This window comes from Muscardinus avellanarius (assembly GCF_963383645.1).
Source record: "Muscardinus avellanarius genome assembly, chromosome: 3".
Taxonomy (NCBI): domain Eukaryota; kingdom Metazoa; phylum Chordata; class Mammalia; order Rodentia; family Gliridae; genus Muscardinus; species Muscardinus avellanarius.
Genome location: NC_137788.1, coordinates 48,355,658 through 48,491,622, shown reverse-complemented (window position 1 = coordinate 48,491,622; position 135,965 = coordinate 48,355,658). Strand labels below are relative to the sequence as shown.

At 42.8% G+C, this 135,965-nt stretch overlaps 1 protein-coding gene across 1 annotated transcript; it reads left to right on the top strand.

Annotated features, from left to right (window-relative positions):
- Positions 1-41,977: 41,977 nt before the first annotated feature.
- On the top strand, positions 41,978-124,115 carry PLPP3 (phospholipid phosphatase 3; the record flags this gene model as incomplete). Its single annotated transcript, XM_080693138.1, has 6 exons — positions 41,978-42,116; positions 84,260-84,417; positions 99,104-99,384; positions 99,799-99,856; positions 110,849-111,025; positions 123,990-124,115. The coding sequence occupies 6 exons, from the start codon at positions 41,978-41,980 to the stop codon at positions 124,113-124,115; spliced, it is 939 nt and encodes a 312-aa protein (XP_080549264.1).
- Positions 124,116-135,965: the final 11,850 nt, after the last annotated feature.

Sequence of the window (135,965 nt, the reverse complement as noted above, 5' to 3'; positions counted from 1 at the left end):
ATTTATTTATTTATTTATTTATTGGTGGTACTGGGGATGAAAGCCAGGGGTTTCCTACCTCTGGGCTATACTCCCAGACCTATTTTATATTGTATTTGGAAAAGGGGTCTCACTAAGTTGCTGAGAGCCTCACTAAGAAGCTGAGGCTGGCTTCGAACCTGTGCGATCCTCCTGTCTCAGCCTCCCAAGCGTGGGGATTACAGGTGTGTGCCACCACGCCCGGCTTATTTTTTATTTTGAAACAGAGTCTCATCAAGTTGATGAGAGCTTCAGTAAATTGCTGAGGCCGACTTTGAACCTGCAGTCCTCTTGTCTCAGCCTCCCAAATACTACAGGGTAAAAATGTGCGCCACCATGCCCAGCTTAACTGTAATTTTATAGAAACTGAAGTGCTGATTATATATGTGGAATGGTGATAGAAACCAGTCACCTTGCACCACTTCCCTTTTCATTTATTTTGAATCATCAGCAGCTTTCTCATTCCTTATATTGTTCTCTGCTATTTGCTAAGAAAGTGCTGCATTAAACATACCACTTGACATCTTTAACAGTGCTAGTAGGGTAGCTATTCTCCTGATAGGTACATAAATAAATCATGTCAGTCTCTGAAGGGTTTTCCAGTAATCAAGTCACACACACAGAAAAGGTAAGTGTAAGAAGAACCTGATTCAAGTGCTGATTTTCATCAGTAGAATAGTAAAGGAATAGAAATGCTTCAAGGACATTTCCTAAAGGTGCAAAAACTGTTTGTCTAGGACTTTTCCTCTCTCTCTCTCTCTCTCTCTCTCTCTCTCTCTCTCTCTCTCTCTCTCTCTCTCTCTCTCCCCTCTGCAGGAAAATATTTTAGTGTATAACAAACTAAGAGTGTTCAACTTAAAATACAAATCTCAACTGGGTGTGGTGGTGCACAACTTTTATCCCAGCCCCCTCCAGAGGCTGAGACTCGAGGATCATGGGTTCAAGTTCCTCAGTGGAACTTGTGCAACCTGGCAAGACCCTGTTTTCAAACAGAAAGAAAGAAAGAAGGAAAGCAAGCAAGCAAGCAAGCAAGCAAGCAGGCCGAGGGTAGAATGCCCTTGGATTCAATCCCCAGTACCACAAAAGTAAACAAATAACTTCACCAAAAGAAGAAAAACTGAAAGTCCCAGATACGAGAGAGAGAGAGAGAGAGAGAGAAAGAGAGAGAGAGAGAGAGAGATTTTAAGGTTTTATTTTATTATTATTATTTTTACTTTCTTTTGTGAGTCTGGGGATGGAACCCAGAGGCATTTGACCTCGGAGCTACACCCCCTGCCCAATTTTTATCCTTTATTTTGAAACAGGGTCTCACTGAGTTGCGGAGAGCCTCACTAAGTAGCTGAGGCTGTTTGTGAACCGCGATCCTCTGTTCTCAGCCTCCCAAATGCTGGGATTACAAGCGTGCGCCACCACGCCCAGCTGCTTTAAGGTTTTAGAATATAAGTAATTACAACACCGAGAAAGAAATAAGAACAACACATTCTGGATGACTTATGCATGTATTCATTTTGCCACTCAACAAACATCCATTAAGTGCCTACTCTGTGCCAGGGATTTTATCAGGCCCAAGGTACTCAAGGATAAAAGACAATGCTTTATCTTCAGACATAATCAGAAAGGATAACAGGTAAAATGGTAATGGTTAGCTGAAGGTGTAAAGGGAGTCTTCAAGAAGAACGCCTATGCTTTTGTTTCCTACTCTCTTAATTGTGATTAATGTACTAGACCTCTTTCTCTAAACTTCACTCTGGCTCCAGTCAGGTCCTTTGTAGGTAGTTGTATAAAGAAACATTAAAATTTTACTTAAATATATACTGATATTTTTGTAACTGAAAGGTATGACTTAGCTGTTTAATCTGTAGTCATGGTCGACTGTACATTTTTCTACTAATTTACTCTCATATCCTCTTTCCCACTCATGGGAGAAATAGTCTTTATCTCATTGACAGAAGGCTTGGCCATGTGACTTTCTTTAGTAAATGAAATATAAACAATATAAAAGAATGGGCTATACACCAGAGTATGACTGCCTCAGTTTCCCAAATAACTTGTATTATTACAGGCATATACCATCCTACCTAGTTTTTTTTTTTTTAATTTGGAAACAGGGTCTCACTAAGTTGCTGAGAGCCTCACTAAGTAGCTGAGGCTGGCTTCGAACCTGTGCGATCCTCCTGTCTCAGCCTCCCAAGCGCGGGGATTACAAGCATGCGCCACCACGCCTGGTCTACCTAGTTTATTTTTTAATTTTTTGAGGAAACTCCATACTGACTTCTGTAGTAGCTGTACTAATTTATACTCACTATTTGTTGAGACTGTCTTGGAACTTGTGATCATCCTATCTCAGCCCCCCCAGATACTGGGATTACAAATGCTTACCACCATGCTCAGCTCAGGCTGGTCTTAAACCTGCCTCAGCCTCCTGAATGGCTGGGTTTATAGGACTGGGCCACCATGCCTGACCTCACAGATCAAATGTGCTTGTGTGATTTGGCTTTTTTTTTTTTTTTTGGTGTGTGTTTGTGGTATTGAACCCAGTAGCATTCTACCTCCAAACTATACCCTAGCCCTACTTTTTATTTTTATTTTGAAATGGGGCCTCTCTAGGTTGGTGAGAATCTCATTACTTGTTGAGGCTGTCCTCCAGCTTGCAATCCTCCTCTTGTCTCAGCTTCCCAAATACTGGGGCCACCAGACCCAGCTCTTCTTGAGCTTGTGACATCTGCCAAAGAACAATTTTCTCCAGATAGTCTCTGACTGAAAAAGCAAAGAGAACCCGGGAAAGCTGTAGCCAATTCAGAGAGCTCTGTGCATGCAATAAATCTTTTTAAAAAATGTGATATTATTTCATTTAAAACGCTCGAATTGACACATAATAATTGTACACATTTATGGGGTACAGGTGATATTTTTAAAAATGTATAAATGTGTAAAGATAATATCCAGATAATTGGCATATCTATCACCTCCATGAAATAACTTTTTATCGATTCATACAAATTACATAGAATCATGGGTTTCCTAGTATTGTATTTGCACATGCATGCATCATAATTTGATGAATGTTATTCTCCAGTATTTTCCCTTTGCTGCCTCTGCTCTATTATTACCCCTTTCTCTACACTAATGGTTCCCATCTACATTCACGATGACTTTTATTTTTCCCCCTTAAGTTTCCACATATGAGAGAATACATGCTGTTAAAGTTTGAATTTAAGATGGCCCCAGACCTCGTGTGGTAGGCGAGGCAGCCATGTTGAAGGGTGGGGTCTCGTTGCTGGGGAAGGGCCGCTGGGGGCACGGCAGTGGGCAGTGGGCAGTGGGCAGTGGGCAGTGCTCTCCTGGGCCAGCTGCTGCAACTTTCTCCTGCTTCTCTTCCCTCCACCAGGAGCTGACACAACCTCTCATCTTGCCTCTGTCTCTGCTCCCCACCATATGCTCTGAGGACCCACAGCCCTGCTCCTACTTGGAAGCTGGTAAAGCAAGGACTGACATCTTCAGAACTTTCCTCTTCATTCCGCCTGTCAGACATCAGGATGCTGACACACCTGTGATGTTTGTCTTTCTGAGTCTGGCTTATTTCACTTAATATGATGATCTCTGGTTCCATCCATTTTCTTGCAGACAACATAATTCTATTCTTATTTATGGTGGAATAATACTCCATCATGTAAACAGTCCACATGAGTCTTTCTATTCATCTGTTGAGGAGCAACTAGGCTGATTCTACAACTTGGTTATTGTGAATTGTGCCACCACAAAAATATGTGTGTGTATCTCTAAAATATGCTGACTTTAATTCTTTCATATAAATACCAAAGAGTGATAGAGCTGAATCACAGGTATTTTAGTTTTAAAATTATTTATTTTTAAGTTTAGCAGTACTAGGATTGAAACTAGGAGCTATGCCACTGAGTATATATCCCTAGCTCTTTTTAATTTTTTTTTTTTGTTTTTAAACAGGTTTTATTAAGTTGTTAAGGCTGGCCTAGAATGTGATTCCTGTCTCAGTCACCCAAATAGCTGGGATTACGGGCATATACCACTATACCTGGCTTATTTTTAATTGTTTGAGGAAACTTCATGCTGCCTTTTAGAGTGGCTGTACTAATTTACATTCTCACCAACAGTGTGTAAGAGTTCCTTCCTTCTCCCCACCACATCCTCACCAGTGTTTTTTGTTATTTGTATTCTTGATAATTGGTATCAGGCTGGGGTGAGATAGAATGTCAGTGCTGTTTTAATTTATATTTTTAATTTATGTATTTATGTGGTATGTGTTTGTGTGTGTTTGTGTATTTGTATATGTATGTATGTGTGTGTGTGGTATTGGGGATAGATCCCAGGGGCCTTCTACCTTCGAGCTAAACCCTCAGCCCTATTTTATTTTTATTTTGAAACAAGGTCTTGCTAGGTTGATGAGAGTCTCACTACTTGCGAAGGCTGTCGAACCTGTCATCATCCTGTCTCAGCCTCCCAAGTACTGAGATCACAGGCATATGCCACCATGCCCAGCTGATTTGTATTTTTATTATGGGTAAAATGATGAACAGTTTTTTTAGAACTGGCCATTTGTAGTTCATTTTTTGGGAAGTTTCTGTTGAGTTCATTTGCTCATTTAATGAATGGATTATTTGTGGAGTTTGGGGTTTTTTTTAGTTCTTTATATATTTTGAATATTAATCCTGTGTTGGAAGAGTAGCTGGCAAAGATTATTGCCCATTCTCTAGGCTGTCTATTCACTCTGCTAATTATTTTCTTTGCTGTACAGAAGCTTTTCAAAGCAGTGCTATCCCGCTTATCAGTTCTTGCTAGTATTGCCTGAGCTACAGGGATCTCTTCAGGAAATTATTGCCTATTCCTATCTGTTGCAGTGTTTCCCCTGTGTTTTCTTTTAGCAATTGCATGGTTTCTGGCTTTATACTTAGGTCTTTGATCCATTTTGAGCTGACTCTTGTACAGGATGAGAGATTGGGATTTAGTTTCATTCCTTTCCATGCGGGCAACCAGTTTCCTCAGCACCATTTGTTAAAAAGGCTCTTTCCTCCAATGTATGTTTCTGGCTTTGTCAAGAATCAAATGACTGTATTTCATATATTCTATTCATATATACATATAAATAGAAAACACAGAGACAAACCCACACAAATACAGTCATTTGTAGCAAGATCCTGGTTCAAGCACCATATATATGGAAACATATATATGGCAAATATATATACTTATATATATGCATATATATATATATATATATATATATATATATATATTGCCACTTCAATGATGCATGAAATAAATCTTTATGAGCCACTGAAAATTTGAGGTTGTTTGTAACTATGGCAAAAATTGACAGACACAATAGTCATCTTCAAAGTATACTCTATAAAAAGCCACCTAATGCTGTACATGATTGTAGGATGCTCTCCACCGAATTACATCTCCAACCCTTTTCATTTTTTGTTTTGAGATGGGGTCTCACTAAGTTGCCCAGGCGAGACTGGAACTTGCTATCCTCTTGCCTCAGCCTCCTGAGTCTCCTTTATGCCATCCTTAATGTGACTATCATTTAGTTTCAAAGTGCACCTAGAACAGGCACTTAGGAGCCATAACATACAGATATGTTTATGTGTCTATATGTTTGTATAATTATGTGCCAGGCACTGTGGCACATGCCTGTAATCCCAGTACTTGGGAGGCCAAGATAAAAGGATCATAGGTTCAAGGCCAGCTTCAGAGACTTAAATAAAATCTCTAACCATTTTTCTAATCCAGTGCAGAAAATTACATGAGAAAAGGGTTGTACCCTAATAAAAAATAAAATGTAAGGCTTCCTAAATTTTAGCTTTAGACAGATTTCTCTATGTACCAATGATCACAATAAACCAAATAAAGAAAAAAAAACAATTACAACAACCACATCACAGGCATTCATGGTAATAAAAATTAATACTATAAAACATTAGTAATTTTCTCATTTGTAGCAAGATCCTGGTTCAAGCACTGAGAAACATTTCTTGTTCAATGCTACACGTTAGTAGAACACCAAATTTTGTGTGTGCCTGTGGTACTAGAGATTGGACCCAGGAGCATTCTACCTCCAAGCTACATGCTAGTCCTATTTCTTTTTTATTTTGAAGAAGTAGGGTTTTATTAGGATGATGAGAGGCTCACTACTTGATGAGGGTGGCCTTGAACCCGCGATCCTCCTTTCTCAGCCTCCCAAGTAGTGGGATTACAGGTGTGTGTCACCATCCTCGGATACAACATTTTAAAAGCATCTTTAACTCCCACCCTTCTGCTGTTCTCACTACATAATATTTACAGTATTTTATATATTTGGCTATCTCCCAGAAACCTCCCTATTTCAGAATTAATTATAATGTTGAAGATTTTTATGTGCAAGTAGAGAGAATATAACCATATAAAATCAAATGATGTTATACCTTTTCCAGTGTATTATGTATTCTCTAAAATCACATAAGAAAGCATGTTTTTATAAATTGAGAAATGTTTTATAGCACCAGTGGGATATAAACTTCCTTTCACAAAGACACATACTGCCTCATTCCTCAAGTGTCTGCTATTTGTCATCCAAATGAAAATTATTTTTACAGCTGATTTTTGCAACAGTTCTTCACTATGCCCTACAGATGCATTAATATGTTTTTGTCATGTTGACATCTGATCATAAACAAATTTATTTTATGTGAAAATTATGGAGTTTCTCCCATGCTTATATTAAAAAGGAGTTAGGGACTGATTTCAGTCAAAGGAAGAATCTGTAATAGTCCCTCCAGGAGTCCCTGTAGCCCCTGTAGCTCTTCGCCAACTGACTCTCCATACTGGGAGTGGGAGTGGAAGATATAGTCATCTAAAATATAAACAAAAAATTTTTCTAAAGTTCCCTGAATCAAAAAGAAAAACCATGTTTAGGGCACACTACACAGTTTTATTTGAATTCCTTGCCTATTCCAAATGAACCCATACCCAAACAAATGAAGCTTATGGCTGCACAGCTGAAGGCTTATTGCCTCTTCGTTTTATAAAAATAAAGCCACAGGTGATTGTGAACCAGTTGGTCTGAATTTTCACTTAGAGAAACAAGTAATGAATTACTTCCTCCACTCTCTAGGTATTGAGCAGAAACATTTATCATGAATCTATCAGATGCTGAAGGTACGAGACAGGGTATTAAGGTGGGAAATGCCTTTGGAGGGGTTGTTTTCCCCATTTATTTCTTGATTTGTTCTTTTGGCCTTCTATTTCTGTATTTATTCATTCATTTAACAATAAATATTTATTGAGCTCTTCCTGTGAAGTAGGCACTGTGCTAAGTTCTGGGAATACAGTGGTAAATAAATAAACACAGGAGGAGCTCCAGAGATAAATCCAGATCCTTCTCAGATTTGCTTATTCATTTATTCATGTTTATTTCCAAGACAAAGTACAATGGGAAGAGTCAAACAGACATGGATTTAATTTGTACTTAACAGCTGGGTGATCCTGAACCAGCTGTTTGAATTCTCAGAGCCTCAACTTTCGTGACTTATATTTATCTCAAAGAATATTAGAGCCACAAATCAACTCAATGCTATAAAATTACTTAGAATAATATATAGTAAAATGCTTGCTAAGCTTTTATGTACTGTCCATACATTTTTATGATGCAATCAAATCAGACCAGTACAATAGGTCCCTGATACATAGAATTCTGTGTGAAAATGTCTCATATACTAGAAGACCATAATCAAATTCTCATTCTAATAGATCTAATTTTCTTTTTTTTTTTAAGTTTTATTTTTTGTTGTGCTTTATGGTACTGGGCAAGTGAACCCAGGGGCTCTGAGCTATACCCCAAGCCCTACTGTATATTTTATTTTGAAACAGAGTCTTACTAAGTAGCTGAGGTTGGCCTTGAACCTATTATCCTCCAGTCTCAGCCTCCCAAGTACTAGAATTACAGGCATGTGCCATCACACTCAGTCGCCTAGTAATCCCCAAGCATGGGAGGCTGAGACAGGAGTATCACTCAGGTTCAAAGCCAGCCTTAGCTGGCTTGAGAGACCCTGTTTCCAAATAAAATATAAAAATAGGTATGGGAGTGTAGCCCAGAGGTAGAAGGTCCTTAGGTTCCATCCCCAGTACCACCAAAAAAAAAAAAAAAAAAAAAAGTTCCTCCTATGCTCTCTTTCTCAATCTCTTAGTGCTCTGTATATTGTATGACTTTTCTCTGATCTATCATCTAGCTACCGTGATCATCTTTGAAGTGAACTTCACTTTATAAAGCAAAATATTTTTATGTGAAAATAGAATCTGTGCAAACTCACATTACAAATGTACTGAGTGCTAAAGTTATGTGAAAACTCTCTAAAGAGTGTTTGAGAGAGAAAAGGGCTTTAGAAAATAACTTATATGTATGGAGTACCCTCTCCAGTGCTTATCTGTAAAGTGACCTTGTTACTTTTCCTTCTCAAAGCCCTTGCTTCCTCATCTGTGGATCAGAGGTTAATCTCACTAACCTTCCTGCAGGAGGCCCTCTGAGGTTGGGGTGGAAGCACACTTGAATATGCTTTCAGTCCTCATAATGGCTGAGTATAATTATGGCTTTTCTTTGAGGGAGTTACTGGGGATTGAATCCTGGAGCATGAACCCTGGTTGCCTTTGAGCCCTATTTAATTTAATTAATCAATCAGTGTGTGTGTGTGTGTGTGTGTGTGTGTGTGTGTGTGTGTGTGTACACACTGGGAAATGAACCAGGTGCTACATATACTCCCCACAACCCCCTTTAAAAAAAAACAAAAAAAAAAACAGTTTCACTAAGTTGCTGAGGTTGGCTTAAACCTGTGATCCTCTTTGTCTCAGCCTCCCAAGTACTGGGATTATAGGCGTGTGCCACCATGGCTGGCTTTTCTTTTATTTTAGTGAATAAATAATAAATGGGGTGTCACTAAATTGCGGAGGGCCTCATTACATTGCTGAGGTTGTTCTTGAACTTTCAACCCTCTGTCCCAGCCTCCCAAGAACTGGAATTACAGGTGTGCGCCACTGTGCCCTGCCTAGTTATTGCTATTTAGTGAGGACTGGGTAGGGTGGGGAAGTTGGGACAGGGATGTAAATAGTCTACAATTCCTGGGGCAGTCAGTCCTTCATAACTAGAAATTGTCTTTCTACTATACGTTGATAGGCTGCCATCAAGAAACAAGTAAAACATCTCTCTAAAGATCCTTCTTGGATAAACTATGGAGCACTAGCTGGCAGGACAGAGATACTCTGCAACTTTGTTTTTAAGTCAGCTTTCAGAGTCCATGAGACTCTTCTGCCCTGTTATGATAAAGATAATCTTAAAATCGGTTCCTGCGTAAGTCCACTCAAATAAAATTTGAAATTTTCCTACTATATAGAAGACATGTTAACATCTCTGATAAACTCACCATCCAGATTAGACTTCTGCTAGTGACTTTAAAACAGACTGGCTGATTTCATTTTTTGTTTGCATTTTTAAAGCACTACTTGATTTTAGTCAAGTCAAGCCATATTCCTAGCTATAAATGGTATCAAACACTTCATTTTATGTATCTGTGTTAGTCATCTTTCTGTGTCTATAACAAATACCTGAGCTAAGTCAACTGATGGAAAGGAAAGTCTTACAGTGGCTCGTGGTGTTACCAGGCAGTCAGCCCTTGTTACAAGGCGGTAATCCCTCCCTGTGTTCTTTCTTCTTCTGCTAAAAGCATTCGAAAGGGAAGCATGAATAGGGAACTATAGGACGTTTATTTAGGGAAGTGGGGGCAGAGTATAACAGAAGGGCCATGAAAAGGGGTTATGTCCCAGAGAAAAAGGGTCTGGAACAGGCTTCTTTCCAGAGTGGAAAACGACATGGGCTGTTCACGTGGGAAGCCTTGACTCCCCCCGAGAGGCCTCCTCCCTCATGCACATTCACTGTCAGTGGTCAGTTGTTCATTTCACGCCATACCCTAAGGCATCTTCAAAGTTTCCATACTGAAAATGAAAGCCTGCTGCACTTTCCCTCAGGTCCCTCAGGTCTGTCCCAATCTTGCTCACCTGCCCATTTCAATCTAGCTACATAATAGTAGTTTTGGAGGTTTCAGCCCCTGGCCCACAGGCACTGTCGATTTAGGCCTGGGGTGGTATAGTACATCACGGCAGGAACACGTGGTGGAGGATGCAGGTTAACCTCATGAAGCAGGAAAGTGAGGAGGGAGAGATCAAGAGACTGGCATCCCACAGGTCCCCCGGGGGCACTCATCCAGTGACCTAAAACCTCCTAGCAGGTCCAATCTCTTAAAGGCATCCACCGCCTTTCAATGGTGCCAAGCTGACGACCAAGCCTTTAACACAATGGACCTTTGGGGACATTTCAGATCCAGACTGTAGCCGTATCTATTTCTTATTCCAGCTGCTGCTGGGGCAGCCATCTCTGCGTGAGCTCTCACACAGTTCACACGGAGCTAGGTTGAAATCACTTCACCTCTGGCTCTGCCTTTTACCTGTGACTTGCCATCCCAGAGCTTCCTTCACACTGCAGCCCTTGCTGGACACTGCTAGGGGCCGGCACCAAAACATGGATGACCTGGAAGCACACACGGTGGACCTACGATCTTGCAGAGCACAGCCAAATGGAGAGAATCCCTTCTTTTCTACCCTCTTTCCTCCCTTATGAGAGCAGTCCTGAGATGTGTATGTATACATTTATTTGGTACTGAGTATTGGACCCAGGGGCATTTTATCACTAAGCCTCTATGTCTCCAGTCCTATTTTATTTTGTTTGTTTATTTATTTATTTCAGTACTGGGGATGGAAACCATGGACATTCTACCTCTGAGAGACACCTCCAGCCCTATTTTTTTATTCTTTATTTTAAAACAGGGTCTCACTGAATTACAAAGAACCTCACTAAGTAGTAGCTGCGGCTGTCCTCAAACCAAGATTCTCCTGTCTTAGCCTCCCAAATTATGGGATTACAAGCATGTGACACCATGCCCAGCCTTATTTGTTTATTTAAAAAAATTTTTTTGTGTGATGCTTAGAATAGAACCCAGGGGCATTCTATCTCTGAGCTACACCTCCAGCCCAATATTAGTTTTTCTTTTGAAATAGGGTTTTGCTAAGTTGCTGAGGACCTCACTAACTCCTGAGGCTGACCTCAAACCTGTGATCCTCCTCTCTCAGCCTCCCAAGTACTGTGATTACAGATGTGTGTCTCCACACCTGACAAATGCAGCATATTCTGATTCTGAGAGAGCATTGTCTTTTGACTCCAGCAATCAATCACAATTTGCAGCAACTAATATAGAGCACGCTCACTTTGGCTCTCCCTCCACCCTTTTCCACCATTTTTGTCTTTAACTCTTCTTTTTCCCTGGGACTGTAATCCCTAATTAAAAAATAATAATAATAATAATGCACACAAGCTTTGTCTTTAGGAGATCCAGGATAAGATATGAGTGAAGTGGAGAACTGAAACCATCATCTGGTTAATTGGGTCTGGATTACTTTACAGTGCCGGATGTTAGGTATGCAAAAGCAATCAGATGGCCAATTGACAGGTAAGAAGAACGGTCACCACCCTCTACACGTCCTACTACATTTCTCTTGTAAGCTCACTTACCAGTTCTCTGAGATATCCCTTTCACAGAATCTCTATCCTCACACCTCCTGTCTCCATCCCTCTCACGTTCAAATGACAACCTCTTTTCAAATTTAATTGAGAAAGTAGAAACCATCAAATAGGTGCTCCCTCATGATCTTATCACTAGATCAACAAGCTGATCCGTGGCTGCCCTCACCTCCTCCGCTCCTGTTTCATCTGGCAAAGTGTCCTTTCTCTTGTTGCAGCCAACTCTTCTGCACAGATCTAATTCCTGCTGGCCTTCTCAGGGGCTTAACTCCTCCTTATTTCTCCCACTGTTCAGCTACAATCTCTCACTCTACAGGGTCTTCCTGTATGCATTTAAATATGCTCTCATCTTTGAAAATTTTTCCCTTAACCTCACACGGTCCTCCAGCCATACCGCCACCTCTGTGCTGCCTTTCCCAGTGAAACTTCTTGAAAGAGAATGCCAGGAGTCTCAACTTTCTCACCTGCTAGTCACTCCCTAGCTCACTTTAATTAGACTTCTGCCTCCACCATCTCACTGAAACTGCCCTCATTGAATTACTAATCATTTCTCAGTTGCTCAATTTAATTATCATTGCTTATTCATTTTAACGCAACCTCCAGCAGCCATCCACACATCAGAGCATTCTTTCCTTCCTACACTCCCTTCCCTCAGTTTTCCTTTAACCCCACCGCTTGCTGCCATTCCCTGTCTCTGTGTGCTCCTCTTCCTCCTCTTCCTCCTGGCTGCTCACTCTACCAGTGCTCAAGGCTTGATCTAGGCCTTTTCTTTGCTTATCACATACTTAAATACTTAGGCATTCTCATATGCATCTGTGAATTCCAATTACAGCACTTACAGGTGACTCACAAATGTATGCCACCAAGCAAGACCTCTCCTCTGACCTTTATTCTCATCTGGTGCTTACTCAGTTATCTTAAAATCTCAAACGAGCCGGTAGTGGTGGCACACCCTTGTAATCCCAGGATTTGGGAGGCTGAGACTGGAGGATCATGGTTCGCAGACAGCCTACTTAGTGAGGCCCTCCGCTACTTAGTGAGACCCTGTTTCAAAATAAAGAATAAAAATAGGGCAGGGGGTGTAGCTCGGAGGTCAAATGCTCCTGGGTTCCATCCCCAGACCCACAAAACAACAACAACAAGAAAACTCAAATGCACCTGGGTCTCAGCATGCCCCCCAAACCAACTCAGTTTCCACCCACCCCCTACTCTGCCCTAACCTGTCTCTACCAGTGTTTTCTGTACCTATGATTAGAATCATTGTCCATCAATCATGTAAGAGCCCGGCATGGTGGCGCACACTTGTAATCCCAACATTCGGGAGGCTGAGACCTGGAGGATCGTGGTTCGCGGACAGCCTCAGCTACTTAGTGAGGCCCTCTGCAACTCAGTGAGACCTGGTTTCAAAATAAAGTATAAAAAATAGGCCAGGGCATGTAGCTCGGAGGTCAAATGCCCCTGGGTTCCATCCCCAGACCCGCAAAAAAAAAAAATCATGTAAACAGGAAATACTTCTTCAACAATCCTTCCCTAAGTGCTCTCTACTTTCTATATATCTTAAAGATATTTTAATTAATTTAGTTTAATATTAAACCTATTTAAATATATTTCTTCCATTTTTCTACTTGCTACACCACTCTCCTGGAATGCTTCAGTACTGCAACCTTTGTTCACCCAACAGCCAAAATGATATTTTCCATCCCCCAAACTACTTGTGTTACCCATTGCTTAAAATCTTTAAAGGCATTCTTTATATTTTAGAATAAAATAAGTCATCCTATGCCGGGCGTGGTGGCGCATGCTTGTAATCCCCGTGCTTGGGAGGCGGAGACAGGAGGATCGTGCTGGTTCGGAGCCAGCCTTGCTGGCTTAAGAGACCCTGTTTCCAAATAAAAATATAAAAATAGGTCTGGGAGTATTGCCTGGATGTAGAAGGGCTTCTAGGAACCTCAGTACTACCAAAAACAAAAACAACAACAACAACAACAAAAAATAAGGCATCCTTAACCATGTCTTAAAACTCTGTGTTTAAGCCTCTTCTTACCTCTCCAGTGTATTTTCTTTTTTTGTTCTGTTCACTCATTGGCGTTTTGTTTGCTTCGGTTCCTTCTATCCCTCATGCACCTTCATCCATGGTACCCTAGAATGTGCTTTCTCTCTGCCTATCATGCTTTTGTCTAGTTAGTCCCTCTTCAGTCTTCAGGTATAAGTTTAGAAATCTTTTTTTCCCCAGTACTAAGGAGTGAACCCAGGTGGCATTCTACCACCAACCTACATCCATCCCCTGCTTTTTTATTTTAAGACAGAATCGTGCCAAGTTACCAAAGCTGGTCTCAAACTTGTGCTCCTCCTGACTCAGCTTCCCAAACCACTACTATGCCCAGCTAGGAATCATTTTTGAATGAAAGAATATTATTTGGCCTTCCAAGAGAGTCAAATTCTTATTATGTACTTTCTATGATGTACCAAGATACCACTATATATGTGTAGAAAAGTATGCCCAAAAATGGATTTAGAAATAAAAAATCAGAACCCAATGTGAAACACAACTAGGAGATAAAACGATTTATGTCTACATCAGTGGTGGTCGGGAGCCCAAGAGGAGTCGAAGGAAGTTTGTCAAGGTCTAACTCGTTTGACTGCATGGGAATTCTAAGAAGGAAGATGGCAAGTTAAAGAGAAGAAATGTGTTTGCAAGAATGAATACCAGTTAAAATCTAGCACAATTACATATTTTCTCTTTGGCTCAGAAGTTATACTTTCTCTACCCTAAAATAAATGAGATGATAGCAAAACACTTCTTTACCCCATTGTCTTCGGTAGTGATTTAGATGGCACGTTCATATAATAGAACACCACACAGACATGTGAGCTATAAAAAAAAAAAGGAAGAAAGATAAAGAAAAATAAGATTATCAGGGCGTGGTGGTGCACGCTTGTAATCCCTGCCCTTGGGAGACGAGACAGGAGGATCGCCCAGGTTCAAAGCCAGCTGCGCTGGCTTGAGACCCTGTTTCCAAATAAAAATATAAAATAGGTCTGGGAGTGTAGCCCGGAGATAGAAGGGCTTCCAGGAACCTCAATACCACCAGAAAATAAACAAATAAATAAATAAAAATAAAATAAATAAATAAATAAGATTTAAAAATTCTATATATTGCCATGAAGGTATCTTCAGGATATATTGTTGAGCCTGAAGAGCCAAGTGGAGACTATGTATACAGTATGCTACCTTTTATCAAAGAAAATGAGGCAAAGATTTGAATACTTATTAGCACTTGCTTATATTTAGAAAAAAATGGGTTTCCTTTTCAGTTGAAGAACTAAAGCAAAAACAACAACAAGCCCCCACAACAATAAGAAAAAAAAGCCCCCACAAAATTAAAAAACACAGAAGCTGGGTATGGTGGCAAAGGCCTATAATTCCAGTACTGAGGAGGCTGAGATAGCAGGATTACAGGCTGAAGGACAGCCTCAGCAATGTAGGGAGACTTTCAGCAACCTAGAGAGATTCTGTTTCAAAAAATAAAAATAAATAAATAAAAGAGTGCTGAGGGTACAGCTCAGAGGTAGAATGCTCCTGGGTTCAATCCCCAATAACACACACACACACACACACTTTGAATGGTTATCAATAAGGAGAGGATATGACTCTATAAAGGTCCGACAAAATTTTAACTAACCTAGTAAGAAGTTCTGGAGCAAAGATGAAGAATCTTAATTGGGCATAAATGGCTGGCTGTTATTAGTCTGCCATAAGAAAATACCATAGATCATGTGGTTACACAATAGAAATTTGCTTTCTCATAGTTGTAGAGGTGGAAAAGTTCAAGATCAAAGTTTAACAGGGTTCAATTCCTGGTGAGTACTCTTTGGCTTATTTCATCCTCCCATGGTCATTAATTTGTGCTTGCTGAGATAGAGACAGAGACAGAGGTAGAGATAGAGATAGAAATGGAGAGATATCCGAATACAACAAGTACATTGAAGGTTAAGGCTCTAACATAAATGGGGTGGTGGGGGTGAGGGACAAACATTCAGTCCATGACATGCACTTTGCTTAGTTACTGGCTTGAGGTAGGGACAAGCAAAATCTTAGTTATAAAACTCAAGTGAATCCAGAATGAGGGAAGAGGAGAAACTAGAGCTTGCCAACTGGCTTTTCTCGTGTAGCTGCAGCTGAACAGCAAGTTATTTCTTGAAAAGACAGCTGAGGTGCACCTCTGTGGTCACTATAGTCTACTTCTCTCCTCCAGGGCTTTTTCTTTTGTGGTAGGGAGGGGGTTGTGGGGACAACTAATTATGCACCTTACTTTTGCCCTCTGGTTCTGCTTGCAGTTGCCCACAGGTGTCATACTTCCATCTTATGATGGATTGCTACTGAATTGCCCAACTTTATGACTTGGTGGGTCTATCAGAGCCTGGGTCATGATGGATGGATCTGAACATCTGACCTCTTAGTGTCTTGTAGATACTCATTCCATATCTACCAGGACTCCGTAGCATACTAGGACCTGTTTTCCAAAGGCATGCAATTATTTGCTGCAGACTTGTTGTCGTTGGTTTAGAAGCCCAAGGGCTTGCATTGTCATTCCCACACTTGAGCGCTCCTCTGGCTCCATCTGGAACATACTAATTCTTGCAGCTTTTGTGGAACACAGACCTGACTGTCCCCTCTCAGACTCAGCATGAATTCAACTAGGTTATTCCATGTGTTAGCTTTCCATTACCATAACAAATACTTCAGACAATCAATGTATAAAGAGAAAGGTTTATCTTGGCTCACAATTTTGGAGTCTATGTATGGTTGGCCCCATTGCTTTTGGGCTTGTGGTAATGCCCACATCATGGTGAGAGAGCACAGAGGAGCAAAACCATTCACCTCAGGTCAGGATGCTAAAGAGAAAGAGACTGGGGTCTTACAGTGCCTTTTAAGAGCGTGTCCCAGTGGCTCACTATCTTCCACAGGGCCTGTCTTCTTAAAGTTTCCACTGCCTTGCATTACAGCCATGGGCTGGGGAGTGAGCCATTAGCAAGTGGGCCTTTAGGGGATCCAAGCTATAATGTTTCATCATTCTTTTCTTCTCTTTTCTCTTTAGTTTTCTTTTCTTTTCCTTTTTGTGTACTGGGGATGGAACCCAGGGACATTTTACCTCCGAGCCACGCCCCCAGCCCTATGTTTTATTCTTTATTTTGAAGCAGGGTCTCACTAAGTTGCAAAGGGCCTCATTAAATAGCTGAGGCTGGGGGACGGCCACAGCAAGCCGAGGGGAGCCGCTGCGGAACAGCCAGGCGGGATTTCTCGGCGCAGAGGACATCTAAAGCTCCCAGTGTCTGAGCTCAGCACACGCTGCAGGGATTCAGAGTGGAAATCAAAACCAAGAAAAAAAAAAAAAAAAAAAAAAAAAACGCCAGCCCAACAGCCGAGGGCGTAGCAGCGGCGCCATATTGCCACCGGCGGCAGCAGCACGGAACTCACTACAGCTACATCTGCGTACTCAAGAACAGTGAGTCAAATTGCGGGCCACAGCGGAGAAATCCCAGTACTGTACTCACTGGGACTTGACCCAGTGGGAGAGGGGCAGTGGCAGTGATATCACACCATAGGAGAACGTGCAACCTGGCACCCCCCACGGTCTAAAGCAGCCTCTATCGACTCTCTGGGTCGGAGACTCTGTGATAAAACCCAGTAAAGGAGTAGTGGGGTCTGAGATACTACTGACTCGAGATCCAGAGCACCTTAAGTGAAGTCATAGTGACCCAAGGGAAGAACCCAGAGAAGGCACAAACTTCCGAAATCATGGGAAAGAGGAATAATACTGGAGCAATTAATGCTCACAACCCCACAACATCAGAACCCGATAAAACTGAAAATCAGAGATTTCTAGAAGATCAAATCAGGAAAATAACTGTAGAAATAATAGAGGTGCTTCGAAAAGAACTCAGAGAGAGCCAAAAAGAGATAAAGGATGCAATTAATGAAGTAAAGGCCTCAATTCAAAGCACAAACAACCGATTAGAACACATGGAGAACAGAATCTCACTCTTAGAAGATGATCATTCCAAAAATGAACGCATAGTTTCTAATCTAGGAAAAAATATCCGACAGCAGGAATCTGATATTGAAGAAATATGGGCCCATTTTAAGAGAGCTAACCTAAGAATAATTGGAATAGAGGAGGGAAAAGAAAGTGAAACTAAAGGGATCAACAATCTCTTCAAGGAAGTAATAGCAGAAAATTTTCCAGACATAGAGCAAGAGGTTGATACGCAGGTCCAGGAAACGTATAGAACTCCCTTTAGACAGGATCGGAGAAGAGGATCCCCACGCCACATAATTGTCAAAATGACCAATGTGGAAGCCAAGCAGAGAATCTTAAAGGCAACAAAAGCAAAGGGCCAAGTGACATTCAGAGGCAAACCAATTAGAATCACTCCAGACTTCCCAAACCAAGTTATGAGAGCCAGAAGGGCTTGGAGTAACATATTCCCAATTTTGAAAGAAAACAACTTCCAGCCAAAAATTTCCTACCCAGCAAAACTCTCTATAAAATTAGATGGAGAAATAAGAAGCTTCCATGACAAACAGAAACTGAAGGAATTTATGTCTTCAAAACCAGCACTAGAGAAAATACTCAAAGAGATTAACTACAAAGAAGAAATAGGTAACACACATCAGAACTAGAGAAACAAGATTTTCCATCCAACAGACAACTAAGATTGGTTATCTGTGGAGATTCATTATTTATGTTAGTCTGTTACCTATCTCTAAAGGGTATTGTTTGCCTTTATTGTTGTTAATTTTTAGGATTTCTAGTTGGAATATTAATATACCTTCAGATATAGCATTTGGAAATATTTTATCCAATTCTATTAGTAACTCTTAACTCTGGTTACATTGTCTTTGGATATACAATATGTTTTTTATTTTTTAGGGAGTTTGTATACTCTTCTGTTGCCTGTGCCATTGAAATCATAACCAAGAAATCACTGCCAATTTCAATGTTGTGAGGTTTTATGACCCAGATTTTCTCCTAAAAGTTTATAGTCTTTAGATTTATATTTAGGTCTTTTATCTATTTTGAGTTAATACTTGTATATGGGATTAGGTAAGGGTCCAATTTTATTCTTTTCCATGTAATTATTATGTTTCAACAATATTTAGTTAAAAGATTATTATTTCCACCACCAAATGTTCGTGGAAACCTTGTCAAAAATAACTTGACAATATAGGGAAGAATTTAGCTCTAGGCTTTTATTTAACTCCAATGGTTTATATATCTGCCTTTAGAATAGTACTACACTGTTTCAATTATTGTAGCTTTATATGGTTTGAAATCAGAAAATATATATCTTCTAGCTTTGTTCTTTTTCAAGATCGATGTGGGTACCTAGAGTCCATATTCCATATTAGGATAGATTTTTTTTCTGAAAAATAAATATATAAATATATGATAGTTTCACCTAAAAAATAGAAAAAAATAGATTCTCTGGTAAGAAAGAAAGCAAAAAGAAATATTGAAATGTTATCTTTAAGTCATCAAAAGCTTGGTATCAGACAAATGAAACTGTTATGAGAGATTATCATTTTTAATTTTGGATAAATTGCTATAATACTAGATGTCAACTACTAAGCCAAGCATAGGAGGGGGGGATAGGGAGAGAACGGGGTGGGGATCGGGTGGGGGCTGACTGGGCAATGTGTGCATGTATGTCTACAAAAGTATGTATCCCACTATGATGTATGAATACAGTGCAACAATTAAAAATAAATATGAAAAAAAAAAATAGCTGAGGCTGTCCGGAACAGTGATCCTCCTGCTTCAGTCTCCCAAATGCTGGGATCACAAGTGTGAGCCTATGCCCAGCTTAGTGCTTTACCATTCTAAATAAGAATTGGCTTGGCAGCTTGAGCTAGTTGCACTGTTAAGGGCCCTGACATTGGCATAATAGACGTTTTTGTTGTTGTTGTTGTTTTGGTGGTACTGTGGTTCCTGGAAGCCCTTCTACCTCCGGGCTACACTCCCAGACCTATTTTTACATTTTTATTTGGAAACAGGGTCTCCTAAGCCAGCACGTGCGGCTGGCTTCGAACCTGCGCCATCCTCCTGTCTCTGCCTCCCAAGCGCGGGGATTACAAGCGTGCGCCACCACGCCCGGCCCATAATAGACTTTTTTAGTTAGGTATCCTATTGTCTCTGAGCCACACAACTCTATTCGATTCTGACTTGGATTTTTAGGGTTTTTCTGTTTTTGTGTGTGTGTGGGTGTGTGGTTTTTTTTTGTTGTTGTTGTTTGTTTTTGTTTTTGCTATTCACTACGAGAGGAGCTAAGTGCCTCTTTCTAAAATTCTAGAGACTCTCGGGCCATAATTTTTATTGTTATTGTTAGCCAATTCAGCTTTTTCTTACTGCTTGGTAGAATGCAAAGACAAGCTGATATTTCAGGTATGGGAAGAGAACAAAGAGGAGTAAAGACACATCTTCGATCTATCAAAAATACGGCTGAAGCTCAGAGTGAGATTGACACTGAGTGGGAGATAGGAACAGACAGTGGTTATTTAAAAGAAACTAGATCATAAATATTCTTCTTATGCACTTACTTAGCAAAAACAACTAAAAAATGCTTAATGGAACTGGGTATAGCCATTGACTAAAAATGGTGGCTATGAAGACTATATAGCAAAGAGGGGGTATTTATAATATGTTAAATAAAAATCATAACATTTATATAGCACCTATATAAATATAAGCACTATTATAATTACTTTTAAAAATCAGATAGAAAAAGTATCAAAAGGAAATACACTAAAATATGAAAAATAATTTTAGTAATGTTATAGAAAATGCCCCTCTCCAGTTTTTATTTTTTTTAAACTTTAACATTGCCTTTGTTTTTTAAATGTGTTTTTATTTGTGGAGTATAGTCTCACATTATAATGTAAATCTTTGACAATGACATACAGCACTAGGTGCCCCCTCCAACTTTTTAAACAGTTTATTTGGAGGAGTGCTAGGGATTGAACCCAGGACCTTGTGCATCCTAAGCACATACTGTTCCACTGAATTATAACTCTGCCCTCTTCCCATTTTTTATTTTCCAGATATTCTGTGCTTTAATACTTTTTATTTATTTATTTATTTATTTGGTGGTACTGGGGTTCCTGGAAGCCCTTCTACCTCCGGGCTAAACTTTTTAATTTGGAAACAGGGTCTTTTTTTTTTTTTTTTTTTGGTGGTACTGGAGTTCCTAGAAGCCCTTCTACCTCTGGGCTACACTCCCAGACCTATTTTTACATTTTTATTTGGGAACAGGGTCTCTTAAGCCAGCGCAGCTGGCTCAGAACCTGGGCGATCCTCCTGTCTCAGCCTCCCAAGCACGGGGATTACAAGCGTGTGCCACCATGCCCGGCATCTGTGCTTTAATACTAATTTCTTTTTTCAGTACTGGGGATGGAACCCAGGGGCATTCTACCTTTGAGCTATATCCCCAGCCCTATTTTTTTATTCTTTATTTTGAAACAGGGTCTCACTAAGTCACAGAGGGCTGGGCCTCGAACCTGTGATCCTTTCTGTCTCAGCTTCCTAAATACTAGGATTACTAGTGTGAGCCACGACACCTAGCTTTAAAAAAATGGTTTTAATGAAAATGCCAACACATACACCCACCCCAATGGCTTGGTTTCCTACTCTGTAAAATGGAAATTTTGATATTATAAGAATTAAATGGGATACAATATATTTAAATTCTAACATTACAATGTCTGGACCAGTCAGTTGTCATTTTTTCTCAACAGGATCATTGTTGATATGTGCATGATGATTTATTATCATATATTATGCAACATTCCTGGGTCCTAATCACTGTGTATGTGTAGAAATCTCCAGTCATAGTGATTATGAAAAATTAGCATCACACATTTTCAAATATTTTTGGTTGAAAATCACGTGTTGAAAAAGTTATAGATCTATGAAGGCAAAGGTTCTTTTTTGCTTTTAATTATTTGGTGAAACAAAATCCTTCACATGCAAAACAAAACAAAAACAATGTGGTTGTGGAAAGTGTACTGGGAATCAGAGCTGGGATCTTGGCTTTCCTTGTTTTAAACTAATCCCTTAAGTCTCTCTAGGTTGATTTTCTGTTTATAAAACGAGGCAGTGTTACGTCAAGATTCTTTCCAAGCCCGGCACAACGCTGTAATCCCAGTACTTGGGAGGCTGAGACTTCAGGATCATAGGCTCAAGGACAGCATGGGGTAACTTAGTAATACCCTATTGTAAAATAAAAAGTGCTTGGGGTATAGCTCAGTGGTAGAATGAGAATGCCCCTGGGTTGAATCCCCATTAACTAAAACACACACACACACACACACACACACACACACACACACACACACACACACCTTTCCAACTCTAAGAGTGGATGGTTTTTACATAGTCAAGGAATATTTTGCTGAGTGTTCTCTTTCTGTGGCAGAGGTAGATGCAGACTAGTTTTGCAGCTTGTGAATTACAGAGGGAGGATTTCAGATCCTATCATTCAGCCTCTTCAGTTGATGCAATCCAGTGACCCAGAGGTCAGGATGACAAAGGGAGGGAGAATTTAAACACCCCTCAGCTCTTTCAAATGGAGATTTTTTATTGACCTACACAAACTTTCTCAGACTTGAGGTTTTTCGCTTCAGTCCCCTTTCCCTGAATTAGTTTGCCTGATCTAGTATACTACTGCGCTTTCTCCCACCTTTTGTGTGTGTGTGTTTTAGAAATCTGAGCTTTCCCATTAGTTACCAGACATGAAGAGCTAATCCTCCATTACAGAATGTAACTTCTACCCAGTAGTCCCTTTATGTTGCTGAAATGTAAAGTGCTTGAAGGGGGCATCTTAACATTGTTCCTTCTTTATTTAACATGCACAGGAATACTGCAAAGCAGCTACAGCCTGCTCTCTCTCTTTTTGCCGAACTGGGGATGGAACCCAAGGGCATGCTATCTCCAATCTACAACCCCAGCCCTATATTTTTATTTTTTATTTTGAAACAGGGTCTCACTAAGTTGTGTAGGGCCTCACTAAGAAGATGAGGATCCTCCTGTCTCAGCCTCCTAAGTATTGGGATTACAAGCATGAGCCACCATACCAGGTTTATGGCTCTCATTTAAGAGCTCTGGAAACTCTAGAGCAGGGAGAGGAAGTAGCCCAGGGTCATACCTGATAGTAAGTAATAGAGGCTGACTCCCAACTCTTAACTCTAACAACATCAAACTTAATCAAATGAATCACCTAGGTAATTGAAGGAGGAAATCCACTCTCTTCCAAAAGAGAATTCAGAAACATCCATTAAGAGTTAAGAAGTGTCTTCAAATTAGCCCTAATATTTTTCTTCCTGGATTTCCTGCCCAGAGTGAGAATATCTATAACAAATTCTGAAACTTGAATAATTATTATCCCAGGGAGAAGGACCTAAAAAAAAAAAAAAAAAAAAAAAACTCAAAGGTCAGAAGTAAAATTTTGTGTGTGATCACATTGGAAAATTCGCTGTGAATATTGCCTTTATCTCCTTTCCAATCCAAAGGTTGGGGCATTAGACAAACTATTTCTCCCAGACTCAACTGTAAAATAATAATGTCACTTTACAATAATATAACTTGGTAGATAAAGGGAGACATTGAGTTCAAATAATAAAGGGGCATAGCTCAGAGGATAGGAGGCCCCTTGGTTCAATTTTCAGTACCAAATAAACATAAAAACAAAATTTCTACTACCATTACTATTACTACTAATACTACTACTACACTATTACTACTACTACTGCTGCTGCTGCTACTACTATTGTGAAAAAGATGACCTTTTACTTTTAGAGATAAATAGGCTTATCATTCATATAAGAGGTTGAGAGACCACAAACTGCCTTAAGTAACCACTGTTATAGGTTGGGGGGGGGGTGCGTGGTGTGTGTGTGAAGTAATCCCCCTCACCCCACCAGACACACAGACAAACAGAAAAACCGTGGATTCTTGTCCTAAGCTAAGAATAAGTATTCATCGCTTGGACAGCTGCTGAAGATTTAAAGAAGTTTATTAGAAAGATAGAAATACAGAAAATAGAAATACAGCCCCATGCCAAGATGGCATGAGGGGATGACTCGAATGAGTACACCAAAGGGCTTACACGTGGACTTGGCCTTTTATACCCATGCCCTCCATCTTGTTTGCGTGACTCTGCCGTGACCGTCCCTGTAAGGTACCTCCCCTAGCAAGGTGTGGTGAGGTGTCTCCTTTCATGAAGGGCAAGGTCAAACCCTGCCCCATCCCCCCTAGATCATGTAGATCTGTCTTTAGAAAGAGGAAGCCCTAGCTCTCCTCTATTGACTTGTTAAGTACTTTGAGCTAGGTTGATTTACACTGGAATAGCTGCCTCTTGTTAGGCCAAAACCAAGTCCTTTCTTTATCCATGTCTGCCTCCATTTTGACACAACTATTTTGAAATATGCCAATTATTTTCTTTTTGAAATATATTAATAATCAGAGCTTTCCCAAATCTTCCTAGGTCATTCCCCATACTGGCACAGTTACCATGGGACTAACTTTAATACTCTGACCCTTCCCCAGGAGAGTCATGAGAATCCCAAACTGTCCTATGTTTGTGTTTTTCCAGGGGTCCCTGGATGGAGGGTTTTTTTTTCCCATTGTGCTGCTGCTCCACATAACCCTTGCAGAGCTCTTCCCAGAGCTGCACTCTTTTCCTCCATTGGATTGCTGATCACACCTGGGCATAGACAGGATCTTCCCTTCCCTGCGCTCACAAAGAGCTTGAAACCTTTTTCCCCAACACGGAATGAAATATACTTGATAGTGATTCAATGTCTTTCTAGAAACAATTCTTTGTTTTTTTGTTTTTTGTTTTGGTGGTACTGGGGATGGAACCCAGGGGCCTTCATGCGACACCTCCAGACCTGTTTTATATTTTATTTGGAAACAGGGTCTCACTAAGTTGCTGAGAGCCTCACTAAGTAGCTGAGGCTGGCTTTGAGCCCGTGCGATCCTCCTGTCTCAGCCTCCCAAGCGCGGGGATTACAAGCGTGGGCCACCACGCCTGGCTGAAACAATTCTTTATTTTGAAAGATCATCTTGAAGCTGGGCGTGGTGGCACATGCCTGTAATCCCAGATCTGGGGAGGCTGAGACCGAAGGATCACTTTGAGACCAGTCTCAGCAACTTTGCAAGACCCTATTTCCAAATTTTAAAAAGGGTGAGGGTGAGGGTGTGGTTCAGAGATAGAATGCTCCTGAGTACAATTCCAGGTATGAAAAGAAGGAAGGAAAAAGGAAGAAAGGAAGGAAGGAAGGATCCACTTGAATTTAAGTTGATTTATGTGTCCTAAATGTTCCCCACCTCAGTATGACTGTAACCCATAGAAATTAGGGATGAAAATGATCTTTCCTCTTCTGTCTTCTTTAGGCTCATGCCCCCCTGTACTGTATTCCACATAATGAGATTCAAAGTTTGTTTCTTGCTTTCTCAGAAGTGCTGGGATCAACAATGACTATCCAGGAACATTCTTCAGGGCAATTTTTTCCGCTCTAGGGTTTAACACCAAATAAATGTCCAATTGATGTTTATTTGAATGAATGGATAAATCAATAGACTATAGCTGTTAAGTATAATAGATAATAATAAAAGGTATATGGTACAGCATTTATGTATTTAAATATACCTTCATAATAGATTTGCATGTAGTTTTTAGGCATTATTTATTGAGATATGCAATTTATTTATTTATTTATTTATTTATTTACTTATTTATTTATTTTGAGGGTCTGGGGATGGAACCAGGGGCATTTGACCTCCGAGCTACACCCCCTGCCCTGATTTTTATTCTTTATTTTGAAACCGGGTCTCACTAAGTTGCAGAGAGCCTCACTAAGTAGCTGAAGCTGTCTACAAACCTCAATCCTCCGGTCTCAGCCTTCCAAATGCTGGGATTACATGCGTGTGCCACCACGCCCGGCAGGGATATGCAATTTATAACATGTTATAACTTGTGACAGAAGTGAGATCTCTGAAAAAGGGTCCCAAGGAGTTACTAGAGGGACAGGGAGGACTTCACTCAGGACTAGCAGAGCCCTCGATAAAAGATGGAAAAGATGATAAAAAAAAATATCAGTGAGTGTCAGTAGAGGCAGAGTTTTATTTTAAGACAGCAAAAAATTCAAGGAGAATGTGACCCATCCAGATAGAAAGAGGAGAGAGACACAGAGAGAGATGAGCTTTGGGGATTCCCAGCTCTTCTTTTAGAGAAAACATGGTAAAGGATGGATATGGGAAGGTATGGGAGGATGACATCTTTCTGGTCACATGACAGTTTATGGTGATTTGATCATATTCTGGATCCAGGATGTGGTCACCATTGTCTGATCAGTAGATAATATCAGGAAGTCTTCTAGATTATAGTTTTCTCAAGATATCATATCTTTCTTGCTTATGTTTTCAATAAGTATTGGGAGAATTAATTAATGGCGTACAGAGTAATTATCATAGGTGAGTGAGTTTTTGCTTAACATTCAGATTTACAGATTTCCCAACTTGGGAGTAAGAGACTGGGGAGAAAGATTGGTGTAGGAAGTGACAAGCCTGAAAAAGTATTTAGAAATTCTTAATTAAATTTTCATTTCCTCCCCCTTTAGTCTCCTTCCTACCTATTTCTATTATTTTTTCCTAACCTACTTCATAACCCACCTTGGTTTTAGAACATTTCTTATTGAAAAAGGAGATCCAGACCTGTGTTAATAAGATTATATAAAGCACTTAGGCATAATTTTTTATGATTTTAGTATTATTAACAATAAAGAGGGACACATAGAGCTTAAGAATTCATTATAAATATAGATCCCAAAGTACTTGCAGAATCATTAGGTGTTCCATGCTTGGTCTCTCATGGCTGACCACGCTGCACAGCTCAGAGGCTCCACCACAGTGTGTATGAATGGGATCTAGGGAGTTGTGTAGTCATATATTGGAGCCCTAAGATTACATAAATCATCAAAATTTTATGAACATATTTTCTGCCCCCTCATTTCTTGAAGAGCATAGCTTTCAGGTCAAAACATGATCACTGGGCATGGTGGCACACACCTGTAATCCCAGTTACTTAGGAGGCTGAGGCAGGAGGATCTCAAGATCAGGTCAGCCTGAGCAACTTAGTGCCACCTTGTTTCAAAATTTAAGAAAAGGGCTAGGGATGTAGCTCAGTGCCCCTGGGTTCAATCCCTTTTACCAAAAGCAAAACAACAAAACCTCTATCAAATCTTAGTATTAAAGTAGGAGTCTGCTAAATGATTCCATTACATAATTTTGGACTTTTTAACAATAAAATTAAGGTGAAAATAGTACACTTGTCAGAAAGTTTTAAATCATTTTAAATAGTCTATAACATCAATTTAATGTATATTATCATTCTCACTATGAAATTGGGAGCTGAGGCTCAGGGAGAGTTTGCAAATTATGTAAAGTCACACAGCTACTCACTGCCAGGCTTGGGATTCAAATTTCTGATCCTAATTGCAATAATCTTTCCACTATGCCTCCTTTTTTAAAAGTTAGAATTACTTTTTGTGTGTCAGGGAGGATTCCAACAACTTTAGAGGTGTGTATAAAATCCAAGAGAGTTTAATATAAAAAAACTCAAGAAAGCAGAAAAAAACACCCATAGATATCAGAAGCGTCCTTCTAGAAATATTTATTTTATTGTATTTTAGATTTTAGGAAGTGCATTTTATTATAGCTTGTTTATGGGCTCATATATATTTGAGGGGGAGTGTCTGTTACTGACAAGTCACTGAACTGAGCACTTATAAAAATACAAAATGAGCATGAGTCACTGACCTTATGAAATAGACAAACTCAGAGCCAACAGATGAAGTTCAGAGCAGACAGAATGTTATAAATACAACCCCAGGTTAGGCCGATGCCGTGAGGCAAGGTTGGTGCTGGGGCCTCCGAGGCCGGGATCGGAGCCTGCCGAGGGGTTAGGCCAGTGCTAGGGCCAATTGCTGGCATCAGAGCCTGCCATGAGGCAAGGCCAGTGCTGGGGCCTCTGAGGCCGGGATCGGAGCCTGCCAAGGGGTTAGGCCGGTGCTGGTGCCGGGGCCAGCGGCCAGCATCGGAGCCTTCCGTGAGGCAAGGCCGCTACTGAGACCTCCGAGGCTGGGATCAAAGCCTGCCTTGAGGCTAGGCCGGTGCTGGGGCCACCGAGGCCGGGATCGGAGCCAGCTGAGGGCTGGCTGAAAAAAAAAGAACAACCCCAGAGCTGTGAGCTCAGTGTCAGGAGAAATCAACAAAGGGAAAGGAGAGACAACATAAGGTAAACTTTTGTCTACCTGATTATTACTTGTGTAATAAAAAATATAAGATGCATTTGTTTGTCATTTAAAGAAGACCTTGGAGCCAGGCGTAGTGGCACACACTTGTAATCCCAGCATTCAGGAGGCTGAGACCGGAGGATCACAGTTCACTGACAGCCTTAGCTACTTAGTGAGGTCCTCTGCAGTGAAGACCCTGTTTCAAAATAAAGAATAAAAAATAGGGCAGGGGGTGTAGCTCAGAGGTCAAATATCTCTGCGTTCCGTCCTCAGACCAACCAACCAACCAACCAACAAACAAACATAAAAAATAAAAAAGACCTTGTTAAATTCATGGCAGAGAAACAATCATATGGAAATGGACAGGGAGAGCCAAAAATTTATGACCCAAATTCCTTCTTCCTTGCCCAGTGAATTAACAGGAGAGGAAAGGGAGCTGCCTAAACCCCACTAAGTTAGGAGGGGATGATGTCACCTGGGAAAACCAGTTTTCAATTAAGATAAGCAAATGGGAAGGCTTGGGGGGAGATCTTGGCTACCATCTTGCAGAATCCCCCATCTTCAAGTTGAAGAAACTGAGGCCTACACAAGTGAAGAGACCTGAGATCACATGAGTTGAACAGAAACAGAATGGATATTCAGGTGTCCAGCCCCACACACTGCTCTCAGTGATTACTGGCATTTATGGCTTCTGTCTGAAGCAAAAAAAAAGAATTCTATTGCCTTTATCAAATATCTTCTGTGATACATCACAGGCACTCACTAATTGTTTACTGGATGAATAAATTAAATTAGTAACACTAGCTGTGTGATGTTATCAGGACAAATAAAATGAAAACTATAATATGTATCTGGCTGTCTACATGACATCTTGTCACTGAGCTAATAGATATTTTAAATTTATCATGCCACAAACTGAAGGCCTGGTGTCCCTCCTCCAGACCTGCTTCACTCTCTGCCTTTCTCCTCTCTGTGGATGGCAGCATAATGGGTATGTTCCATGGTATGTGAATCCTATTTCTAGAAACCTGATTTTAAAAAAGAAGACTCGTTGAATGGAAGACAAAGAGAGGAGGAATATAATAAAGAAGTATATGTAAAGACCTCAGGTTGGAAAGAAACTGAATATTAATGAGGGACAGAGAGACGGCCAAAGCCCCTGAACACAGGAGCAGGGTAGAAAAAGAGCTGGTGAGTTAGATAAGGACCGCAGTATGAAGAAATTTATTTTGTTTTATTTTTGAGTTGCTAGGGATTGAACCCAGGGGCATTCTACTTCTGAGCTACACCCCAAGCTTTTTTCCTTTTTATTTTGAAATAGAGTCCCATGTGCTGGCGTCGAGCCCGAGGTCCTCCTGGTTCGAATCTGAGCCTTTCAAGTGCTAGCATTACAGGCGTGCGCCACCACAAAGAGCTATAAAGGATTTTAAATTTTATCAGATGCCCTAAAGGAAGATTTGAAGAGAGTTAATCAGCCAGCATTTTCACCACTGTGACCCAAACTCCGATATACACAATTTCGATGGAAAAAGCTTTATTCGCTCCCAGTTCTGGAGGTTTCAAAGTTTTAGTCCGTGGTCGGCTGGATCACAGTGGATAAGCTCAGGGTCTGATGGCTAGAAACAGACAGAGAAGGGAAAGGGAGAGATGCAGTAGGGATCTGTCCCTGGCCACATACCATGTCCCATCTTCAAACATGGCTGTGCTGGGGACATGCCTTTGACATCCGAGTCTTTGGGGGGCATAACACAGAAGCGGGCCTCCCCGAGTCAGGACACCGATTTCACAGTATCTACAAGTATTGCAAGCTCTTCCAGAGACCTTTGTGTGCCACGCCTGCTACCCTTTCATTTGCTCGCCCATTCATTCCTTTATGTTTAATTTCATCAACAGATACCGACTAAGTGGCAGGCACTGGAGACAGAAGGAGGAAAAAGACAAATTTCTTATCCTAATAGAGATTAATGTCCAGTGGGGAAGACAGGAAAAAAACAAACAGGTAAAATATGTAGGGTCAGATAACTGCTGTGCAGCGAGAGAAAGCAGGGTGTCCTGAGAGGGGCAAGCAGGATGAATAAAGAGAAGGCCTGGTGGGGAGAGTATTCTGCACAGAGGCCCTGCACCATGTGGTCCCGGTCACTCTGCATCTTATTTTTCTGTTCTCTAGAATTTAAGGAAATAAAAGAGAAAAGTTTTGACTGGACTGAGAAAGATAACATGTTAATTATTTTCAATGTATATTCATTTCTAGAGTTGCTGACAGAAGAACTGCAGGTTTAGGCCGGGCGTGGTGGTGCATGCTTGTAATCCCCGCGCTTGGGAGGCTGAGACAGGAGGATCGCACAGGTTCAAAGCCAGCCTCAGCTACTTAGTGAGACCCTGTTTCCAAATAAAATATAAAAAATGGGTCTGGGAGTATAGCCCGGAGGCAGAAAGCCTCTGGGTTCCACCCCCAGTACCACCAAAAAAAAAAAAAAAAAAAAAAAGACTGCAGGTTTGAGGACAGCCTCAGCAAATAGTGAGATTCTCATTAACCTAGAGAGACCCTGTTTCAAAATAAAAATAAAATAGGGCTGGGGGTGTAGGTAGGATATAGAAGGTCCCGAGTTCCTTCCCAGTACCACAAAATAATAAATAAGTAAATAAGCAAACAAACTAATAGGGCTAGGGGTGTAGTTCAAAGGCAGAATGCCTCTGGTTCCATCCCTAGTACCACACACACAAAAAAAGGAAAGATTTCTTTTGCTTCATGATTTCAGCCCACTGTTATTGCTGTTGTTATTTCTGGTGCTGTCGTGAGACAGAAGGCTGTGGTAGAGGAAAGCTGCCCACCTCATGGTGGCCAGGAAGCAGAGGAGAAGGTGGCTGGGGACAAGATATAACTCTCAAAATCAGCAATCCAATGACCTAATTTCTCCAAGTAGGCCCCGCTCCTTAACATTCCCAACACCTCCTAATAGCCTATTAAATTCCGAATTCTTTCTTTCTTTCTTTCTTTCTTTCTTTCTTTCTTTCTTTCTTTCATTAATTTATTTTTTGGTGGGGCTTTCCTACCTCTGGGCTATACTCCCAGACCTATTTTATACTTTATTTGGAAACAGGGTCTCACTAAGTTGCTGAGAGCCTCACTAAGTAGCTGAGGCTGGCTTCGAACCTGTGAGATCCTCCTGTCTCAGCCTCCCAAGTACTGGGATTACAAGTGTGTGCCACCACGCCCGGCTCATATGTCCTTATTTTTGTTGGATGTATCCCTGGGAATGGTATTGTTGGGCCATAGGATAGTCCTTTGTTTAGTTTTTGTATATCTTGCCCAAGAGTTTTTCAGAGTAGCTATACCAGTTTTCTTTGTGTGTATGTGGTACTGGGGATTGAAGCCAGGGGCATTCTATCTCTGAGATACACCCCCAAGCCCTATTTTATTTTTGTTTGGAAACAGGATCTTGCTAGGTTGATGGGAGTTTCACTTTTTGCTGAGGCTGACTCCAACCTGTGATCCTCCTGTCTCAACCTCCCAAATACTGGGTTTACAAGCGTGTACCACCATGCCTGGCTCCTCTACCAGTCTTCACTCCAGTTGGCCCATATCCTCACCACTTGATGTTGACAGGCTTTTAAATTTTAACCATTTTAGGGTATATAGTGATATTTTCTTGTGGCTTTATTTGGCATTCCCTTAGTGCCTGAGGATGAGTACTTCATCAGATGCTTATTGGCCATTTGGGTATCCTGTTTGGTGAAGTGCCTTTTCAAATCTCTTGCCCCCCCCCCTTTTTCTTACTGATTTGCAATATTTCTTTATATATTCTGGATATAAAATTTCTCTGTAGATTATATATTGCCTCAAGCCATAGCATATCTTTTTACTTTCTTAATTATATATTTTGAAGTAAAAAAATTTTTTACGCACAATGGAATTCTACTCAGCAATAAAGAAAAACAAAATCATGTCATTCACAAGAAGATGGAAGGACCTGGAGAACATTATGTTAAGTGAGATCAGCCAAGTACAGAAAGAAAAGGAACATACGTTTTCTCTAATATGCTCAAGCTAGGGAGTATTAGGGATAACAGAGGGACTCCAGATAATGGAGAGGAAACCTCAGCAAAACCAGAAAGGAAGGGTAGGGGAGGAAGAAGTCTCAGGATAATTCATGGAAAAGCTACGTTCGAATATGTGTATGCATGTGAATATAACATTGTTAACCGGGACACTCAGTATTGGGAGGGAGGGAAAAGGGGAAGCGGGGGTAGAGGGGACCAAGTACTGTGTGAATACACGCCACTGTCAACATGATTCACATGTGGAAATGAGACTATGATGCACCAGTAAAAAGAAATAAAAAATAAATAAAAGTTTCTAATTTTGCTATGGCCAAAAATATTTTTTATATAAAGAACCAAATAGTAAATATGTGAGGCTCTGTGGCAACTACTCAGCTCTGCCACTGTACTCCAAAGGCAGCTCGAGAAAAACATAGTAAACGAATAAGCTTGGCTCTGTTCCAGTAACATTTATTTACAGACATTGAAACTTGCATTTCATATGTATGCTTTTCACCTATTATAAAATAGTCTTTTGATTCTTTTCAACCATACGAAAATGTAAAAGCTATTTTTGGTTCACAAACTGTGCAAAGACACATGGCAGATGGATTTAGCTCACAGCTCATAATTTGGCAAGTTCTGATGTCTTTTACAAATACGAATTCCTAATTTTAGTGAATTCCAATTTATCAATTGCTTCTTTTGTCACTAATGCTCTTTTTGTCTTATGTAATAAGTAGTTGGCTGGGCATGGTGGTGCATGCTTGTGATCCCAGTACTTGGGAGGCTGAGACAAGAGGATCGAAGGTTCGCAACCAGCCTCAGCTACTTAGTGAGGCCCTCTGCAACTTAGTGAGTCCTTGTTTCAAAAATAAAGGAAAAAAAAATAGGGCTGAGGTGTATCTTGGAGGTAGAATGCCCCTGAGTTCAATCCCCAGTACTGGCTATATATATATATATATATATATATATATATATATACACACATATATACATATATATATATTCTATATCTATTTATTGCTTATTGTGAAGTCATGCGTATATTACCCTTCACTTTTATTTTTTATTCCTGTAGCTTTATTTTATCGTTCATGTTTATGTCTGTGGATCCACATGGAGTTTTGTGTAGTAGAGGTTTTACACTTTGGGTTGGATGTCATTTGTTTATCACACACTCTTTGCAACTTCATTATGCAACAATGACATATGCTCTGAGGTACTTTTCCTGATACCTAGTATTGAATTTATTAATGTCTTCTAGTAATTGATTCAACAACTGCTTTTGATGGATTATTCTGTACCATGCTAGGTACATGGTGTGGTTTGTGTCTGAAGGAGATTATAGTCTTTTCAATGAAAACAAGCGTTTATAACAAAATATAGTTAGTACCATAACAATATTGCAGACATTTGTTTATATTTTCCTTCAACGAAAAATGAGTTTGTGAAGAATAAAGAGACAATAGGCCTTAATTTGATGATCTCTAGTACCTACCATGAATTCTAGCATCGAAAAGGTACCATGAAAATTCGATGATTAAATGAGTAAATACACAACTACATATAACGAATACACACAAGAAAAGAGTGAATGTGTATAAACAATATGTACATATAGGAGTTCATTGGATAAGCACAAATTAATGCATGTATGTATACATATAAGCGTGCGCACGCGCGCGCGCATACCCACACACACACACACTTTTACTCCTTTCTCCCAGGCACATATAAGCTAAAGAACTACCTCAGAAACCCCCTAATCTTTCTCCTGTTTACTTTAGAGAGAGGGCAAGGTTTCTTCATTATAGATTAATGATTAAAGTCTGGTGCTCCTGAATCACACTGCCAGGGTTCAAATCCAGGCCTCATCCCTTAGCAGCTTGGTAATCTTCAACCAGTTGCTCAACCTCCCTGTGCTCCAGTGACCTCAGCTGCAAAGCAGGAATGCCTTCCCCACAGAGTAGCTTAGAATATTAAATAAGTTAATACACAAAATAATGAGAAGCCTCAGGGCTCCATGAAGATAGGACATTTATCTGCTTCCTTGCTGATGCACCCCTAGCTCCTAGAAGAGTGTGTGACACATTGTATATGATTAATAAATACATGTTGAGTGAATGATAAATAATTGGATTGCCAGGATCTATTAACTATTATTGTATGCACCATAAAAAAGTTCGGCTTCTCCATTCCAAACACTCCCCATCCCCCAATTACAACCTGCATTCAGGGAACGGTAGCAATTCTCCACAGAGACACAAGGTGGCAGCATCAGTCTCTTTTTCAACCAAGTTCTAAATTGCATCAGTTCCAGAAATATATTCTCTGCAGCATCTTTATTAACATATTTCTTCAGCCATTCTGGATTCTGATTTTTGTTGTTTTGATTTTTAATGAGAAATATTAATTGAATAATCATACAGTTAGCCCTTAACTGCCCTAATTTCTAACTAAAGTTTACTGCTTGTAGAAACTTGTTTTGTGTTCTGAAACTTTTTGTAACAACCACAAGCCCCCCCCCAAAAAAAAAAAACTTGCTTGACAAATTATGAACCCCAATCTATTTCAGACACAAGGTGTAACAATGTTGTTCCCTTCCAAATGTGTAAGAAAAAAACCAAAGTCCTTCTCTTTGTCTAACAAAGATGAGCCTAATTCTACAGACACCCCCTCCCCACACTTTTTTCTTCTTCTATTGAACCCAGAGGCATTCTACCTCTGAGCCAAGTGCCCAGTACTTTTTATTTTTAATTTTGAAACAAGGTGTCCCTAAATTTCTGAGGGTCTAAGTTATTGAGGCTGGCCTCAAACCTAGATCCTCCTGTCTCAGGTTGGAATTACAGGCATGCACCACCACACCTGGCTATAGTCCCTTTAAATTACCTGGTAAAAGCACTGTGAAGAAATAAAATTTTCTGAGATTTTTTTTTCCTTTTGTCATACTGGGGTTCCTGGAAACCCTTCTACCTCCAGGCTACACTTTCAGACCTATTTTATACTTTTATTTTATACTTTTATTTGGGTCTTTTAAGCCAGAGAGGCTGGCTTCGAACCTGCACGACCCTCCTGTCTCCACCTCCCAAGGGTGGGGATTACAAGCGTGCGCCACCACGCTTGGCAGAATTTTCTGAGAATTTTTGAGGGTGAGAGTATCTGTGGTGTAGATTTAGAAACCTGGATTCTAGTGGTACTTCAGGGATCTCCTCACTTGCAGCCCAAGCAAATCTCTTCTCTTTCTCAGGTTCAGTTTCTGTCTTTCTAAAAATGAGAATATACTCTCTGCCTTACCTACTTAAAAATGAGATCAGTGAGTATACAAGGCATGACAAACTGCAAAGTGCATGAGCTGTATTATAAATGATAAAGCATCACCCACTTCACACCACATGAGCTAATGTGAGAATCCTTTCCATTTCATCCATGGGGGGAAAACCAGCTCCATCCAGTTATATGGGCTTGCCTCAGTGCCCTCATCTGTAAAATGGGACTAATGTCAGCAACTCCGCCTACCAAGGCGTGAGGAAAACGCAAGATAATAGGTGTGGAAGTACTTCTAAAATGAAACTGCTCTCATTTGTACAAGATAATTAGTTTAAGCAAATAGCTTTTCTTGGATTTCACAAACAATCCTAAAGAAAATGTGTAACTCAAAAAGTCAGAGCCCAAGCTGGGTGTGGTAGCACATCTTGTAATCCCAGTACGTAGGAGGTGGAGACAGGAGGATCAGGTTCAAGACCTGCCTTGGCAACTTAGTGAGACCCTGTTTCAAAATTAAAAAACAAACAAACAAACAAACAAAACGAGTCAGAGCACATAGCCATTGAATTTAACTTAAGAAGATACTTAAGTTTTGGCTAAGAAGTGTCCCTTTATCTGAGTTCTTCAAAACTGTTACATTCCACTTTCTGAATTTACTAAGGAAAACTTGCTGGATACCTGCTAAAATATTTTTTTTTTCAATTAGCTTATTTGATTTAGTAGCTACAAAAACTTCAAAAAACTGAATTTTGAAACAGATGAGGATGCAGGTATAAACACACACACACCACACACATTTGTGGTACTAGGATGGAGTCCAGCAGCATTCTATCTCTGAGCCAGCCCATTTTATTTTTATATTTATTTATTTAGGTGGTACTAGGGTTTCTGGAAGCCTTTCTACCTCTGGGCTACACTCCCAGACTCATTTTACACTTTTTTTTTCTTTTTGGAAACAGGGTCTCTGAAGCCCGTGCGGCTGGCTTCAAACCTGCGCGATCCTCCTGTCTCAGCCTCCCAAGTTCGGGGATTACAAGCGTGCGCCACCATGCCCGGCCTATTTTTATTTTGAAACTGGGTCTCACTAGGTTGATGAGAGTCTCACTGCTTGCTGAGGCTGTCATTGAACCTGCAATCCTCCTGTCTCAGCCTCCCAAGTATTAGGATTACAAGTGTGCACCACCAAACCTGGCTGGTGCTTTTATATTTAAGGATGAATAAAATAATCAATCAGAGTTGGCACTTGGTAAATGCTTTCTGAATACCTGCACTTAAGTTAGATGTGTTACAGAAACAGCGTTCGCTTGATGCACCTTTTTCTGATGGGTGCTGGAAATCAGACCTAGGGCATCATGCATGATAGGCAAGTGCTCTATCACTGACCTACACCCTGGCCCTATAGAGCTCACTTAAAATATTAGCATTCGATCGGCCGGGCGTGGTGGCGCACGCTTGTAATCCCCGCGCTTGGGAGGCGGAGACAGGAGGATCGCGCAGGTTCGAAGCCAGCTGCGCGCTGGCTTAGGAGACCCTGTTTCCAAAAATGAAAATGTAAAAATAAGTCTGGGAGTGTAGCCCGGAGGTAGAAGGGCTTCCAGGAACCCCAGTACCACCAAAAAAAAAAAAAAAAAAAAAAAAAAATATTAGCATTCGATCAACATTTATTGACTGCCGCTTGTGTACCAAATATTTTTCAATGTATTAATTCAGTTTGTGATTTTTTTAGTCCTCCTCAGAACTGAAGGAAATGTCAGTCCCAGTTAAAATTTGAGGAAACTGAGAATCAGAGATGCTGTTCAGCTTGCCTTAGGTCTAACAGGAGATGCATGATCTTCTGACCTCACATCCCGTGTTCCTTCCTCCCTTTTCTCAGGAATGTTGCTGTGGGCCTCTATATTCGGTCCTGTGGAAAAATTCATGATACTGAATCCAACATCCATAGCTGCAAGTCAGCCAGCTTTGCTTAGTGAATTCAAAAGGTGCAATGTAACCATTCTGAAGAACCCAGATAGATGGTCATTTCTTAACCAACACGTATGGGTCTTCTTAAGTTAATTTTCATAGCTTTGGGCTTCGACTCTTTGCATATATAATTTTGCATAAAGGGACTTAGCTACTTTCTCTTAAACATTTCCAGAGAAAATTCATACCTTTTAGGAACATAAAATGATGAGTTATTACATGTTAAGGGTTAAAAGGGAAAGAAAACTATGAGGTAACAAGAGATCTTAGAAATGAAGGCCATTTAAACCCCTTGGGAGGTATCAGTTATTTAAGAGTGATGTGCTGTGGTTGCCACACGTAATAAGTTAATCTTAAGAAGGCATTTATCCCTGCTGATATGATAGTTTTTATTCAGACGACGTTAGTGAATGGGATGCCATTTTAATGTGTGAGTTTTGGTAAGCTCTGTTTACCAGGAATTTTAATTACTTAAATTACTTTGAAATGACACCATTCTAAACTATCCAAGCTGTGCCACTTCATTCTATTTGCTGGTAATATTGTTTAGCTTTAAACTTTAGAGCCAAAAAGGATAAGATAATAGGAAAAAAATGGAAAAAAGGAAATGAAAGATGAAGCCAAGAAGCCTTCAAATTTTTGTACCTGGTTAGGCTGTTTTATATCTGATCCTCTAAAGAATGATGTTGACACTATTGTCTCTAACCCGTTCAGGTCAATACAAATGAACATTTGTCATATTCTGTTCCCTTGCAGAGTTATCCAAATGTAATACTTGTTTGCATAGGACTACATGTATCAATTAACACTATGATCTTTTAGTTATGAAAACAGTAGCCCACAGACCATTATTGTAAATGGAAATCTCTTATTTAAACACACACTTATTTTCCCTTTTATCTGCATTTGGAATAATAAATTTTTATCTTTCTTAATAAGTAGTTGAGTTTAATTCAGAGAACCTTAAAGTGAAATCAGTTCCTAATAGTTAATCTAGGGCCAACAAGAGTTCACAACCTTAGCCAGCAACTTTTATTTTATTTTATTTATTGTTTGTGGTACTGAGGGTGGAACCCAGAGGCTTTCTATCTCTGGGCTATACTCCCAGACCTATTTTATACTTTATTTGGAAACAGGGTCTCACTAAGTTGCTGAGAACCTCACTAAGTAGCTGAGACTGGCTTTGAACCCGTGCGATCCTCCTGTCTTAGCCTCCCAAGCGCAGGGATTACAAGCATGCGTCACCACGCCTGGCTTAGCCAGCAACTTTTAAAGAGACCAACAGTGATGGCTGAGTTTTAATATGGTTAAATAATGATGATTTCTTCTTTTTTGGGGGAGTACAGGTCTCACGAGGCTGGTGAAAGTCTCACTGCTTGCTGAGGCTGTCCTCAAATCTGTGTTCCTCCTGTCTCAGCCTCCCAAGTACTGGAATTACAGATGTGCTCCACCACTTCCAGCAATAATACATTTATTTATTTATTTTTATTTATTTATTTTTGTGGTACTGGGATGGAACCCAGGGGCTTTCTACCTCTGGGCTATACTCCCAGACCTATTCTTTTTTAAAATTTTTTAAAATTTGGAAACAGGGTCTCACTACATTGCTGAAAGCCTCACTAAGTAGCTGAGGCTGGCTTCAAACCTGTGTGATCCTCCTGTCCTAGGCTTCCAAGCTCGGGAATTAAAAGTGTGCGCCACCACGCCCAGCTTTACATTTATTCTTAAATTAATAAAAACTATCTCCAGGATAAGAAAAAAAACAGATACGAAGTGCAGATAAAGAAAGATAACTGAAATTCAGTTGCTACTGTTGCCTTCTTTGGCTTTGGATTTCACCATTATTTCTTGAGGTATCAAAGTCAAGTCCTTCCCTGCACACAGAGAGCTCACGGTCCTTGAGAGGTAAATGATGGCCACTTGTGAAAGGTGAGATAGGAAAGGGTGACTTACAGAGGCCTCTCTCAGAGAGGCACGGGCACTCACAGACTGCTGGAGCCCAAGGAAAGTAAATGAGAGAGGGCTGCAGTCTCTAGAAAGCTTGTAGTTAATCTTAAATTACAATTCCAAAGACCTGGTTGTCAATTTTGAGGATGATTCTCTTTATGAAGAGGATTGGGCCGGGTGTGGTGGCGACGCTTGTAATCCCAGCATTCGGGAGGCTGAGATCAGAGGATCATGGTTTGCGTAGGGCCTCAGCTACTTAGTGAGGCCCTCTGCAACTCAGTGAGACCCGCTTTCAAAATAAAGAATAAAAAAAAATAGGGGGTTGAATGCCCCTGGGTTTCATCCCCAGACCCGCAGAAAAAAAAAAAAAAAGAAAAAAAAAAGAAAAGTAAAATGAAGAGGATTGGGTAGGTGAGGAAAAGACACTGGAACCTTGAATTCCTTTTAGAATGGGATTAATGATGAGATTAGCGTTGCATTGTTTCTGCGGTTTTAACACTTTGGGAGACTGTTTCTCCCTTTAAGGCTGCGGCCAGGGTGGAGTGCAGAGTCTGACCTCCAGTTAAGTGCTTCAGTTCTCAGCCTTGGAGATCCGTCCTTTGCTTCTACGGGTCCATTTTGCCTTCCCTTGTTGTTAAGCAGTCTCAAGTAGAGCTTCATTCAGCAGACATCAAACCTGGAGCATTGGGGAGATGCTACAGGCTGGGGGTTTATATGGCTGACCACATTTGCTAACCATAACACCAAGTCAAACTGAGATACATGTTACGAGAGTGTTATCAACAAAGTGTTGAGGGTGAAGTCAATTCTGTGCAGGGGTCAAGAAAAGAATGCAAGAAAGGAGGTCACATTTCAGGGCAAGCTAATGAAGGAGGGGCATTTTGTTATCTGGAAGGAAGAAAGAATAGGGAAGAGAAGGGAGGGTAAGGTGTGTGCTCTAGGTAGAGGGTGTAGGAGCCCAGGGTATAAAGTGTGGACACCGGAAAGGGCTAGAGGTTGATTGACGGCTGGTTATAGGGTTACTGAACCCACTGACAAATCAGTGTCAGAAAGAACACAATCCTTTTAGTGTGTTAAAAAGCTACAACTCTTTCCATTTCTGGATCACAAAAAGAAATGCTTGTAGGAAATGTCCAGTTATTGTCTACTGTGTGCCCAGCTCTATTAGGCACTGTGAAAGATATTGCAACAGAAGACCCTTGCCTTAGAAGTGTTCATTCTTTATCTGAAAAATAAAAACTCATATAAAATAAATAGAAATACTATTATGAGTCGGGCGTGGTGGCGCACGCTTGTAATCCCAGCATTCGGGAGGCTGAGACCTGGAGGATCGCGGTTCGTGGACAGCCTCAGCTACTTAGTGAGGCCTTCTGCAACTCAGTGAGACCTGGTTTCAAAATAAAGAATAAAAAATAGGGCAGAGGGTGTAGCTCGGAGGTCAAATGCCCCTGAGTTCCATCTCCAGACCTGCAAAAAAAAAAAAAAAAAAAGAAAAAAAGAAAAAAAGAAAAAAGAAATACTATTATGGCCCCTAAGGGAAAACATTAGATTGCTTGAAACTTAAGCCCAATAACACTGCAGCCATCAGGGAACTCCCCACGGTGGTACAGATGGCTGTGGGCTCCAGAGTGTGGAAGGCTTGGAAGTCCTCAGTCCCAGAACCAGGAATAAAGAAAGGTAATGGCTGTCCCTTCTGGAGCACTTCCTATGTTCCAGGCACTGTCCTAGGAACTTATGTGGATAAACTAATTAGATCTCCTCTGTTACTGTATTTGGAGGAGAGTTGTGGCCTGAAGTTTATATGTGGGGAAGCAGAGGCTCAGAGATAGCTAGGATTCAAGTGAGGGGAATCTTGGTCCTTTTCAACTTAGTATTTTGTGACTAGTACTGTACCCAGTTACTGAATGTTAAGAGCTACAAACAAACAGTTTTTCTGGAAAAGTTTTATTTTTAAGCTAATGCAGTTCAAGTCAAAATAAAGACTCAAAAGTCCCAAACGTGTAAATGAGGAGCAATAGAGTTATGTCCTACAGCTCGAACTTTTGCCTGATTCAAGACCAGCGAGGGAAAAAAAAAAAAAAAAAAACTTCTTTTCAATTTCTGTAATTTTTTTTTTCCTCCTCTTTGTGACAATTTGGTGTTTCTGAACGCTAGGGGCTCCCGGATTCACTGGTTTGAGAGTTAACTTTTCCTTTTAGGATTTTTTTTTTTTTTTCTCGAAAGGGGGTGGGGTAAAATGTGGCCTTAATTATCCTACGTTAGGCCGCTTAAGGAAGGGGCCGTGCTTTCGGAATCCCATCAGAGCCAAGTAAGGAGGGCCCTTTCTTTCTCTCTCTCTCTCCCTCTTTTTAAAGGAGCTCGTGAAATAAAAGTACAGAAAACAAACCGAGCGATCACAGCGGCAGCAGCTACAGGAGGAGGAGGAGGAGGAGGCTAAGTTGGAGTCGGGCAGCGCCGCGGAGTTGCTGGGCTCCCATTCATTAGGTGGCCAGCTGCGGAGGAGGCGGGGAGCGCTCTCGCCCGCACCGCTCCGCACAAGTTCCTGCCCGGCTTTGGGCGCGCTCCCCCCTTGGACTTTCGAACGACTGGGGAGTTAGGAGAGGAAAGCCAGAGGCGCCCGGGAGGAGCCGAGGACGCCACGGTCTGCGGCTGGACGCGCAGCAGGCTGCTGGGCTCCGCTCTGCCCGCGCCCCGAGCCCGGCCACCAGCCCCTCTCCCGAGCAGCCCGGAGCGGAGGCGACCCCAGCGCCATGCAAAACTACAAGTACGACAAGGCGATCGTCCCGGAGAGCAAGCACGGGGGCAGCCCGGCGCTCAACAACAGCCCGAGGAAGAGCGGCAGCAAGCGGGCGCTGCTCATCTGCCTCGACCTCTTCTGCCTCTTTATGGGTGAGTCCGGCCCCGCGCTGTCAGCCCGGGCCCCCAGCCCCGCCGTGCGCCCCCGGGACCCCCGCTTCGCCCCGGCCCGCGCGGCAGTGTGCTGGGGGCGCTGCTGCGCTCGCGGGCCGCTGCCACCCAGTCTTCAAGAGCCGTCCCCAGCCGGACCGAGCGCGGGAGCAGCCCACGGGAGAGGGAGCGCGCTCCGAGGCACAGGGAAGGTCTAGGATCCGGGGTCCAGAGCTGGCCTCGACTCGTCGCTCCGCGTGGAAGTCGGATGGGTCTCCCCCAGAGCCCGGCTCTCGCCTGGAGCCGCGCTGCCCGGCCCCGGCTGCATGTAAACATCCAGCCCTTCCGCCGCCGCCGCCGCGCCAGGCCACACTTGGAGCTGGACTTTCCACTCGTGGCTTCCCGGGACGCCCCGGTGCTGGGATGTGGTCCCCGCCGCGGCCCCGGCTGGGTGCTGGGTACCGTTCGGCCACCGCCGCTTGAGTACCTACTGTGTGTCGGGTGGGAGGTGGTCGAGGACACCAAGGGAAAGCAAGCCCCGCTTTGGTTTGGGGACCACAATTTAATTGCACTCCCGGGAAGTCGAGGCACAGTCCGCTTGTGTTTTCTAAAGTAGTTGCAAGCTATATAGTTCGGAGGGCGGTGGAAAGGGCTTGGAGTGGGAGGGGGAAGAGGAGCTATTGACTCGAATCTGCAGGAGTTCCAAGGTTGGAGTCAGTTTAGGAGAGGAGAGAGGTAGTAGAGTTTAAGCGGCATATATTTAGGCATTATCTTAGGAGATATATAGGTATATATATTTAAGTGAATCATGGTGTAATGGACAGCACACAGAATCTGACATCAGAACACTGCCCCGCTGCCACTTGCTGGGCGTGCCACCCAGCTGGCTCTCTGGCCTCAGTTTCCTCCTTAGTTGGATGAGTGGGTTGAAGTAGATGCTCTCCAAGGCCCCTTCCTGCATTAAGAGCTCGGATTTGGTCCAGGAGCTGTTCTGCCAACTCTACTAACTGAAGAAACATCTGTGTTCCCAGTTCAGTTCCCTTAAAATAGAACTCCTGCATGGAGATTTAAGTCCCCTTTGAAAAGGATTTGTCCACTTGGATTGTGCAGACTGGAGACTTCTCAGGTTGCGGTCATCCTTCCCCAGCGTTCAGGACCTTTTCTGTAGTACTGTCCCTTAGTGGACAGTGTCCTCTTGTCCTTGGCTTGACTGTCCACGCAAAACTTGAGAACTGAAGAAAGATGGGACTTTTAGAGTTTAAAAATAAGAATGCTCCCCTCTTCAGATAAGGAGGGACTGTTGCAGGTAGAATTGTGCTCCGTGCAAGAGAAAAAAGGTCATGAGCAGTCTGGGAGCTTACCCCACTTCCAGCTTTCTTAGATTCAACATTTTAATCCCACATTAAAATGCAATGTAAAGGAATTGTCACTGGGGGGGCCTGCCTTCCTGGTGGCAGCTGGCTTATTATCATGCACAGTGAGATGCGTTAGTACTTAAGGTCTTGTAACCAAGCTATTGAATTTTTAAAAGACCCTCCCAGGTCCTGGGGGAGTCCTAGGAAACACTAAACAAGTTGAAGCTGCTTTCTGTAAGCTTGCCTGGACTTCTCAGTGCCCTGGTGAGTGTTTTCTCGGTGGTAGGGTAAGCTCTTTCCAGGCTGCCTGTGCAGGGTACCCTCCTGCCTCCCACCTAGCGATTAGGAGAGCAGAGCTAGAGCACGCCTGACAGCCTTTGGACAATTTGATTGTTCGCCACCCTTCCACTCTTCTGACTTCAAAAGGCCATCCCGAGACACGGTGTATTCTTACTGAAGGGATAAAAGAAAAGAAGTGTGAAGGAATTTGTAAAAAGACATACCCTTCAGCTGTGATTTAGCCAGGAACACAGAAACCCAGAGATGTTCTGATGGGCATTCAAGTGTCAGTGTGTGCGTGCCTGTTTCGGATCTTCATTTGCTATAACTGGCCCTATGCCTATGGCAGATTGAGTTTCTTCTACATCACACTATCTACTAGCATACTGTAAGCCTTTTTGTTATGCTTATTCACTGGTGGTCTTATGTTTGAACAAGTGATTTTTTTTTTTTTTAGTTCAAAAACACAGCCAGCATTTTATATTTTATTATGAGAGGCACATAGCTGTACTTTTAAATTTTTTAATACTGCAAGTCACCTCCAGTAGCTCCAACTTAGTCTATCTCCATGCTATACCTCTAGCCCTATTTTATTTTTTATTTTGAGGCTGGGTCTCACTAAGTTGCTGGGAGTTTCACTAAGTTGTGGAGATTGACCTGAAACCTGTGACCCTCCTGTTTTAGCCTCCCAAGTACTGGGATTATAGGCAAGTGCTCGTTTTAAGAGGTATGTGGGGGTGTCTTGCCACTAAACTGGCAACAAAATCATTTTCAGTTTTCAAAGTCACTTGTTAATCGGTATCTCCCCTGAGCACAGAGTAAATTGCAATATCGCTAATTAAATGCCTCTAATGCCTTTAGTAGGAAAAACTATTTGTAAGATAAACAAACACATATCTTTAGATATTTATGTAAGCGAACTGTATTTGGCTTGCAAAAGAAAAATTAATAACACAACATATGATTTTAATATTCCCCACACTAAAGTCCTAAAAAACGTTTCTACTTAGTTCACTTTCTGCCTAAGACTGTCAGTATGATTTAATTTTTATATAGTTTATTGATCATATGGTCTGGATTACAGGGCACTAATATATTAGGAAAAGAGACAGTTTTTCTGTTTATTCTCCAACAGGATTATATACCAAGCTTCATCTCCTAGTATCTGGAAAAAATAAAAACTGATGTGCTATGTAAGTGTTATGTAAGTGGGAATATGTGAGTAGTTTAACTTGTTTCTCATATCTTTTTGGAAAATTAAATTCTGGGTAAAAAATCAAACATTCCTTCTTGTTTGAAGGCTGAAGGAACATGCTATCAGAGAATCCCAATGGGAGCTCACCTCCCATCAAATGATAATCAGTGTCAGCTGATGACTTTTAAATGTAATTATGATTCTGGGATGGTGGCATACTCTTGTAATCCTAGTAGTTGGGAGGCTGAGACAGGAGGATCACAGGTTCTGGCCAGCCTGAGCTACTTAATGAGGCCCTGCACAACTTAGTAAGACCCTCTTTCAAAATAAAGAATAAAAATAGGGTGAGGGGTATAGAATGCCCCTGTGTTCAATCCCCAGTACTAATGTATAATCTTTGTATACTACTTTCCCTGAACTTCATTTTGTTTTTGTTTCAATTAAACAATTCAGCTGGACCTGATGGCATAGGTTTGTAATCCTAGTACTTGGGAGACTGAGGCAGGAGGATTACAGGTTTGAAGACAGCGTCACAAGTTGTGAGACTCTTATCACCCTACAACCTAGAGATACCTTGTTTCAAAATAAAATATGGCTGGCATGTAGCTTGGGGGTAGAATGCCCCCAGGTTCAATCCCCAGTACCAACCAATCAACCAACAAAAAACTCAAAAGCAACATATCACCTCCTGTTTTTGTGCATTTGGTTCTGGGGTACAGGCTTTGATGAAAGCAACAGAATTTCCAGTCAAAAATGAAGAACCACCTGCTGTCTTCTAAGCTCTAGCATTAGCCTCTTTAAAAAATATGTTAATTTATGCATTCTTCACTATAACCCCAATGAAAATATTATCTCCATCTGATAGACCAGAAAACCAAGTCTCAAAGAATGGAAGAACAGATTCACAAAGAAGTCTATTTGAGTTCATTCCTAATTCTCAGCTTAGCATGAGTGCAATCTTTTCCTCATCCGGACAATCCTGAAACTCAGATTCTTATCAGAAAATCCTGAGGCTTAGCTTTCAGAAAGTCCTGCCTTTTCACATTTTCCAGTTACCCATCTCACCAAAGTGGATGGATAAAGGAGGTCTAACCCTTCTGGCCAGTGATAATGTAGGTGATCTGCCACCATGTTATTGAATTTGGTTGTTTCAGAATGTTTGGAGAGGTTTTGTTTGATTTGCAACTAAGGGGTTGAGATAAAATTTTAGAACTCATTCCATATGTGGGATACATGAGTCATTATATATTAATACTACACTATTTAATAATGAGGGTGGGGCAATGTGGTATAGAGACGAAAATGGAAGACTTGAAGTCAGAAGCTTCAGGTTCCAGGCTGGCGAATGGCTACAGTTCAGTTGTATGGTTGGGGACAAGTTGGTTTTCTATGGGTTTCAGTTTTTCCCATCAGCAAGGTGGCTGGTTGAGTAAGATTATTTCTAGTGTTTCAGGCTACTATTAAATGTGCTAACAGAGAGGAAGGACAAGCTTGCTGAATGTCTAACTTGCTCTTCACTGTAAATTACCTCTGGGAACCATCACAAAAATGAGCTGAAAGGCTTGGGTTCCAGTCTAGTCCTGACATCACATTGCTGTGTAACTTGGGGAAAATTCACTTGACCTTTCTGAGCTTCTATTTTTTTATCATTGCAGCTAAGAACAGAGACTTCATCATCTTTCGAATGTTTAACTCATCAATTTTTTATGAATCTATGTTAGTAGAGACTGTGATGTAGAAACGCAGTCATTGCTTCTCTGGGATCATTTATCACCAAAGAGTTAAGGTTGAAAATTAGACTAAATTGGTGTTATTTCTGGATGGAGGGTAAGCATTGTTTTTGTTAGTTAATCCAATATGGTGAGGAACTGGCTAAAATTTTTTCTTGGCCCAATGGGTCCTTTTACCTGCTCCCTGAAATTTATAGCAATCATAAGCAAAATAAGTGAACATGCAAGAACAACTGGGTTATCTTTCCCCTCTTTTTGTTCAGTTAACATAATCAACTAAGTATGTGTTTTTAATAACTCAGTAGGTTTTGATAACTTAGCCTCTCATTGAATCACAAACTATAGAAATAGATTTTGATTAATCAGATGTTGAACTGCTTAGCCAAATAGCCTGCATGGATTGCTAAAAATATGAGATCTCTTGCACTTCTTAGATAAGCTCTGCTGGATTTTATAGGATAACAAAACTTTTTTTCTTTTTTTTGCAATACAGAGGATGCAACCCAAGGGCATTCTACCTCCAAGCTACACCACCCCCAGCCCTATTTTTTATTCTTTATTTTGAAACAGGATCTCATTGAGTTACAAAGGGCCTCACAAAGTAGCTGAGGCTGTCCTAGAACCCAGATCCACCTGTCTCAGCTTCCCAAATGGCTGGGATTACAAGCATGCACCATCAGGCCTGGCTTTTGAAAAGCCGATTTCTCACTGTCCAAAATTGCTTGGTTTTATCCTTCTTTTTTTTTCTTCCTTTCTTTCTTAACATTTTTTTTTTTTTTTTAATCTAAAGAGAGGGGGTGAGCCAGGCGTGGTGGCACACGCTTGTAATCCCAGCATTTGGGAAGCTGAGACCTGGGGATCGTGGTTCGTGGACAGCCTCAGCTACTTAGTGAGGCCCTTTGCAACTCAGTGTGACCCGGTTTCAAAATAAAGAATAAAAAATAGGGCAGGGGGTGTAGCTTGGAGATCAAATGCCCCTGGTTTCCATCCCCAGACCTGCAAAAAAAAAAAAAAAAAAAAAGGGTGGGTAGCTGCCTTTGTGGGACTGATAAAGCCAGAGTTGGTGGACTTTTCCACTTTTAGCCCTTTGATGGTCAATTTTAGCTTCTTTCTTTACCTCTTCCTGTGCAGTTGTTTGGGCTGGCAGGCCCAGTTGGTCACAGAATGGTGCTAACGAGATCCCCGTGTAGGCAGAAACCGTACCTTGTATGTCAGCTCAATTTGGTTCACAATATTTGAGGAATAATCATTAATTTTGGGGGGGCTATGTTAATATTTCATAAACTCACCTAATAAGAGAACCATCTGCTGTGAAATACAGATTCTCAGATTTCCTCCCAGGAGACTCAGATCCAGTGGGCTTTGGGTTAGGGCCTGGGATTCTGTATTTTATAAAATCTTCTGCTGGTTCTTACAGGACAATTTTTGAGCCACTATATTGTGCAACAGCTGATATCTTAAGGGCAATTGGATTATGTAGAGGGCTTTTTGTCCCTGCACTGAATGTTCTAGCACTTTCTGCATTATTAGCTTATCTGTTCCTTGTGTGTGTATATGTGCAATGTATTTGTCTTTTTTATTAAAGATGATCAAACTTCCTAAAATTCTTTCTACAGGGGACATTACCTCTGGTGCAGGGCTGAAAGTGTCCTGTAACTTTCAGTGAAAGGACTCAGTGTTGCTCTTTGCTGAGAGGGTAGAATTGTTATTGTCTGGTTCTCAACTGAGTCCTGTGTAGTTGAAGTTGCCAGCCAAGTGACTACTTTGGATAAATGAGGTGTAACTCTGAATATTGTTTTTGAGATATTAAAATTTGTGCATGAGTGAAGGGTAAAAAAGGACTAGATTCATAAATAGAGCCTTTAATAGATCAGAGGTAGCTTGGCAAAGTATTGTGCAGAAGCAATAAGAGCTGGGGGTGGTGGTGCATGCTTGTAATCCCAGTACTTGGGAGGCTGCAACAGGAGGATCACAAGTTCAAGACCAGCCTCAGCAACTTAGTGAGGCTCTTTACAACTTAGTGAGACCCTGATTCAAAATTAAAAAAGTAAAATAATGTAGGTTCAATTCCTAGTATCATTAAAAAAAGGAAAGAAAAAGAGGGGGGCCACCAAGTGCTGTGTGCATGTATGTCATTGTCAACCTGATTTATATTATGCTGTGAGACTATAGTGCACCGATAAAAGCACATTTAAAAAGAAAAAAAGAAACAATACAGGCTTTGGACTTACCTAGATCTGGGTTTGAATGGTAACATAAGCTATCACACATGGGTGTGACTTGGACAAAAATCATTTCACCTTTCTAAGGCTTGTCTTCTCATCTCTCTAAAACAAGCAAACCTCGATGCCCTGTGTTGTGCAGCTGAGATGAGGTAATGAACCTGAAAGCCCTTTGAAAAGTTAAAAAACACATCATTATTATTATTAGGTATTATGATTATCCATCGGAGTGTTTTCAGTTCCTCCCCAGTTTCTTGACTCCTCAATGGTTATATGAAATCCTTTCATTTCTGGGCAACAAAGTTTCCTGAAATATATTAAGGGGAAAATTTCTGAGGAAAACCTTGTTGCATGGAGACAAGTGTTTCCCATTAGCTGAAGAAACGCAGCAGCAGGTCTCCTGACCCTGTCGGGAAAGGTCAGAGTGCGGAACCTCGGTCGCCTTCGGTGGCTGGTTCTTTCGGTTCTTTCTCTTTGAAAGGGAGACGGCTGAGGAGAAAAGCACATATACCTTAGAGTGGGGATAATTTGCACAAGTGGTCTGTTTTAGGGCCAGATCTTGACTGTTAGGGAAGACATACCTAAGAAGAAGAGCGGCGATGGAAAATGATGGAAATGCTCCTTGGCCAGGACATTGTTTAGGAATGATGGCGCTGTGCTACTTGTCGTGCTTTACAGGCCAATCATAGAGTTAGTTCTTAGATGCCTTTTATGCACAAGGAAATTGTGGCTCAGAGAAGTTAAGCAAATGCGCACAAGCATACCCAGCTAATAAGCAGTCACTAAATTTTCCAGAGCTCTTTGGTTTATTCAGCTACCCACTTTTTTTTTTTTTCTTTTTTTTTGGCGGTACTGGAGATGAAACCCAGGGGTATTCTACCTCCAAGCTACCTTCCAAGCCCTTTTTTTTTTTTTAATTCTTTATTTTGAAACAGGGTCTCACTGAGTTCCAAGGACCTCACTAAGTAGCTGAGGCTGTCCATGAACTGCATTCCTCCTGTCTCAGCCTCCCAAAAGCTGGGTTTACAAGCGTGCGCCACTATGCCTGCCTTGGCCCACTTTTTTGATGCATTTAATTTAATGAAGGCTCAGTTTTTCTATTTCATTCCATTTCACTTATTTCAGTTTTCTTGGTTGAGATATACATACTGTGGTCTATGGGGCTCAATATAGGGCATGGAGAGATAAGTCTTGAGGATCAGTCATACTGGGTGGTGGAATAGACAGACTTACCATAAATAATTGTGAAGTAGTCTAAAGTGTAATGAATAGTCCTCTTTGTGGACATAGAAAACACCACTGGAGCAATTCTCCATTACATAGATTCACAGAATAGTTAGAATTTCAGTATCAACAATACCAGATTTTTTTTTTTTAATTTCAGTAAAGAAAAAAAAAAACCAGGCCTTTTTAAAAAAAACAAAAAACTACAAAAAGCACAGGCTTTGGAATCAGATGGACTGGGTTTGCTCACTCTTGTCGTCAAGTCTTAAGAGTATAGTCATGTTACCTAATTGTACCAAGACCTCAGTTTCCTCCCGTGTAAGCTGGGATGGCATGTGCATCCTGAGGTTGGTGGGATCCTTGGTACTGCGCAGGGCACAGAGACTCGACAGGTGGTTGCTGCTCTCACCTTTCATCGTGTCCTAGTCACCGCCCTTGGTTCTCACACGGCACGTGGCGACCTGAGGCCTAGATTGGGTAATAGTTGTCACGTGGGAGAGCAGGCCCAAGAACCAAGGTTTTATCTTTATGCCATTTTGCTTTTCTAGTGTTTACTTGTCAGTTTGAAATCGGAGCTAGCATTCATGAGGTACAGCTGGGCAGAGAGCTGTCTTCTCCTCTTCCCCTCACCTGTGTCGGTGAAAAGAGGAACAAGACAAACAGGTTTCACGTTTAATCCAAACCAGTGGATGTGAGTTTGAGTGGTGCCAGGCATGCATGGGTAAATTTGAAGGTCTAGGCAGGTTTGGATATATGCCTTTTCTTCAAACTGGTGCTTGTTCTAGAAAGTGCTCATTACGGAAGATCACTGCTGACTGATTTCGGCTTGAACAGGCACCGCTTCTCTATTTTTTCTTAGGAGGGAAGAAAAAGAAGCCATATATTTTTTTAAAGATTTTGCTTTTTAAAAGCTTTTTAACAACTCTTTTTTTTTTTTTTCTAATTTGAGGTACTGGAGATGGAACCCAGGGGCATTTTACCTCAAAGCTACACCCCCAGCCCTATGTTTTTTTATTCTTTATTTTAAAACAGGGTCTCACTGAGTTGCAGAGAGGCTCACTAAGTAGCTTATCCTTGAACTGCGATCCTCCTGTCTCAGCTTCGCAAATGCTGGGATTACAATCTTGTGCCACCACGCCCAGCCCTCAACAACTCTAGAGATAGAAATTAATCTTATCATCGGCTGAAGATAAAACTGAGTCTCAGATTAAATAGTTTCCTTAAGGTTATGCATAAGCATTAGTTGGTGGTGTTTATACTCCAAAGATTTCTAAGTTGTGTTCTTGAACATTCTAATCCGCCTATTCTAGGTACAGGTTAAATTACAAATTATGATCTGCACTAAAATCTCCAAATTTAAGCAAGGCAAACCAAACCACACATGTAAGACTCATTTGGAAGCCTTTGAAAGAAGTTTGTTGATTTCTGCCTGCTTTGAAAGTATGTATTGCAATCAGGGTATTGGTGGTGAGCATGTTTTTGAGGCTTGTCACAAATTAACAAAATTATATGCCTCCAGAGTTTTGCAGAGAAATGCAAATCAGTGTAAGCGCCTTGGCATAATAAACACTATGCTTTGGTTCCTGTTATGTATCCCCTAAAGCATATAATACACACGATTACATTGACACGAAGGAAGCTGTCTTCATTGATGTGCTCTTTATATTTGGTCTTCCCAATTAGTTTGCGCTATCAATCAGTATAATTTCTAGAGAAACTTTAAGTCTATGTTTGTACGTGTCTTTCAAGTATGGGTATTTCCTTCTGATGTTTCTGAAGTGCCTACTATGTGCTAGGCCCACAGGTTTGTCTTTGAGGAAATCCCGGGCTGGTGAAAGGGAAAGAGACTTGCTGATATGTTTGCTATAAGTGATGAGTTGGGAGCTCTCAGGGAGGGGCTGGAGCAGCACAGTAAGGCGTGAAGGAGGGTAGAGCCTGGAACTGGGTCTTGCAAGACAGGTAATAGCCCAGAAGCCAGGAGAGGATAGGGTGTTGATGCAGAGGGAACCACAGATGCTGAGATAGGAGGTCAGGGACATATTTGGGAAGGGCCAGTAGTTGGAGGTGGAGTGGCATATTGGTGTCATGGAGCCAAGGAGAAGGGAGGATGTTGGAGATGAGGCTAGAGAGAGTACTAGGCTATGAAAAGGGGCTGAAATTCTTCCACATTGTAGCACATAACAGTGACTATTTTTTATTTTTATTTATTTATTTTTTTGTGGTACTGGGGGTGGAACCCACAGGCTTTCTATTTCTGGGCTATACTCCCAGACCTTTTTTATATTTTATTTGGAAACAAGGTCTCACTAAGTTGCTGAGAGCCTCACTAAGTCGCTGAGGCTGGCTTTGAACCTGCGCGATCCTCCTGTCTCAGCCTCCCAAGCACGGGGATTACAAGCGTGCGCCACCATGCCCGGCTAGTGATTATTTTTTTTACCACCAAATAATATTCCATTGTATGGCTATACCACATTTAGTTTATACATCTGTCACTTAATGGTCCTTAAGGTTCTTTTCAGTTTAGTGGTATTATGAATAATGCTGCTGTGAACATTCACATATGTATGTTTTCAATCCTTTTAGGCATGTGTATTCATTTAGGAGTAGAGTTGCTAGATCGTATGGTATCTTTGTGTTCAACTTTTTGAGGAACTGGCAAACTGTGTTTTTCATAGTGGCTGCATGAGTTTCAAAATACTTTAGATCGATTAAAATTTGTAAGAAAAATAAAAAAGTTTTACTAAAGAATTTTAGATTTAACATATTTATGAAATCAGTATAGTGCCACTTTGTTTTGAGAGGCACTTTGCACAAAGAAAGTTTTTAATCAACTTAAACTTAGTGTGGGTTTAAATAAATGCAAAGAGAACAATAAGCGGACTGAGAGCAGATGCTGGGTGGTCAGTGAGGACTGCTCACCCTCGGTGTGATAGTTCCACAAGGCGGGGTGGGAGAGGCAGGCTCTTATCTCAACAAAATAAAAAAACCGAGTCTCCGGAGTACCTGGAAAATCTTAAAACCTATATATTCCTAGGATCTGCTTTAAAATAATGTTAAGGCCACGCAATTGGTTTTGCAACTCAGTGAGGGTAAATGATTTGCCCAAGTCCATATAGCTTATGTGTGTGAGGACTTGAGCCTCAATAATGACACTTGCTTATATTTATTAATTGCTAGCCGTGTTCCTCTCCCCAGGCATTCGCTGTCTTATTTAATCTTTTAGGGAACCTAAGAAGTACTGATCACTAGTATCTCCACTCCACAGAGCTGAGGTTCAGAAAGGTTAAAAATAGCCTGCAAAAGGTTGTGCAGCCAGTTTGAGAGCTGGGGCCAGGAGCCTGTCTTATGGGGCCATTCTTAATCACAAGGCTCCCTTGCTCACGTTATTCGAGTGTTTCTGAAGCCCAGACTTTCCTCCCAACTATGCCAAGCTGGCTTTCACATCAGCAATAGTTACAGGTTGTCCAAAGTCAGATTTCTAGTCTGCACCCTGGATTCTCTGACCTGTAAAGGCCACTAGGGCCATCATAGGAACATCCTATGCTATTTTTCAGTGCTTCAAAAATATCTAATGTGTACTATATTTTTACTAATATAACTTGCCAACATGAACTCAGAGGATCATTTCCTGTCAAGACTAGTCAAAGCATCAGTGAACCATAGTTGTGATTTGAGTGACATCTGTCTGTTCACTACAGGCTTGCTCATTATTTCTGTGAATCAGGAAATACAACTGGCACTTTCTGGGTTCTGGTTAATGGAAATAGTGAAACGACTTAAAATAGTTTGCTTTGCAAATAAAGATATTAGGCTGATGTCACAGAAGGACAGGAAGGAACTTGGAGGGATCTTCATTGCTGAAAAGACTAGACCAGCGGCCTTGTGGATTTACAGGAGAGGAAAAACACTGGGTCCTGCAGTCCTGTGGGAAGGCTTGCTAAGGGAAGGAGGGCCTTGAACTAGGCCTTACTCACATCAGGGATTCACTTGGTAAGGGTGACGGTGTTGTACCATAGACTCAATCTGCTGTCCAATGATTTAGTGTAACCTTTGGGTCACATTGAGAAATTGGGCTTCTTTGGTTAGTGGGATGTAGCTTGTTCATTAAATGTACCAAATAGAACTTCCCCACAAATAACCTATATTGTAAAGTTAGCAACCACTGACAGGAAGTGGCAGAAATGCTTTTAGCCACATAGTGAATTTTTTTTTTTTTTTTTTTTTTTTTAGGAACTGAGAATTGAACTCAGAGGCTCCAAGCTGCCCCCCCAGCCCTATTTTTATTCTTTGTTTTGAATAGAGTGTCACTAAGTTGCTGAGGGCCTCACTAAATAGCCAACTCTGGCTGTGAATCTGTGATCCTCCTGTCTGGCCTCCCAAGTTCTGGGTTTACAATGCACTATGTCCAGCCACACAGCGGATTTCAGTACACACGTGCCCAAAGTAGTTCTTCTGGTCCATTTGACCTCTGTAGGTTTCTAGGGAGGAACGGTCTAATACATTATTTTTCATTGTTACATCTTGGCCTCACTGGTTTAAATTAAATGCATAGGGCCTTCTTTTGAAGCAACTGCACACACTGTACTCAGAGGGGAGGGACTTTCAGAAAACTGAGATTTAAAGGGAATTTCCAAAGGTATTGCCAACCTACTAGAGAATCTTTTGTTCAGCTGGCTTCTCATTGAAATCTATTTAGAGTATAGATACAGTGACACCCCAGGGGTGATCCTGGGCTCCCCTCACCTTTGTGAAAGATTGCTTTGAAGGGGTTGTATTACAGGCATTGTATGAAGGCAGGACTCCTAGGGACTGCTGGAAAATTAACCCCTTGAGTCCCAAGTTTTCAATTCTGTATAGGACCATGTAATATACTGAGTTAAAATATACTTCTTAGGCCAAAGCATTAAAAATACAGGGCTTTCAATTCCAGGGGAAAATAAGCTGTCTTGATTTTTGGTTTAAATTTCCTAAGGCCATTGATGGAGTTAAGAGACATTTAATTATGATTTCATCTTAAATTGGTTGTTTGCAGTTACATTGGCACCAGCTGTGAATTCAAGGATTTATTACTAACATAATAATCCCTTTCACCAAACAGTCTTACCAAATGGTAATGTATGCATTGGAGAATTTGAATTTAAATATTCTTTCTTTCCTCAATTAATTTTTCCCATTGTAGCTCTCCCTAGGCTCCCAAAGCAAACAAAACTCCAAACCCCACAATTAACATTCTCTGAAGTCAACTGGGAAATGAACATTTTGTGATCATTTACACTGTAGTCAAGCACATTCACAAATCTCATCAAACCTCACAACCCTGGGAGGGCTATGTTCCTTTGACTGACATTACAGATAAGGCAGTCTCAGTTCAGAGGGACTGAGTGACTGGCCTTGGGACAGAAAACAGTGGAGCTCCTGGATATGAACTAGCCAACACCTGTGCTTTTTCCTCCAAGAAGGAAGACTAGCATTTAAATTTTCACTGGTTACTGTGTTCGGAAATCAGCATGTGAAGCAAGCCAGAATGACTTCAAATACATTTATCGGGCCATATAAAATATTCAAGTTTGATTTGGAGTGAAAAGCCTTTTGCCCCTTTTGGCATTTCCCATTTCTTTGTAAATTCTTAAAGCATGGAGATTAGACTCAAAATCTTCAGGCTGGAAGGGAAGGGCATGAACTTTGCTGGATACTTACTCTATGGCAGGCTGTGAGCTAAGGCATTTTATGCATTATTAACTTACTTGAATTTCACAACAGTTTTATGAAAGGGGAGGTTGGAGTTCAGTTTTCTCAGAAGCTGGTCAGCAATGCCTGTCTCACTCATTGGTGGGTGATGATACATTGCATTAATAATTCACCCAGTTAAGCTCTAGCAGAGATCGTTTACTATGATTCCAGGGAAAGTGCTTTTCCAGAATCAGTTTTGAGCTGGTCACTGAACTCTATGTCCACTTACAATACAAATATGTCGAAGAGAATCTCAGCTCAAATTCCGTAGAACCTTTGAAGAAAGACTCTGAAGCCATCGTAGGAGAACACTTTGCAGAGACGGAATGACTGTTCTGCATAGGGATAGCAATTTTCAGAGTGTATTGTCAATTTTTATCAGTTTTCTCCAAAGGAGTTAAAAAGACAGCAAAATGGAAAAAAAAAATGGCTTGAGAGAAGGACCTTGCACTTTGGAAGAGGCCCCGTGTGTTTCCCAGGCTATTGTAGGGCTCCTATTCAGCTGCCATTTCAATGGTGGTGTGATTAGCATGAGACCAACTGTATAAAGTAGGCCTTTTTCCTCTTTCCTAAAAGAAGTTTTGTGGCATTTCTTTTTCTGACAGAGTTGGCATGAAGCTTTGACAAACACAGACCCATGGAAAAGTTAAATAGAGTGAGAGCAGACCCGTTTTGTACAGATCCTTCCCACTTAGAATACAGAACAGCAGAGCCGCTGGCAAGAGGCATCTCTACGGTAGGGATCATAGCAAGGCTCTTCCTGCACCATGGACTGCGGATAAATAGGAGATGCCCACAAGGCCACTGGGTCCCAGGCTGCTGACCATTCTCTGCTGTCAGAAAGCCACAGAGAACATTCCTGAGAGCCCATTGTCTGTCTTCTCTCTTCCTCACTGTTTATTGAGATAAATACAAAGGGCTAACGGAGATATAAAAAATAAGAGGTGGATCCTGCTCTCAAGGAGAAAGTGAGAAGAAAGGCACCCAGACATTTGATAGAAGAACCAGAGCCCGGTGTCTTGAGTTGATAATAAATGAAGTGTGTGTGTGTGTGTGTGTGTGTGTGTGTGTGTGTGTGTGTGTTACTGGGGATTGAACCCAGGGGCATTCTACCTCTGAGCTTTACCCCAAGTGCAGATATTTTTTATTCTTTATTTTGAAACAGGATATCGCTAAGTTGCAGAGTGCCTCACAAGATGCTGAGGCTGGCTGCAAACCTGTGGTCCTCCTGTCTCAGCCTCCCAAGTACTGGGATTATAAGTATATGCCACCACACCTGGCTAGTAAATGAAATTATAAAAACCTACAGCCTAAGAGGCAGCGCGTTGCTGACCGGGGCGTGGGCCCCTGCTTTGCTGCAGAAGGGGGGTAATGGTGTGCAAATTGCTGCCACCTACAAATGATAAGATGGGAATGACTAGTTCCCTAGAGACCTCATAGAGCTGTTGAGACTTGTATAATATCCCATATGTATAGGAAACTACATTGTAGCTGTAAATTCATATTTGTACAATGAATATATATATATTTTTTGGACTTTGAGGTGTGCTCTCTCATTCTCATTACTACCCCATTTTGAGCATAAGCTATCACTCATCCAGATATGAAGATTTTTCTTTTTTTCTTTTTCTTTTTGGTGGTACTAGGGTTCCTGGAAGCCCTTCTCCTCCGGGCTACACTCCCAGACCTATTTTATACTTTTATTTGGAAACAGGGTCTCTCTTAAGCCAGCGTGGCTGGCTTCGAACCTACGCAATCCTCCTGTCTCCACCTCCCAAGAGCTAGGATTACAAGCATGCGCCACCACGCCTGGCTGAAGATTTTTCTTTACCGATTTTTTCTTCCTAGCTAGCATGATAGCTCTCCTCCCCAATGTATCCTTGTGTAATTAGTACAGGAGTCATTTCTCAAAACTGCAATTCTGAGCACATGGGCCCTTCTCTTCATAAGAGAAAAAGCTCTTATGACCATCTCACTGACTACAGAATGTATTTCTCGGTATCTTTGAAACTCTTCAGAATCTGATCCAATATTTTTTCCCCTTCTCCTGGTACTTGGGATTAAACCCAGGGGCATTCTACTTATGAGCTATATCCCCAGCCTTATTTTTATTTTGAAATAGGGTTTCACTCAGTTGCTGAGGACCGTGCTAAGTTGCTGAGGTTGACCGCAAACCTGTGATTCTCCTGTCTCAGCCTTCCAAATACTGGGATCATAGGTGTGTACCACCGCACCTGGCTCCAAACAACAGTTCTTTTCTCTGTCCTTTCTGTCTGGCCATCCCTTGTCCTTTGCCCTGGGCATCTTCAGTCCGCAGCTGTCCCTGTTCTTCCCTCCGGTGCCATTCTTTCCCTTTGCTTGGTCTGCATTGCTCGACTCCCCATGGCCACTTGCAGTGTCTCCATGTGCCCCCCTGAACCTCTCTGAAGCCTTTCCTGGTGTCCTCTGGACAGAACCAGTGCTTTGGGCTTTGTAGTAGCCTTTCTAATGTAAAATGTTTTGGTGTGGTTTATAGTTTTGTACAGTTCTGTCTTACTCTTTTTTTTTTTTTTTTGTGGTACTGAGGATTGAACCCAGGGGCATTCTATTTCAGAATCACACTCCCAGCCCTATTTTTATTTTTATTTTTTGAAACAGGGTCTCGCTAGGTTGATGAGTCTCACTACCTCCTGAGGCTGTCCTTGAATCTTCAATCCTCCTGTCTCAGCCTTCCAAGTACTAGGATTATAAATATGCACCACCACACCCAGATTACTTGATTTTTAAAATTTCTTAAATATAGTAAGTGCGCAAATTTTTTTAGCGAGAAGGAAATAAAAAGTCCTTTATAAAATACTCACAAAAATTAAAAGGAAGAATAAAACTTGTATTGCCAATAATCCCACAGTCTTGAGGTAGCCATTGCTGTGCTATCTCTTCTTTCTATAAATAGCAGATATATCGTCACGTATAATTATGAAGCTAAATACTGGGTGCTTAATACCTACTTCCTGTAGGCCAGTGTGATGAGATGGAAAAATCCTTCACTGGCTAGTTTGTGAAAGCCCATAGTAAAGTATTAATGAACCTGAGAGGATGGGAAGTATGCAGACAACTTAAAAACAGCTGGGTATCTAAGTTTAATCTCACATTTTCATGGTGTTTTTGAAGCTGGTCAACAAACTGAACTTGTGCTAATATGGTGGCTTCTATATTAAAAAAATATTTAACTTATACTCAAACTTAGAACTGTATTTAAGAGGGATTTTTCTCATCCTAGTCTTGCCTAACAGGGCTCTGAATGGAAGGAAAAGAAGTCCCCTATATGTGAAGAAGCTGGTTGTTCTGTAAGTAAGGTATTAGCTCCATGTGTCAATAGTCTACACAGCCTTTCAACCTTAACATCCCAAAGCACAGTAATGTATTATTATAAAAATTAAATTCCAAAATGTGATTTTTTTAGAAGGGAATAATCCTTGCTCACTATCTCTTCACACTCCACAATCCAGACACATCTACTTTTAAGAATTCATTGTTCTTGACACCATCATTTTGAGTGAGAATTCTCACTGACATCCACCTGCTCCCATACTAGTTTTATTGCTTCCTTAAAATGACATTTAGATATCTTCATTTTGCCCTTGATTCACATTATTTTCTCTTCTCTGCGAGAAGAGAATCTGTTCCTAAAGTTGGTTTCTATTTGCTCTGTCCCCTCACAATTCCAGCTTGGAGTACTTTTACCTCCTGATCTTAAGCCGTTCGAACTCTGATGCTAGTTAGTGACCTTAAACACACGGCCCACACTTTACTGGTATAAAGTTCCATACCTAAATAAGGGGCAGTTTACATTACACGGTCTCTTATATCTGCAGGAGTCATTAGGGATAAAAGGCTATACACACAGGGCAGTGCTTGCTTGTTGAAGGTCTCTTCTTTATTGAATTGCTGAATGCTATCCCAGAGTGCCACCCAGGAGAACAGATGACAAGATTCCCCATCCTAAGTTCCCACAGAATTAAGCACAGTAATGAAGCTTTAGATTTTAAGAGACTGTGCTACAGTAAGAAAGATGTCTCTTAGAGTCCTACAGCGCTGGGTTCAAATATCAGTCCCAAGTGTTGTGTCCTCTCTGAACTTTGGTTTCCTCATCTGTAAAGTGGGTTCAGTACTTTGTACTCGACAGGTTGTATGGAGATGGGAAGGTGCCAGGCAGACATCAGGCTCTTTGACATTATTATACCCCGGCCTTAAATGTTTGGAAACACTTATCTGTCATAAGTAATTGGCAAGCCTTGGGACAAATGAGCGCGTAAGAGAATGCTACCTGTATTTATAGCACATGTAGTGCACACAGTGTGGATTAGACATGGTTTATCTGATCTTTGAAAAGTGACTCTGGAGTTCTTCCAGGGAATCACGTGGCAGCTGCACAGATGTAGCTACCTTTCCAGCTGCATTTGCTGAAGGTGTTTGCCGACCAGAAGGGAACATGTTGGAAATCTGTCTTTAATGCAGTCCAGTGTTCTGAGGCAAAACCTGCCTGAGAGATTGAGCAGGACATATTAACCAATATCATTTAAAGTTGATTAAAACTATCATCTTAATTAAATACAAGGGAACAAGAAGTTCTCAGTCTTCTGGTAGCAATTAAAGAGTAAAGAGTCAATTTGAAGTTGTTTTTGCAACTCTTAAAATAATACTCCCTCCCATGAAAAGAGTTCCTTAGCTATAGACATGTGCTCACATTGAGATTTGTGAAAGCTGTTAAGGACCACAAACCTGCTGGCAAAGCCTCTGCTGCCAAGGCATCGGACTTCTCAAAAGCTAGGGGTTCAAGCTCAGGATACGCTGATTGGGAAAGAGAGCCCAAACAAAGGGCCTTTTGAGGCAGGAAACTGGGCTTTGGCTTCAGCACAGAGCGATGTGGGATTGGAAAAGCACCCTGGGACTTGCTGAGAAGAGGGACTATGCGATCGATGGAGGAAGTATAAAGTTTCTCCATACAGCCAAGGGTTCTATTTCAAAACCCTCGAAAGTTGGTTTCAGAACCAGTTATCTTTCCTCCGTCAGCCTAATCAGCATGCCTATAAAATGTAGACTTGACAATGTACGTCTTTGAGCAGAAAGGGAAATGATCCATGAAGATACATAGCCTCTGCCTTTCTAGTAAGGATGCCTGACCGGAAGATTAGTGGCTGGCTTGCTTGCTTTTCTTTCTTTCTTTCTTTCTTTCTTTCTTTCTTTCTTTCTTTCTTTCTTTCTTTCTTACAAGGCCCAAAGCAACTACAGAAATCAATGCCTTCATCCCCCTATTTCAGCTATGTGTGCTAGATTGATGTAGCCAAGAAGTTAAAAATATATAATATCTATTTAAGGAGCTCAAAATCTAGGTGGCGGGAAGGTGAGAATTAGAGACCCCTGGCCTTTGGGAACAAGGACTTCTTACTGCATTCCTACGCTCATGACTCCCACCCTCCACCTCCCCATCTGGCTTTTAAGTTTGACCTTTGCGGAAGTAAAACGTCTAATACTCATCTTCACAGATCCCCTAGGCAGCAGCAAACTGACCGACTGAAGAAGACCAGCAGGCAGCTCAGTCAGATAAGTAAGGGCCATCAGTGTGGGAGAAGACTGTTTCATAACTGGAGGAAGAGAAAAATCACTTAAATTCTGGTGGATTCTATATTGTATTTCATTCTGTTCTTCATTTTTATATATCTAAACTTCACTTATTAAGCAAAAACTTCCATGGCCAGAAAAGACCTTCCTGTCAACTGATGAGAGGAGGGAAACAACTAAAAAGACCAGGAAAGAGGTGGGTTTGGCGGGACCATCAGCAGCAGGACCTGTGCTGCTGGGAGGGCCTGGGTCAGGGAGCACAGCCACCACAGAGGAGCGGGAGCTTTGGGTCACACATCTGAAAACGGATTCCTCTGACTTAGTGATCTTAATGCTCTGGAAACTAAAAATGCACCAATGACCACAAAATAAAACACCTGAATTCCGAGCTATCAGGGCCTCAGATCTGCAAATCAATGACCTGAGTGAGATGTGAGACCCAGGAATGGCTTCTCTCTCATTTTGGACTCAGCCTGCAGGTAGTATATGTGTCCACTATAGCTTATCAGGGAACCTACAATGACTGATTGGTTTATTGAACAACATAGAGAAGAAAAGTTTCTGATGTATTTAATCTAGGCTATTCACACAGCCTTTTTCCTTTTCCTGTTTTAATTAGAATACCCTGTGATTAAAATTTGAGAAAATACTATGTTTCTCTGTGTTTGTAGAGAGGCATGGGTAATAAGCATGGCTTTGTGTAGAACCTTAACAGTGAAATTTGATGCAAGGGGTTCATCTTTTTACAGTATTCCTTATGTCTAGTGTGAGGCCTAGTGCATATAAGTTGTTTGATAAAAATGAACAACGTTGAAAAACCCAAGGCATTTTTGACACAAGTATTTATAATTTTTTAGCCTTTTTCCCCTGGAAAGGTAAATTTGCTTTTCATCTATTATTGCTTTAAACTTATATCACCTAAGATTTGGAAAAGATGGGGGAAAATCACCTATTGCCATTTTGGTATATTTCCTTTCTGCTATTTTTATTTGGTTTCCTTATCATTATTTAGATGTATGTATGTAAGATTTTCTAACTTTTTAGTGGTTTTCATGATTTAATCTTATCTTCACTGGACCAAGTGATGCTAACATCATTCAGAAGTAAGCATCACCCTTAATCACACATGGATTTTCTCCCATTCTGTTTTATTTTCCTCCTGTACTCTCAGGAATCCAGTCTCTAGGGCAGACACTGTTGCCCAAGCATTAGTTTGCTAGGACTGCTGTAGCAAAACAGTGTGGCTTAAACAACAGAAATCTGTTGTTGTCTCCAGCTCTGCTAGGTAGAAGTCCCAAAACAAGCGAGGCAAGGAGATTGATTCCTCCTGAGGGCTGTAAGGGAAGGACATGTTCCAGGCTTCTCGCCTTGGCTTGTAGATACCTGTCTTCTTGTGCCTTGTTTTCCTTGTATGCCCTGTATGCATGCCCAGGGTCCAGGTTTTCGTTCTTCTGAGGAAACCAGTAACATTCAACTAGGGCCCAAATGCTTCTATAAAAGCCCTGTCTCCAAATAAGTTCATATTCTGAAGTACTGAGAGTTAGGACTTTGACATATGAATTTGAAGGTAGACGGCAAAATTCTAGCCAGAACCAAGGCCCATTTATATGTGAGGAGATCGAAGCACCCATCAAGTAGCTCGAGATTTGAATGTAGGCCCATGATGAAATGGTAAATTTTCATTGCATCCTATTTCCTATGCACAAACTAGAAATGCCATGATCAAGGGAAAACAAAGGTCTCCCTTGATCTGAATTTGATGAGTGGGAGACAATGGGTGGTGGTGATGAATTGCTAAATTTAGCTGAGTTTAACCAATTGAAAACTTCATCAGATGTTATTATTTTTTATATGTTTTTTGTGGTACTGGGGATGGAACCCAGGGGCATTCTACCTCTGAACTATACCCCCAGACCTATTTTTTTATTCTTTATTTTGAAACAGAGTCTCACTGAGTTGCAAAGGGTCTCACTAAGTAGCTGAGGTTGTCTGTGAACCATGATCCTCCTTTCTCAGCCCCCCAAATGCTGAGATTACAAGCGTGTGCTCCACCATGCCTGGCTCCCCGGCTGCTTCTTATTAAATAAATACTTCAGTGAATGCATGAATTAAGAGAGAATGAACCAATACACTGTGGGGTAGGGGTGGAGGCTGACAATTAGTATGAAGGGAACCAGGGGAGTTCCAGAGTACGTTCCATTCGAACCAGCATGGAGTGCTCCAAAAATCCCGTTATTTTCCTTTGGCTAGAAATAATCACACGTTGAAAAGACTTTGGGCCAGGTGTGGTGGCACATAGCTGTAATCCCAGTACTTGGGAGGCTGAGACAGGAGGATTTCAGGTTTGCTGCCAGTCCTGCGATTTGAGACCTTGTTTCAAAATATAATAATAAAAAGCTGGGTGTGGTGGCACATGCTTATAATTTCAGTATCTGGGAGGCTTGTCCAGGAGAATTACAGGGTTGCGACTAACTTCAGCTACATTTGTGAGGCCCTCCGCAATTTAGGAGGACTATGTTTTAAATAAAGAATAAGCCAGGTGTGGTGGCACATGCTTGTAATCCCAGCGGTTGGGAGGCTGAGACACGAGGATCGCACAGGTTTGAAGCCAGCCTCAGCTACTTAGTGAGTAGTTGCTACTAAGTTGCTCTCAGCAACTTAGTGAGACCCTGTTTCCAAATAAAATACAAAATAGGTCTGGGAATATAGCCCAGAGGTAGGAAAGCCCCTGGGTTCCACCCCCAGTACCACCAAAAAGGAAAGAAAGAAAGAAAGAAAGAAAGAAAGAAAGAAAGAAAGAAAGAAAGAAAGAAAATAATAAGATCTGGGCGTGGTAGCACACGCTTGTAATCCCCGCATTTGGGAGGCTGAGAAGGGAGGATCAACAGTGCGTGGACAGCGTCAGCTATTTAGGCCCTTTGCAACTCAGTGAGACCTCGTTTCAAAATAAGGAATAAAAATAAGATTGGGAGTATAGCTTGGAGGTAGAATGCCCCTGGGTATACTGCAAAAAGTAAGCAAATAAATAAATAAAATAAAAACAAAAGAAAGAATAAAAAGCAGGGTTAGGGTGTAGTTTGGAGGTAGAATATCCCTGAGTTCAGCTCCCAGTTCCGCAAACAAACAAAAATAAATAAATAAATAAGATAATAAAATAAGGCAGGAGGTATAGTTCAAAGGTAGAATGACCTTGGGTTTAATCCCCAGGCACCACAAAAAAAGGGCAAAAAAAAAACAAACTTTGGGTTTTAAAAATGTTCTACATGTATCACTGCTTTGACTGCTTAAAAGGCTCTCTGTGGCTCTCACATGGAGACAAAGAGCTGTCCTAGTCGTCTTCCTTTGTAAGGAAGACCATGAGCAATAATAATAGTTCATGAATCAAGTGCACTTTATATGTGGTACTGAACCTGTAAACTGCAGTTATCCTTCAAGATTATTTGTACTAGCTCTGTTTTACGTGTACTCTAGAGAGGTAAGCAGCTTGCTTGTTGTCATGGGACTAAAAAGAAGCAGATACCAGCTTCAAATGCAAATTTGTTTGGCCCCAAAGCCCGCGCTATTTCTAATATCTTTATTTTTAATCACTCAAGTTTTCTAAAGAAGCGAAAGGCTTGTAGATTTTTTTATACATATTCAATAACTACATGGGCCAAGATAATGTTTGTCTCTCTCCTTATAGGAGGCATTCCATCTCATATTCATAAAGGCAACAGTTACAGGTAACAGTTACTGAGCATTTTCTGTGTGCCAGGGACTGTACGCAGCATCTTCACACATTGTCCTATTCCTTCTATGTCACTGTAAGGGGTTGACTTGTTTAATGTGGAGACAAGCACTCACCCACACAATTGGAGCTCCATCATGCTACTTTTTGCCTTTATAGCTCAGTTGCCAACGGATAGTCTGCCTCCTTTAGCCACTCGGTTCTAATCTAGACCTAGATGGTCTCGGAATCCTGCTCTGTTAAGGTCACCTGGGGGACGCTACATTGGGAGACTTCAGCAGTCAGTTTGGAGAAGTATCTGAAGCCAAGGCAGAGCCAGCCCCAGACGCTCCTGGAGAGTAAGCAGTGTTTGAGTTGTGCTGTCCAGGACCTAGTGTGGCGTCATGGGTGGGAGAGACCTTAATACATCTCATTCAGGGTGCATGGGGATGTGTCTACGAATGCACAAGGCTGTTCCTCGGGAGGGTGGCTGGTCACACCTCAGTTAGCAGGAGCCAGCTGACTCGGGCTCCCCTGCTGCATCCCATCTCCCACACGCCTCCAGAGTGACCTTTCCAAACACAGCCTGGCTGCCCACTCCCTTCCTCAGATGTATTCATGTTTTGAGTCTCTTCTGTGTATCCGTCACTGTAGAGAGGAGGGTAACTATTAAACATTGGCCTTGCTGGCTAGGAAATCGGTCTTATTTGAAAGTTGCACACATGAAACAGGATTTTAACAGTGATTAGAGATCATCGAGGTCAGCGTTTCTTAGAGAATGTTCTGGATAACCCAAGTTCTTCAGGCTTGTACATCTCCCTGGTGAAACTCGACGGAGGCTTCAGAGTGAAATGTTCTTGCCCAACTTGGTATGGATGTGACCAGCTAGGCCAGCCTCCTCTCTTTCCTAGGATAAAAATAAATAAATAAAAATGGGGGGGTGGCTTTTCTGAATTCACCAAAGGACCCAATGTTGGGCTTTCAAGCCCTGGCCAGGGCTCTTCCTGCTGCACAGAGAGGCCTCCCAGTTTTATGCCTCACCCCCAGATTGTCTGTAGGCCAGGCAGTCAGAAGGCACATGTTTTCTCTATATCTTGAAGCCATATGTTTTTCGAGCTTTTTTACTGCTTCTAAGACAGGCCTCTGATGTCTGGCATCTGAAATCATACCATTTCTCTCTTGAAGCTGTTTCGGCAAAGATATTGGAAAGCTAAGTTTGTAAGGAGGTGGAAGAGAAAGGGTGAGAAGGCAGGTTTGAATCTGTGTTTCTTTTGGGAGAGGAAGCTGTTTGAGCAGGACAGGAACTCTGTTCCACTCATCTCAGTATTTCCATCCCCAGCACACAACAAGGGCTCAGCAAACATTGAATATTCATTGTGGCTTAAAACTGTGTTTACTTGGTATATGCATTTGTGAGTTATATGATATGTATATTATATATCAATTAAAAAAAAATAGCCCTTTCAGCCAGGCGTGGTGGCGCACGCTTGTAATCCCCGCACTTGGGAGGCTGAGACAGGAGGATCGCGCAGGTTCGAAGCCAGCCTCAGCTACTTAGTGAGGCTCTCAGCAACTTAGTGAGACCCTGTTTCCAGATAAAATATAAAATGGGTCTGGGAGTATAGCCCAGAGATAGAAAGCCTCTGGGTTCCACCCCCAGTACCACCAAAAAAAAAAAAAAAAAAAAAAATAGCCCTTTCATTCAGAAGTGAATTTCTTTTTACTTTTTAGAGCAGCAATTTCCAAATCACCTTAAGATAGAATCACTGAAGATCTTATTAAAAATAAGACTTCTTGGACTGGGAATGTAATTTTTTGGTAAATACCTAGCTCAAGGCCATGGTAGAGCATTTGCCCATGATCAAGGCCATGGGTTTGACCCTCAGTACTGAAAAAGAAGAAGCCCTCTCTGGAAATTCTGGAGGTCTAGGTAGGGCCTGGAATCTTTTTTTTGTGTCCATAAGTGTCTTGATAATGATTGACTAGATCTGAGAATCACTGTCTAGCGGATATAACCTTTTTCAATTCCTAATTTTACCTTTAGACAAACGAGAAAATAAGCACTAGCATTCAGGCCTGGAATCTTAACACAAACAAACAAAAAACAGTGTGCAAAGGAATAAAGACCTATCCAGGACAATTGGCTAGTATACCTTGTGTCAGATTGCAAGGGGTGATGGGGAGAGATGATTTGCAAGCCTAATTAGACCAGCTCCCCAGTTCTCAAACCTGCAGCTCTAAGCCTCCTGCTAATTGGCAGTCCCTTAATAGATTAGGACTTGGCATTAGGTTTGCATGTTATTATAAACCACACACAGAAAAACCCAGTGGCTGAGGAACTCCTGCCAAACCCGGGCCTGGGTTTTTGTGAGGCTTTTGAAGTGCACTGGTCTTTCAATATTTTGTATAGCCAGTGTACTGAAAAGCATCAAACCATTCCTTTGGTTGGGATTTGTGAAGGGCAAGTTTGTTGAATAATTAATTCCCTGAGACCCATTCTGTCATTTTGACAGACAAGCAGCAGCCCACATATGCAGTTGGGCTCTCAACAGTACTTGGAGCATGATACAGAGATGATTTCTCACGGATCCTGTCCTGTTGCTTAGAATAACCCCCTTTCCCTTTGCACTTTGTGGGGAAGGGAAGGAAGAAACTTGAGCACATACCTGCTATGGGGCAGGTTATTTAACCTGCCTTCCCAGAAAATCCCCATGCCAGACTTTCAAGACTGAAGGACTTGTTTTGCAGACGAAGAAACTGAGGTCCTAGAATTTCCTATTCTGGTGTCTCCCTGTCATGACTTGGCAGAAGCGGGAGAGACTTGTGTCTAGGTCTGCTAATTTCACACTGCCATAAAACCGAAGCAAACGTGGAAAACCATTTTTGATTTTTCTTGGTGCTCAGTTAATAGGGGCTGTGACACAATGTTCTGTGATTTGCATCATGTACTAGTTGCCTCCAGGATAATGTATGTACTCTTGGTTCCCCCTTCCCCACCTCACAATACGGAGTAGAGTCCCCTTTCCAAGGCGGGGCTATCCTTGACAGATCACAACATTATGCAGACGGATAGAAGCTGGAGAAAGTAACTTTGCAAGCCATCACAAAACCTGCGGGTTCTCAGAGGCACACCAGAAACCCAGGGGCCTTGCTCTGGCCTCCTGTCCTCCCACTTAGGCCCGACATGGGGACCTTTGCATTTTTTTAAGCCCATGTCCATAAAAAGGGAGCTGTAGTGGGGGCTGAGATTTTCATGAAAACCTTCCATTTCTCCAGCAAACATACCAGGCAGTTCTCATGGCAATACCATGGTGAAGGGGAATAATGTTATTTGGCATTTTGCCCTTTTAAAAAGTGTATGTGTGGGGGCTGGGGGTGGGGTGAGAGGAGGAGGAGGAGGATGGGCAGAGGGAACCCTGGGGGCTTTGTAATTTACTGAAATAGAGGGGTCAGGTGGGCAGGGTCATGAGGGAAGAAGAGGGTAGAGAAGGCCTGGACCCCCTTCTTGGGCTTCACTACCCTCTTCGCCTCCTCTGCCTGATTCACATGTTTTGAAAGGTGGTAGAGGGGATGTTAGATTTTATGTTTTGTTTTGGAAGGACTGTAGACATTCTGTTCCTCTGAGGGAAGCTGGCTCCTTGCTGCTTTGCAAGGATTAAGGGCCTGGCTTCCAGAACCACTGAAGAAACATCCTAGGAACTACCCTTTATTCTCAACAGCTGAAAAATGCATCACAGAGCAGTGGCTTCCTGGAGAGTTTTGGCAAAAGAGCCTTGCTCTGGAACAATAGGGTCCTATAGCACGCCACGGAGGAGTTGCTGACTGCAGCCAGCTCTCCCTGGGCATCTGAATGCTTACACTTTGTTGTCCCTATCCTGGTGAAGGAGGGGCCAGGCTTCCAGAGCAACTGAGAGTAACCCCAGAGCACCTGGGTTTCTATCTGCAGGAAAAGGGCTGTCCGGTTATGAGGAGAAACACCGTTCGCAGTACCAGTCTAAGGTTCCCAAAGATTGAAAACGTGGCAGCTACATATTTCCTGAGACCTTGCCTCTCACCCTCATTTCTGTCCTTTGTAAAATCCAGCGTACCTGATAAGGATTCTTTTTTAGAAGTAAATGGGTACTGCTATAAAGAGCCTAGAATGGAATGTCATTTGCAGCCGCAGTTAATGTTCATTCCCACCTCTCTTCGATCCACCTCCATTTTTATGATGTCTGTTACTTCACAGCTGAGAGCTGCAAACATTCTTGAAGTTTTGTTTTTTAAGTCTGGGCGGGGCGGGGGTAGTGTTTTTTGGAGCTGTTCTTTACTGATGAGCTCCAACCTCCTTCCCCATCTGAGAAGAAAGCTGTGCGATTCTCAGTTGCTGCAGCTGCAGCTGGGGTTGGGGTAAGTGGTGAAGTCCATCGGTCCTATACAAATGTCCTTGGAATGCCACACCTTGAATAAAGATGAAAGCCCCTGAAATTAGAACGGTCCATGACACACCTGGTCAAACCACCTGTTTTGTTTCACACATGAAGAAAAGGAGCCTGAGAGAACAGAAGTGAAAGTTTGTCCTGTGGTTACGCTGCTGCTTCTCAGCAGAACCAAGACTGAGGAACACTAATGATCTGGAATCAAGAATTGCTGGCCAGGCACGGTGGTGCCTTCTTGTAACCCCAGGTTTGGGGAGGCTAAGACAGGCTTGTAGGCTCAAGAACAGCCTTAGCAAGTAGTAGGACTTACCAACCTAGCAAACCCTGTTTCAAAATAAAATTTAAATAAAAATGGCTGGAGTTATAGCTAAGAAGAAAAATGTCCCCAAGTTCAATCTCCAATATTTAAAAAAAAAAATTGCTGATGGCTGTTTGTTTGGTTATTTATTTTTCAGTACTAATAAATGAACCCAAGGGTGTTCTACCACTGAGCTACATTCCCCAGCCCTATTTATTTATTTATTTATTTATTTATTTATTTATTTATTTTATTTTTGCAATACTAGGGATGAAATCCAGGGGCATTCTACCTCTGAGCTATACTCCCAGTGCTATTGTTTTTTAGGTTTGTTTTTTTTTTGTGTGTGTGGTACTAGAGGTGGAACCCAGGGGCTTTCCTACCTCTGAGCTATACTCCCAGATCTATTTTATACTTTATTTGGAAACAGGATGTCACTAAATTGTTTAGAGCCTGACTACGTAGCTGAGGCTGGCTTTGAACCTGTGCAATCCTCCTGTCTTAGCCTCTCAAGCTCTGGGATTTCAAGCATGCACTACCATGCCTGGCCTTACTTTTATTTTTTAATTTTTTTAAATTTTTAAAATTAATTAATTAATTTATTTATTTTTTGTGGTACTGGGGGTGGAACCCAGAGGCTTTCTACCTCTGGGCTATACTCCCAGACCTTTTTTACATTTTATCTGGAAACAGGGTCTCACTAAGTTGCTGAGAGCCTCACTGAGTAGCTGAGGCTGGCTTTGAACCCATGCGATCCTCCTGTCTCAGCCTCCCAAGCTCTGGGATTACAAGCGTGCGCCACCACGCCCGGCTTTACTTTATTTTGAGGCAGGATCTGCTACAATGTCCAGGCTGACTGTGAATTTGCAATCCTGTTGCCCCAGTCTCCCAAATTGCTGGGTTTACAGGTGTGAAAAAACCATGCCCAGCTATCATTTTTTTTAACATCAAGTTGGCAACAGAAACTTAATAATCTCAAACCCATTTGTGTAGTTGTATAGATATCAGATATTTCTTCAAATGAACCAAACACTGGTGTTGAATTGTATTACCCTCTAGAATATTGACTGGCTCGACCTCTGGAAACCCATTCACAGTAGGCAAAGGTTGAGTAATTTGCTAGAGCAGACACAACGTAGAATGACAATAGCAAACCTACCTGCCTTCAACTTCATTTTACTGTAATCATAGTGATGATCAAAATAGAAACCTTCTTTCTAAATAAGACAGTTCTGCCGGGCGTGGTGGCGCACGCTTGTAATCCCAGTGCTTGAGAGGCTGAGACAGGAGGATCGCACAGGTTCGAAGCCAGCCTCAGCTACTTAGTGAGGCTCTCAGCAACTTAGTGAGACCCTGTTTCCAAATAAAGTATAAAATAGGTCTGGGAGTGTAGCCCGGAGGTTGAAAGCCCCTGGGTTCCACCCTCAGTACCACCACCAAAAAAAAAAAAAAAAAAAAAAAAGACAATTCTTTTGGATTTAGGGACATTTTAAACTAATAGGTCTTTTTTATTATTAGCATGCATCTGTTCAGCTTCAGAACTTTTATTTATTTTTGTACTAGAGATTAAACCTAAAGAAACTATACCTCCCCGCCCTTTCTAATTTTTTATTTTGAGTCATTCGCTAAATTGTGGAGGCTGGCCTGAACCTGCAGCCTTCTTGCCTCAGCCTCCCGAGTACTGGGATTATAGGCGTCCATGACCAGTATCTATTTTTTAGGAACTAGATAGGCTCCTTGCTTTTCTTACTTTTTTTCTTCAAGGATAAGTTGGGTAGGTAATACAAGTGGAAGAACAGTTTGTTAGCTTCTTGGGAAGAGCATATTTCCAGTTCTGGATGTTTCTTTTTTTTCTTTCTTAAAACAACAACAACAACAAAAGCCTTGAAGACAGGCATGGTGGTGCCTGTCTATAGTCCTTAGTAGGTGGGGGCAGAAGGACCTAAAATCCAAGGCCAGCCTGAGCAACTTAGCAAGACCCTGTCTCAAAATGAAATAAGAAGAAGCTGGGCATGGTGGCACACGCTTGTAATCCCCGCGCTTGGGAGGCAGAGACAGGAGGATCACGTAGGTTCGAAGCCAGCCACGTGCGCTGGCTTAGGAGACCCTGTTTCCAAATAAAAATGTAAAAATAGGTCTGGGAGTGTAGCCCGGAGGTAGAAGGGCTTCCAGGAACCCCAGTACCACCAAAATAAATAAATAAATAAATAAGAAATGATGTTGGGGGATTTAGTTCAATGATAGCATTTCCCTAACATGTTAGCATGTGAAGGCCATGGATTGTTCAATTCCAAGTAATGCCAAAAATTAAAAATTAAAATGTGCATTTATCCTTGAGTACATCATTGGCATTCACACGACAGCAAGGAATCTTTGAAACATATTGGGCGATTGGGTGAGGCTGTAGCCAGGTGCTGCATGCTTGCGGGCCGCGCTGGTGGGTGTCTTTAAGTTCCTGTCACCTTGCTTATGGGTCCTGGTCCCCAGAGTACACATTCTTAAAGGGCAGGGGCCACATCTTGTTAATTTCTGTATCCCTTATTTCCCTCCCACCCCTGGGTGAGAAGTTTTCTCTTTCAAAGCAGCTTTTTGGTTTTTTTCTTCACACTTGGTTCCCCACCCAATGCCTTTAGAAAACTCCATGAGGCAGGGACCTAGACTGGGATATCTGGGGAAAAAGTTTGAGTTGCACTTCAATCAGGTGTTTTGTAATGACATTGACTTCCTGGATACTTCTAAAACGAAAATGTAAGCTTTGAGGACGGCACACAGAGAGGAAATCAACTACAAATTAAAAAGTGATTAGTGAGCATTTAGGCAAAAGGTCATAGGGATTATTTTGGGCTTCAAACTTTTCAGCTTTCAGGATTTGTATTCAGTTACAAAATTACATCCCTGAATTATTTGTGCAGGTGGCAGCTGTCAGATTTGAAGAAGGTTTCTGCATTCTACAAAAGGCACATTGACAGGGCTGGGGATGGGGAGTGTGCTCCTCGGGTGAGGGCTGTCCTCCGCACAGCACGCTGGAAGGGCTCCAGTCTTGCTCAGTGCAGCCACTGCAGTGGCAGTTCTTGTCTGCCCTGGCACAGCTGTCCAGGTTAGTCCAGCCACCTTATGGTGGAACCAGCTTAGCCAGTTGATTGGCATCACGTAAACGGAAGGGTAGATTTTCAGAACTGGGAGGGAAGAGGACTAACTTTTGTTAAATACCTGCTGTATGATATTTCATCCTCATAGCTCTTCACAGTGGGTATTGGCAATTTTTTTTTATAGTTAAGCAACTTGCTGCAGATGGCATAGATTTTAGGTGGCAAAACTAGTTTGCAAATCCAGGCCTGAGTTACTTTGGTGAGATCTGTGATCTTCCTCTTGGGGCTTTCTTGTTAACAGTGATTGTCAGGAGGATCTTAGCAAATGGGTTGGGGTGTGTGAAATTGATTTCTCTACCTTGGGGCAGCTGGGCGAGATGGGTACTAAGCCTCCTCAGCTTGCCTCCCAGAGCTCTATGAAACCTTTCCTGTAGTTTTACTTGGGGGTAAAGAGCTGGAAAAATGTGGAGATTAAGGGTTTTAAAGCTCATCCCACTTAACCACTCATCTGAAACTTGAAACTGGTTAGGTTTTCCATTAATAATTCCTAATGGGATCGTCTGATCTTCATTAGTGTGTAATGTATTGTCTAGAGGGATTGAGTTAGGAAATTGGGATTTGGGATGGGAGAAATATTAGATTAAAATTTAGAAGAGGGGGAGGATAAAGGGTCCACAGATCCTAACAGGTATTTGGTAGGGATTGTGTCGTCCAAATTTAACAGTGTTTCTTAAACATTCATTCACTCCACATTTGTTGAGTACCCACTAAGTGCTAGGAGCTGTTCTTTGTGATTCACAAATGAATAACTTATAAACTCTTCTGAAGAGATTCTTAGCTTATGAATAAGAATTTTTGGAAGGGAATAATTACAATGCTAGAATAATGTGGGTCTCAGTCTTTCCATCTAGTATTATCTTGTGTGTGTGTGTGTGTGTGTGTGTGTGTGTGTGTGTGTGTGTTATTGGGGATTGAACTCAGTGGCATGCTACCTCCAAGCTACAACACCGTCCTATTTTTTATTCTTTAGTTTAAAACAGAGTCTCACTAAGTTATGGATGACCTTACTAAGTAGCTGAGGCTGGCCGGAAACCTACGATTCTTCTCTTTCAGCCTCCCAAGTAATGGAACTCCAAGTGTGCACCACCATGCCCAAGTTTCTTACCATCTATTAAATGGAGTAATGACATTTAAGATCTCTTGTAGTTCTCATATTTTACCATTATATTACCAGTTGTGCCTGACTTTGTTTTGAGTAAGATTTGTAATACCAACAAATAGCTGATGGACTTTAATTTTTAAGTCCCTTCTCACCTGGCATTTATTCTTTAGGTTCACTCATGTCCTGAAGTCTAGCCATGTGATTTATTGAGACATACATTACTTACCTGGCCAGTATGACAGGTGTTCATGCGGATTCCACCCTACCGCCAGACTCATGGCATGAAATTGCTAAGGGGTTTGCAGTTTAATGAGACTTAGCTTCAGCTCCTTATCCATCTTACTAACTCTGTGACCTTTGGCAAGTCATTTAGCTTCTGAGCCTCAGTTTCCCCATAACTAAGGTGCACAGATTGAACTGCTTGGCACTGGCAGCTTGATGTAATCCTTAAATTTGCCATTGAAAATATAGACAGGATGGAGCCAGGCATGGTGATGCACACCTGTAATCCCTGTACCTGGGAGGCTGAGACAGGAAGGTCGCAGGTTTGAGGACAGTCTCAGCAAGTAGTGAGACTCTCATCAGTAACATGTGACTTTGTTTCAAAATAAAAATAGGCTGGGCTCAGCTACTTAGTGAGGCCCTCTGCAACTTAGTGAGACCCTGTTTCAAAATAAAGAATAAAAGTAGGGCAGGGGTTGTAGCTGGGAGATCAAATGCCCCTGGGTTCCATCCCCAGACCCACCAAAAAAAAAAAAAAAAATAGGGCTAGGAATGTTGCTCAGTGGTAGAATGCCTCTGGGTTCAATCCCCAGTACCAAAATAAATAAACAAATATATTAAAAAATAAAGAAAACATAAATTGGAGGTCCAGTCTTGAGTTAAGATTTTGACATACATAAATGCACATACACACACATATACCCATACATACTCACATGTCTAATGTGACTGTTACCAGCCATAGAAGATATTGTTGAATCGTTTACAAAAGCTCATCCAAGAACTCATTTATTCTCTGGTGTGGGGATTTAAAAATCAAATGTCTGAAGAGTCAGGCAGTTAACACAATGATAACTGGGTAGAGGCAAATTGACAGTATAAGCTCAATGAGGATGGCAACAGCTGTAGTGTCAGGGAGATGTTGGGGTGGTAGCCCTTGGAGAACACATGCTTATCTAAAGGAAGGTGGCCCTGGATATCATTGCTGCATTGCCATAGGCACTAGAGCTGGACATCTGCATGTTGTGTGAGACTGCCGGCTATTAAATGCTAAGTCCTATTTAAAAAATTTGAAGCCTTGGGTGGGCCAAGCAGAAACTTTGCAGACCAGATATGATGATGAGCTGCCATTTGTAACCCTTGACCTGGCTTGACAGGGTACATGGAATGCTCTGGCATTTTGCATTGCCCACGAGCGTGACTTTGTTCTTACAGGACTTTCAGTGATACTTCAGTGCTTCATTTTTGGCACTACATTAGGCGTCAGTCTTGCTTGTTGACTATCTCAAACTTTGGCCTTCCTGTGGCCTTCCTAGGTGTCTGATGTCCTGCCAGTCCACATGTTGTTTATTCTACCATTACATGAACATGGCGTTTGCGTACACCTGGGCAGCATGGCTTGTATGTGGATGAATGCATTTTTAACTGTTGGAAAAATAAAAAAAAAGAAATGTTTTTTTTCACCTTTATTATGAGCTGGCCTCCCATATAGCCTTGTGTGATCTTTTGAGGATATATGGCAAGGTTTCTGCTGTGCTAGTTCTTTCCTTCATCAGGGTGGTAGGTCCTGCTAACCACTGTCAAAGGCCCATCTGTTGACCCAATCCTAAGGAGTCTCTGGAATTAAAGGATTTTATGAGCATGCCTTTTCTTTGGCATCAGATTGCATTTGGGAAGTGGCCAATGGGCACATCGCTGCTAGAATGAACTTTGGAGAACTTTGATCACATCTTACCCCTGCTAAAGTTCTCTATGGTTCTCTGTCATATACAGGAAAAAGAATATGGCTAAGTGAATCCTTTGTAGGAGAGATAATGAAGTCTTGAAAGATAAACAGGAGTATGACATTTATCGAGCCACACGATTGCTAGATATTTTATAAATTGCATTTCAGCCCTTGCAACCAACTCTGTATATTGAGAACTATTATACCAAGAATGATGATAAAAGCCGGGTGTGATGGTGCACACTTGTAATCCCCGCACTTGGGAGGCAGAGATAGAAGGATCGCGCAGGTTTGAAGCCAGCCTTGCTGGCTTAAGAGACCCTGTTTCCAAATAAAAATATAAAATAGGTCTGGGAGTGTAGCCCGGAGGTAGAAGGGTTCCATCCCCAGTACCACAAAAAAAAAAAAAAGATGATAAAAATGAAATTCAGAGAGGTGAAGTGACCCACCAAAGGTCATACAGCCAAGCATGACAGGTGAGAAGTAAGCTGGAAAAAAGTAAGAAGCAACTAATGCCACTCAAGTGAACACTGTGTAGGAAAGATACTTAGATCTTGAAGGATAGACAGGAGTGTGCCAGTGATACTTTAGTACAGATGTTAAAAACATTGCAGAGTTGTTAGGAATATCTATGCAGCTATTTATGCAAGAGCCTGGAAACCCTATGCACACATATGATTCTTGCAGTGTGCTGGCTTGGGGCAGCCATACTGTGAATGAACACCTTTAGGTCATAAGGGAGACTGAGACAGAGAGAACAACTGGATCTGTATAATCCCATCTCACCATCCAAAGAGGGAAGTATATTTGCTCAAGGTCAAATGCTCATTCAAAAACTTTTGAGTTGACTTTCTACGTTGCTAATGTCTGTATAGACCTTGCTCATGTGTTTGTAGCCAAAACAGCTAACTAGCCCCATCTCTCAATGAACTTTAGAGTTAGGTGTCTATAACATATCCTGGCTACTCTTATCAGCAGAGTAGGTGCAGAGAAATCACAACCTCTTTTATGTTCTTGGCTATTTCTAATGATTAAGTTAGAAGATAGTTTTGGGAGTTAAATCAGTTAATATACCCAGAGATCCTGGCACAATAGAGATGTTCAGTGAATATAAATTTATTCTCATCCTTATTTAATAGAGGAGTTGAAAGAGAGGAAGGAGACCTTGGGAAGTGACTCAACTTCACCTAAAGTCTAGGGCTTGGCTTATAAGTCCTGTTGGCTGTGGCAATTGGATTTTAGTAGAAATAAATGATCTCATTTATGAATGGTAACAAAGAGGTCTGGAGCTCTCATAGTGAAAGGCAAAAACTATGGGTTTCCTGGTCAGTTTATTTCCAGGTCAATGTGGCAACCCTTTAAAAACTCAATTGGACAGGCCAAAGCAGCCAGAGCTGGAGGTTTTAAGAAGGCTGATATTATTTTAATGGATAAAATGTTTTCACTGTAAGCACTTTCAAGTAAGGAAGGCCATCCAGAGTTCCTTTTAATACTACCATTAGACTAAAGAAAGTTCTTCTTTGTCATGGAGCCTGAGGCTTCCTGGAGGTGGGGGGACTCAGCAACAGTGCAGGGTCATGCTTATCTCTGTATCCCCAGCACCTAACACAGTGCCCAGCATTCAAGAACTGCCCACGCACACCTGTTGAGCTGAACTAAAGACCCTTGGAACCTGTGGTCAGAAAACTCCAGCACCGGGACTAGGTCTGCCACCAATTCCTTCATTTCCACCAGGGCGTTGCTTTGGATTCTGACAGTCTTCTTTTTGTGAAGAAAGGGCCTGAACTTTCTGGCGCTGAAGAACGAGCATTTGTCAAGGAAAACCTCTAGACTCAGAATATTGCATGTTCACACCGGCCAACAGCAAGTGTTTTTCATGGCAGCCTGTTTCAAAGGTGAAGAAACGCCTTCATAGTAAACTTGGTTTGGGCTCATCTGGATTGTGTCCAGTCTAAAAATCTGGACAAATATCATAAACCAAAGAAAGTTTGCAGTAGCAATTAATTATTTTAAATAGAAATGCTGTCACTTATAAGCAACATAAATATTTGTATTTTGAACCTCTAAGTAGTAGTTGGGTTGACCATTCTGACCTTAAGTGATTAAATAAAATCAATTGGTCATATTTTAACAGGGAATAGACTTAGAAGGAAAGGGGGAAGGTCGGGTCAGGGAGGAAGAAAATTTGTCAAAAGAAAGACTGATGTGGGTTCAAATCCCAGTGACCCATTTACTCACTTGGGGACCTTGGAGAATTTATTGAACTGTTGGCCTCAGTTTTTCTATTGGGTACAAGTGAAAATGATAACCACAACTTTTCACAGCTATTGTGGAGATTAAATAAATAAATTCCTACCAAGACTCTAAACCCCTTAAAAATGGAACTCCAGAGTCTTCTCTCTGTTTCTGATATTCAGTCTACATCGGTGTCATTTACTAGCTCTGCACTTGACTTGAGCTGCTCTGTCTTTATGATTCTTAGTTTTTTCATTTGTGAAATGGACATTGCACCTACTCCTATCCATACTGTAGGTAAAGGTCTCAAGTTCCTGTTAGAGTCCAACTAGCTGCCTAATTATGCTATGCCAGATGCCTACACATGTATTCTGCATCCCATATTATTTTGTGGGATGCTCCATAGGCTTTCTGCAGATGTTAGTTTAATTATTAGTCTCCTAGATCCTAGACATTGTTTACTTGAAGGTAACTACAGATTGGCTTACGTAGAAAATTGGACAAGTCTTGGAAAAGGCACTAGAAAGACGAAATAAACAGGAAAGATGGGGGCGCCCTCCCCGATGCTCCTGATTTGGGGTCATGCAAAAGTAAGAATGCCTTCTCCTTAGCCCTCCTACCCCTGCTCTCCTTCCACCTCACCACAGGCTTTCAAAATCACACTTTGAGAGAAGGAGGCTGTGTTTAATTTTGTGCAAATGTGAGGCTGGGCTGCAGGGAGCAAGGCTTTGGGGCTGGGTCACTCTGGTAACACTTCCCACATGACTTTATCAATGGGTGGGCCACGAAAACTTAGCCCGTGTTTTTGTACACCCCACCCCCAAACCACCCAACCTGCCCAAGTGTTAGTTTTTCAAAGCCAGAGAAGTTTCAAAGGCCTGAACTCAACACAGGGGCCTTTCTTCGTGCTTTGATTTTCTGCCCATTAAGTGTTTGTCAGTGAGTTCATATTTCGCCTCCTCTGCAGCCTACACATCCCAAGAAGTCCCTAGAGGTATAGAAAGTTAATTGATCCTTGATTAAAAGAAGGAGCAATGCTCGAGTCTGGATCTAGAAGCACCAGATCATTATTATTATTATTTTTTATTTTTGGCCCTGCTTCGCAAAAATCTCATAATGCACATTTTATTATCAATAAATCTAAATTTCAGGATATTGGCTTCAGAGTTTTGATTAAATTAGATACGTGTGTATCTAATTAGCACGTGTGTGGTATACTGTGAGTGTGCAGTGAACATTAACCAGTGTTGTTGCCTTAACTGTTCCAAAACAGATTTTTTTCCCCCTCTACAGAGGCCATGAGAGTTACTGAGCTTCAGTCAATTAATACTCAAAGGTGCCTCTCTCTCTCTGTCTTAAGTGACTCACTTTAGAAAGCGCTGAGGATTTAGAGTCAGATCATTTGAACCATGTCCAGCTTCATCTCTTACTCACAAAGTGACTCTGAAAATTCACTTTAATCTCTTTGAAACTTAAGGTGGCTTAACATATTAGTTTTTATGACTAGTTCTCTTGTTAGCCTTTGGGCACCTTGAAGGTTGGGACTTGGCTTCTTTCATCTCAGTAGGGCAGTCAGCTCTTAGAACATAGTAGGCAGGCAGGTTTGTCAGACCACAATAGTTTATGTGGGGATCCTCAACACAGTTTAGGCTCATAATAGTTGGTTAGTGAATGTTAGTGGCTATAATGGTCCTTGTGCTGTTCCCCTCCTTAATTATCTAGTGTATTTCTCTTCCAGCCCTGTAGCAAAGTTTAAACTTGTTTTCTTGTAATGACTATTTTATAATGTGACTGCTGGCATTAGAATCCTTAAAGTGCATTGATTTTCATGAGTCTACCTCATCTGAGTCCCAGGAACTTCTACTCTTTAAAAGGTCAACTCAAGCCCCCAACCCCTGTAGGACACCTTTAGAGTCTGTGGTAGGGTGGTCTTTTGTACCTCCCTACGCTCTACACCAAGGCTAGCTATCACATGAAGAACACTTTAGTGCACTATGCTTGTAACTTCTCATTATGAGCTCCTCCAGAGTTGGTGCTATGTCACGGGTCGCCTCTAGTACCCCACTGTCTATTACTGGGATTCTTCTTCCTTTTCTCCTCCTTCTCCTTTTCCTTCTTCTCTTCATTCTATTGCTGAGCTACATCCCAGCCCTTTTTATTTTATGAGACAGGATCTCACTAAAGAGCTGAGGCTGGCCTTAAATCTGTGATCTTCCTGTTTCAGCCTCACAAGTACTGGGATTATAGGCATGTGCCAGCATGCTGGGTGGTGCTGGGAATTTTCTTGAGATGAAATTGTAAAGAATTGTAGTGGGTAGATAATAAAGATAGTGCTAGTGTTGGAAATGAGGACTTTGTTTTGGAAAAGGACAGCCTGTTCTCTGTGCCCTGCAGAGGCAAAGCATGGTCTTGTGTCTCTTGAGGACCAGCCACCCAGTTGGGGGAATGTTTATGCGCTACCCATCAACTGAAGGCAATCTGAGGTTACCCTCTTCCTGGCACAAAGTCAAGATTAGACTGACATCAGCCCCAATAATACCGCAAGTTTGTAGGGGAGACACAAAAAGCCATTGGGTTTCCTAAATGCTATCTCCATGCCTTTCAAGAAAATAAACAGAATGTATTCAGCTCCAACTTCTGGTCTGTTTGTGGTCATCATTCACATAATCAGAACCGGAAACCCTCCCCAAGCCATAGGCATAGAGAAAAAGGGTTTGGATGGTTCCCAGTTGAAGAGAGAGCAAAAGAACTGACAGGACAGATTTTTCTTCCCTGGCCATCTCTGCGGGACTTTTTTCTTTTTCCCCTTTTTAACATTTATTGAGTGTCCACAATGTGTCTCAGACTCTGTGCAGACATTACCCAGTGTCATTGCCTCGGATTTCTTTCCACTAAAGCTTTCTGGACTGATTTTGATTATATGTGTCTTCTGTGCTGGTCTTTAAGCTCCCTGAGGGCAGGGTTGGAGTCATCTTTGCATTCCTGAACTTAATATACATAGTTAGGAGTCAATAAACATTTGTTGAATGAATGAATGAATGAATGAATGAATGAACGAACAAACACATCATCCCAGCAGTCCTCAAATTGCATCTTCCCATTGAACAGATAAGGAAGGGAGGTTCAGAGATGGAAAAAAACTTACTCAATTGTAGGGAGCAGAGCTGAGATCATTAACTGAGTCCTGTCGACTCCAAAGCTCTTTACTACTTGTTTTATTGCCCTTAGAAACATATGTTTTACAGGCCTATCATGTGAACGCTATTAAAAATAGAAGCTGGAGACTTAAGAGTAGAGCACAGACGCAGGGAACTCAGAGACTATTCCCTTCCTGAGTTTATTAGCAACGCTTTGGCTCTCAGGCACCATAGAGGCTGTAGCCGGCTCGGACTTGAAGCTAAACATTTTTATCACGATGTGTAGAGCTTTAAAAGTGGACTATTAATATATTGCTGGCTCCTCGGCTGCTTTTCATACCCAACTTGGTCACATTTCAAAATGTTTAGGTTGTCGAAGGAAGATGGTTTGGGCTCATATGATATCTCTCCCAGGCCCCCAACCCAAAATGATCAGCTGACTTTTGTTGCTTGAGCCAGAGCATTTATCTGCAGCCTCCCCCTATCTCCTCTACTCCAGGGCAGAGACAGAATTTCCAAAGTTAATGGTTATTGCCTCTTGGAGTACCCTGTGTTTACTTTGAGAAGGTCAGGCACAATACTGTGGTGTGTTGCTGTTCTTTCTTTTCAAAGCACCAGTATGAATTTGATAAAGTAAATTGTTGTTCTAGCAGGAAGCAGTTAGGGGTCACAAAATAAATAGCCGTAGAATTCAAATAAATCCAAAGAATAAAACCAAATAAATCCATGTGCGTATGCACAGTGATACATAAATACACTTTTTAGAAAGTGAGCGTTTTTTATCACTGCCGGTCTGGACCAAAGTAATTGAAAAATTGTGGAGTTCATGGTTCCTTCCTTTTCTTTCTTTCTTTCTTTCTTTCTTTCTTTCTTTCTTTCTTCCCCCCCCCCCAGGCCGTCTGGAGCTTTGAGCAATGTGGCAATGTGACATGAATTTAATTCTTTTTGAAAAACATGAAAATGGAATTTTATCTTTTAAGTAACTGCTTATCTTGGGATTTTTCAGCTAATGAATTTCACATTTGGATGAAACCAATTTGCAAAGTTAAATTAGGGATTTAGGCATACGAGGAGGGGGTAGAGGTAGACTAAGAAGCCCTGCATGAGCTAAATACCCTGAGTCTCTGTTCTGTTCATTTGAAGGTGGGAGACAGCAGCACCTCAGTTGTGCTTTGAAATGACCTTTCAGGATCATTAAAAGTCAGTGCAAACCACAAAGTACCTAACACATTGTTTGTGCTTAGTCAGTGCTGCTTGTCATTACCAAGATGGTTTTTGTGGCCTTCTTTAGTCCTGAGATTCAGTAAAAAGACCTAGTTCTTTCACTCTGAGGTGGCATTGGAGCCTGGTATTGATCATGGATAGTAGCAGAGCAAGAAGTATTTCAGTGGAGAAGAACTGCTTAAAGCGAGACAGTCTCTGAGTACAGGTATATTTTTCTTGGGGAGTGTGAAGGGGAGGAGCAGCCCAGGTAGCTGCAGAGGAATGGCTTAGGTGATGGGACTTCTGAGATCAGTCTTAGAGACTATTGCACCCTAAGCAATAGGGAACCTCTGAAACTGCTTCAGCAAAATTGTGAGTGACGGGCTCGTGGTCAGAGCCCTTCTGGAAGCAAACTGGTAGACAAATGTAGTGGGCAGCGGGCACAGGAAACCTGTGAGGATACTATCCTAATGTCCGGGTAAGAGTTATCAGGGAGGCTGGGTGTGATGGCCCACACTTGTAATCCCAGCATTTGGGAGGCGGAAACTGGAGGATTATGGTTCGTGGACAGCCTCAGCTACTTAATGGGGCCCTTTGCAACTCAGTGAGACCCTGTTTCAAAAATAAAAAGACTAATAATTAGGGCTGGGGGTATAGCTTGGCAGTACAATGCCCCTGGGTTCCATTCCTAGTACTGCAAAAACAAACAAACAAACAAACAAAAAAAAAAACCCCAAAAAACAAAAACAAAACAAAACAAAAAAAACAGGGATATTCACTTTTCCTTCAAGGTCTTGAGGGACCTTTTTGGGCAGGTGATGGAATCCATTAGCCACAACCTTTGAGGGAAGGGCATTGGAGAGCTGGCTACTGATAACTAACAGCAGCTGCAAGAGCTGCCCAGTGCTCTGCTGCCCTTGGGCTCCTGTCCAGGTCGGCAGACAGCAAGGCCGAACTGGACTCTGCTCAGTCTTGTCCATGACTCTAAATGATGAAAGAGAATGCTTGAAAATGACAGCCACTGAGAAGCTACCATGAGCCAGACACTGAGCTAGAGCTTTTATGTGTATTGATCTCTTTCAGTCATCACGGCAACTTTTTTTTTTTTTTTACTGTGGAGAAACTGAGGTTCACAGAGGTGGAGTGAGAGCCACATGTTGCGCTGCTGGGAAATGGTAGATCTGGGATTCAAATTAGGTTACCCAAGTCCAAGACCTGCTTCATGTAGCCCGGCCTTAGGATGAGCTTTAGAAGGGGAAGTGGGTAGGTCCTAGAAACGAATGTCATTGGAGGCATGCTGGGGCACCATTTGCTTTGGGGGTCTGCTCGTGATTACTACCAATGGGGCTTTAAATTTTGGCAGACTGTTGTAGAACAGTGGAAACCCTCACCCTGGTTTTTTGCTACCTCCCTCTGAACTCTTGGTCAAGAAAAGACTGATGCCTGTAGTGAAAGCGTTTCATGCACTGTAAATGGCCATAAATGGCAGGAGTTGATACTGTGATCCGCGTGGTTGAGGTGGTCTTTGCTGTAGGTTGTTCCTCTTTAGCGTTCTTGGATTGATGTTTCTTCCTCTCCTTGTTTTATTTTTCTTCTGGACGCGTGTGGTTCCAGCGGGCCTGCCCTTCATCATCATTGAGACCAGCACCATCAAGCCTTACCACCGTGGGTTTTATTGCAATGACGAGAGCATCAAGTACCCTCTGAAAACTGGGGAGACGATCAACGACGCTGTGCTTTGCGCTGTGGGGATTGTCATTGCCATCCTGGCGGTGAGTGTCCAGACAGCCTGGATGATCCTGTCTGACTCCTTCCTGTATGATATTATCATAGGATATCTGAGCCATCAGAGAGAGGAGAGAGAGAGGGGGAGAGAGAGAGAGAGAGAGAGAGAGAGAGGAGAGAGAAAGGAGAGAGACAGACAGACAAGACAGACAGACAGAAATACCAAGCCGACAGAGGCTTCCTCCAAATAGAAGCCAACAAAGCCCAGGGATATTTCTACCAAGGAGAGTTTATCTAATGCCATGTATCATCTGCAGTTAATGCTATTAATAAAAGCCAACATTTAGTGTGAACTAGTTCACATACATTATCCTCAATGATCCAATGAAGTCTAAATATTTTTCTTTTTCAAGTTAAGAAACACAAGTCCACAGCGTAAAAATAATTTGCCCAAGATCCCATGGTTAATAAGTTGGTAGAGTTGCATTTGAAGCTACTTGTCTTTTGCCCCGGGATCTGAGCTCTGAGCAATTATGCTATAAAATTGAGTCCCAGAGAGCTGAAAACACCTTGTCAGCTTTGCCAGGCATTGCCTTCCCCACCTTCGCTGTGTTGCAGTGATAATGATGATGCCCCTGGGTGTTCCTTAGCACACAGCTTAGTTCTGCCCAGTAGCTGTGACACCAAGGTAATAGGACTTTGAATCCGGAGATATATTCTCCAGACCCGGCCCTCTACTGACAAGCCATACACATTTAATTAAAAACTTGTTTTGTACTAGGGATTAAACCCAGTGGCATTCTACCTCTAAGCTACATCCCCAGTCCTTTTAATTTTGAAACCGGGTCCTGCTAAGTTGCTGAGGGTCTCAGTAAGTTGCTGAAACTGGCCTTGAACCTGTGATCCTTCTGTAACAGTCTCCCAAGTACTGGGATTACGGGCATGGACCACCGTGCCTGGCTAGCCATAGACCTTTAAAGCCAAAGACTGCTGTCTTGCTTCACAGTGCTATAATAAGGTGTCAAAGAGATGATGAATATTGAAATTCTTTGCAATTTCTTAATTGCTGAGCAGGTTATACCTGTGTAGGTGTAAAATCCAGGCATACATGTCCAGGGCTTCCCTTAAAGGCTGCCACCATCATCAAGGACAAAACTGCTATGAACTCTGCTAGGAGTCAGGTTTATTTTGAGCTGTGGTAGCCTTGTGGAAATTTGGGTTTGGCCTACCTGGGCTCTACTTGGATGATTGCCACTCTCTTTTATGGTGTCCATGTAGGGCAGGAGAGAGAGGGTAATTGAAATCCTGTCTTGTGACTTGTGAGCCTTGCATTTCCCCAGCTGTCCATTCCACACCTCCGGTCTTTTCTAAGCTTGTTCTCTGCCCTTGAACAGCAGCCATGTGGGTAAAAGGGCTAGGCAGCGAGTCCACCAGGATGATGAACTCCCTTCCGTAGATCTTGGAATCACCTTTCTGCAGAGCATAGCTTGGAAACTATCTTTGGCCTGTATTAGAAAGCTAAGGAGGAAGGTAGTTGATATCAAGAACAGTACATGTGAAATAAGTGCTATTATCCCCATTACACAGATGGAAACCAGAAGCTCAAAGGGATTAAATGACACACTCAAAGTCTACAGTGAGTAACTGGTTCAAGCCTATGCCTGGCTTATTTCAAAGCTTGCTTTTCATCTTGCAGACTAAAGTTTCAGGATGGCTAACCTATCTCAATGAACTGCTCAAGGGGATAGGCAGTTAGCTTATCTTGCCTACTCGGGATCAAATGTAAGCTGCTGATATTACAGGAACCGAGTGTGGTTCCTGCATGAAGTTTTTCTTCTGACTTGCCCACTCTGGGGGTTGGTTGTAAACTTTGAGACCCCTCTTTGTTTTTTAATAACATCGTAAACCAGGCGCACAATCAACAGTTTGAATTTGGGGGGGAGGGGGAGCCAATAGAATTCTTTCTAACCTTTACAAGAAAAACAGTCCCTTTGGCAACCATAGCGGTTTCTTAAAGGTGGACTAAGAATCTTTGTGTTCAAAAACTGAAAAATAAAAGGCCTAGTTTTACTATTTGCTCCAAGTTGACAGTTGTAGAATTGAGTTCTCCAGAAAGAATGGCTTTTCTTGCAAAAGGTGTTTGTCACCTGGGCGTGGTAGCATACATGCTTGTGATCCCAGAGGATCGCCGTTCGCGGACAGCCTCAGCTACTTAGTGAGGCCCTCTGCAACTCAGTGAGACTCTGCTTCCAAATAAACAATAAAAATAGGGTTGGGGGTGTAGCTCGGAGGTCAAATGGCCCCTGTGTTCCACCCCCAGTACTGCAGAAAAGCAGGGGGTGTTTATCAGTGAAGGCAAATAATTGCACAATATCTTGTGCTGAGGTTTGAACAGGTGTTTTTGACAGTGGGACGATCAGTTAATAAATGTTTTAAAGGAACATGTTAGAACCTAGGAGTGAGGTAAGATAATAGCAGCGCCAGGCGGCTCTGTCCCATGCTTTCGCTCCCTCCACAACATATTCCCGACTTGCCTAATCGTCTAGGCACAGCGCAGTGGACAGGGGAATTAGGTGCTATTCTTAATGTGAGCAGGGCAGATCACTGGTTTCTCTAACCCTCAGTTTCCTCATCTGTTCAATGGGAATGGTGTCGGCATCCCTGGGCGATTGCTAAAAGAGCCAGTGCCATAGTGCCTGGAGACACTTTACCTGTGCACTGGTTGGAATGTGGGGTGTCTTGGAGATAGCCGTTCTGGGTTTCTCACCTGGCCCCAGGATGGGTGAAGGAAAAGTTAAGTAGCTCCTCTGGGGTCTCTGCTTCTCTTTCTGTTTTTCCTTACCCAAGCAAAGCCCGGTCAGCAAGCGCTCTTTGGACTACTTGCCAAAAAGAGAGCGAGCCTGAGTAGTTGTGTTTGCCTCTTTCTTGTCATGTTGATGTTTTAATTAAAATGCTCCCTGAATGCCTGGATTACTCAATAGATATTAACTTTTGGGACAGGGTGGTACTGGGGATTGAATCGAGCTACCTCCAGGCTACCCCTTAGAACCTTTTGTTTTTTTAAAATTTGAAACAGAGTTTACCTAAGTTGCTGAGGGTCTCACTAAGTTGTGGAGGCTGGCCTTGAACTTGCTACCCTCCAATTTGAGGCTCCCCAAAGGCTGAGGTTACAAGCATACGCCACTGTATCTGGCACATATTAACTATCTTTTTTACAAATGAGTAAATTATAGAGTCAAAAAGTGGTGAAGAGTGGCCCGGGCATGGTGGTGCACGCTTGTAATCCCAGCGCTTGGGAGGCTGAGACAGGAGGATCGCGAAGGTTCAAAGCCAGCCTCAGCTACTGAGTGAGGCTCTCAGCAACTTAGTGAGACCTTGTTTCCAAATAAAGTATAAATTAGGTCTGAGAGTATAGCCCGGAGGTAGAAAAGCCTCTGGGTTCTACTCCCAGTACCACACACACAAAAACAACAACAACAACAACAACAAAAAAAAACCCAAAATACAAAAGCGGTGAAGAGACTTAGCCAGGAAAATATGCTGATAAAAATAGTTGGGAAAAGAACCCCAGTGTTTGGGTTCATGTCTCCCACTGTCTCCCTTGTAGTTAATTAATCGGGACTTCAGGCTCTTGATTCTCACTCCTCTTTGCAATAGTACTTTGACCCACTGAGGCAGATGTGAAATGTGAGCTGCTGGGGAAGTCAGCTAACCTGTATGCCTGCCGTAGCTACCCCGAGTGCTTGTGGAGAACAATCGAGTCCTCAGAGGCTTGGAGAATCCTTCATCGTGGTGCGCTCAATTCTGGAGAAGCTGTACATCCTAATAGCAGCAACACCACTGTTTCATCCTGACTAGCCATAAAAGCCTAGCTGGCTTCATCCAGAACGGCCTTCTGATCAGAGGGCATGAGTGACAGCCCCGAGGGGTGGGTGGCAGAGCTGGGAATATCATCATCTTGCCACCTGCTGTCCTGGGCTCTCTGCTGCAGGAATGGCAGGCCCGCGTGAAACAGCAGGAGAGGGCTTGCCTGGCCTGGATGTCCTTGATCCAGTTTGGACGGTCACCACAACAAAGAAAAGGAGCGAGGTGGAGGAGACAGGAGGGCTGTAGAGATGCAAATCACCAGAAATTATGGAGAAAGCAGACACCTTGCTGTGGCAGGGCTCATGGAAAATCCAAGTCATTTTGACCTCTTTTTCATATGTATCTCAGATTCTGGAATTATAGCATAATAGGAATTCCTTCCAAATCCACAAAGCAATGGTTTCTATCCCTGCCTTGCAAAGACTTAATGACTCTAGCAGCAGTGAGATTAGGAACAAACAGTAAAATACCCTCTCCTATCTAGCCTCCTTTCAGCAGTGCCTTGCACTGTACTATAAAGTGCTCTGGGCAAAGATTTTAATATGGCAAAAATGCTCAGTATTCTTTTTAAGTAAACATGGGCTCAGTGCTTGCCTTGGTCAGACCCTCAAAGGACTTACATAGATTCTTAGTATCTAGGAATTGATGCATGGATGAGTCATGGGTGAATCTCTCTCTCTCTCTCTCTCTCTCTCTCTCTCTCTCTCTCTCTCTCTCTCTCTCTCTCATCATAAAAATGCAACTTTTCCTCCCAGACCCTGCTTGAATCTGCCTTCTGTAATTATATTCTTAACTAAAGAGCAAGCTCAGACTTTGGCATCATCTGACTTATGGCTCAGTCCCAGTCTCTGCACTCACTTGTTCCTGCACTTGGCTCTTAACCTCAGGTCTGCCACTGAACCCTTTGGAGCTATGCTTTCCTTTTCTGTGAATTGGTGAAAATAGTTCATTCACTTCACAGACTCATTTGGGTACTTCAGATCATCATGTAGGTGATCAGTGAGACCCAAACCTTTCGCTTCTGTAGTATTGCCCGGTTTACAAAGTGGCCTTGTTGTGCACACTCTTATTTGCACTGTGGAATCATCCTGGGAGGTGGATATTTAGAGCTGAGACATCCAGGTCTCGGGGATATTCAGTGACTCTCTCATAACTGGCAAGGTCAGACTAGGAGTCTTCTGATTTTGAAGCTGAGGGTTTTAAAGTAGTAATGCTATTGCTGCCCACCTAACTTCGATTGCTCCGCTCTGGCACCTCTGGCATGCCAGGCACCGGGATGCAGTGGCAAGCCTCAGCCCAGTGAGATAGATACATGGTGTCTTATGGCACTAACCTGCCTTGTTGGGAGCAGGCAAGCAAGCACTTAGTACACAGTGTCTTGTGATGAGATTCCTGCCTCTTCCTGTCTCCCCAGCTGGGTGACAGGCTATTAGCAGGTCGTCTCTGATACGTGCTTGCATACATCTTTAGAAAGCATTCCTTGATTGACTCCTCCCCACCTTCCAAGGTCCCAGACAACGCCTGGCCCACCTCTGTCCTTGCAGTTACTAAGCTAAATTGTCTTGTGTGTTCACTCACAGATATTCCCTGCCCATCCTGTTAGCTGCCCAGAGTAAGAATTGATCAGAATTGATTTGATACTGCCAGTGGAAGGCACAGGTTCATGGCGCTCAACATTTGTGTGCGGAAGTCACCAAAAGAGGCCTTAAATTATGGGCAGAAAATCAAAATCATTAGGTCAAAAGATGTCAGAGGATCTATGGAGCAGGGGAAAGCATCCTCTTTGCTTCCCGACAATATTGAATCTGTTTCATGAGGTACATGGGAGCACACTCTGTGCCACATGCAAATTTCTTGCTGCAGAGACAAGAAGAAGAGCTTAATACCTCCAGGATTTGTTTATTCAGGATCAGGCTTCAGTTTGCCCACATCTGGACTTCATTAGTCCCCCCCAGCCCACTGTCCCCATCTCCCTTTATCTGCAAGAACTCTGCCAAAAAAACAAGGTTCCCCAACATTGCCGCTTCATTAAAGGTTAGCCGATTTTCAACTCTGAAAAAATTGAAGCTGTGCTGGCCCAGCAGTGTGTTGGTGGGAGATCCAGTGCCCCAGTTTACAATCCACTACATCTGTGCAATTACCAAGACCACCAACAGAGAGAGGCCACATTAATCCTTCAACTATATTGTCCCCTGATCAGATGGCTACAGAGTTCTTCTGAGACTTTCTTATCCCTGGGGTGGGGGGATGGTGGAGGAGGCATCTATTTGTGATTTGACAAACACAGGCATTGAGATTGTACCATGTGGGGTTTCATTTGTTCCCGCCACCCCTCCTCATGTCCAGGAAGAACTGAGACTGTCAGGGATTCCTCCTTTAGTTAAATACAGCTTTTAGGGGTCCCTGACTATTGGAAAAACATATCAAATATAAAGGTGATGATAGTTTGCACTGTAGGTAATAATGCTTATGAGGCTGAGAAATGTGTCCTGTGTGAGTCACTGTGTGTCCGGGATGGGGGTGGATAATCCGGTAACGTTTATGATTTATCTGATGGACAACGAACTAATTTGCCTTATCTTAAGTCCTCTTCAACAGCTCCATGAGCTAGTTATTATTATCCCACTTTAGAAATGAGAGAGGACACTGAAGCTTACCAGGGTGAAGTGATTAGTCTAACTCTGCTTAGAGGGAGCAAGAATTAAAACTCATGTCTAACTCATCCTGCTTTGAGGTCCAAGCATTTCAATAGACATTTATTGAAGACTGTCCAGAGTGCTCTTAGATATACTGACTTTTAGTTTCTGGATGTGGTGGGCTAATGTTAGAGGAAGACAAAGCATTCTTACCATGAGGCAGCTGACCACAAGGCTGGCAGTGTGCAGCAGTGGTTGTACAGAGGGTGATAGTCTGCTATGTATAGGCAGATGGGCTGGTGAGTCCCTCCTGCCCTTAACAAGGAGGATTTGTGCTGGGGACCTTGCTGCATAAGCTGATGTATGAGACAGGATGTTGCCCTTGGAGCCTGTGGTTTAAGGAGATGCTAGGCAAGTACACTGTTAGATAAGACCAGTTGCACTATGTGATTCTCAAGGAGAGGAAAGAATTAGTAAATAAGATGAGAATCAGGGGAGTACACAGCAGGGGGTCCAAGAAAGAAGACCTTCGAGGGTGACACATGTCAAGATAGAAAGCCAATTCTCCCTTCATGATTCTCCATCATCAAATGCTGTAAGGGCTGAGGGTGGCAGTGAAAGTCTGTAATCTTAGTTCTTGGGAGGCTGAGACAGGAGGATCCCAGGTTTGAAGTCAGCCTCAGCAACTTAGTGAGACTCTGTTTCAAATAAAAAATAATATTGGGCCAGGCATGGTGGCTTACGCTTGTACTTCCAGCGCTTGGGAGGCTGAGACAGGAGGATCGCACAGGTTCGAAGCCAGCCTCAGCTACTGAGTGAGGCTCTCAGCAACTTGGTGAAACCCTGTTTCCAAATTTAAAAAAATATAAAATAGGTCTGGGAGTATAGCTCAGAAGTAGAAAGCCTCTGGGTTCCACCCCTAGTACCACTAAAAACAAACAAACAAACAAAAAATTGGGCTGAGGGTATACTTTGGAGATAGAATGTCCCTGGGTTCAATTCCTAGTAACCCCCTCCCCCCAAAATGTTGTAAGGTGTAAATACAGAGCTATGGGCATTCAGAGGAAGATTGATGGAGTCTATTTTTATCCTTAAAGGCTTCCTTGTCAGCATCATTGTTTAGCGAGCACTTGTCCCATTTAACAACCACAACAACCCTTAAGTGCCGGGTACTGGCATTACCCCTGTTTTATGGATAAGGAAACTGAGACTTAGCTCAGTTGTCCAAGACTCATAAATGTAAAACCCACAACTCTACTCCAGTACCCTGGATGGCACTTGAGCTCTGCTATGAAGAAGGGATGAGATTCTCAGCTGAGACCCCGCCACTCCGGGCAGACGGGACTGCTTCAACACTGGGGAGACTTTGCAACAGTAGAGCACTTGCTAGAAGTGTGGAGCACACCTGTTTGGAGGACTGGAGCACAAAGTCCAGGAAAAGAACATGGGAGTAAAACTAAATTATGGTCTTTGAGTGGAGAGGATTGTTTACCTCAATTAATTGTTAGAGATTGATGAGAGTACTATTTTAAGCTAGTGTGGTCAACACGCTAGCCACGGTAAGCACAATGGTGGCAATGCAAGGGGAATGGAGAAGAAGATGGAAGTGAGACCTTGTAAGATAGGATGAGCAGAACCTGATGACGGAGGGGAAGGGAGAGGCAGGTGTCTGAGATTCTAGGTCTTTGAGAAACACAGGGAAGAGAACAGAAGTTACAACGAGGAGGCCTAGCTAGGCTTCAGTGCTGTGCTGTCTTTTTCGTTTTTGTGCCACTGGAGATTGAACCCAGGGATGCTCTACCACTGAGCTACATTCCCAGCCTTATTTCTTTCCTTTCCTTCCCTTTCCCTCTTTTCTTTTCTCTTCTCTCTTCTTCTCTTCTCTTTTCTCTTCTTTTCTTAGACAGGGTCTTGCTAGCCTCAAACTTACCATCCTTCTCATCTAGCCTGCCCAATTCACTGGGATGGCAGGCATGTGCCACTGTGCCCACCCATGCCTTGTTTTAATTGGTGGTAATTCACTGGCCTCTCTGGTGTTCACCATTCTCACATATAAAGTGCTGGTAATAATTTCGTAATTCATAGGGTATTGTGAGAATTAAACAACATAGTGTATGTAGAAGTGGTTCATAAGCTGTAAAGTGTCGGGCAAATGTTATTGTTAAAGCAGATTAGAATATGGGGAAGCAAGTCCTGCATACTCAGCAGGGGAAGAAGATGAGTTCTCAGTCTAAAAGAGGAATTGTTGGGACACTGTGTGCAAAAATAGTGCTTTTCTTGGGGGTAATTTTATAAATAGAGTGGAATGTTAAAAAATAATGCAAAACAGGAAAGTGGAGTTGTCCTTTTTGCTTTGGGCTTCTTTCCTTTTGTATTGTTCCCCTGAAAAAGACATCCTAGATGGAATGGTCAAAACTATCATCATATATACATTTGTTTTCTGCTTTTGCCCCGAAGAGGTGTTATTTCATGTGTGTGTGTGTGTGTGTGTGTGTGTGTGTGCACGCGCATGCGCGCGTGCACATGCACTATGGGGGATTGAACCCAGGATCCAAGCTATACCACCCCACCCCCACCCCCACAGCAGCTGTTTTTTAGATTTTTTGTTTGGAAACAAGATCTCCCTAGGTTGCTGAAAACCTCACTATTTTGCTAAGGCTGTCCTCTGACCTGCTATCCTCCTCTCTCAGCCTCCTAATTTCTGGGATTATAGACTTGTACCACCATGCCCAGCTAAGAGGGGGTATTTCTAAACCTTTCAATTTGGAATGCTTTCTTCCAAGGAACTCTTGGAAGAGATTCCCTACAAAGTCTGTGTTCAGTTGTTTTGTTTTTTTTCCTTCTCCAATGAAAGGAGAAAAAAAGCACATAGATTTTTGAGGGTGCCTAGGTGCCAGGTACTTAACATGTCACCTTGTTGAATTCTAGGGCTAACCTGCCAGGTAGATACTATTAATCTTATTTTATAGATGGGGGTGGGCACCTGAACCCAGACAAGTGAAGTCCTAAGATACTAGATTTTTCTGGCTCCCAAGCCAATACCTCTCTTACCACCCCTTGCTCCATCCCTTCCCCAAAAGCATGCCCTAATGTTTCTCTAAATTTCCTCTCTAGAACAGTTGAATATGTGTAGATAGGTGGGCAGTTGAGCTCTTTTACACCTGAAAAGGCAGGAAGAGGAGTTGCCCTGCTTTTGGAGTCAAGGGGTTGGAGTCAAGGTCCCTGCACACTAGGGCTGCTCTCAGGCAAAGAGCCAGCCCAGCACAGGCAGACCCTGCTCTGTCCCCTCCTCGAGGCTTAATTGCTGTGCTTCCCGCTTTATGAGTTTCCAGCCTTGGTGCCAAGTCCTTTAAAAGGCAGGTAGGGGAGAAGCCCCCACCCACCTGGCAGCCTGCCACCCCTCTCTCCCCAACCCCAGAATCTCTGTTGGCTGTTGCTGACTGTTCCAGTAAGGCATTGACGTTGAAAGCATTTTCTCAGCAGAGAAATTTACATATCAGAACCTTGCTGACTGAGGCAGAAATGAGGGCTCTGGGGGTGGGGACAAAGCCCTTGGAGGGGATGGGGAGGGAAGAGCGCCTTTTATTACCTAGGAATAAAAACATTGCAAGTAATGAATAAAGTCCGAAAGTAGTAAATCTGGGACTCCAGCGTCCGGGTGTAAGGGTGTAACGTGTGGGAGAACAATTTAAGCCCTTACCTCTCCCGTTGAGGTGTGGGGGTTTGAGCTGCCTTTCACAGCCCGAATTTCATTAAATGGGCTTTTAAAGGTTAGGATTACAAGAAGCCAAACCCGGCTGGTTCATAATGATGATTTATGGCTGTGTTGTCGACTCCCCGACCCTTCTGTACAAAAGGATAGAGAAAATACATAATTTGTCGCTCATTAACTTCAAAACCTGTCAGGGCTGCCCCACGAGCTTTGGGGTCCTGCAGTCATGTGTCTGCAAAGTAGCTTCAGCCTGGCCCTGTCCTGGAAAATGCAATTTCTTTTCTATCCTGGAAAATGGTTTTAATTAACAATGGAAATAATGAATTTATCTCCATGTAGCCTGCACTGGGGTCATTGAACTGGAGATGCAGAATATCTGGACTTTGCTCTTAACTGTTATTAGCCAGTGTCACATCCTTCAAATTTCCCACAGCCTCAGAATTTCTATCTTTAACTGGGCACCATCTATAATCCCAGAACACGGGAGGCTAAAACAGGAGGGTCTTGGGCTTGTGACCAGCCTCAGCAATAGCAAGACCCTGTTACATAATGTAAAAAATAATAATAAAAATAGAGCTGGGGATGTAGCTCAATCCCCATTGAACCACAGTGGGTTCAGTTTCCATGACAAGAACAAATAGGAGTGTAGCTCAGTGGTATTATGCCTCTGGGTACTACACACATGCAAAATCCCTTTTTATAAAATGGGTATGGTATGTCTTTGCAGACTTACTGAAACAAAAGGTACAAAAGAACTATAAGAGGTGGCTGATAGTAAGCATCATTAGGAATTTGAGGTGTCATAAATTGTTCTTCATTTTGAAACAGGATCTCACTGAATTGCAAAGGCCTCACTAAGCAATAGCCGAGGCTGTCTGCGAACCGCAGCCCTCCAGTCTCAGCTTCCCAAATGCTGAGGTACAAAAGGTACAAAAGAATTATAAGAGGTGGCTGATAGTAAACATCATTAGGAATTTGAGTTGTCATAAATTGTTCTTCTTCTTACCTCTTCATCTTTCCATGAGACAAGGTAGGGTTTTAATTTGCAATTTAATATTTGAAGGCTGAGACACTGACAGTGGAAGGTTTAGAATGATGAGAGATTAGGGTAGAGACCCCTTCTCCCTAAAGTGAATGAAGCAGAGAGGTGACTCACCTAGCTTTATGTCAGAGATGTGAATGCATGATGGAAACCCACCTGCTCCTTGTCAGCATGGAGCAGGAAATCACATTGATTGGTGCTCAAGCTTGGCCTGCTTAGAAATGGTTTGTTCATCTAAGGCAGTGTGACCTGGTTCCTGGAACTTAGGAGCAATACCAGCACAGGGATTGTACCCTGGAACTTGGTTCTGTTCCTCACTTCAGGTGATAGTCATAACTAACTTGAAAAGCTAATGTTGGAGGTAACACAGGAGACTTGAGAATAAATGTCATTTGAAATGTGAAATCATGGAGTCTAAGGCCATGATTTTGCATATGAAGCAACTGACTTATTCCAAATTCACTCTATGAATGGGGACTCCAACCTCAGCTCATTCACTATTCTCCCCCCTGCATATAAAGATGTTTGAGTGTGATTTATAAATAAAGAGGAATAGCTAGTGTGATGGCGCACACTTGTAATCCCAGCATTTGGGAAGCTGAGACTGGAGGACTGCGGTTCGCAGACAGCCTCGGCTATTGCTTAGCGAGGCCTTTGCAACTCAGTGAGACCCTGTTTCAAAATAAAGAATAAAAAAATTAGGGCTGGGGATGTAGCTTGGAGGTAGAATGCCCCTGGGTTCCATCCTCAGTACCACACACACACAAAAAAAAATAAAAAAATAAAAATAAAGAGGAATAAGAAAGAGTAAGGGAATATGGTTGCGGTACTAAACATCTGGAACTTGTTAGCCTGTAAGGTTACATAGGGTGAAAGTATAAACAGGTTCAAAAGGAGAATTAGATCGTGACTGGTAGGAAAGAATGCTGGGTGGGGAGTCAGTACACCTGGGTCTAATCTTTAGATGTGAGTTAATTTGGACCTCGGTTTCTTCTAGATATAATGGTCTCTTTCATTTTGACTTTGCCATGCTTCTCAGATTTTAATTTCTGCAATGTGTTATCAAGGAGACCTTGGTAATATTTAGGGAATATTTCCAGTTGTGCAATGGGAACTCTGAGGACTCTTCTCCTGTTGTTTCTTTGGTGACAGTCTCTGAGCACCTGTATAGGGGCAGTTATTTGTTCTTTCTCAGGGACTGGCTAGGCGAGGATGCTGGTTAGTTTGGCCTTTGGCCACATCCCTCTCATAGAATCATACTTGATATGAACTGGGAAAGCCAAGTGGTACTCCTGAATCACCCGGCACATATCAACACAGTGTCTCTGTGCCCACAATGGCAGTGGCAGTTGCTATTCTCACTCTGTACCTGCTTGGTCTTGGCCCAGCTGGTGTTTTTGACCTACATAGTGCCATCCTTCCCTAGACTTTGGAGCCCTTGAGGACTTTGATCAGACCCCATGCCATGACACCTTTACCCCATTGTAGAAGAGTAGAGGGAGCCTCTGTAGAGGGCTGACTGAATATGCCTATCTATTGCTTCCTTTGTGGTCTTGAGCACGCACGCTCTCTGCTCACTGAAAGGGCAAGTGTGGTGCATCGTGGGAGGAAGTGTGAAAGGGACTCTTGTGGTGAATGATGAGTTGGCCAGTGCTGTCCCTGGGCTGCGGTTGTAACCCGGAAGTGGCCACAGCTGTGCTGTGCAGTTAAGATGAGGAGAACAAGCCGCATGGTGTGTGTCACCACTGGTCCTCTGACCTGTAGACATAGCTTCCCAAGCAACAGCTGGCCCCACGCTTAATGCAAAGCTGGGGAGCTGGAGGTACGTAGTAGACATAGTAGGATGGGGAAGGGTATAAGGATCAAGCCTCCTTGCTGGACTTCAGGATCTGAGGAGACAACACAGGCTGACTTGAGGACAGTTAGGGACACCGAAGGATATTGTACTAAAGGTGTTCTGCTTTTAGACTGGCGTATTTTTCATTACATCACACTTCTAAAAGGTAAAATGAGATTTTCCTTTTTCTAGCCCAGCATGTTTCTCATCCATGTTATATCCATGTAAACCAACAACACTGCAGAGGTGAGCAGCCTCCTTTTATGGAGAAGAAGGCTGAGGCTTACAGAGGCTGATTGAGTGCTGAGGACACCAAGTATGTGACAGAGCCTGGGTTCAGACTCAGGACCTGGCTGTTGTGTATTTACCACTGTGTGCAGAAACCCTCAGCTCGGCGCAGTGTTGGCACAAAGGCTGGGGCCCTCGGCAGAGTCTCACTCTTTTTGGCAATCCTTCACCCCAAACCCAAAACTCCAATATTTTCTCAGATCCCCTGACATTCTGGCCACCCTTAACCATGTCCTTGGTTATTCTACTTTTTTGTTTTCTGTAGATAAGTCTCTATTTGTGTCTCTCCTTAATGTGAATATATATACACCCCCCACACACATTAAGTATATATATATAAGTATAGCTGATTGTATATTTTGATTTCAAAGGTATTACAGGGCCACATAGGACTCTTTTCAGTTTTATTTATTTACTTATTCATTATTTTAAGCTTTAAGGTCCTTTTTATTTCTGTTTTAATATACTTTTATTGGTGCATCATAGTCTCACATCATAATGCAATCCACAGTGCTGATGACAGACATGCACACAGCACTTGGTGGGCTTCTCCCAGCTCCCTCCTCACGCCCCCCTGCCCTATATAGGTTATCGAGGTTGACATTGTCTTCTCACATATGTACATAATGTCAACGGAAGTAATTCTTTCATCAATCCTTCCTCTCACCAGTAGGATTTTTAAAGAAAGGAAATAGTAGCCAGGTGTGGTGGCGCACACTTGTAATCCTAGTACTTGGGAGGCTGAGACTGGAGGATCACAGGTTCGTGGCCAGTCTCAGCAACTTAGAGAGGCCCTGTGCAACTTAGTGAGACCCTATTTCAAAGTAAAAAATAAAAGCTGGGCGTGGTGGCTCACGCTTGTAATCCTAGCATTTGGGAGGCCGAGACAGGAGGATTGTGGTTTGCTGACAGGCTCAGCTACTTAGCGAGGTCCTTTGCAACTCAGTGAGACCCTGTTTCAAAATAAAAAAATAAAAACTAGGGCTGGGGTTGTAGTTTGGAGGTAGAATGCCCCTGGGTTCCACCCCCAATACTGCAATAAATAAATAAGCTAATTAATTAAATAAACAAACAGGCTTGGGAGTATAGCTAAGAGGTAGAATGCCCCTGGGTTCAATTCTCAGTGCCCCCCCCCCAAGAAAAGTAAATAGTGATCATGTTGTTAGCCTTTAAATAGTGATCATGTTCTTAGCCTTTTGATTGGTTCTCCCATGCATGTTTGTGTCTGAAAATTGAGATTTCATAGAGTAGAACCTGTAGTTAAGTAGTAAGTATTCTCCTATCTCATTAATAAGACCTCTTGGCCTCCTGTTTTGATGATGGGCCTAATTCCCATATTGTTTCTTTTCAGATCATCACAGGTGAGTTCTACCGGATCTACTACCTGAAGGAGAAGTCTCGGTCAACGATTCAGAACCCCTACGTGGCAGCCCTCTATAAGCAAGTGGGTTGCTTCCTCTTTGGCTGTGCCATCAGCCAGTCTTTCACAGACATTGCCAAAGTATCCATAGGGCGCCTGCGTCCCCACTTCCTGAGTGTCTGCAACCCCGACTTCAGCCAGATCAACTGCTCCGAGGGATACATTCAGAACTACAGATGCAGAGGCGATGACAGCAAAGTCCAGGAAGCCCGGTGAGACTCCACCTCCCCAGGGCCACAGCGTGCACCCCTGTGATGCAGTGTAGTTCACTAAACCCTTACTGTGTACCTACTGGGTGCCAGGCCCAGTCCTGGGCTCCAGACTAGATGAGTGAAGAAGGCATACATAGTCCCTGTTCTTTAAAAACTCAGAGTCAAATGATTGAGACAGATATGTAAATAAACCATTATAATATAGCACTGCTAAGTCCATTCATATATTCATTCTCTACTTATTAATGCATACCTGCTACATTCCAGGCATGTGTCCCAAGCCCCTACCAAAGATGCAAAAATGAATTAAACACAGTGCCTGCTCTCAAGGTCACGGTCAAGGGAGGGAAGACAGGCAAGCAAGTGTCAGGGGTGTGAATATGGCCCTTTCATGGCCTTCTCTTGCTCTTGCAGGAAGTCCTTCTTCTCTGGCCACGCCTCCTTCTCCATGTACACTATGCTGTATCTGGTGGTAAGTACTTATGCTCTCACTCAAATGGAACCAGTCCCAGCTTGAGCTTCTCAGAATCCTATGACTTCACTGTAAAACCCTTGAAAATCAGGTTAGCTAGGAAAGTTAGCACAAGTGGTTTTATTATTTTTTTCTGTTTTTTTTTAGATAAAAATATTTGCCATGCCACTTAATAATGGTTATGCACCCATTTTGAAATTATAAAGGATAAAAGCACTTGTATAATGTTTTTATGATATAAGCCCTGATTTCTGAAAAGCTATTAACATAGAATAGCCTATGCTATAAATACTATTCTCTATTGTGAGAAAATATTACCAAGTAAGGCTCAGAAAATCGAAGTGAACTGCCAAAACTTTCATAAACACCAGAATTGCTGCTCAAACTCAAGCCTTCTGCTCCAATTCCTTGCATGCTGGTCTCCCCCTGGCTGCGTCTGTCTTGATTCCTGAAGATGACTGGACAGTGCAGGTGGAGCACCCTCTTCCCCTCCCGCTGCCCAACAGGCAGTGGCCTGGCTGTTTTCTTTGTCAGTTAAGTATGGTCTTCCCTGACTTTCTTCTCCCCTTGAATGAGGTCTGTGTGCCCAGGCGCTTCCTGCTTTCAGCTGCTATGGTGAAGTTCAGAGAAAGAGGGTACTAAGAAGTCAAGACATAGCTCAGAAAAGCATGTGCTGTTTGGAAAAAGAACTTATTTTAAAAACATAATTAGGAACTGGAAAAAACAACAGAGATTGTTTTGTTTTGCTTTCCTCCCCCTCCCCATTCCTTTCCAAGCTTGGAGCCCTGGCTTCCCCATACCTAGGATGTAGAGCTTAAAGGTGGGCCACAACCTATGAAAACATTATACCTGGATCTTAATTTATTCATAAATAGCATTTCCTTCCATTATTCTTGGTATGTTTGTTTTTGTTTGCTCTTAGAAAGGATAATTTAGCAAAGATATTTAGATTCCCGCTTCATGTGTATATTTTACTCAAGGCTGGAAGCAATTTTACAAATGTAATTTCGGTATTTTGTAAAAGCGCTTAGAGGAGTTGGGTATGTGTTCATTTTATTTTTTTGTATGTCCCTTCATCTTATTCCAAGAAAAAAAAAATACTGGATTATTTTGAAGCTAGTACTGGGCAGGCTGTCTTTCACAGCCACCCGAAGGTGCTGGTGTGTTTGGATGTGTTTTGGGAAGCTTCTGTGTACTAGACACTATATCTAGCTGACACTATAAAATTTTCTTCTTTCAATAAATAGCCTGATATATGAAGACAAACCTGATCTATGAAGTCGGGTAACTAAAGTTCTATAGCTAGTAAGAAACATAGAAGGTGCCTAAAGGCTGGTCCTTCTGACCCCCACATTATTGTATATTATTTTCATTGCATCACATCTCAAAAACCCAAAACTCACACAAACAAATCTATTTAGGATGAACTTAGAGAATCTAACCTCTTGGCCCTGAAGGAGATTTGAATTTGAATTTCACCTGAAGGAGATTTGCCTTTCTTCAGATCTGTTATAGTGGTTAAGATATCCCTTCCCGCTCCCTCAACCCCACACAGTCTCTACTCCATTGCCCCCTTACTAGCTGTAGTTAAAGCAAAGAATCTCTGTGACAGTAAGGAGTGTATTTGAAGGTTTATTTGCATCTCTCTGAGAGAAGAAGAAATTGTGGCTGGAGCCTTCATATTGCTAGAAGGAAGGAAAGAAGGGAAGGGGGAAGGAAGAAAACAGAAAGGAAAGGAAGAGAGGGGGAGAACAAGAAGAGCCCCCTTAATCCTTCATCTCCTGAGCATATTACTACGCCCGCCCCCACCTCCGGTCCTGCACACAGAACCCTTCCTCAAGAACTGCCAAATACACATTCAACATTCACAACTCGCAGACACCCATATATACACATCTGTACACACAACTCTATTTTTACCTGTAGAATTACCTTGCTCTAAAAATCTCCTGAAGCTAAAGGCCCAAAACGAGAGGGGTACTCTTTGCCAGGGCTTGTTTTGATGGGATGTTACTCAGAAGTCCCAGCCAGTTCTTCCAACATCTGACTTGCACAGCTTCCTAAAGGAAGTTTGGAAGACTCCATTGCTGCCTGCCTGAGGAGGTGGGAAGTCCTGCAGTCGGTCAGAGAAGCCCTTTGTCTGTCCCCCAGTGCTTTTATGGCGTATTTCAGGAAGTGCCAGAGTTGGGCAGATTGATTCTGGCCTCCCCAGCATGGCCTGTGATTCATAGTTTCTAGGGGGGTGGTGGTGAGGGGGATCACGTCTTAGCGAGCCAGCAGGGCATAGTTTTGGCAGCCCTTGCCTTTTGGGTCTGACAGACGTGGAATCGGGTCTGGCTATGCCCCTGGCTGCCATGTCCTCTCGAGTGGGGACTAACATGAGCCCCAGTGCCCTCATCTGTGAGATGGAGACGGCTATGTATGTTTGCAGAGTCGTTTCTGCTTCTCTCTGGACCCTGTTTTCCCCATCTGTCAAGTGAAAGAGAGGGAGGAGGTAGTATCTTCATAGCTCAACATCTCTGTGGACCTATTGGAAAGAAGGAATGGCTCTGTATGTTGAAGAGGAAGGTGGGAAGCCCTCAGGGACAAGCCGGCCTGCATCACAACCTCAAAGACGGTGGCCGACCAGAGTATTAGCTGGCCCGCACGAGGCCCATCAGTGGCAGCTGCCATCTGCAGCCTCCATGGCTTTGAAGGGCATTCCATATTAGGTTTTGATTTGTAAAATGGGTAGCTTGGAAAAACCATGCCCCAAACACCAAATTATCTCTGGGCACAGACACTTAAGGATGAGGTTAAGACTGTTAGAGATTAATGTAAATTTTAATACAAGACATCCCACAGCATATATAAGCATAAACTATGCTTCCTACCTCTCAGCCTCGGCCTATACCCCAGAGGGCCGCATCTGGATTGACCCTGCACTTCATACTTAGGTGTTGAAAATGTTGTGGCTTTCTGGATTAAATGCCAACATTAGGGCAGACACCATTTCACCATGTAGATACCTTGTGTCTCCTCCATTGTGCTCTGCTCTCTGCTTCCTCAGGGATACTGAGATGAGTCATACCCGAGCCCTGCATTCAACATTTATCATTCAGCAGATATTTAGTGCATGACTCTTATGTGCTAAGCACCGTGGTAGGTGCAGGAAGATGGAGATTAATTAGCAAGGCCTGGTCATAACCTTTGAGAGTTCAGAGTAGAGGTGCAGACTCTAGCAGTCTGGTACACTGTGCAGGTAAGGCAAGGGATGCATAGGTTATTCTAGATGCTCAGGACTGCTGCATCCAAGGAAACCTGGAGCAGAGGATGGCAAAGGCCAGGGGAGGCTTCCAGTAGGGCTAGTCACATGAAGATCAGAGAGATCGATCAGAAGACCTAACTGTGTACAGGTGGAGAGGAGGGTAGTGATTTGAGGGCATGGTTTTGATGGCTGGAAGAAAGCAGGGCATGGAGAAAAACACTTGAGAGTTGATGACTGAACTCTAGGATCATCAGTCCCCGATCCTCATTTTGCAACTTAAAATGGGCAGCACAAATGTGTGTCCAGGCCTTTGTCCAGCTGCTGTGTTCTTTAGCTGGGAATCGGTACCTCACCCCTTGCTTTCTTCACGTCTCTCTTTCCACGATGGCTTCCCTCATCACCAGTGTAAAGGGACAGCCATCCTCCAGTGCAGCCTTGCTGTCCTCCTTTGCAGCCTTACTCCCCCTACCCCGATTTCTAATCATCTGACACATTATTTATTAATTGGCTTGTTTGTCCCCCACCCCACTGAATTGTAAGTTCCCCTGGAAGAATTTTTTGCCTCTTCACTTAACTGTTGTACAGCACTACCTGACACTTGGGAAGTATGCAGTGAATATTTGATGAATGATTGGGTAGATCTGCAGACATTTTACCCACTCGAAGGCTATACTTCTTTCCATTCCAATAAAAATTTTCTCTGCCTCCTTGTCACAAACTTGATAGATCACTAAAGCCCTATGTGCTGTAGACGTTTCTGCCTCTTTGCTGAACACTTCGCCCATTGGCTCTCTTCCATGGGCTCCTATGAGAACTGTTGATGTGTCAGAGGGTTTGTTGGGTACCAAGGAAACAGGCAGCTGTCCTCTGACAACCATGTTCTCTGGCTGTGGTTGTTAGTCATTGAGGTTTTGTTCAACATGTTTGGAATCCCAGAGCATGGAGTCTGATATACCCACAATGTGCATCTGCACATCCTAGGAGAATCTGTTGAAGCCCCTTGTGGGAACACGGCTGTCATTTCTAAGGGCAATAAACCACCCTACCAGATGTTTTTCCTCCCTGCCTCTTCCATCTACCCATCCATTTCTACGTGCATTTCTCATTACATGTTCCATTCCAAACCCTGTGTAGGAACCTGGGAACACCAAAAGAGGCTTCTTTTCTCCAGAGACTGAAGAGATTATTAGTATAAAAGACCAATACTTTGGCGATAAAGAAAGAATTCCCTAAGGATACCAGCTGGTTCGATGGTTAGGCCATGGATTCAGAAAGAGGCAAACTTCCCAAGTCAATCAAACCTCTGTTGACATGAACCAATGGCATGCCCTCTTTAGCCTTGGTTTGTTCATCTATAAAATGGGCACATTAGTGTCCACCTAACAGGATGACTGTGACCGTTGCAGAGGATATAATTGAAAGTCTCTAGAACAGTGCTTAGCAAAATGGTAGTTCCTTTTCCGTTCTTGGACAGTTTCTGAGACAAGTTTGGATTTGCTTCAAAGGGGAAAGGAAAGTGAACTAAAAATTCTTTTTTTGTCCCCAAAGCAGTTAAATAATGTCACAGAGAGACATTCTAGTTTTACACCATGTGGGTGAGTCCCTAGGCACATGCTTAGAGCCAAATGGGAGCCATGGAGGAGATTGGAGAAGGGAGTTTCTCACTGTGCACATTGGTAATCTGGACCAGTGTCCAGGAGGAGAGGAGGCAGGGACATAGGAAGGACAAAGGTCTCCTTCTCGCTCCTACCCAAACTGTCCCAAGAGGGATGGAAATGAAGCGCAAGGACAGTACGGACCTGTTTTACCAGTATGCAAATCATGTAATGAGGCACAAGTGACTTAGCAAGACCGAGAATGTGACTCACACACACATCTGACCCTGCCATTCAGACCAGAGGCTGCTGGGATTCAGTCTAAAGAGCTTTTGTTGGAATTCCACAGGATACCAGTTGTGAAGCTAGGACCAAGGAGAAGAGAGTTTCACTTATGGAGTGAGTGCCATACGTGCATCCTTTGGGGGAGGGGAAGCAGACACGCACCTTTTATTGTAATCGTCAGCCACAAGCAACAGCTTTGTTTTAGTAATGAGAAACAAAATCTTAGTACAAGAAAAGGACTTTAAAATTATGTGTTTATTTTTTAGTGACAGAACTTATTCATATCTGTGTCTTTCAGAGGTTTGAATATAATAGATGCTTGTGGCATTTTGTTGGGTGGAGATTATTGTGGATTGAACCCAGGGAACTCTACCTCTGAGCTATATCCCCAGATGATGATGATGATCATCATCATCATCATCTTTTTTTGCAGGTCTGGGATGGAACCCAGCGTCATTTGACCTCTGAGCTACACCCCCTGCCCTATTTTTTATTCTTTATTTTGAAACAGGGCCTCACTAAGTTGCTGAGGCTGGACTCAAAACTGCAGTCCTTCTGTCTCAACACTCTCAATTACTTAGATCAAAGGCATGTGCCATCATGTTGAGCTGTGATATTAAAAAATAAGTAAACAAATCTTATGTTATACACAGAAGGTACAAATTCACAAAGACACATGGCTTGTCCAGGGCCATACAGATGGATGAGTAGCGTGAAGATTCCAATCTAGGTGTTCTGCCTGCGGATCTAACTCTGCCCCAGCTCCCTGCTATGCCGAGGAAGTGATTCTGACTACCAATTCCTCCGCCTAGAGGCCTTCTTTCACATAAATAAGATAAATGGGGAAAGGAACACAGATAGGATGGTTTGTCATCAGCTGACTGAGAGGCTGGGTGATTTAGGCTTTCTGGTTTTGTCCAACCCCGCTCATCCTGGCCTAACCACCCTTTCTGTGTTGCTTAAGGCTTCGCTGAAGCCCCTGCAGGCATTCTGGTTCTGGGAATGTCTCCTGCCATTTGGGCCCAGGATGGGTGTGCCATCGTTGTGGTCGGCCACGTTGGCTTCCTCTCTTGAATGAAGTATAACCTGCTTCTTGGATTGGGAATGAATGGAGCCTCTAGTTACTTATCCTCCCCAGGCTCCAGAATGTCCTTAGGGTTCCTTCTGAGGCCCAAACTGCTGGCTTGGTGTGGCTTGGTGAACTAGGGCATGAACCAGCAAAATCCCCTCCATTTAGCTGTGAGATTGATGTGGGATCCAGGAGGTTACTGTCACCACCAGCTTCTCAAAGCAGATGTAGCCACTGGGTGGAAGGTCATTACAGTCTCCTGTAGTCATTCACTTATTTGGTGAAATTGCTGCAGTCATTGAGTAAATCTCATTTATCAAGGGAAAAGGGTGACTAGATTTCTGAAGAATGTCTTGAACTCTTGTCCTCTGCCCATGGGCTTCTTTCCATCTTGTCTATTTTAACACTAGCAATACTTTTTTTTTTTTTTGGTGCAAGAGATTAAACCAGGGCCATTGTATTTTCAAGCTACAACCCCAGCCCTTTTTATTTTTTTAATTTTGAAACAAGTTTTCACTAAGTTGTTGAGGCTAGCCTCAAACCCACAATCCTTCTTTCTTAGCCTCCTCGGAATACTAGGTCTATGGGTATGCGCCACCACACCCACGTTGATCCTGGCAATTCTGTGTGTGTGTGTGTGTGTGTGTGTGTGTGTGGTACTGGGGATTGAATCCAGGGGCATTCTTCCTATGAGCTACAACCCCAGCCCTATCTCGGCAATTCTGAGTGGGAGATTTATTTGGTTCAAGCCACTTTGCAGATGAGGAAACTGAGGCTTAGACAAGTTCAATGACCACATTGCTGCCTTATTGGCAGAGTGAGGACTAGACATGGCTATCTCACTCCAAAATGTGCTTGACTATTGCTCTGCTTTCCCCTGAGGCCCCAGCTGTGGACCCAGGACCAATCCTGACCTGAGACATTTCTCCAAGTCCAGGTTCACTATGGATGCACATGGGGGAGCAGCCACATCTGCTGGCCGTCATCCAAGTCCAACTGCTTCCCAAAGGAATTCTTTTCCCATGGCGCCTTCCCCTTGCTCATTCATGAGCACTCTCTCCCTCCCTTCCTGGAGCTATTCTGATGCCTGCTCTCTTCCTCTCTCCTCAAGTTCCTCTCCTGTGTTGATTTTTTTTTCTTTTCTTTTATTGAGCTGCAGCTTGCAGTCTCTGAGTCAGTGGCAGGGGAGATGTGGGCCTTGTCCGGTTGGGAAACCCACCCTTCCGCTGCCCCACCCTGGATTCCAAGACCCATGACCTAAAGGCTACATGCAGTGAGCCAGGAGAAGGGTTGCAGGAATTTGTGCAAGCATTGCCTGAAAGCCCGCAGCTTTTTTAGTGAGTGAAATAGGAAAATCTTAGGGCTACCTTAAGAGAAGTGGTTGAAGAATAAAGTTGTCTACTTATCGAGTAGAACTTATGCCAGGCCTTCTATCTGCATGATCAATTAACCCTAACCACAGCATGTATGGTAGCGGTTATGACACTTTTCTATGGGAAACTGAGGCTCACTGAGAATCTTATTATTAAAACCTGTGCTTTTTCTGCTATCACCCAACCCATGCCTGGCCAAGGGCAGCTGCAGGAAGGCCAGAGCACAGTGGGCACATAGGAATGAGAGCTATTTCTTCTTTCTTGACCATGCCATTGTTCTAAAGACTGTTGAGCTGGAGCTAGACCAACACCATTTCCATCTCCATTCCCAGAGGGAAGGAATCTTCTGATCCATGGTGGCAGTCTGCTTGGCAGATTCCAACAGAAGGGCGCGGAGGAGGGTGACTTTTTTTTGTTTTGTTTTGTTTTGCCCGTCTGGGGATGGAACTCAGGGGCATTTTACGTTCAAGCTACACCTCCTGCCCTATTTTTTATTTTTTATTTTGAAACAGGGTTTCACTAAGTTACGGAGGGCCTCACTAAATAGCTAAGGCTGTCCACGAATCCTGATCCTCTAGTCTCAGCCTCCCAGATGCCGAGGGCAACTTTGGACTGTAACTTCAGATTCATTACAACTTTGGTGTTGCCCATCGTGACCCAACCCTGCCTAGAGCCTTCTCAAAGCATCTAGATCCACTTTTTATGCAGTGCTTTGCTTAAAACCATTAAATTTAACATCACTACTGCTTATAGTAATGTTTTCCAATTGTGATTCAATAGGTAGGTGTTTTGTAAAAAGAGTGATTTAAGGCCAAATGAGTCCTTTTTCCTTTGGGACTTCTTGGAGCTTTTAGTTATCATATTAGGATTGTAAGTAACAGAAATAAGGACATAGTATAGAGAATTCACCAACTTTATTTTAAAGGCCCTTAGGATTCCATAGAATTGTTTGGGGAAAATGGTTCTACTGAATTAGAGACTGGGTTCCTCAGGTTGACACTCAAGGCCCTTAACGTACTGGTCTCTGCTGTCTCTAGTCCTGTTCTTTCTTGTGCATCGTACATCCTTTTCTCCACCTGTGCTGAATGATCTGCAGTTCCTGTGAACATTGATGGCAGACCCTTTGATGGCAGTCCTCGAGGCCATCCCTCTGCCTGCAATCCACACCCTCACTGCTCTCCCCTCAGCTCCCAGCAAAAGCCCATTCATGTGTAAGGTTCAAGCCCAGTGGCCCTTCCCCATAGTCATGGACCCTGATCCCCATTAGTATACTTGTTTATATCCCCTAACTGGATAACTGGATACTCCACCGGAACAGGGATTAGAACTTCTCATTTCTGTATTTTTAGTACCTCTCATAGAAGCTGGTGTACTCTGTACCTCTATTTCTCCCTCTCCCTTTTTCTCTCCTGTCTATGTTCACAGATTTGGTCTTTTAGATTATCTTTAGAATAAATTTTTTTCTATTTTTTTCCTCTATCCATAGGAATCTAACTGAATTTACATAGCAACTTCTCAATTTATAAATTGAGTGTTCTTATCAGTAAAAATTCTTGGTCTCTGTTCAAATTGTTCTTTACCTCATATAGGCTCTGTGCAGCTCTTTGAAAGTTAATTTATCTAATCACATTTGCTATTATGGTAATGACTTTATTGCTTATATTAGATTTTTAATTGGTTCTTATTTATTTTATTATTTTATTTTGTGGTACTGAGGATTGAACCCAGAGGCATTTTATCTCCAAGCCACATCCCGAGCCCTATTTTAGTTTTATTTTGAAACAGGGTCTTGCTAGGTTGATGAGAGTCTCACTGCTTGCTAAGGCTGTCTTCTCGAACCTATGATCTTCCTATCTCAGCTTCCCAAGTATTTGGATTATAAGCCTGTGAGAGGATGCCCAGCTTTATTTTTTTATTTTGAAACAGGGTCTCTCTAAGCTGAAAGGGCCTCATTAACTTGCTGGAGCTGGTCATTTCTGCCTCCCAAGTACTAGGATTACAAGTGGCTGCCACCACACCCATCTCTTATTTACATATGAAAAAAACATTGATTTTTTTTTTTAAAAATCAATTGTTTAGCAGCCAATATCAGTTCAGACTTATCTGTTTTTACTATTATATTTTCTAATTGTACTCAGATATAATTTTAAAATGATTAGAAGGCTGCCAGTTGCTTTCTAGTCTGACACTTTGAAATATCTTTCCAGGTCATTGAGAAGGGAGCCCTTGTCCCTGTCCTGTCCTACACAGCCAGGAGGAGGTCCCTATTTTCTGGCCCTTAGGCCTGGCTCTGACCTGCTCCCCAGACTACCAAAAGAAAGGTGTCCATTTGTGTCTGGAGGGTAGAGTCCTGCCTCTGCCACTGCCCCAGGTCTATCTGGAGGCTAGTGGCCCCTTCCTCTGCTCTCCCTCTCTCCTGGCCTCTCTATGGGCTTTGATTTGTAGTCTAATTTGTAGTAGGAAGCTCCCCCTGTCCTCTTGCCTCTTCCCCCTCATTTCCCAAGTTCCCACAGGAACCTGAGAAGTAGGTTGTGCCCAAAGGCTAGAACGGAAACTGCAGCCAGATAACTTGGAGGGACAATACCCAGTTGACGTCATTTCAACTTCTTTCCTTTAGCCAGAGGTGTTTTTTTTTTCTTCTCTCTCTTCCATTTTTCTTTACGTTACTCTTTCACTCCACCCAGTCCAGTGTCCACCACCCTCTACTTGAAAATTTTTGACATTGTCTGGCCCATTTATATTTCCTATTTGCTAATTCAAAACCCATAGTTCTGCTGAGACAGGAGGATCAGAATTTCAAGGACATACTCAGCAACTTGAGACCCTGTTTCAAAATAAAAAAATAAAAATAGGGCTGAAGATGTAGCTCAGGAATAGAATGGCCCTGGGTTCCATTCCCAGTACCTCAAAGGGGGGGTGGAGGAATCCATAGTTCCTAGTGGTGACTTAGAAACTTGCCCTTGGAGAGAGTTGCTTTCTTTAGAAGCAGCATGCCTTTGTGAATATCATGGGGGAGGCCTGTAGTATAGGGACTATACTTCCATAATTTCCAGGGTTACCCATTAATGTATTAAGCGAGTTGTCACCAATTGTAAAATGAAACCTTTATTGACTTGGGTTACTATTTTCTAATTAGTCTCAACCAAGGAGAAATTAAAAGGATGCTAAGGGTCTACTGGGTTTCAAGCAGTATGCAAAAGCAATCTTAGCCTAACTCTAGTTTTGCTAACTTTTGGTATGAGAACTAAGGCTCAGCACTTAAGTAGCTGGCTTATGGTCATGTCCAGATTGAAGGCTTCACCCACAACCTGCCGTCCAAGATCTACATGGTTCCATTTAGCAAAATGCAGTGGATGTTGTCCTGGTGTCGAGGTACCTGTGAACGGGGAGTCCTTGAGTGTTTATTTTGTCTCCTCTCTCCAGCTCTACCTGCAGGCCCGCTTCACCTGGAGAGGTGCCCGCCTGCTCCGGCCCCTCTTGCAGTTCACCTTGATCATGATGGCCTTCTACACGGGACTGTCCCGCGTATCTGACCATAAGCACCATCCCAGCGATGTCCTGGCAGGATTCGCTCAAGGAGCCCTGGTGGCCTGCTGCATAGTAAGTAGCCTCTCGCCCTCAGCATGCGCAGAGCCCGGCACTGCAGCTCGTTAAATGTTTCCAGCCCAGTGAGCAGATGCAGGGAGCCCTCTTTCCTGTTCCCTTGGTATCTGAAGAGCCACCCAGGACCCCATCATTAAATGAGGACAATGCTTCTTTCCTTCCAGCCTGTGAGCTTTGAGCCAGCGGAGTCTGTAAATCCTCTCCTCCATAAATTCAGAAGGTGTGGGCTCATAGACTGTTGCAGTTGGAAGAGACCTAGATAATGTCTAGCTGACTCACTTTATATATGAGGACATATACCCAGTCTGAAACTGGCCCAAGGTCTCCTGTTACGTGAGTAGTGGAGTTGAGGTCATGGTGTTCATGTGCTTCTTTGGCCGACAGTTGCTGTTGGGTAGAGCCCGTCTGCTTCCCTCCCCTTCCCACCAAGACATCTGGGGCCTTCCGTCTGCATTGACTGGAAAAAAGGAGGCCTGCTGAAGGCCAAGTCCTCCCCAGCCCAAGGGCCTTGCACATTAAGTCACAGAGTTCCCCAGAATCGGTGCTTAGGAGGCCTGCAAACAGAGAGGGTGGGATAGGATGGTTCAGCTCTTTGAGCCCCCATCAGGAATCTCTACTATTCCTGCCCAAGGCACGTTTGGAGGGGGTTTCCTACTCAGCAAACATGACTGAGTACCTGGCTGGACCTTGTACCCTCTTGGGCCCTTTTCAGAGGAGCCTACCCAGCCCAGCAGGAAAACCCCCAGCACAAGGACAGCGGGGTGCCTGAGCAGCCTATGAGGAGGTGAAGTGGATGTTGGTATTATCCGTGTTCATTCTCAGTAAGGATTATGTGCAACAGAGACCTCAGCCTTCTCCACCCTTCCCATCCCCGTTACTGGTTTTAGGCCTGGCTGCCGCCCACAACTCCCTGCGGTCACCTTGCTCCTCTCCTTTGTGACAGCACTTGTCACTCCTTGGACAGAATATAACATATATGTCACTCTGTTTTACTAAGGCCTCTCAGAAACTCTAGCTCAGGGGAAGTAAATGTATTACTAAGTAAACCTTGAGAATCCATGAGTTGGCCTAACCTTTCTTGAGATCACTATGAAGATTTTCTTAAAAGCACAGGAGTGAATGAGGCTGAGGCCTGGCTCCTGTAGAAGTCCCATTCCGGCTGTGTGCACAGCCAGGCCACGCACGGGAGCCATGGTACTGGGTACAGTTGCAGGAGACACCTGGGAAGGATGCCTGGTGGGCAAGCAAGGGCCTGAGGCAGGGTGATCAAGAAGAAGAGGGCAAGGAAGTTGGGTGCTCAGTGTGGGCACTGAATGGAGAGCAGGATTTAAATGAACTACCTGCCAGCCTGGACATGCGAGTCCTGGCCCAAGGGATTGGCTGTCTTGATGACTGTCTTCATTGCTTTCTGCTTTTCTGCTTCTTTCCTTATTTTGAAGTGAAGGACAGAAGGGAGAGAAATTGAGGAGCAAACTGCTAATGAGAGCAGCTGTGCTTGGTGCCTGGCCCTTTAAAGTGAAGCCCCGTGGGGGAGGGGCATTTGCAGGAGGGTAACCCTTTACTGCCCTGCCCTCTGAGCTCTGTTCTCAGCAGGAAGACAGCCCTTGGGGCCCTCTGCAATGCTTCCTTCTTGGTGGCACCATGGCCCTAATTGGAGTTTCCTGTACCCCCAATTAAAAAAAAATTAAAAGGTGTGGGGATCATTTCTAGCCTTTCTGTCTTTTAGATGCTAGAGAGCTGGCCACAAGCAATTAGACCGGAGCACCCTGGCTTGCTTTCCAGGAGGGAAATGTCTCCTGTCTGCTTCTGGCTGACTGTAGCACGGGTCAGGATTTGGTTCTGACATTGTTTAAGTACCTGCTGTTTGTGAGTGCCTTCCTAGATAATTTGCCCGTTGTCCTTCTGACCACATGAGGCCATTTCACAGATGAGGTAACCGAAGCTCAGAGAGGTGACTTCAGTCATCCAAGGCCAAAGAGTTGATAGACAGTGGCTTCCAGGATCAGGACAGACACACCGCCATGCCCTCTGTGCTTGGCAGGGACGGGGAGGGGAGGTCACCAGAGCTGAAGGCCAGCCAGAGCTATCATGCGGCAGAGCTGCATAGACAGCTGCCTGGAAAGCCGTCCAAGTGTGTCCTTCCCAACCCTGGAGCTGATCCAGTCATCAGTGAGTTTAAAAGCCTGTGTAGCCATATAGAGACTGTTTGGAAAGCGGTGATAAAATCTTTCCCTGTCTTTTGCTCATTTAGTTGTGATCGTGCAAGGGCAAAGACTCCATCTTATTTGTTTTTCTTCAAACATTTAACACTTGGCCTCATGTACAATAGGAGCTTCTGGTCCCAACTGGCTTGAGATCACAGCACTGAAAGGTTTGTCTTAAGTCATCTGAGAGGCCAGGGTGAGGAAGGGCCTGGACATTGTGGCTACTCAGCATCAGAGTTTGGGAAGCCCAGCAGAGAGGAGAGCAGGCACCTTGTCCTTCCTACATAAGATGCCAGCAGGCTGTCGTGCTGGTGGTGATAGTGCAGAAGACAGGAGTAAAACTCAGGACCTTGGCTGAGCCAGAGATGGTGGTCCTGGAGGAGGCGCGTGGAAGAGCTGCCTCGCAGGCTTTCCAGGTTCATTAGCATCTTCCCCAGGCAGGCGTCTCTAGTCTCTGCCCTTGTTGTGCCACATTGCACAACTTCCCTCAACAATCAGGCCGGGCCATCCCAGCGAGTCCCAGGGAAAGCCATGAATGCTTCTCCTCCAGAACGAGGTTGTACTGAATGGTTCTTGAAGCAGAGCTATCCCCTGAGATGAGGATGCTCCAGAAAGAGGCAGCAGAGAATGCTATGGATGCCACTGTACAGGGTGCCAGCACACCCATGGTCCACGTCCTGCTCTGCTGGGTAAGCCTCTGGAGGCCAAGCCTCCACGGGCTCCTGTTCAGCACCCTTAACCGAGATGCAACGTTTACGGACATTCATCAAGACCCCACTGTGCACCTTAAACATGGCAAGCACTTTACACAGGCTGTCGTCCTCAGTCCCTGAACATTCTGTATTGAAGATTGTTATTCATTTAAGACAGGCAAGCAAGAGTCAAAAGGGATCAGTCCTACAGGGAGCAGGTAGAGAGGCCAGTGTTTACCTGTGCCAGTGTGGCATGGAGCCAGGGCTCCAAGACCCAAGCTGCCAGGCAGGCCAGGCTTCTCCACATTTTCCAACACCTCAGGGAGCTGTCCACCTTCGATGGAGCACAGCTCCAGTTTCACTTCATTTCTGGTGAAACCTTCTGGATTTGTTGCTTAGTGGATTAATATGACAGATTAGTTTTCTTATTTAAAAGTCAGAAGTTAGAAATGGGTTTCACTGGGCTAAACTCAAAGTAATGGCAGGGCTGCGTCCATCGAGATGCTATGAGGAGAATCCATTCCCTTGTCTTTTACAGCTTTCAGGGTCACCTGCAATCCAGCGTGTGGCCCCTTTCTCCAGCTGCAGCTCTTCTCTGGACTCTGCTTCCTTTTTTTTTTTTTTTTTTTGTGGATCTGGGGATAGAACCCAGGGGCATTCTACCTCCGAGCTACACCCACTGCCCTATTTTTTATTCTTTATTTTGAAACCAGGTCTCACTGAGTTGCAGAGGGCCTCACTAAGTAGCTGAGGCTGATCCTCCAGGTCTCAGCCTCCCGAATGCTGGGATTACAAGCATGCGCCACCTCTGCTTCCATCTTGACAGCTCCTTCTGGGATTCTGAACCTCTTGCCTCCTCAACTAGGGAACTTGTGATGACATTACCAACTAGGATCATCTCCATTTCAAAATTCTTACCTTAATCTTATCTGCAAGCCTGTTTTGTCATCAAGACCATTATAAGTTCTAGAGAGGAGTGTGTGACTTTTCGAGTGACCATCATTTAGTTCTCCACACCTTCATCCATCTTGGCGATAGAACCATCCAACTTCCACAGCTTGTTCTTCCTGGCATGGCCATTGGTCTGTTCTCTCTATCTGTTCATGTGAACTAGACATAGTGGTGTACACCTGTAATCCCAGTACTTGGGAGGCTGAGACAGGAGGATTACAGGTTTGCACCCAGCCTCAGCAACTTAGTAAGATCTTGTTTCAAAATAAAATAGGGTTGAAGGTATAGCTTGGAGGTAGAATGCCCCTGAGTTCCATCCCCAGTACCCCCTGCACCCCCCGACAAACACATGAGCCCTCAATTACCTGCTCCATATGTCTTATCTCAACCAGCTTGTGGATGCCTGAAGACCAGAATCCATTGCTTAATCTGGCTGGCATACAATAGACGCTTGATAAGCACTGGGCAAATGAGGAATGATGCACTGGCTGGTGGCCTTGGGCAAGACATTTCCCCTCCCAGCCTAGTTTCCCCATCTGTAAATTGAACTTGGAGGCCCTGCAGCTAGGTGACCATTTTGCAGAGATCTTGAGCACAGCTGAGCTGCAGCTGCTTTCATGCGGACCTGTCTCCCAGCAAAGTCTGTGAAGGTAACCCTGTATTTGAGGGTCCTGACCTGCCCTTCCGCCTCTGGTAGTGGAGCATGTTTCCCTAGGATACTGGTTCAGTCGCTGCAGAACCTTGGGCAATGGGCCGTGACAGCCAGTCACTTTTACCCAAGTCTGTTGAGGTACTTGTCATAGCAAGTAGACTTGTCTAGACAGAAGTCACATGCAAAATGGGAATGGGTTTGGCTTCCTCCCACATTGCTCACTAGTTTAACACTTTCCAGAAAGGGAAGACTGTAGAACCCTGTGTGTACAGAAAATTTGCAGAGTCATGAACACAAAGACACAGGCACTTGGGGCGGGCCTGCACACCAGTGCAGCTTCATAGGTGTGGACAGAGATGCATAGGACCATGGCAGAGAGCCACAACCCAGACACACCCAGGACTCGTGGACAGACCCAGATGTTCCCAAACACAGAGACATCCATATACTTTCCCTCAGAACCACAGGTGTACGGACAGGCAGATGGACAGCACACACCGACCCTCAGCTTCTCCCCCACAAAGTCACCCTGACCAGAGATGCAACCTCTACAGCAGGGCTCACCCAGGCACTTGGACGAGGGGACGGACAGGGACGGACGTCGGTTCATTTCCTGTCCATTGACAACTTGCACATCTGCTCAGCTCCTCGCTGACCCTCTAACAAATGGCAAAGGAGGGACCCTGGGAGGGGTCAGGTGAGGGCTAGGCTGCCCTTGCTGTGTGTGAGTTCAGCAGAGGAAGCAGCTGCTGGAGAGTCGCATAAACACACAGCACACTTTCCTGGTCTTCCTCTTCCCGGGGGTGTGGCCAGCTCTTTTGTGTGCTGCTATCTTCCGCCAGGATGTAGGGAAGGGCGAGGACATTCTTTGTCTCTGCCCCACTGCAGTGACCTTGGGAAGAGAGACTATCTCTGGAGAGCTGGTGGACTGGAGTTCAGGGTGACCTCTGTTGTAAGAGGAAGTGTGTGCCCAGAGGGTGGCACACACCCAGGGCACACTGAGGTGGAGCCAGAACCAGTTTCTCCATCTCCCTTTCCTTTCCTTTCCTTTCCTTTCCTTTCCTTTCCTTTCCTTTCCTTTCCTTTTCTTTTTTCTTTTCTTTTCGTTTCTTTTCTCTCCTCCTCCTCCTCTTCCTCCTCCTCTTCCTCCTCCTCCTCCTCCTCCTCCTCCTCCTCCTCCTCCTCCTCTTCTTCTTCTTCTTCTTCTTCTTCTTCTTCTTCTTCTTCTTCTTCTTCTTCTTCTTCTTCTTCTTCTTCTTCTTCTTCTCTCCTCTCTCTCTCTCTCTCTCTCTCTCTCTCTCTCTCTCTCTCTCTCTCCTGAGAAATGGTACTTGAGCAGCCTCTCATAGGTACAAAGTGTTTTCAGAGCTATGATCCCATTTAAACCTTAGAGTAACTATGGGAAGATATAATTTTAATTTCCACACAAATACAAGGCAGGTAGATAATCTGAAATCACAGAACCTTGTCATTTTGTATCAGTTCAAGATTGTGACACGCTTATTCCCCCATCTTGTTCTCTCTGAGATGTGCCAAGAAATCACTCAACACAGACACTGACAAATTCACAGTGCCAGCAGCCACTGAAAGCCCTTTATTGAAGTCAAAAAGTACTGATTGCAGTTGAATAACTTCATGTACTCAAAAACAAGGCTGCCAAATGTTGTCGTTTAAACAGCATTTACCATATGAGGGTGAGCCCATTTGTAGGCTTCCTTCTTCCAAGAAAGTCCTTTCCTTAACCTGTGAGATTGTACACTATAGTACACCAGGAAGGAAATACCAAGGTCAAGGCATGCAAAAGGGGCAGCAGCCATGGTCTCTGTACCCACAGGGGGTAAAGGGGTGGATCAGCTTTTACTGAGGGCTGCTGTTCCTGAGCTCTGAGTACAGAGATGACCCAACACAATCCTTGACTTTGAGTAGCTCAGTCTAGAAGGGGAAATATAACATAGCATTTATAGCATCACACATCAAAGCACATGGCCTAATGCTGAGGTGAAAGGTCATCATAAGTTCAGTAAGGGAACCAAAGGGGAAAGGTAAAGGCAGCTCAATGAAGGCATCCTGCTACCTAGGTACTGAGAAGAGAGCTGCTTTCAATGGATTATAAGCGGTGTGGCGCCCACAGCTGCAATGGCAGATCTAGCATGTAAGCCCATCCATTCACCTCCATAGACTGTCCACCAATATTCCTTGACCTTAGTCTACTTTAATGTGTTTAGCAATATTTATTGTTGTTGAATATTATTTAACAACACTACAGATGTTGATTCTAGGCCATTCTCCCGATAGATCTGCAATGGGTCCAGGAATCTGCTTTTTCACTCAGGTAATTCCAAATGAATGGTCTTGCTAGGCCTGTGGTGGCGCACACTTGTAATCTTAGGATTTGGGAGGCTTAGACAAGAGGATTGCAGTTCATGGACAGCCTCAGCTTCTTAGTGAGACCTTTTGCAACTCAGTGAGACCCTGTTTCAAAATAAGGAATAAAAAATAGGGCTGGGGATGTTGCTCAGAGGTAAAATGCCCCTGGGTTCAATCCCCAGTTACTCAAAAAAAAAAAAAAAAAAAAAAAAGGATGGCCTGAGACTACACTTTGAGAATTAGTAGAATAGACAACTCTGTTTTCTTCTGCTTCTATGATTATAAAATTCTTTTGCATCTATAGTTGTCTGCCCTGTGCTGGTACAGCTAAGCTCTATGGGAGTTTATAAAAGTCTGTGTGTACAATGGAATGATTCCTATCTTCTGGTTCACTTCCACACTGTCAGGGGTTGAAGTATTCAAGGACTCCAGAAACACTTAAGGACAATTTTGCTGTCATAATCCTCCCTCCACAAAATGACCCTCAAAATTTGCTGATCGAGCCCTCCACCAAAATGGAGGTAGAGACCTGGCTATGCACCAGACTTCTTATTTTCTAGTCTGCTTGGTTTTGGGGATCTCTGGGCAGGCAGTGCCCAGCAGGACTAGGCTACGAGTGTTCCAGGTGGGACCCGCACCTCCACAGCAGGTAAATGCTCGCACTAAGACATCAGAAGCATCTTCCCTTATCAGTGTGCTGACTCATTTCCAAAAATAGCCCCAGAAATTGTAGGCCTTTGAAAGCAGATCCTAAATGCCATATGGAAAATGCCCATCAGCACATGGTCTCCATATCCACCCATTCATCTTCTCAATGTGTCCTATTTTTTCTTCTCTTTTTTCCTAGTTCTTTCTCTTCTCTTTCCATGTAAGAAGCAGAGAAAAAGAGTGATTTTTTTGTGTGTGTTTAGATAGGCAATGAATATCCAGAGTCTGGGGTAGTTGCTCCCATTGATTAACCTCTTACCAGGAACTGTGTCACACTTGTGTCCATTTTATTTTCCATAATTCTTAGAGTAACCTGAGATAGTTTTCATATTCTCTACCTAGGTATTTGACTGAAAATGACAAAACTTGAGTTTAGGAAACAATCTGCTCTTTTTAAAAAATTATTTTTTCTTTGATGCTACTTGGAGATTAAACCCAGGGACATTCTACCTCTGAGCTACACCTCTAGCCCTATTTTTTATTATTATTATTATTATTATTATTATTATTAATTCATGTATTTTGTATCAGGGTCTCACTAAGTTGTAGAGGGTCTCACTAAGTTGCTGAGGCTGGCCTCCAACCTGCAGTCCTTTGTGTCAGGCACCCAAGTACTGAGACTCCAGTATATCACCTTGTCTTGCTTGTCCTACCTTAAAGAGCAAGGCCATCGTCCACCTACTGGTATGCATGGCTGGATGGGGTGTGGGAAAAGCGATGCAGTGGCACTAAAACCCCACAGTCGCCACTAGTAAAGAGATTCTCTGCACATTTCTTATCTCCTTATCAAGTGACTGGGATTCCAGTCGCCTAAAGCTGCCTTGTTTGCTGTGTATTGTCTTGCCCTTGAAGGAAGAGCTACATTGTCCGGAGTGTTTGGGTAAATCAGATCTTCTTCCGCCCTTGGATCTGATCACAGAATGGCCTGGCATTCTGACTCAGCAAGAGGTCAGAATCACTTCTCCTAGACTGTATCGGGGTGACAAAATTAGAAGGCGGAAGAAATCAGAGCTATCGGGTTTTTCCCTAGCACAACTACCCCGATCTGAAGCATTTTTATGGAAACCAATGCAAAGATTTGTAGAATAGAAAACAGAACTAGAAAGAAAAGCATTGATTCCTCCTAACGTATGTCCACCCAACACACATACATGCACATCACCTCTCTTAGCTACAGCCCTATCCTCAACACTTCAAAAGCCCATCACTTTCTCTGTGCCTTCATTGTGTAGTCCTGACTCAGGACTTTTCCTCTCCTAGACTCCGTGGTCCTCACCTCCAGGCTCACTGCCTGCACTCTTTGGACTCCTCTGCATTTGAGAGAGTAACATGACCTCAGCGCAAGTCTTTGTGATGGGACACTTCCATGGGGAAGCCTTATAGTGATTCCTGAGACCAGCAGGTTGAGGTGTGAACGGCTTGTCATGTCCCAGGGGCTTCTCAAGATCTGGCCTTCTGCTCTCCTGCATTCTTGACAGCTCTGCCCTAGTCACACTGGGCTTCCTGCAGCTGCAGGGTGTTCTGCTCTCTTACCCACCTTTGCTGTGTTGCTCCTTCTGCCCATAAAAGCACTACTGGCATTCGACGTCTAGCTGACTCCTCCTTATCCTTCAAAGCTAAGCTCAGATGTCCATCTTTTGTGGAAACCTCTGAAGGGCTGCTCCTCACTGTCTGGGTCAGATGCCACATTCTCTGTGCTCTTTAACACCCTGGTGTCCCTTCATCACACCCCTTAAAACATGATATTGTGGTTGGCTGTCTACCTGGTTCTCTCCTTCATTGTCCTGTAAGCACCTGGAGGGCAAACAATTGTATATTCATCTTTATATTCTTATAACTTATACACAGAGGATGTTTAATAAGTGCTTATTGATTATATCCATTCTTCTTAAAAAGCAATTAATAAAATTTTAAAAATCAGAAAAATGAAATTGAAAGTGAATATTCTGGGCAGGAAAACTTAGACCTCTCCTTGGTGTCTAGGGTCTAACTTTTCTTTGCTGAGACTGGGTCTGTTGTTTAATGTATTCTTTTGTAAGTATAGGAAATCTGTGGAGTGGAGCTATGGGCTGAGAGTAGGTTGTTCCATGGACCTAAGATCTCTACTAATCTATGTAGGACTTCCTGGCCTGGGCCCCCGGGTTTTCTTTCTGGGTGGACATCATCCTCTGTAAGAACTACTCCATGCTAGGACATTTTTGCTTACACTAGTGCTTTTGGGGTTCTGCTGTTCAAGCATTAGGAAGGCAGAGCCTTGTTTAAGTCTTGACAAGACTGTGTTTCATGATCCCCAAAGATATTTATGTAGCCTCAGGCAAAGTACAGTTGGAGGTGGGATTCTGCTGGACCAGACTCAACCCTTCATCCTGCCATTTGGCTGTGTGAGTGTTTTGAGTGTGTGGTCCCCCTGAAATCCGTTAGCATCGTATATACTGGTAAGATTCAAAGCCAGAGTGCTAGCTCTGCAGGAAGCAGAGGAAATTTTAGAAATTAAAAAACGCTTATGGAATGACTGGTGTATTCAAGGCACCAACATAGGTGCTGTGGGTGATTTGGCTTCATCCTCCAGAAGCCTCCCATCCAGAAAGAAGAGCCAATAAACAAAGCATGGATGCATGAGAAAGCATGACCTAGTCTAGCTCCATAATTACTTTGGCTTTCACACAGCATAAAGGAAGAAATGCCTTTTATTGAACTCTGTTCCAGACAGAGATTTAGTTCTTCTCGAGTCCCTTACAGCCTTTAACCTTCATATTATCCCACCTTACAGGTAGGAAACAAACTGTAATATGCAATGGATAATTAGGTTGGGAGATGATAAATCAGTAGATAGAAGAGCAGGTGTTTTAGGTTTGTCAGGGATGGGAGAGCTGTTCTCTGTTCTATTTGCCCTTAGCTGATGAGATGGAGTCTGGGAGAGAGAGATCTCTAAGCAGTTAGGACTGAGAGAACCCTTGTTTCATGAATCTAGCTGCTAGGCTCACATGAGTGGAGGTGAGAGCCAGGAATGGACAGACTGATGGAAACCTCTCTTGGGAATAAAACAAAAATGAAAGGAGGATAATTTGCAGATAGAGACATAGACACTGCCTCTGCACCTGTCAGATGATAACATCATTTTAGTACAATAGGAGGTGAGGCATAGGAGGGGTAGAGTTGAAAAGCTTAGTTATTCAACTTCAGTCTTTCCTGTTGGTGCTTCCTTAAAACAGGAGGCATCGGAAGATCCCTTCCCCAACCACTTGTAAAGGATTCCCTTGCAGGGGAGCTTGGAGACCCCTGGCAGGGATTTACAGGACTTTTCTTCTTATTTTCTCAAGTTTGACTGTAACTGGGAGACAAACCTTTCTGTGCCAAAGTTTTTCCCTGTTCAGACCTCTGTAGAGAAGAAAAGGGGAAAGGCTCGGATTTTTTTTTGTTGTTGTTGTTGTTGTTTTGTTGTTTTTTTGTTTTTTTTTTTTGTGTGTGTGTGCAAATGATACTTTCAATGGCACTCAAGCTGGAAATGTATTAAGGTGTTATATTTCTTGGCTAAATATTTCATTTTCTGGCAGTAGCATTAAAACAACTTAGCTTGCTTTACCACTTTTTTAACAAAACTCTAAACATTTGTAATATATGTAGTAAGTACAAAATTAAAAGGTATAAAAGGTCTTTACAGTGACTAGTAGTTACATTTTTGCCACCCTGTCCCCTCTGCTGGGGTAGCCGGCATTACCAGTTTCCTTATGACACTTTGTTGATTGTGGACATTGTGGAATTAATTGAGTCAACAAATTACTATGACCAAGCCCTGACTTCTTGAGCCTTAGTTTTGGGGAAATCTTGTATGCATTTGTGCGATCATGGGAATTGAACCCAGGGGCATTCTATCTCTGAGGTACATTCCAGCCTTGTTTACTTTTTGTTTTTTAAACAGGGTCTCTCTAGGTTGCTAAGAGTCTCCTGTCTCAGCCCTCCAAGTACTAGAATTACAGGCATGTGCCACCACACCCAACTAATTTGGGATGAAGTCTTAATAAGAATTTCATTTTCTTGCTGATAAGATATCCAGAATGATGTCACAGTGCCATCATAATTAGCAAGCACCTTGCCATCTTCAGGTATTGAAAAAGTAGTTCAGTAAGCTATGGAATGTAAGAATTTTTTGTTTGTTTTAAGGGTGCTAGGAACCTGGCATGGTGGCGCATACTTGTAATCCCAGCATTCGGGAGGCTGAGACAGGAGGATCATGGTTTGCAGCCAGCCTCAGGTACTTAGTGAGGCCCTCTGCAACTCAGTGAGACCCCATTTCAAAATAAAGAATAAAAAATAGCTCAGAGGTAGAATGTCCCTGGGCTCCATCCCCAGTACCAAAAACAAAAAACAAAGAAGAAGAAAAAAGAATGGTGCGAGGAATTGAACTCAGGGCTTCATGCATGTTAGGTGAGTACTCTACCACTAAGCCACATCTCAGGCCAGAACTTTGAAAGTGTTGTACCTCCCATTTGGAACTGAGCCGTGTATTTCCTATTAAATTACATGATTGACAGCTGCCATTATGTTATTAAGTATAATCCAAACTCCCGCTTCCCAATTACTCCAGTGGATGTTTGTGTATTTACTCTGCCATCTAATACAAAGTGTAAGTTTTTCTTAATCCAGTAGCTCATCAAGTTCTTGAGTCTTTCATCATAAGTTTCTTGGGGAAGCGACTACATCTGAGTCATTCTTATAGGCTTGCAAGTGGGTATTCAATAAATGTTTCTCAATGATTCTAAGAAAGACTCCTACATCGTATGCCCCGGGGGGAAGAATGCTGGGAATGAGGACAGAGATTTCTCATTGACCTTTTCTGCAAGTTAGTTGCTGACTCCCTCAGCAAGGAGACCCTGGCTCCTTGACCCTTCATCAAATGGTTGCTATCACGGGGGTTTTCAGGAAAAAGGGGTCACCACTGCTTCCTTCCTCCTGTGCTTGCTGATAGGAATGCGTACGGCTGATTTGTTTCGGTTACACCCAGACACTTGAGGAAAGGGAAAGTAGTTTGGATTCATGACTGACTAATTATGACTTGCTTTCCTTGTTTAGGAGCTTATCTTTCTTTGCTCATTAGCCTTGAGAAATAAGGAAGTATGGACTGCAGGTACAGAGCACTGGACTAAGAATCCAGAAAACTGGGTTCTATTCCTGCACAGCCTGGGGTGCATCACTGCCCCCTTCCAGGTCTTAGTTTGCCCACCCACACAGTGAGAGTTGCACTATATGATCTCTATCATCTTTCAAAGATCCATGATTTGGGGCCTCTTTTCTTGAAGTCCATGCTTCTCCCAACTCCTGTCTACCTCTGCCTCTTCCCAGACCCTTGATGCCCCATACTTATTTGAGTCTTTGATCTGTGCTCCTAGGTTTTCTTCGTGTCAGACCTCTTCAAGACCAAGACGGCACTCTCCCTGCCTGCTCCCGCCATCAGAAAGGAAATCCTCTCGCCTGTGGACATTATCGACAGGAACAATCACCACAATATGGTGTAGGTGCTGCCCGCCTCCTGAGCTGTTTCTGTAAAATGACTGCTGACAGCAAGTTCTTGCTGCTCTCCAATCTCATCAGACAGTAGAATGTAGGGAAAAACTTTTTGCCCAACTGATTTTTTAAAAGGAAAAAGGAAAAAAAAAATGTCTTACTTTGTGGCCTTCCAAAATAGGTAGTGTTCACTCACCTATGTGGAAACAACAGGAAACTAACACCAGGTGCTGGAGCGCTCGATGTGCAATTGGTTCATGTGTTCATGTTCTAGTGAACACAGGCTTGTTCGGCAACAAACACTAGAATGGTTTCAGTAGAGTCTGCTGGCCACCCTGTGTGACCCGAAAAATCCCAGGCCTGTGAGAAAAGCACAAAGCCATATGGTAGCACATGACGCCGGGAGTAGCACTGATTCCAGGACATAGCCTTTGGGGGGTTCCGCTCCTGCACCCCCTTCCCACCCGCTTCTGTTCTCTACTGTGACTTTGGTTCAGGAAGTTCCGTTTTGTTTTTCTAAGTATAAGGAGTGAGCAAGTTTGCTCAGTCAACTGGTCAAATCCCGAATCCAAATCCCCAGTCTTTGACCTTTATCACTCCCCAGCCCACAGGCCAACAATCACGGTTCCCTCACTTTAGAGATTAGGAGACTCTTTGTGGATGCGTGAACTTCACAAATAGCACAATTCGAGAAGTGGAGGGTCCAGGTCCTCATTTATCTTCTTGTGACATATCATCCTGTGATGTCGAAAGGTCGATGGCAGGATGCTGATGTTGTACACGTCAATCACCGGGCACTCGCACGCTCTTAGACACGGTTAGGCTTCGGTTACTGTTATCTCCCTTGAGATCCTTACTGTGTGCCTGCCAGGGTTTCCTGAGAGGGTCCAGAATGAGCAAAGGCATGGTCTGCCTCTGGCTGATGGAAGCAGCCTGTATAAGATGGGGGCAGGGAGGGGCAGGATGAAAAGTGAACCAGCCTGTTTGGCTACTCAGAGTTGGAAGGAGCCAGAGTAGCAGATGCTCTGCAAGGCTACCCTTCAAGATAACAGAGTAGAGAGGGTCTTTGTGGATGTTGCTCTTGCTAAGCTGTGTAAAGCACTATTGTCCTGGGGTTGACCCCCAGGGCAGTTCTTGGTAGGTTCTGCTGGGCAGAACACATGGGTTAAATCTTTGTAGAGAGTTTTCCTCATCCTCTATCTGTAAGTGTCCTTCCAAGCAAGGTCCCACTCTAGGAGATAGATGGGGACCCCTTCTACTGAACCTTTGAGGAAAAGAGGAAGAAAGAAATGATTTTTGATCTTGGATGCAAACCTTTCAAAGGGCTACATGTAACCATATGGATCAACCACATGCACATCCTTACTACGGAATCCGTCCCTTCATTTCAACGTATAGCAAGCTATGATTTTATATATAAATATTATATAAATAATGTATAAAACATTAAAAGTTAACTATGTAAAATATTATTTCTGAAACAATTTTAGCTATATCCACTATGATTATAAACTGTGTCTCGACCTGTGTTATTTACTTTAGCTGCTTAAAAAAGCATTGAGTTAATTTTTTTTAATCTCAACTAAAATATCATAGTTCTGTGGTAGCCATTGTTTTACAATGAGAGAAATAACTGCAACTAGAGAAAACTGTATAAAAACATTAAATTGTCAGTATTTTTGTAAGGTTCCATTTTGTAAAGAGAATAATATTCAAAGACTTTTGTAGCATACAAAGTGAAAACTTGTATCTGCGAAACTATACTTGTATTAAATGTGCTTTTTGAATAAAAGCTCATAACACAACTAATGAAGGAACTGGACTCCTGGGATGTTTGAGCGGTGTTTGTCTTGGTTAAGTGGGTAGGAAGAAGGAGAAATTACAGGCTAGCCTCCTCAGCTTCCTGGTCCTTTCTTTGGGCAACATGGCAGCCATAGAAGAGATAGGGATGTCTAAGCTGCCGTTTTATCTCTGAAAGCCTGTTTGCAGAGTAAGGCTCTGACTCTGCTCTCATCTCGGGCTCTTCTAAAGAGCTTTTGTATTCTAATGGGGGTTCTCATAAGGGAAAGGGAGACTGTGGGTCCCCTAAAGGCAGATAAGGAGCCAGCCCATGTTCTGGATAAAGTGGGCTTGGGGAGCTTCCTGGGGGAGTCCTCACACGCCCACATCAAAGGATGAGGGCAGAGCTGAAAATGGTATTTGCTTTCCTTCCTTCTGTCTCCCAACCTGAAAGAAAAGGGGAAGCTGGAAATTCCCTTTTATTTTGCACCTGTGCCAGGTAATTCTGACCCTTTGTTGTTGTTGTATTTTTAATCCCACAGCAATACTTTTCTTTCTTTTCTTTTCTTTCTTTTTTTCTTTCTTTTTTTTTTTTTTTTTTTTGGTACTGGAGATGGAACCCAGTGGCATTCTATCTCCAAGCTGCACCCCCAGTCCTATTTTTTATTCTTTATTTTGAAATAGGGTCTCACTGAGTTGCAAATGGTCTCCCTAAGTAGCTGAGGTTGTCCTAGGACCACTATCCTCCTTTCTCAGCTTCCCAGATGCTGGGATTACAAGGGTGTGCCACCAGGAACAGCTCAGCAGTTCTTTTTTTAAGAAATAAGGAATACTGAGGAATGCAACGATGACTTGTCTAAAATTCTTGAACAGGAAATCGCAGGACAGGGTGTGTGTGTGTGTGTGTGTGTGTGTGTGTGTGTGTTATTAGAGATTGAACCTGGGCTACACCTCCAGCCCCATTTTATTTTTTATTTGTAAACAGGGTCTTGCTAAGTTGCTTAGAGCTGAGGCTGACTTTGAGCCTGTGGTTGATTGTGTGGGCCCACTCAGGTCATCTAGGACGATGTGTTTATGTTAAATTCAGCTGACTGAAAAATAAAATTTCATCTTCTATTTTAATTTCCCTTTGCGCTATAACACACCATTTATAAACTCCAGGGGTTAGTTAGCATGGAGAAATCTTTAGGACACCATTATTCTACAATTTACCCTCTGTCCCCCAAAAGTCACATCCATTCCAAATGCAAAATATATCTACCTCATCCCAAATCTTCCAGTCTTAACATATCACAGCATGAACTCAAAGTCCCAAATCAGTTCAACCTCCCTCTCTCATCTCTCTGTCTCCCTCTATCTCTCTCCCCCTCTCTTTGTAGTACTGGGGATTGAACCCAGGTTCCCGGGCCCTAAATGTAGCTTTGCTTGCATATAAAAGGCCCTGGGTTTAATCTTAAGTATTGCAATCAATCAATCAATGGGGAGGGGGAAGAAGGAAGGAAGGGAGAAATAAAGGAGAAAGAAAAACCTCCAAAGTTTCATATAAATCTTGCCAACACAAACATTCCAAGTCTCATCATCTAAATTAAACAACTAAGTTAGGTAAGGATAAAGCTCTGGATTCATATCACCCTGAGGTATTATTGTACTCTGCGAACTTGTAAAACTCAAGAAATAAGTTATCTGCTTCCAGAATTCAGTGACAGGACGGGCATAGAAGAATTGTTACAGACATTTCTATTCAAAAAGGGAGAAAGTAGGAAAAAAAAAAAAGGAGGGGGGTCATTGATCCCAAGCAATTTCCAAATCCAACCCAGACAACTCCATTCAGTTTCAAGGCCTTGAAATAAATCCACGAGGCTCACGGCTTGCTTTCTTGCCACCAAGACTAAGTCTGCTATTTATTGCTAGGCAAAAGCAGGCCCATGCAAATTTTCTGTAAATTTTGATGTAGTTTTCAGCCCCATGATGCAGTGAGGGAGATTATCTGAGTAATGAGCCAGGCATGGTAGCATACATCTATAATCACAGAACATGGGAAGCCGAGACAGGAGGATGGCAAGGTCTAGGCAGCCTCAGCAACTTGGCAAGACTCAGCAATTTAGCAAAACCCTGTTTCAAAGTAAAATAAAAAGAGCTGGGGGTGTAGTGTGGTGGTGCACTTTGTAATCCCAATACTTGGGTACGTGGGAGGCTAAGACAGGAGGATCACAGGTTCAAAGTCAGCCTTTGCAACTTAGCAAGGCTCTCAGCAACCTAGTGAGACCCTGTTTCTCATAAGAAAAAAAATCATGTCTGGGGTGTAGCTTGGAGGTAGAATGCCTCTAGGTTCAACCCCCAGTACCAAAAACAAACAAAACAAAACAAATAAACTTAGGACCAAAAGTCCAAAGAGGTAAAACAACTCTTGCTGGTAGAGGCAGGGGAGGGGAGGCACACAGGGAAGGAGGGAGGGAGGGAGGGAGGAGTCGGTGATTCCAGAACCTAAGAGTCGCGTGGTTTGTCCATTACACTCCTCCAAAAATACCTGACAAAACTGTCCTCAAGGAGAAATAGCCCCATTTCATGAGGACTTACAGGAAAAATGGAGCTCAGTCCTAGTATCACTAGCACTGTGATGAGCAGCCTAACATGGCAGAAGGGGTCTTGGGCTTTGGGTTTGGGTCCACATCACAGTCTTGGCTCTGTCAGTTACTGGCTTCCCCATGTGCCTTCACCCCTTTGAACCTCGGATCATCACTCTACCAAGATAAAATTTATAATACATGTTCTACACCTCTTTACTCATAGCATTTTCTCAGCCTAGACCCTTGAGTCTCAAAATGTAGCCCAGAGACCAGCAGCATCTCTCCCCTTGGAGAGCCTGGTGGAAGCACCGACGTGGATCTGAATCTTCTGCTGAGCAAGATCCTTAAGTGACTGGCATGCACAAGGAAGTTTGAGAAGTACTCCCACTCTTTGCTCCATAAGCCTGCAGGTTCCCATCAGGTGTGCACTGCCTGGCCACACTCCTACTCGGCTCGCTTGGCAGACATTAGTGACCTCCTGGCTTTATCGACCAAAACTCCATGTGTAAAGGTCTGTAAGAAGACTGTAGGATTCTCGGGGATGAAAGCATGTCTTAGGCTCGCTACCAAGTCTTGCCTCCCTGTCTGGCACGGAATATTTCTGGTAATTGTTTTACCAATTAATCAGCTTCCAAGTCAAAATGTCACATGACTCTTGATAGCAACCAATTAAATAGGCTATAGGGACAGGGAGAACCATAAAACTGTCCCTCTCTTTAGGAGTTAGTGAAGATACACACACACACACACACACACACACATACACACACACACATGCCAGGGGTTTCACTGGCCATGGCTAGATAAACACACACACACACACACACACACACACATATGTTATATATGTTTATATATGTTTTCCCCTGAGGTAAAGATAAAAAGATTTATCACCCCTAAATCTGCCTAAATTTTTTCCAGTTAGAGTGAATTCATTTTTCCTTTGTTTATTCTAAAATAATTCCAAAGGATTGTTTATGAGCAAATGACCTATCTAGGTATTTTGCAGGGCTCACTTCCTTTAAATCCTCCAAAACAACTGTTAAAGTAGATATGATGCCGGGCGTGGTGACACACACTTGTAATGCTAGTGCTTGGGAGGCTGAAACAGGAGGATCCGGGTTTGCAGCCAGCCTCAGTTACCTAGTGAAGCCCTTCACAATTTAGTGAGACCCTGATTAAAAATAAAACACTAAAAAAACAATTGAACCAGGGGTGTATCTCAGAGGTAGGGGGGTGTATCCCTGGGTTCAATCCTTAGCACCACATGCACACACACAAAATAACATAGATATGATTAGGCAAATTTGTATATGGGTAACATACTTTAATATTGACAGATACTTACTGTTTCTAATTTTTCACTATTATAACAGAATGAAGTAAAGAGAACTATGTACTTCTTCTTGTCCAAATAATATCAGTATACTCAGAAATGAAAATCCTGAGTGGTAGAGAATATACATCTCAATTTTTTTTTTTTTAATTTGGTGGTACTGGGGTTCCTGGAAGCCCTTCTACCTCCGGGCTACATTTCCAGACCTATTTTATATTTTTATTTGGAAACAGGGTCTCTTAAGCCAGTGTGGCTGACTTCAAACCTGCGCGATCCTCCTGTCTCCACCTCCCAAGCGCTAGGATTACAAGCGTGCGCCACCATGCCCAGCTACATCTCAATTTTGATATTGCCAAAGTGCTTTCCAAATAGTTGCATCAAATTTATACCCGTACTAGTAGCAAATCAAATTACAAACACATAATTGAGAACTCAGATGAATGTTATCTCTGGGAGGTTTTCTCTGGGAGTCCAGGTGCCCTGGTGTCTAGAAAACAGCCTTGTGTTTGCTTCTGACAGAAGTGCCAGGGGTTTCACTGGCCCTGGCTAGGCAAATCTAATTATGCCATCTTCTTTTAAGGCTAAGGAGGATTTTCAAAAAATAACTCAAGATTTCATAAGTAGATATGCAAGACTACATGTGTTTTCCTCTATTCATTCCCCTAGCTGTGACCTCAGCCTGAAGACACTGTCTTAGTTACTATTCTTTTTTTTTTTTCCTGATGGATGGAGCTTCTTTCGATCTGGTCTACATATTAACGAGAGAGGAAGCTATTATATTTTATTCAGTAGAGCAGCAGTTATATTTTGTTAGTATTTCTATATATTTTTTATTTTTTATTCAGAAACAGGGTCTCACTACATGGCTGAGGCTGACCTTGAACCCGTGATCCTCCTGTCTCAGATTCCCAAATATTGGAATTATAGGTGTGAGCCACAATGCCCGCCTATATTTTTGTTCTTATTTTCTAGAGGAAATAGTTCCACATGGCTAACTTTGCCATGTTGCTAGAACTGGAGTTTCAGTATGAGATTGTTTTTATGGTCTTAGATGTGGCTCTTTCTACCCTGATTTCTTTCCATACACCACCCTTTCCCCTTGTCTCCTAAAAAATCAAGCCATGCTAAACTACCTACAGTTTTTCCCCAAGCTCATACCACTTTATTTTTGTATATGTAGTTATTTCTTCCTGGTCATCTTCAAGGATCAGATTTGCCTCCATGTTCACTGGGAAAACAGACCCTTGAGATTGGGCAAGGGGGGCTTTGTTGGCCTTCCATTACCTCTCATTCTGTGATTAACTATTTACCTATCTGTCTCTCTCTTCTGCCAGCTGTGGACTCCCTGAGGACAATGACAAAGTTGTATTCTTCATTCTTTTCCTTAAAATAGAACATGGGGCCAGCATGGTGAACATTGTTTAAGTAGAGGACTATAGGGACCCTCCTTTAATTGATATGTGAAAGCTGTGTATCTGTATTTTCAGATATGTGGTTGTGTATATGATTAGCTCTGTGCGTGTGTGCGTGTGTTCGCTCTGCTTCTCCTAAGTGGGTGACATAAACCGTTAGGTGGCATTCGTGGAGATGCTACAGTGTTTGCGGTGAGAGTGGAGAGAAGAAATAAAGGATAATTGCCACTTTGGTGACCAAACTGTGGACTCTGTGGTCCAAGAGGCTCTCAGCCAGAATCTTTTGCCATGGAAGGGGGCTGTTATGGAGGGTGGGTCCTGTGTATCTAAGGCCACATGGCTTTGGCTTCAAGGTGTTGGGAGGAGAGATGGGATGAGTTTTGGCATCAATAAGACAGCCTCAGAAGACAATGGTTCTGTGGGTCTTGTCCCCGTGGGTCAGATTTCTTCAGATGCAACCAAGGTTTGTGTGCCAAGTTCTGACCTTTCCTTGTTTCCCCATTGAGGCTGCTCCCGTATTGCACAGTGGCTGCACTCCATCTGACGAAGCTTCTGCCTGCCCCATCTGAGTTTCCTTTCCTCCCATTCTCTGGCATTGGGAGGGCAAGCTGAAATTCTACCAGCCCCCACCCCTCTCTCGGCCTCTTTCTCTTTCTGCTTGTTACCTGGATCTGTCTGGGGCCCACCTTTACTGGCACAGGAGTTCCATGGCCATGATGTCACCTCTGCTCAGTTGGAAGACCCCAGCGTGAATCGAGACATCAGAGGAAATGAGTGGGGCTCCCCCAAGGAGACAAGCCCATGAAGTCATCATCAATGACAGCAGAGGAAATTAAGGAAACTGAGGTCAGAGTTATAAGAGTACAGGCAGTGTTTACTTATGCATTCATCCTTCATTCAGCTAATATTCACTGAGGCTGACACTGTGAATTAGACCTCGTGCCTGCCCTCAAAGAATTATAGTTGAAGGAGGGAGACTGGCATTACACAAAGAGAAAGGTAAGCCCAGGACTCTACAGAAAACTCAGAGAAGAGGCATCTAAAAGGAAGATCAGAGAGAAAGAAAATCACACTAACAAAGATCACGGACTTCGAGTTAGACTTTGCGACTTGGTTTTAAATCTGCCGTCACCCTACTATACAAGCCACTGACTAAATGAGCATTCATTTCTTTAGGTGGATGCTGGACATAATGTACCTTTGCAGACATGTGAGGATTAATAGTAATGATCCTTTACCATCAGGTCTGACTCAGGGCAAACACTTAAATGGAAGACTTTTTAAAGTGTGTGTGTGTGTGTGTGTGTGTGTGTGTGTGTGTGTGTGTGATTCTGGGGATTGAACCGAGGAGTATTCTACTTCTGAGCTATCCCCCTCCCCAGCTATATTTTGGTTTTATTTGAAACGGGGTCTCCCAAGGTTGAAGAGAGTCTCACTACTTGCTGAGGCTGCCCAAGAACTTGCAATCCTCCTGTCTCAGCCTCCCAAGTACTGGGATTAGAAGCATGTGCCACCATGCCCAGCTAATAGAAGACATTTGATTGTATACTTTATATTACTGAAGTTGATGCTAAATTTTGAAGCCACAGGTAGGAGTTGGCTAGATGAAGGAAAGGAAGCGTGGGGCTCTGACACATTTCGTGAGCTTTCCCATCTTTTGATGTAGTTGAAGGTAAGGCTCAGGGCAGAGAAAGTGAAAGCCAAAGCTACAGAGGTAAGCAGGGCAGATTGTGCGGCATCCCTGCCTAGGAATTCTGAACTACTGTGCAAAATCCATCTGTAAGCCAGGTGTGGTGGTGCACACTTGTAATGCCAGTGCTTGAGAGGCTGAGACAGAAGAATCACAGGTTTAAGGATAGCCTCAGCAAGTAGTGAGACTCATCACCCTTGCAAGACCGTTTCATACACACATACATCCATCTTTAGAGATTAAAAAAATGAAATTATATGATTTGATTTGCAGATTTATTTATTTACTTACTTATTATGGTACTGAAAATTGTACCCAGAGACATTTTACCTGGGTAGCCCTATTTTTTGTTTTTATTGTTTTGAAACGGGGTCTTGCTAGGTTGATGAGAGTATCACTACTTGCTGAGGTTAGTTTTGAACCTGCAATCCTCTTGTCTCAGCTTCCTAAGTAGTAGGATTACAGGCATGTGCCACCATGCCCGGCTGATTTGCAGTTTTAAAAAATTACTTTGAGGTAAGCCGGGCATTGTGGTGCACACTTATAATCCCTGTGCTTTGGAGGCAGAGACAGGAGGATCGCGCAGGTTCAAAGCCAGCTGGGCTGGCCTAAGAGACCCTGTTTTCAAATAAAAAGTATAAAATAGGTCTGGAAGTGTAGCCCGAAGGTAGAAGGGTTTCCAGGAACCCCAGTAAAACAAAACAAAACAAAAAAGTTACTTTGAGGTGACTTGGCAAAAGTCTCAAGAACCTTGTATAATTTGAGCTAATAATTTTACTTCTAGGGATTTATCATAAGGGATAATCACAGATAAAGACAAACGTTATATGCAAAATATACACAGAAGCCTGTCTTACAATAATGAAATAAGGAAAAAACCTCAATGTTAAGTAATTAGAAAATGATTAGGTAAAATATATGTTCAACTTTATAATATTTTATTTATTTTTATTTTTATTTTTTTATTTTTATTTTTATATTTTTGGTGGTACTGGGGTTCGTGGAAGCCCTTCTATCTCCGGGCCACACTCCCAGACCTATTTGATATTTTTATTTGGAAACAGGGTCTCCTAAACCAGCGCGCGCGGCTGGCTTCGAACCTGCGCGATCCTCAAGTCTCCTCCTCCCAAGCGCGGGGATTACAAGCGTGCGCCACCATGCCCGGCTCCAACTTTATAATATTTTAAATTGAATGTATTCCACAACATTTAAAGGTGTAAGAATACATTCATAATACTATATCGACTAAAAGAAAGAATTTAAAGCTTAAATACAATGATTTAATTTGGGTTTAAAGAGAAAGAAAATGTGTGTACACAGCCAAACTATTGGGAGAAACTATACCTCAGTCCCTCTCAGATATAATCCATTCTGCACAATATTAATGATACTTGTTTTTCTTTTCAAGCTTTCCCATATGTTATATACTTTTAGGATGAATTTATAGCTTTTACAATTAAAATATTTTTAAAATTTTCACTCTGGTAGGCATTGTACAGAAGAGATTGAAGATAGGTTTGGATATGAGAGACAGAAAGAAACAAGACAATTAGATGAATATCATAATAAGGAGACTTTTTACAAAGGCATGATAGAGAGCAGACAGTGAAATAGGCTCGGATTCCAGAGATATAAAGAAGTAGAACTGAGAAACGTTCTTCAGCTGTTGGAAACGGGTGAAAACAGAGATCAAACATGGTGCCTATATATTTTTTTTCACTTTTTAAAACCAGAACATTTATTGTGACTAGTTTTTGAAACTCTCAGGATGAACTGGGTGCTGAAGCAGCTGCCCTCTTGGGTCTAGGTGTTGTTCCTTCACAGAATCCATGCCTGAATCTGTGATATACAATTTTTAGATGCCTCATTCAACCAGTCCCAGTGGTATTTTGTCTTTTAGCCATGGCACTCCAGTTATACTTTCTGTTGTGCTTTTGCCACATTTGCCATAAGTAGACTTCTGAAGGTGGTAGGCCTTAGAACCAGAGCATCTTATTATGATGCTTTTCAAAGGATGTTGATCCCTTCATCATCTCGCTTCTGTGGCCAAGCCCAAAGAGCTGGTATTTCTGACCTGAGCAATCCAGGGAGTATGTATTGACCTTAGAATGATCACAGAGAAATAAAAATTTGGAGGAGAAGGTGCTATGCTGAACTTGAGGTGTTTGTAGGACATTAAAATAGACAAGTCCAGTAAGTAGATAAGTAGGTCTGCAGCTCATGCATTCAGTATATATTAGAATATCTAAGGACTGGGTTTGGGGCACACAGCAATATAAAAAACAGAGGCAAGCTTGCATTTTGGTTGGGGGCTGTAATATCTAGCTCAAAGTAGCATGTGAGTAGGAGATAGTCTTTCAGGAATCATCAACCTGGAGACAATGGGTGGAGAAACTGAGAGAAGTGGTTGTGACAGCTGGCAAGTGGGAGAGTGTAGAATGCCGAGTGGGCTTGTTTGGGTTTGGATTCAGTCAGGCTATTTATTTTCTGTAGCTCAGAGGATTGAATTGCTTTGATGAATGTTTGCAAACCTCTTCAACATGTTAACTACTTTCTGATTATACTCAACTCTCAACCTAAGAACCCTTTCTGTAAGAGATGGGGGGGAATCACTGTATCTTCTAGACTTGGTTGCCTTATCTCTAGGAATAATGCAGCTCATAGAAACCATAATCTTTTCCTAACTTTCTATCCTTAAGCTGGCCATAAAGAATTCTCTGACTTTTCTCTGTCTGGAAGTAGGTCATAAGACCCTTCTCATTCCAGAGGGGTCCTGCCTAGTACCTTTTAGGGAGGAATGAGGTAGAGAGAGTGAATGAAGATGAAGCAAAGGCTTGAGCTGGTGCAAGGTGGGACCTGAAGATGTGTTATATTCATGGAGGATGGAACCAGAGATTCTCAGGCTCCTTATTGAACTTCATAAGATTGAGATGCTAACTTGATATCCTGACCCAGAGGCTTGATTGATGAATACAATATGGGACAGGAGAATAAGTCCATGGACCGGACATGTTTCTGGTTCCCATAATACATCCACAGGAGTATAATCACACACACACAGTGGTACTTAGTAAATA